The sequence below is a fragment of the Oryzias latipes genome, chromosome 14, assembly GCF_002234675.1.
Source record: "Oryzias latipes chromosome 14, ASM223467v1".
NCBI classification, from domain to species: domain Eukaryota; kingdom Metazoa; phylum Chordata; class Actinopteri; order Beloniformes; family Adrianichthyidae; genus Oryzias; species Oryzias latipes.
The window spans coordinates 10,605,513-10,749,691 of NC_019872.2; the positions used below are offsets into that span (position 1 = coordinate 10,605,513).

Below are 144,179 nucleotides of genomic sequence, written 5' to 3' on the forward strand. Positions count from 1 at the left end.
ACTAAACTAAAAAGACTTGGCTAAAGTAGGCATCCCTGCCCTCAGAACCTTTTTCTCGGTAAGGAAAACACCTAAAAAAAATGGATTTCTGAAAATAAAGAAGAAACCTCATGGGTATCCACATGAACGAGGAATCCTCCCCAATAGAAATTCCTTTCTTCTGTCCACTAGAGGATATAGAAAGGATGTTCCTGCTCATTTCAAAATCGCTGCTTCCAAAAACGCATTTGGTGAGAAAGGTTTAGCTGATTTTCAAAACTTTATGGTTAGAATAACTCATCTAATATTTATTTTTTACACGACTAGTTGCTATATTGAAAGAAAGCTAAATGTATTGATAATTTATTCTTTATTATACAGTAACATCTGGGTAAAATTGTGTTTCAAATTTGAGAAAGTGGCTAAATAAGAAGCTTTTTTCCTAAACACTTCTGGAAATATTTTTACATTTTAAAAGATGTGAGCAAAAATCTTCCAAATTGTATATTAACATATACTATGTATATCTAATAAAAAGTGATATTGCAAATGTATTATTATTTTTTGTGAATTTTATCAAAGATTTTTAAAATGCATTTTAATTCTTACAAATTAGTTTTTTTTTAGGTTTTGCAGAGTTAATGCAGATTTTTAAAAACAGTTGTAAAAATAGTAATTGCAAGATTAATAATAAAAAGTCATTTTGTATTTTTTTGTCCTTATGCTTTCTTTTTATCAATCTAAGTTGCATTATTTTTTTAAATGTCTTCATCAAGAGCAAAGGTCTGCAGATTTATAGACGTCTGTGCTCCCTGTGTCCACTGGGTGCTAAGTCAAATGTATATTTTGCTATCAATCTTTTGAACAAGTTTTAATCCAAGTCTCCACAGTCTTGTTGCAGGTTGAAAACCTACTGCGCAGTCATTTTTCAAATGACTGTGCAGTAGTCATTTGTAGTCAAAATTATGAACTTTTTCAACTTTTAATGAACTAATTTGTGGTTTTGAACCAACAACCACACTTGGAATTCTTGAATAAGACATAATTTTAAAATTTTTAACATTTCTATCCCTCATCATTGCCAAACTGAGCCAGCACTTGTTTTCCCTCAGACTACAGGGATAAAGAACTGTGTTTACCTCATGGGATAGTTCAAAATGACAGTACTGTACGGAATGCATGACAGAAAGGAGCTTTGGAAAGTTATGATACCTCGGTGGAAGCACTTAAATCTCTCAAACTATCAGAGTTTGGGGCAAAAAGAGGTGAAGAAAATAACAAGAGAGGTCACAGAGCAAGAGGCAATGAGAGTTGACTCCACATCAAAGTTCTGAATGGACATGTCAGTAACTATTGAGCTACTGGGACACCTTGGTGGTTATTCAGAAAGAAACATAAATCTTCAACATTTACAGTTTACTATGTCTGATATCTCGCTTATCCTGTCATTGGTTAAAAGACTAAACCCATTCTTACAGAGTCCAGCTGTTTTTATTAGAAATATTTACATTGTAAAACGTATTTAAATGTGACTCAATTTAGCTTTTGCTGGATTGCTCACTTTGACACAATTTAGTTTTATTTTAACTTTCTAAAGATAAAAAGCTTGAAAGTACCTTTTCCATTTGGGAAATGGCAAACTTTGTCATGATTTCACAAGGATGAGGAACCCAGATGCTGCAACCCAGAAGGAAGACAGGTAAGTGGATGATGAGAATGGATTTATTGTTTTCTCCAGATGTGAAGATGGCTGGTTTGAGGAGTGTCCAGATTAGACGTGGCTGTGGCGTGGCTGGAGGGTCTTGAAGCGGTTAGCGGTTGCCGAGGGTTTCCGTTCTCCTGAGGCGTAGAATGGAAGGTCCGTGCTGCCGTCACTCGTGAGCGGTAGGATCCTGAGACAGGGAACAAAGAATTAGTCAGAGTCAGAGACTTGGAACGAAGCTGTAACGAGGCTAGAACCAGAGCAGTCACCATAAGGGGTAACAATCTGGCGTCGAGTAGTGGCGTTGATCTCCTTTTGAATCCACAGAAGATGATGAGGAGAGTGATGGCAGCTGGTGGCAATCAGGAACATCAGGGCAGAGCTGGAGGGGGGAGGAGACCGCCAGGCACCGTGACACTTTACAGGTGGCAAATCTTGCAACATATTTGAATGACATTTTAAGCAAAAGAACTTTCTTTCCTGCTCTGTCCTATTCAAAGACAGAAGGATGGGGTTTCATTGCTTATACTGACTACAACAGATTGACCTTTATTCTTTCTGTTATTTTCACCAAAACAGCCTTTTAAAGACCCTCTGGGAGACATTTGGAGCGCTGAAATACTGAGCTGTAATCAAACACAGGAGCTGCACTAAATTGACTCAAATACCAATGTTATTGGAAATTGGGGCTGCTAAGGATAAAACAAAAAACAAAATGTTCAGTGGTTTATTCATGTAATGATCACAATTAAGCAATCAAAATTGCCAAAATTTAATTTTCCAAATTAAAATTCTGACAAAGTCTTCAATGTGCATTTCTTTTTTTATCTAAAGTGTTCGGTTATCATAGTTTGCACTTTGCAAGTGTTTGTTTTTTTATTGTATAGTTATTAGTCTTGGTTCTGTTTTGGGGTCAAGTTCAGGTTTTAAATAATTTTCTGATTTTATGCATCACATGTTAGGATTTTTTCCTTGATTTAAGAGTTTACTTGTGCTTTCTGTGTTTTTTGTGCTGTCAATCACTCTCCTTGGTATATATGCAAGCTATCCAACTCTTTCTGGGACATACATGCTTTTCGATCGTTAAGACAAGATAATAGCAAAGAAATAACCCATTTTTAAAATAGAAGGGAGAAGATCATGTATGTGTTCTCAGAACACTGTTGTGCCTGTTATTCAAATATCAGACATGAAGATCTTGGCTGAATAAAACTATGCAATGATCGTACGATGCTGCCAGCTTTTTTTAGTAGTCAACAATCAGAATGAGAAAATCGTGAATGCAGCCTTGACGAACTCAAATCTCTGAAATTGGAAGCAAAATTGTTTGGACAATCAGTCTGACAATGTCAACTAACAACAGACAGTCGCATAATCAAGGTAGAATCATTTCTGTTATTTTTCTGTCTTTTTCAGAACAAAACACCTTTAAAACAATTTCCAAGAATAAAGCTTGACAAATAAGTTTAGTGACAGTTAAGGATAACTTAGAATGTTTAAAAATTACCACTCAAATGGAGATGAATAAATTATTCCATCCAAAGCAGATAGTAAAATTGTTACTCAAAGGTTTTACTGAGCTGTGTGTACTCCTGCTGAAAGTACCTATTCCATTGGCAGATTTTATTTAAATTAGAAAAAAAATAAAAACAAACCTGCCAATGGTGTAAGAAAAATGGTCTTACCAAGAATTCTAGTTTTAAGAAAAAAATTCTAGTTGCTAAGACATGTTTTCTCAAACCACTATTATTTATTTAATCAAAAACTATATTGATAAGGTTTTTTTTCTTGCAAGACAGAAAATTAGACAATTTTTCTCGAAACGAGTCGTTTTACTGTCTTAAGATTCTGTTTTTCTGTAGTTTATGGTGCCAAGTCTTTTCTTAATACTTCTTTTTTGTCTGCGTCTTTTGACCTTAAAGGCTTTTACTACTCATACAGATTTGTTAATTTATTTGACTTAGGAAAATAATTATTTATTGATTCTGATAAAGTCATAATTTTTTGTCCATCCTAACACCACCATCTATACAATCATGGATGTGCAACAAATGAACCGACTTCATCCACTATTCCACATCCTTCTATTTCATTTATGACATCAGCCATGCGAGTTTTTCTGCTCAAAGTTTGTCAAAAAGAGCAGACTTTGCCATCAGAAAGTAGAAGTAGACATAAGCCTTTCTACTTGGCAGCACTGTTCAAGACCAACTTAATCTGACCCAAGAGTTTAGTGAGTCTTTTCTTTTTGTGTTGTTTTTTAAGTTTTTAAGCAGAGCAGTTAGTTAAGCTGAAATGACAAGTGCTTTGCTTTTCTCACAGATAAGCTTGATCCCCATAGGTCCTCTAGTCAAAGAAGCAGCATATGACCAATCTTCTCTTTAAATGCTTTAAGTCTTTCTTTGGCAGCTTCAATCTGAGTGAACTTTTTGAAGCTTGCCTGGGTAAAGCTCTCAATAGAATGATCCTTCTTCTTTAAGCCACTAGAAGATTGCAGCGATAGACAGCTCAGATAAACGTGATGCTAGAAAAGAAAAAAATTTGAAACTGGAATGGCAAAAAATAAAGTGGTTATTTTATTCACCACAGGATGTATGGAATAATGGGACGGAGAATCAGAGGTACCAAAAAAAGAAGAAAAATATAGAAATATAAGAGAATTAGGTCGTAAAATTCTGAGAAAAATGTTGCACAAATTTGCTTCATAAAGTCGTAATTTGCAAATGCTTTACCTGTTTTTTTTAATGTACAAGTTTATAGTCATGAAATCACAATTTTAATTTGGAAAAAGCATGACTTTTTCCTGTTAAAATAACTTTTTAAACGATACGTTTTTTTTTTTTTTTTTTATAAAATGTTTTCTCACAATTTGATGACTTTATTTTAACCTTTGTTTTTCTGCTGTCCTGACACGGCATTATACTGACAAACTAACATTTTTACATACACATTTGTAGCCTTATGATAGAACAGAACATTAAATATTTAGTTTGATAAACCTTTTACAATTCTTCCAGACAATTGCAGAATAACATTGTTTTTGTCATTTTCTGATACACAGCTTGTAGCAAACGTTATATACATTGAATGCTCTATTGTTTTCAGTGACAAAGCCATTATTCTTACAAATAATGGCTGGGGGGGGGACACGTTCTTTAATAGCTGGCAAATACCTCAAGTAATCAGAAAAAAATTCTGGCTAAATGGCAAAAAAAAAAGAAAAGAAAGTAGGATCATCAAAGTTGGATCATTGGACATTAACCTCCGACTGAATAATTTCCTGCGTATTTAAATTATTTTTTTATCAGACACTGGTTTGTTTTGTAATGTAAAACGTACCGACACGTTTCGGTGGAATACCTTCCGCCTTCGTCAAGGTCGTCATCAGGTGGTGGTGTGTGACGTCTTTAAAAACAGATGAATGTGACTGAGGCGGAGTCACCTGTCAAACTTTGACAAGTGACTCCGCCCCTTGATGTCCGTTTTTTGCTGGAGGATGTCGCTCCAGGTGTGGGAGAGCAGGAAGGCCCCCCCATCCCTATTCATGGAAGTATGGGCTCGCTTTCTTATCTCCACCGCCTCCATGATCCATCTGCGGTGTCTGTTGTCTTCAGTGCGGAGGACTTTAGCCATTTCCCAGTCCATGATGTGGTTTTCCTGCTTGCAGTGGTCCGTTATGGCTGATTTCATATTTGGGGGCCTTAATTTTATAGACACAATGACCCTCATTGAATGAATAACTTCCTGTCGAGATAACAGTTGATTATGATTACAATGAAAAAGATTTTTTTTTTCAAACAAACTAAATCTCTAACTCTGTGAAATGTACTTTGGCTTTCCCAAATGTGTTCAAAAAGTGGAAAAATCTGATATCCTAACAGATGTCCTCTGTTTTTACAGAATTCATGACCGTTTGATAGTTTGCATGCATACGTTCTGGACTGTAGACAAATAATCGGAATGGAAGGCTGTTTCTAAACCCCCTAGTGAGGCTGGTGGTCATTTGAAAACCTGCAGTGGATAATGCCAGCTGTTTCTTTGACTGTAAGCAGTCAGTAACTCGCACCTCCTCACAGAGCTTTGGGATCTGCACTGCAAACAGTAGAAAAACATCAGGTGGACATGTGATATGCAGAGCCACAGAGAAATAAATGGGCAACAGTGGTATTTTAAAATGCTGAAAAAATATTTAGTGTAGCTTTACATATTTTTTTTCATCAAAAAGGGGAAAAAAAGGTGGCAGTCCATCAGTCTTTCAGTCATAGATGTAACTAATCACTTGTAATGTAAAACATGTTTTGCTTCCACTAGCACACAATATTTCCCCTGTAAAGACTCACAATAGCAGGTTTCTGCCTGTGTGTGCTTTTTGTTGTCAGGTAGTTTTCCTTCACTGCTCAGACTGTTAGTCTAACCCTCTTGGTTCAAGGCCAGGACCATTTTCTAAAGTTGAGTATTTCTGTCGAATAGCTGACTTTCATCTCTAAAACATAGCCAGACAGACAAAGTGCAGTGTTAATGGAAAGGACACAGGAGCATTAGCAGGAAAAAATAATGAGCCTTTATATGAACACTGACAAAGAAAAGATAAAACAAAATGAAAAGACATGCAAAGATTTTGATGTGAACAAAAAGTGAACTGTTGCTAACATTATGGCTTTTCTAATAGGCAGACAGGCATTTCCCAGGGTAGTTACATGCTGCAGCGGGAGAGGGCGGGACGGAGAACAGAGCACAGCAGTCGTGAAGACAGAGGCATGGAATCAATTAGAGCGTTTGCAGAGAGAAGACTGAGTATTGCTGGCAGTCGTTCACTCAGTCCTCTCTGACTTTTTTCCTCTTCTTTCTCTTTGGGTGCCATCCATGTGACCGTCAAACTCCAGAAAATCAACAGCTACAGAGCAGAAAAGTACCCCTCTCCAAAACAAGCTATTTGGGGACATTTTGACTTGGGCCAGGCTGAATGGCCCATTCAGGCTCAGGTGGGTCGTTGTGCATCATTCCCTATGGAAGTCGCCAGAACAGTGTAGTTGTATGATTAATGCATTTTGGGTTAATGACAAACCCATTAAAGGTTTCAACGACTTAAATGTAAGAAAAAAAAAGTAAGGGCTTGCTTTTAAATTTTTTAAAAACCTGATTCTATTAAAGATGCAAGACTTATTCTACCTTGAATTCCCTCTTTTTAGTAAAATTGGCTTAGTTTTTAGGTTATAAGGATTAAACAATTGGCATAACATTGCACCAGCCACTTTTGAGCCCCCCTACAAGTGGTTGGCCTTCAGTATGGTGATCCCACATTTTTTCCCCATTTTTTTGGGCTGGACCTGACCGGGGCCCATGGGAGGAACCCCAACCCCAGGCCTGGCTCCAAAGTGGGACCCCAGTGACGCCAATCCGGGTGACGGAGTATCTGTTGAACTGCTTTTTGTCAGGGCATCTTTGCTTAGACCCCGCGATCCGGTAATGGATAAGCGAAAGATGATGGATGGATGGAGAGTCGTGGGCTTTCGCACAGGGACTAATCTGATCAGTTATCACTGATAGATTAGACATTTTTGACGGTGTAACACATTATTAGGTCTATATGGACTTGAACACCACATGCATCTATTAATATCTTACATGTGGAAACCAAACAAATGTAAAAGAAGGTTACGATGTTTTATGGAGTCACCATGATGTTTTCAAAAATCTACGAAGACCGTCTCATTTTCCTTAACATTTTTTCATTAATTTCTAAACATGTGACAACACAAGCCTGTTTTAGCCACAACCCAATCCTGTCTGAACATTTTTAAATAACCTTAAGGTAAGATTTGTCACCTGACAGGACATTCCACTCTGCCAGATGGATACTATAGAATAGAAACAGGAATGCGACAAAAGTCACACATGCCAAATCTATCGGCTTAAAAACTAATTGCCAAAAAAATTTGACTGACTTATAGGACTATGTTTACAGCAGGGCAAAAAAAGTATTTGGCAGTCACCAATTCAGTGAGTTGTCCCACTTAAAAAGATCTGTTGCAGAAAATCAGCGCCTAAGCATAGTGATTCCACCCCCATGCTTCACAGTGATTCATGATGACTAAGACTAAGCTTTGTTAGAGTGGTCTCAGCCATCTTCAGGTCATTGACCACATCTCCCTGTAGTTCTGGGCTGTTTCTTCACTGTTCTCAAGATTATTTTTCCCCACCAGGTGAGATCTTGCATGGAGCTCCAGGTGGAAGTAGATTGTAAGTAATCTTGTACTGTATTTCTTCCATTAATTGCTCCAACAGTTTGTAAATTTGTAAATTGGTTCAGCCAGTCTTGTTCAGGTGTGCAATCTTGTTCCTGGTGTGCTTTGACAGCTCTTTGGTCTTGGTCGTGGTGGAGAGGTTGCAGTGCGACTGTTTAAAGGTGTGGACAAGTATTTTTTTTATAAAGACAACCAATTCAAACAGGTGATATAAACACAGGTAACAAGTGGAGAACAGATCTATCTAGAAGTAGCAGGTCAGTGAGGGACAGAATTATTGCTTATTTTTAGGGGCAAAATATCTATTTTCTGAATTTTTACAAATGCACAATTTTAGGACAAATCATACAATTTGAATTCCCAAACATTTCTGTTTACATTCTGTCTCTCACAGATGAACTGCATCCATTATGAACATTTCAAACTTCATTTGCTGCAGAACAAGTGACTCACAAATATTTTTCCCCCAATGTATTTCGATTTCAATTTAAATCAATATTTTTTATATAGCCCAAAATCACAACAACAGTTGTCTCAATGGGCTTTGTACCTGTAATTGTAAAGTAAAACATAAGATCAAAAGGATCATGAAAACATGGAATTCAATAGGAAAATTCTAAACTGAATTAACTAACTAAACAGACTAAACTAAACTGGGCATCCCTGCCCTTAGACCCTCCTTCTTGGTAAGGAAAAACTCCTAAAAAAAATGGATTCCAGAAAAATGAAGAAACCTCAGGGGTGTCCACCTGAAGGAGGGATCCTCCCCCAGGGTGGACAGGTGATGTACCAGGACTCTTAGAAAATAATTAGCCTATCTAACCCCACAACTACATGTTTGAATAGTCCAGCAGATGGGCTTTATCCAGAAGGAGTTGGGGGATATTTATTTTGCCTCAATAACTAAAGTCTATTTTATCCAATGTTACTGACATCCAACATTTAAAATGTCAGTGTTGTTAAAAATGTTATGATTTACTAAGACACTGTAAAACACATTTCACAATATAAAAAGTAACAAATTGTTAGGTACCTCAAACCTCACTAGAGAAAATTATTTGATATAGTTAATTTTTCAAAAATAACCCAAGGTGCTTTCAGTATTGTAAAACCCAACACACAGACCGTAAAGGGAAATGTTTGGCACTGACTTTTCATACTTTTAGGTAACTCAATATTTTGCTAGAAATACATAGATTTTTTCATGCAATGTCCCTTTATGAATGATTGCTCTGCAACATAATCCAGGAGCTTGTTTTACCAGCATTTTCCAGCTTTTTTATAGCATTTAAAACTGATTAGTGGTGCTATTTTTAACATTGTGTTAACAGTTGTTTCTTTAGAATGGACAAAACTATATAGCAAGGTAAAATAAACTTTGTAAATTGTGTTTGCTTTTAATTTCTCACTAATTAACATTGAAGCAGAGGTCAGAAAGTGCTTTTTTTTTATCAGTATGATAAAATCTGATTCTGCTGTTTCACCAACACAGGTACTTTTTGTTTCCCTTGTAATTTCCATTGCTCTTTTACCTCTCTTGCTTTCTCCTCCCTCCTACAGTGTGAAGTAAGAGTGACACTGGCAAGGGAGTTCTGTAACACAAGGTCAGCATAAATGAGAACCAGACTTACGCTGACTTAACTGGATCCTTTCTCCTGTCATTTTTCCTTTGCTTGACGCTGCAGGAAAGAAAAAAAAGGAAACTCACTAAAAATAGGAATTCAAAGGCAAAGAGCCAAATAGCCTCTGTGAGTGTTTTTCCTCCTTGAATGTTGTTCCTCATGTAAGTATCAGTAAAAAAAAAAAAAAGACAGAAAATAATGGATTTTTGCTGGATGCAAGTTAAATTTAGTTAATTTCTTTTTAAACATGGAACAATGTTAGATACAAAGTTCACTACAGGACACTTTCAGTGCAGAGGCAGATGATAAAACCAAAAGGCAACAAGGTCAACACACATGTCTGTGACTGCGTGAGGCGTTTCCACCTCACCAGCAGAGATAACATCCTGCAAACAGCGTGAAGCTGGACTTCAGCACCAGTGGTATTCTCCTGTGATCCTAATGCACGTCCACGATAATTTCCTGCCAGGGCGGGTGTGGAGTGCAGGTAGGGGGTGAGTAGATTCACTGGAAGCCTCATGACCTTCAAGCTAAAGTTGTTTTGGCCCACTTTTACATATCTTAGTGTTTCTGGGAATCAATTCAAAGAGCTTTCTGGTTGAATTTGATTTTATTGATTTTTAATTGAGCTAATCTTGAGCAGAAATCTTATAATGCTGTAAACTGAAAAAAAATGAAAATGGAAGAAGACCACCTTGCATATCTTCAGAATTAACTTGAAAAATGTTTTCCTGTTTTGCCTTTTTAAGATGAACGTCTGCACATATTTCAAACTAACTGCAGACACTTTCTAGGCAGACGGCATCCCAGTTTATAATTTTAACAGTAGATGGTCCCTACACACTGATGTTTCAAAAACTCACTAAACAACAGACTCAACAAAAACCCAAACACAAAACCAAAACTTTTATTCTATTTATCATTAAACTACAAAAAAAGAAAATCTTAATTTAGATTTTTTTGGGCTTTATGTGTTTCAACCACCCTATCTTTACATTTAATAGATTATTTTAGAATTTGAAACACCAAGATAATTTTATTTATAGTTAAGAAAAATACAGGAAAGAGCTGTAAAAAGACTTGTGCTCACTGCAGCAGTTATTGGTCTTTTGCCAGTTTGCCATACTTAATACTGCAGAAGTGCTTGCATGTTCTGATATTTATTGTGCTTTGTTTTCATGCAAAATCCCTGATTTATAATGTAATAAAACAGAATTGATCAAAGTTAGAACGAAACAGCACCTGGACACAAACTACTGCATATGCCAAGTCTAATATGGTGTTTACAGGCTTTGTTCCCAAAGAGTGCAGCTGCAGAACTCCCAGACCCACTGGAAGTAAAACAGTTGTAAACAGAGTGTGCTTTCTCGGAATGAATATTTATGATGAATGAGATTTATCAAAATGCTTGTTCTTCCAGACCTTCACTTTTGTTCCAAACACTTGAGGTGGCTGTTCAGGCATTTAGGAATTGAGTCCAAGGTCTTGAAATAAAAAATGCCTTTCAACCAATACTAGTAACATATTGTTGTAAAATCAGAAACCACAAAACTGAAAGTCCACAAGGGTCTGCAATTATTTTGCTGTAAAATGTTTGTACTGACTGTTTTTTATGAGTTTATTGTTTAGTCACGAAAGCTTAAAATCAATTAAATTGTTTCTATGTCTATGATCCGATTACTAAAAGGAAAAGGAAATTTTCTTTTTTTATTAACAAAGCAATGAGCTGTAAGGCACCTGTGTTGATATTTAGCATCAACATCAACTAAACATCTGAATAAATCAGCCTCTTTTGCTGATCAGTTGAGGATGCCAATAACTTGCCATAAAATACCCAGAATGTTTGCATTATATAAGTTGGACAGCAAACTTGTAAGATGCTAATCTGGTGGCATGAATACATTAATGTTCACTCAACAGAGATCATAGCTCAGAGCAATTTGGCAGGACTCCATTTACGTGTAAGGTCAAAATGTTGAGACCGACTGGTTTAAAAAGTCAGTAAAGGGTCTACTGTAGAGTTTGTGTTCGATTGAAATGTCCTTGCTTTCTGATGAAAAACAACTTTTTTATGCAGATATTTCTGGTATGTATTGATTCCTGAAAGGGTCCTGGTCCTCTGTGTTTTTAACTTATATTTATTCATTTCATTGTTCTATTTTGTATCTAATTTTAGTCCGTCTCTGTAAGCACTTTGGAAACTGTTCATTTGGGAAATGTGCTCTGTAAACAAAGTGGATTGGATTGAACAGATTTTGATATTGATATCAAGTTTAGTAACTATGACCATTAGAATAAGAATACCATCCATTTAAACATTTTACTCTCGAATTTAAAGACAAGTCAAAAGTATTTAATTGCAAAACTCCACAAGTGATCATTAGCAGGAGTTTTAAAGGGGAGGATTTACCTTTTACTCTCATGTTGTCACAGTGTTTTAGGATGACCCATGCAGGACTAGACAAGAAGGTTGAGAGAAGAACCAGTTTTTATGATAACAGAAAAGACTACTCTAGGTGGGAAAAACTCCACAACAAACACAACGGGACTAGAAAAACAGCATGACTCAGGTAAGGATCCCAAGAACTAAAGCAACACTCCGAGACACTAAAATAGAGCTCAAACAAATAATCTAAAGTAAAAGCAGCTGAGCGTCACTCATGGAGTGCCACTGAAAAGGGGCAGAGACCTCCAGGAGAACGAACCTAAAGCCAACCTGTACACAAGACACAACAGGTAAAACAAAGCAAAACTGGAGATTGTGGTGGATATAATAAAATACAACTTTACACCAAACTAGACAGATTTTGAGCCTTGTTTTAAATTTTTACATTTGTTTTATGTTCCATATTTATGAGGGAACTACATCTTTGAGCTAACTTTTATGATTTCTGAAAGCTCAAATTTGTCTACATAGGGGAAATTTAATTCGGTGGACCCAAAAAAATGTCTCTTTACTCTGTCCAGCCCAGTTGTTGTTTCATGAGGATTAGAAGTGGGGTTAAATAAACTCCAATCGAACAGGCTTTGCCATTTATGCTTTCATTTCAGTCTTTCACAAACCAATAAAGGACATCAGAGTTTATAGGATCAGTTCGTATTTGTCTGTGGTAAATACAATTTACAGCTGGAGACAAAAGTCAAAATGACCCTGAAGTTGAATCTTTTGGGACACTTAAACTTAAAAGGAGAACTTAATAGTTGGTACAATCTCATTTTTCTGTCAAAAACTCATTGCATTTCTTGGAAAATAAAATAAATGAAAATTGTACACTGTCTAAAGGATTTATTGTGGAGCTCACATTTCTTCAAAGGACAAACTTCTTCTTCTTCAGTCTCAGACTTTTATATGTTAAAAACGTGCATTTATTAAGCTCTTTCTCTTTCCCTTGCATCTTTTTTTGTTGCATGGTCATAATGAAGAATGTAGAAGAGCTCTAAACTTAATCCTTCACATACTCTTGGCTTTAAAAGTGCAAAAATATGCAACACACTTTTTTCTATGCTGGACATGAAGCACTTCTAATCACTGTCATGTCTGATAAAGAGCTAAGTTAGAATTCAGTCATGTTATATTTAGAAAAGGTTTGGGCTTTGTGCAACCACAATTATTTCTGTCAGAACAATTCGACTGCAACTTATGCTGAACACAATAACTGCAATATTATACATATTTCCACATATTGCGTTTACTGGATTCATTTATCAGCCATAAGTAAAGTATGGTGGCCGAGAGGTGCAAGACACGTTTACATTTAAGATACAACAACAACAAATCCCAGTACAAATGAACCAATACTGAAACACAACAGCAAATCACCAGTGAGTGCAACATTGTCCATAGAAAATGAGTTGCTTCTGGTTCCGACCAAATTAAGTCAATCCAGTCGCCGTCCGATGTCATATTGGAACCAGACGTCCTCAGTAAGCCGTGATTGGTCCGTGTTGGTCTGAGTCTACATTTCTATGGCAACCTCTCTCTCCAATGAAAAGGGAGAATGTTAGATGCCAAACCCTTTCCATTGAAACCAAGCTCGGGAGAATCTGTAAATCAAATGCTTCAAACGTTCAACGCAAGGCCACCTACTTTTATTCTGAATAGCTTGCACTCTGCAAAAATTCCCTGTAAATTAAAAAATAGGATTAGCCAGAACAAATTTATAGCAAGAATGATTATTCTGACAAATGACTGAGTAATAGTTATTTATTTCTAAATAGAAGTCTATGAGATTTTGGCTTCTTGGAACCAGCAGGTACTTCCTGTTTGAAACGTGAGGGAGGAGGGGTCACTCAGTCCAGTTCTCATGTACAGTTAATACAGGTTTGGCCATTTCTCACCCCAACAGCTTGCATCTAGCTGTGAGGGTAGTTGTGTCGTAGGCGTTAGATTTGCACCAAACTGTACATTTTGCTTTTCGCTTTATTTTAGAGGGGTGGTTGCTCTAAAAACATAGTCTTGTCTGTTTTTAATGCCATTTTTCTGTATATAGTTTAGATTTTTAGCCCTGTATCATAATTCAACAGACAAAAAGACAATCAGACCTCAACAACCTCAATTTTTGTGTGGAAGAAAGGGACACAGTTTGATAAAGGAGAGCAGTGGGAATTTAATGTATGCTACAAAAACAGGTACAACTCAATGCTTTCCAGCCATTACTCCGGTGGTCAGTCACCGGCACTGAAATTCAAATGGAAGCGTTTCTATTTAGATTTATTTCTGAGACACCATGACTGTAATTTGGGAGTTATATATATATTTTTTTGTGTGCAGATGAGTTCATGCCTGGCAGAACCAGCTTTCGGCAGAACGGGAAACAGCTTTGCACAAGACAATTTGTGAGATTCTGCTGAACAAAGAACAGAAGTAGTGGCTTTTTCTCCAAACAATGAAACACTGTGTGACTGAACCAGCTCTAAAGTATATGGCAATACCGATATACATAAAAAAAGGATGTAAATTCATTAAAAGAATTTTTAAATTGACTATAAATACTGCACTGTTTTCTCTAGGTTTTGCGCCTTCACAGGGCTCATACACTGATGTTTTACTTTGTTTTGGCAAATGTGTTGCATTTTTTCATGACATTTTACAGTATCAACCTGGTTATGAACTTCGCAGCAAAGCCAGTTTCGGTTCATGAATATTGGGAAGACATTTCTTTTAAAGACACAGAGGTGATGAGCAATTACCCTTGATTAAAGGGACCGTGCCAGTTTGCAGATCTGTCTTTCACTGAGCTGGGGGTGGACTTTTCAAACCCATTCGTTTGTAGATGTCCTCTAATTTGAAAATCAAAAATGTTCTAAGGTAACAAAACAACCTAGAGTGGGCTGTGTTCTGCTTCCTAAAATTCTGTGTTTTTTTTCATAAATAAAGTAAAAGGAAAAAAACATCCTCCCACATTAATACTGTCACACTAATACTGTCACACAAGTTTCTAAAAATCTAGACACATATGCACATGGTGTATCCTGCATTCATACAAATATACATATGTGTAAAAACACAAAATTAACCTCTCAATGGAAAATCATGGCTATGAAATAATAATTCTTTATAAAAATATACAAACAATAGTTAAATCAAAATATGTCATTTGATTTGATGCAGAAAAAAGTTTACACTGTTTTAGGTCTTAAAAATGAAAAAAAAAAATACAATTAAAGCACATGTTTTTCAAGTCCAAAGTTCTCTTCAAAAGCAGCCATAACATCCGTTTTTTATAGTAAAAAATGTCCACAGAGAGAAACAAGGTCCTTAGCTCTCTGGCCAGCCAGCGAGGTAACATCAAAACTTAACAGTAATCTATCTACAGACTAAGGGATCTCTGACTGCAGGGTATGCTGAGTGCACATTCAAATGAGGATTTCCCCTCCTCAGCTTGATCAGTTCACAGAGACCTGCGTCACTTATGAAAACTTTAGAATGGGTTGTTCTTGTCAGGGTAAGCAGTTAAGTTACTGCCAACCATTAAAAAAAGAGTCTCCCAATTGTTCCTCCAGAAGAAGGTCAACTGTTCTCTTCATGGGAGTTTTATTGCCTACTTTTCACCTGTTCGGGTGACTGGAAAAACAGTTCTTGTAATGTTATTTGAGAACAGTTCATCTGACATTCAAAACAATGGGCTGCAAAATTTCCCACTTCTCACTAGTTCTGTAGGTTTTCAGTCATATTCTCATCTCGTGATCAGGACTCTGGTCCAGCGAGGGCTCCCTGTTGGTGATCATAGAAGCTGAGGGCCCTTGATTGACTCCAAATGGCGAAACAGCAGGTGATCGAGCAGCCAAAGGGGATAAAGAAGGAGAGAAGCTTGGTGACATTGCTGCTGATGTAATTGATCCCTCGTGACTTATTGGTGATCTTCGTAGTGAGGCCAGGTGGGGGAATGTGCGTCCAATCACAGGGATTTTGGGGGGGACTGACATGGCCCCTGGATGAGCCACTGATGTGATGAGTGGCGGGGGATCAATTCGAGGTTTGGGATCTATTTTGGGCTTTGGCTGGAACGGCTGGCGAGGGTTTTGACTCTGCTGAGTAGTTTCATCTTTCAGCCTTGCAATCTCAGTAAATACATTAGCAAGAGGTTGGAACTGAGGACACCAGTTGAGCAAATAATCCCAGTTATAGCTTCCGCGAAGCTCCTCATCACTTGCAACAATGGCAGTGAGGGATCCATCCACTGACGGTTTACCATCCTCAGGGAAAGCATAGTCTTTAGGGAGAGATATGTTCAAACCACGGCCCACACCCAGGTAACCACCGCCCTCATCTCTATAGACTGGAAGCTGACCTGAAAGCAAGGTTCCACTTAAGCTGCCTCCAAGTTTCTTTCCTTTGAACCAGGTGCTTCCCTCCAAAGCAGCAGGCTCACAGGAGATATCAGAGAGTTGATCAGCATCCTGCTGGATTCCAGAGTCCGGGCCTCTGGCTGAGATGTGTTCCTGCATAGATGAAGTGATGGAGGCCACCCGTGGGTATTCGTTAATCATCCTGATCTCGTCATCCTCTGCAGCCTCAGCAGATCCTCTTCCGCTCGAGTGAGAAGGATCCAGAGAGCCCCCTCTAGTGTAGGGACCACCATCGGCCCCACCTTGATCTGCAGCATAACCTGGCAAAGCCTGGTGGTAGATACTCTCTCCTGCAGGTCCTGAGTGGCATTCATCTAATTTCTTCAAAGCAGTTCCAGAGGCAGCAGTTCTGTTTCCTGCATCCTGGCCCTTCTTCCTGCGCCGTGATTTCACGACGAACACCACCACAGCCATAACAACAAGTAAGATTATAAAACCAAGGGACACAGCTATGATGACAATAAGAAGTACATTGACATCAGAAGCCAGACCAAAATTAGTGTTTGTGACATCAATAGAGATTTGGGCAACTGCACTTCGAGATGTATCATGTGGACCATGGGCTTTAACCTCCAACGTCATCAGTCTGGTTTCTCGTTTAGTCCTCCCAGATCCACTGCTGCTACTTGAACTGTCCAACTTGAGGAAAATCACACCAGTGGTTTTGTTTACATCAAAATATGGGGAACTGGGGAGTAGAGAGTAGAGGACGATCCCATCCACCCCACCATCCTCATCTCGTGCTAGGACCTGGCCGATGCTTTGGCCTTTTTTAGCTCCTTCTGGCACTTCAAAGGCAAAGTCAGTAGATGTGAAGAGTGGGTCATACTCATCTTCACCTGTGACAAACACCTGCACAGTTACAGTGGCCGAATGGTTGCCAGAATCCACAGCCACTGCTACAAAATTAAAGGAGTTGATTTTCTCAAAATCAAAGGGTATTTTACTTCTAACTTCTCCTGAATTCTGCTCTATGACAAAGCTGTCCCTTCCTGACCCTGATCTTTCCATCATGTAATATTTAAGTTGGCCAAAAACTCCTGTGTCATGATCTATGGCATGGAGAACAGTCACTGGGGAGTTTGCAGGTAGATTTTCTTGGATAGTCGCTGTCAGGGTTTCCACAGGAAAATATGGATGGTTGTCATTTACATCTTTGACATCGACGATGACTGGAACCAGGGCAAAATAACCCTGTCCATCTGTGGCTTGAATAATGACAACATGTGTGGACTGGTGCTCTCTATCAAGCGCCCGCTGGAGGCGCAAGGCTCCTGTCCACTGGTCGATGGAAAATAAGTTCATCTCATCCCCAGAGCTGATGGTATACTGGACTTCTGCATTAGGAGTTGAGTCTGGGTCTAAAAACATTAAGAGTATAATAAAATGAATGTACAAAGAGGATTTAAAAGAGATCTGTTAAATTAGGAAATGTTTTTGCCCACCTGTTGCAGTCAGTCGTATAATCTCAGTCCCAGAGACGGCTCCTTCACTGAGCGCCACCGTGTATTCTGGTCTACTGAACACTGGAGGATTATCGTTTACATCACCAATGGTTATCAGTGCAGCGACACTAGAACTTCTCTGTGGCACGCCGCGATCTGACACCACCACTGTGAGGTTGTAAAGAGACTTGGTTTCAAAGTCAAGACCCTCAGCCAACAGTAGGGTCCCAACTGTCTGGAATCCACGGCCTTCCAGGAATCGGACGCTGCTTTCAATCTGGAACACATTCCCTTCATTCCCATTGGCAATAGCAAAATCAAACCCGCAGTTTTCTCGTGATAGGTCATTATCAAAAGCCTCAAAGATCAAGAGTGTAGACCCTGGAAAGGTGTCTTCTGAAACCATAGCCCTAGAAAACAGATGAGGAATGTTTGTTGAAAAAGCAGTTGAATTTACAAGACCAGGTTCTTATGAACACTGGCTGACCTGTACTCTGACTGGTGAAACACTGGAGCATTGTCATTGATGTCAGAGATGTGAACTTGGACTGTAGTCAGAGAGGAGAGAGCAGGTGAGCCTCCATCACTGGCTTCAATGACGATGTTAACAGATGGTCGTTCGGGGTCAAACTCAGCTCTGTGATTGATGAACAAAGTTCCTGGATAGGAAAAAGTAATTAGATAATCATAGTCAGAATGCAAACATTTGATGGACTTTACTTTCAGCTTGAAAAAACAGTAAAAATTCAGAACATCAAAAAAACAAAAAGACATTCCCACCGTTGCTAGGATCAATGTAAAACCCCTCCTGAGTTGAAGACATCACTCTGTAGTTGACCCTTCCATTCTCTCCAGAGTCTCTATCTGTTGCTGTTACTGTGATTACTGCACTCCCAGGAGGTGTGTGCTCAGGTAAACTAATCTGAAATGCAAAAATGGCAAAAGATAACATTAGATTATTAGCAAACAAGGAATAAAATAAAATGATATGTGGGAATTTGACCAACATTTGATAAAAGCGCACACATTTTCCAAACAACAATGTGGAGGTTGACAACACTCATAAAGGACAAGCTGCATTTTACAACCATGCTCCTTGTTTTTCCTCAGAGAGACCTGATGTTGAGGTAATTTCCTGAGACCATTTATACAGGCTTGTCTCTACAACCATTCCCCAGTTAACACTAGGCGTTAAACTTTTATCACCCACACGGTGTGCAAGTTGGGAATGTCCATGTGTGGAGTTTTTTAGTGCATGTTAGATCTGTAAGTGCAACTTCAGTGGAGTCGGGGAGAACAACATTTCCTAAATGCTAATTTACTTTGCTATTAAATTTTTTAAAGGTTTAGGGGAATTGAGAATTTTAACTCCTGTTGAGTGAATTTCCTCAATTAGATACAATTGAAATTCTTATAATTATAGATTCATAATGCATATTTACAAAAGAAAACATTTTTATGATGATACTAAATCTTTAGCAACTTTGTGTGTAGTGTAATCGTCTTTCTCTTTTGGCTTTTTCCCATCAGGGGTCACCACAGCGAAACAACCTCTCTGTTGAGGATGAGTCACATGGTTAAGTTGGCAATGTTTTACACCGGATGCCCTCCCTGATGCAACCCTCTCAATTTACCTGGGCTTGGGACCGGCACAGAAGCAGAGAAGGGAATAGGGAGCAGCCCGGATTCGAACCCTGGTTTCAAGGACCGAAGGCACTGCAAACCAGCACGAGCTAAACCAGCTCTGTGTGTAGTGTAAAGTAAAGTAAAGTAGCTTTTTTATCTTACCTGATAGAGATCATGGGTGAATAAAGGTGCATTGTCATTTATATCTTCCACCACTATGGTAATGTTAGCCTCAGTTTGGTGTTGGCTGTCTGTGGCTTGAACGGTCACTGTATACCATGTCTTCTCCTCAAAGTCCAGAGGGCCAGTGATTGACACCCCTCCAGTGTAGCGGTGAATCCCAAACTTGCCTAAGGCTGTGGGGTCCAGTAGCAGTGAGTAGGAAAGGGCAGGACTAGAGTCGACATCATTGCCTGTCACAAGAGTGATCTCTGTGCCTATTAAAGTATCTGAGGGAAAGAGCAAATGGACTTCAGTATGTTGGTTTTAAAACAGCATGCTTGGTTCTTAAAGATTCTTACTCTCAGGGATGCGGATTTCCTGGGGCAAAGGAATTGTGGGACTGTTGTCATTCTGGTCAATGATTATCACTGTCAGAGTGGCTAAACCTGCTAGTCTTGGGCTTCCTCTATCCGTTGCAGTAACTACTAGCCTGCAGATAAGAAAAACAAAATACATTTTAGTACTTTCTTATTGTATTTGTAGTTTAATCCAGATTTAAATTTATAACTTTAGGTGATGAATGTCAACATATCATATTTTAATAAAAGTGTGCCACCACAGGTTTTTAGAATTAAATGTAAATTTGAGCCTTTGAAAATTTGCACATTTATGCAATTCCTTTGATAAAAACTTAGCAGTAGTTTATAGGACAAGTGTGTGAAAAACCTATGTAAATGCATGGAATATGTATTTCAGCTCCTATATCTTTAGCATTTGGAACCCTTTTTACCATGGCATTTTTAATCTCCCACATTACTAGGTAACAGTTTAAACTGACCAATGGTTACAATAATGCTTTAGTTCATTTGAACATGCCTTTTTATGGTATTTTAAGGCTCTTAGTCTAATGCACCAACTACATTTGTTGCAGTTTCAGTCAAACTGGTGTGAAATCCTGATATGATTCTTGATTTTTTGTATGGTGTAGTTTGGACAAAGCTTTAACTTTTGGACGAATGGTGTCTCCAAATTCCTTCAAGATTATTGTGATTTACAGAAAAGTTTATGGTGGACTCAGAGCCAAAAACCCATGCAGATTTGGTGTGAAGTGTTTGTGCTGAGATGCACGATTCTACTTTTTGAGAAATGCAGCACTGTGCCAAACAACATCACTTTAGGCCTGTCTGCCCAAAGCCTGTTGGCCCAGAAGTATTTTGTTTGGTTCAGATGCAAATATAAAGCATGAAGTTATTTTGTTTGTTGGGTAAATTATTTCCCCCAAATAAGCCTTTAGAAAAATCCATGACTCCATATGAGTCCATATGTTTTCGGTTTGCAATGTATTTTCCTTTTTGCAGTGAGATTGACATTTGAGAATGTAGGCATGTAAATGGATTTTGTTTAATAAAAATATATTTTTTTTGTTTTGAAATGTGATTAGAATGTACAATGTATTACATTATTTCTCTTTTTGTGTAATTTTTTTTTTACAACAAACATCCACCACAGAGGTATATAAACAACTTTACACTCACTTGGTCTGTGTAAAAATCTCACGGTCCATGATGGCTGTTGTTGTAATGCTTCCTGTAACAGGGTCTATTTTGAACAAGCCGCTCATGCTAGATGACTGAATTGAATATGTAACCTGACCATTCTGGCCCTGATCAACATCCTCGGCCACCACCTGGATGAAAAGTGAGGGAAGGGAAAGAGTATTACAAGGTCTTTCTATCCTGTGGGAAAGTTAAACCAAACAACTAAGGAAATCTGAAGGTACCTGTATGATTGGCATCTCATATCCTTGAGCTTCTTTCATAAAAGCTACATAGTTCTGCAGCTGGAAGCGTGGAAGGTTGTCATTGACATCCTGCAGAACCAAATTAAAAGCCATGAAGGATGTGGATGACACGGTTTCAGCCTTGACAACGAGACGGAGTCTGGGGGTTTCTTCAAAGTCTAATCCATTGGAGCTCTCTACCCAGATTTCACCTGCAGGACATGCACATACGAGAAAATGAATTAAAATATGCTAGCAAGTACATTAGACTAAAAATCTATTTTTAGCCTTGAATCTGTAAAGTTTCACCTGTTGAGGAGCTGATTTTGAACAAATGTTTTTTGTTTCCGCTAAATAGACTATAGCTAATCCCTTGACGTGTACCATCCGGGTACTCAGCCTGAGCCTGAGCGACCGCTGTGCCTGGAATTTTAAAATTCAGAAAATATGAGGTTGCTTTCAAACACAAATGCATCACAGATGCAATGATTTCTATACTTGATCACTCTGTCCAACCTTTTGAAGCATTCTCTTGAATGCTCACATCTCTGGCATTTTTGGAAAACCGAATTCCATTGTACTCCACTTCTTTCACATAAACCACCACAACTCCATGGGCAGATTGAGCTGGGCTACCTTGGTCCATGGCTTCCACTATCAGGGTCCTCTGAGCTTGGGTCAGACTGCCCAGTGGTTCAGTGGCCTGAATCTCCCCAGTCAGGGAGTTAATGCTGAAACCTTTAACTGGGGTGGCAAAACGATAAAACACAGAACCATTGGCCCCAAAGTCTTTATCTTCAGCCTTCATAGTGGCTAAGACACGCTGAGAACGCCTGCTGGACACTTCAATGATCAATGGATCTTGGATGAAGAATGGAGCGTTGTCATTGACATCAAGAATGGTGACTTTCACCTGGAAAATTTGATCAAATTTGTTTTCTTTTTCAAGTTACAAAACGATAGAATAATACTCCTTCCGCCAAAACAACCATGTTGTTTACCTGAGCAGAGGAGTTGATGGGAACAGAAGGTGACAGGTCAACTGCAAAAACCCGAAAGTTGTATGATGCCAGTTTTTCCCTGTCGAGTGGTGCTGCTGTGGTGATTCGACCTGTGTCCTCATCTACAGCAAATGCTCCATCTGCCTCCTGGCTGAGGAAATACAAAATTTTCCCATTGAGGCCTTCATCCACATCTGTGGCAGACACCTGATAGAAGAAAAAAAAGAAGACGTCAACATTTGTGCAAAGTGAATCCCTCATTATCACTGTGGTTTTTGTCTTGCCTGCAAAACTTGGTACCCCTCTTCAGCATTCTCCAAAACCTCCACTGTGTAGCTATTTTTGCTAAAGACAGGGCTGTTGTCATTAACATCCAATACTTTGACTTCCACTGTGGCAGTTGCGCTAAGAGCCGGGCTCCCTCTGTCTACAGCCACCACCTCAAGGGTATATTTAGGCTTTTTCTCTCTGTCAAGCCCATGTGAAGTGGAGAGTGCTCCGGTTCTACTGTGGAGCTGGAAATCTCCATCAGGATCACCAGCTAGAAGAAAAGAAACAGCAGAAAAATATCCTAAAAATAATACAAGTATTTCCTGAAAATCAGACATTTATCATGAAAGAGGGCATAATTTTTCCAAGTATGGATTTAAGTCAAAATATGACTGTTTAATAAAAATAAATCCTTGGCAAAAAGTTATGCAACATGCTCAGATCGTATCTATGACATGACTGTTGTCTAGAACATAATAGTGTGTAGTCTGCATTACTTTCATAACTTTCATGTCTGAATGCAAAACTAAGTGGCCTGGTGGAAGAGTGTCTGCCCTGTGACTGGAAATTCAAAAGTTCAAATCCTCGGCTGAGGATCAAATGCCTCCCTGCTTGACCCCTCAGTGTTAAGTGGTTGGATTGGGGGGTTAAACCACCAAATAATGCCTGAGTGCAGCCGTGTCTACAGCTCACCACTCCCCCAGGGGATGATACAAGTGCAAAGAACAAATTTCACACATCTTGCTGTGTTACAATTGATGGGACTTTTTTTGGGGAGTGGGGGGCTGAATCAAGTAAATATCTGAGATGTGAGATAATATTCCCCATCTTTTTGAACATTTTATTAACTTCTGATTAGATTTGCCTTGAAACAACAACAATTAAAGGCAAATTACTATGATTTTGTACACACATTTTTTGTTTTCTTACCTGCAATTTTGTACTCCAGCTCCCCACCAGGACCAGAGTCTGGATCTGTGGCCTTGACGAAGCAAAGCTCCACAGCAGGTTGGTTTTCTGGGACTTCAAGTCCATACCACATCTTTGCGAAGACAGGAGCATTGTCGTTCACATCCTGTACCTCCACTCTGACCACAGCCTTGGCGAAGTTTGGAGGGAGCCCTCCATCCCTGGCATACACTATCAATGAAAGTTAAGAATTAGAGAATAGAAAACCTAACTGATTTGAGTTTTCATGAACTCCTGGAAGATAACACCCAGCAAAGTACCTGTTAGTACATAGTGATTCTGTAGTTCTGCATCCAGCTCCTTTGTAGTGGTGATGACTCCAGTCAAGGGATTGATGACAAAGCCATCCTCAGTCACACCTCCGTATGTTATGTGGCCATTAGAACCTGCATTAAAAGTAAAAGTTACAGAACAAAATGACACTTACCACAAAGGAAAACTAAATGTCACTATGGGAAAATGTTAGAAACAGATTTGGTTGTGATCTACTAGTTCACTTTGAAAAGTTTGATTTTGCAAGACTACTTATTTGTCTCAGTGGATTAGTTTCAAAGTGGGCCAATGATTTGGTCTTAATGGAAAATTTTGAAATTTATTTTCCTAAACATGAAAAAGTTAGAGCTTTACTTTAGTGGAAAAATCAAACCATAAAAATAAATTTAATGATACAGATAGAATAGAATAGAATAGAATAGAATAGAATAGAATAGAATAGAATAGAATAGAATAGAATAGTATGTCTCCCCACTATTGTGAAAACTATATTAGTGTTTCCTTAAATGCATAACTCTTCCTAAAATAACATATGAACATTATGCACAAATATTTAACGTTGGACCAATATTAAATTTTGCACTAATTTTTATTTTGAGCCTGCACACCAATAGAAGAAAGTCTTGTCATTTTAATGTTGTATTTATTAACAACCCCATTCTACTGTGATAAAAATTAAATTGTGAACCAACCTTGGTCCCGATCCGTGGCGGTGACTTTCAGAACTGTAGTTCCTGGACCCTTGTTCTCCATCACATGGGTTCCAAACTCAGCTTGCTGGAACATCGGAGCTTCGTCGTTCACATCGATCACTTGCACGCACAGGACCTGAGAAGTGGAAAGCTGGGGTATTCCATGATCTTCTGCAACAATCGTGAGGTTAAAGACCTCCTGCTCTTCCCGGTCCAGAGCTTTTAGGATGGATAGAGAGCCTGTAAAAAAGAAATTTAAAACTAATTTAAAAAAAAGAATTAAATCAACTAAAATTTCAACTTCAACTTATCATATAACTCAATGATTATCATATAACTTATATAACTAATAAAAGTGTTTAGGTGTGTGCTTACAATATTTCTCTGTGCCTCAAATCATCAGGATGTATGCATTGAAGACTAACAAATAAGAGCTTTTCCTTTACCAGATTTTTAACAATAAAAAAAACAAAAACAAAGAGCATAGTCACATCTTAAAGATAGTTTGTTTTTTAACACACGCTGAAAACTGTTTTCCCTTAAATCAGTGAGACACAAACTAATGTGCTTGCATCTAATCTAATTCACTGCAATTGAAATAGCACCTAAAATTAGAATTTCCATTTCCACTTTGCCAGCCTTTTTTTCCCTACATCCCATAGCCCTGTCATCGGAACAAGTCAGGAAGGTCAGCCAAAGTGAGCGGAAACATGCAATTTGCATCTGTGTACTTGTTTGTGCTTGTTCTGCAGGACTCAACACATTTACCAGGAGTGCCTGAGAGATGTGTATCTAGAGACCACACAGTACCAAACAGACGCTACACGATGACTGTTGCAAAGCTGATGCTCTGAGACAGTGTGTCTGTGAGGTCCTTCTGCCTCCCCTGGTAAGTGTAAAAGGAAAAATACAACCGGAATATAAACTGCACTAGTTTTTATTACTGTCATTCCAAAAAGAGAGAAAAAGTCAGTGAACTTAAACAGTTAAACAGAGTATAAGAAACACAGAAGAAACTATAGAGCAAAAATAATGAGAAAGGGAGAAAACTTGGCAGAGCTGACTTTCTATATATAGGCTGTAACCTGTCAAATGCTGCCCCCACATTAGACACACAGCTTGGCAAACATGTTGGCAATACATACTAATCTGCTGTTCCAGAGCTTATTAATGGCAAGATTAACACCACACAGTCTGAGAAGCAAACCAGAAGTGAAATAAACCCACTCGACATTTGACAGCAATGACGCTGAGACTTTCTTCCATCTGGAACCTGCATTAAGTGTCTGTTTTATGGCTCCTAATTTCTTTCCAGCCAGAGCATGCCTACACTGCATAGCACCAGCGATAAAGAGACTCAATTTGAACATACATTAGGCTGTTGCCTAAGAGTTGCCCAGACCTATACAGCCCAGTTAAATATCAGTTACTGTGCTTTGAAGTATTGCATGATCTGTGGGGAAAGATGTGCTTTTTTAGGGTTAGTGAGTTCCTGCACTATTTACTCATAAGTGCCATTATCATAAGTGGAATGCAGGTTATCTTTTAAATCCTAAATACCCAACAGGGTGTAACGGCCGTGCTCTGTTATGTTATTTAAAGCAGAAGTACAAAACTCTGCGACGGACTGGCGACCTGTCCAGGGAGTCCCCTGCCTTCGCCCATAAGTGGCCGGGATAGGCTCCAGCAGCCCCGTGACCCCAAAAGGGACAAACAGAAGAAGATGAATGAATGAAAATGAAGTACTACTATAGCTAAAGTCTATAAAACTCAAAAATTCAGTTTTTCATGAAATATTAATGTTTTTATTTTGCCCATTTGCAGTTAATCCCTTTATCTCCAGTGTCAATATTCCTTTGACAATTGTAACTCTTCAACTGTTTAATCAATGTAATTCCAGCAAATTCTGAAGGGAAATAAGCTGCCTTGTGCTGTTATGCAACACTTTACAGTAGTGAGGTGTTTACGCAATATTTGGAAAAATCAGCTGATTTCAGCTTTGGAGAAAGGTTACTCTGCGTACATATGCTACACTTTACTGATGTAAAGCCGGTATGAAAAGCCGCCTTTCTCTGTGTCAGAATCAGCTGATTCACGTTGGTTGCCTCAATGATCAAAGAGTTATATAACTTCACAAAGCAGGGGTGCCAAACTTCAGGCCTCGAGGGCCGGCCTCCTGCTGGTTTTCCAGAAATCCGGCCTTGTCTGCTGCTGATTACCTGGATAAGGTGTGTTTAGCCAATAAGGGGCTTCAATGGCAGGTTGGTTGGAAACCACGTTGAACAGGGGCCCTTGGGGCATGGATTCATGAAAAGTGCTCAAGATTGATTTGATGTGTTATTTACCGGTAGATGTCGCCCGATACATCTCAGGTGTTAAAGGGTTAAGTTTAACTTACCTGTATTGGGGCTCAGACTGAAGCGACCAGCGTTGTTGCCTGACTGGATTCTGTATGACACTCTGCCATTTTCTCCTTCATCTGCATCGTGAGCCATAACGTGCAAAATCACAAACCTATCAGAGGAAACAAATTTGCATTTTATTAAGCACACAATGTCCACACAACTGTGCATTTTTGTACTTTTTCATTGGACCACAAACGTAAAAATGTTAATTGACACGTACCCTACAGGCTGATCCTCCATGACGCTGATCGCAGATGGAGAGCTGAAAACCGGAGGATTGTCGTTTTCATCTTTCACAAACAGTCGAGCAGTGACCGAACCCCAGCGCCTCTGAGAGAGATCCACTGCCTGGTCTGTGGCTCGTACCACTAGGTAGAGGAAGGGTGTGGACTCACGATCTAACTGCTGTCTTATTGTCAGGACCCCACTAAGCGGGTCAAGAGCCAATAGGTCAGAAGTTTGAGGCCACTGGTGTTCGATGGAATAACGTAGTTCACTATTGGGCCCACTGCCATCCTACACACCAAACAAATTGTTAGGTTAAACGAAAAATAGCAATAATTATGCAACTGTTGCTTTAATTTAATACAATTTTAGAAGAATTTTAACCTGATCCCCAGCCTGAAAGGCATAAATGGAAGCTCCAGGTTCTTTGTTCTCTGGGATCACTATGGTAACAGGGTCTTCAGAGAACTGAGGGGCATGGTCATTGCTGTCCTGCACATTAATCTCCAGCTTCACCAGGTAGCTATTCGGAAACGCCTTGGAGAAGTCAGAAACCTCGACGTGAAGAGTGTAGCTTGAGCCCTTCTCATAGTCCAGCTCCCGCACCAGGTACACATCCCCTCTGAGACGATCCACCATGAAAGTCCCATCCCGATCCGTCCCATCTACAACCAGATAGGTCACCTGGCCCTCCAGAACATTAGATTCAGGCTTGTCAACTTGGCCCACAGAGCCAATAATGGAGCCAGGCGCGGTCCCTTCAACTACGTTTAGGGTCATAGAGAGGACGTTTGGCTTGGGAATAGACCTGGAGGAGCTTATGACCTGAAAAAAAAAGGACAGGTTTACCTGAATTCTTTTCATTTTTATTACTATTCACCATATGATGGTCATTCAGATCACAATCGGAATTCCTTTCCCTAATCAACTGAAGACGTGCTAAAATATACCAAAACAAAATGTAGAACTTTCCAGTGGATCATTTCATTGAAGCGTGGGACAAAACATCAAGGGGAGTTCTGTTTTATGTTACTCAATTTGATTTCTTTTGATATTTTGCAGACAGTGCAGCTATATTGCTTTCACCACAACCCATCCCTAAACATGCCCTTGAGCTGTAGTCTGTTTCTGCTTTGCTGCCAACACAATAACAACCCTCAGAGAGATTCTCATTGAACATGAAGGCATTATGTGCAATCCTTCCAGTAAATATCTTGACACTGTGGCCTTCTGGCTACGACATGAGAGTCAGCGTCTCTGACCTAAAAAGAAAGGAAAAATGAAGGGTGCAATGGTGGGGAAACTCTAAATACATCACTTCAAGTAGTGCGGACCCCTAAACAACCTCCACATGCCCCAGTCTGTGCCGAGGGGAAACAAAGACGTGCCAGAGGGTCTTTGACTGTTTGACACAAACTTGGGGTTTTGATCTGGGACCAAAGAGTTGCAGGCAGTATGAAGTCATGCGCCATCATTTATATGATTAAGACAAGTGGTAGAGACATGTATAAAACAACAACTACTTGTACTTGCCTAAATTTATTGCTGATGTTTAGACAGTGGCAAGACAACAGATTACAAAAGACATGTCCGTGTTTGCTTACTCGGTTACCTTGATCTACTAGCAACTGTACTATAGGTGTGTGTGTGTGTGTCAGTTTGCTACTGTGTAGTGGAGCGCATTCCCTTTCTCTGTGATTTAATACAGCTGGCTCTAATCAAATCTCATCTGGGAGCGTTTGATTTCAAGGCGTCTGTTTCCCGTCTGTCTAATCAGACTGTCACACAAGCGGCACACGAGCAAAAATCAAATGCAAGCGCTCTTGCAGCAGTCTGCGTCCTATTCCTCCCTGAAATCGTATTACAAAAAAACACACAGTTCCCCTGCAGAAGAAACCCTCCATCCTTCTCATTCCGCTGCTGCTTCTGAATCCTCCTGATGTCGGATGCTGATTTCCAGTTCTGAGTCACTGACAGAAAACTTAAGAGAACAGTTCGGAAAGAAAAGCTCTGGGTCTCTAAAATGTGTTTTTTATTACCCTTCTGATTTTCAGATTAGGAAGAGCTCACTAGATTGGAGAGATGCTTATGTTTATATAGGCATGGCTTCACCTTCTCCCTTTCTGATAAGTATCTCCCTTTTAAACTCCTTTGACAGCTTCACAGTTCAGACACAGTAAGTTATGCACTAAATTTGAGCATGTGTAAAGGATACTGCCTTTGGTCTCTGTTACTTCATATTTACGAATTTGAGGATCAAAAATATGGATTGTATTTACTTGTATTCGTATCTGACAGGTGGAGCTGAGGCCAGGCGTCCCATGGTCAGCAGCGGTCAATGTGAAAGTGTACTCTGCTCTTTCTGCCCACCTCAGCGGGGAAGCAGTTTTTAGCTCGCCTGTGTTTGGGTTAAGAGAGAAACGCTCTACTCTAGAGCCTTGGAAAACAATGGGAAGAAAATAAAATAGTTACAATCACAGCCTGATTATAAGTAAAAAAAGAAATATTGGATTACTCTGGAGATAAACAGTCACCTGATAAGGAATAGTATACGGTTCCATTCTCTCCTTCATCTGGATCTTTAGCTGCTACTGATCCCACCATTGTCCCAGATGGAAGCCCCTCTATTATCTATAAAGACAATCTTATCTTAATATGTTGCCCAAACATCAATACATACAACATATTAGACAAAAATACAAAAAAGCAGTGAAATTAATTCATTTTTAAAATGCTGTCACGTTATTAGGCTGCTCCCTTTCAGTGTTAAAGACCCACCTTAAAAAAAAGACCACTGGGAACGTTTTTCAAATAGATCGGAAGGTGTTTATAGTGGCACTTTAATAACGGTTTACAGAAAACAAAAAAAAAAGACTTTTGTCATAGTACTGTTCACTTAAAATACTTTTTATAGTGCAAACATCTTAAGTACAATTTTGCAAAAAATCTGAGTGCTGAGTGAACAGCTTTTTCTCTTTAATCTGGAAATCTCTGCCTAAATAGAAACTACCGGTAAATGGACAAAATAGTTATGAATTTTATTAAACTTATTAATAAAAGAGAAGATACTGATAGAAAAATTGCCATAAGAAAACATCACATAGTCTCTCACCCTAGAGTATTGGATTTTGCACGTCATCAACCAAGCATTCAACTACTTGTCTTTGATTCAGCACAATTCTTTTTCTCCAATTGAGATAGAATTCTCATTGATAGTTCCCAGTGTGCCACTTCTCTTACCTCAAACATCCGCTCCGTGTCAGGCCTGACGTGAGTGAAAGTGGGGGCATGGTCATTTTCATCCAGCACACTGATGTGGGCAGTCCCAGTGGCGCTGCGTGGAGGAGTGCCACCATCTTGTACCACCACAAAAAGCTGATAGCTGGACTGTTGCTCTCTGTCCAGGGCGAGGCGAGTGCTAATCTCACCTACAGTGATAGCAGATATTAAAAGGAGAGAAGTTCTTGGATTCAATTAAAAATAACATATTTTTAAAGTTGATATTATGTTTCTTTATTAATAAAATAAAGATTTACTCAGTCACATATTCGTCACCTGTTTGGGAGTTGATCTGAAAGTGCTTGTCTGCATGCAGCAGCCGGTAGGTGAGTCGAGCATTTAGCCCTGCATCTCTGTCTGTAGCGGAGACCCTGCCAAAGCCTGTTCCTGCCACCAAGTTCTCCCTGACAGCCAGGAACACCCTCTCCTGGCTCAGTCGTGGGGAATTATCATTCTCATCAGTAACAGTTACCCTGACTGTGGCACTACCGGTTCTTCCAGTCCCACTATGTCTTGAAGTTGCAAGGACAGTGAGCAGATACATATCTTTGGCTTCTCTGTCCAAAGAGCTCCGGACAAAAAGCCAACCACTGTCTGGCATGATTCCAAAACCAGCTGCATCCCCATCTGGCCTGAGACGGTAGGAAATGGAGGAGGAGATGGATGACGAACTGCCACCATTTCCAGAAGCCTCTCTGTTGAGAGCTCGCACCTGGAGGAAACGAGTGTTGAGAGGTGCGTTTTCCCGTAGCTCTACTCGATACGTCAGGGTATCAAAGTTGGGGCCTTGAGCGTCTTGTGCTTGGATGTGGACAACAAGCGTGAAAGTGGAACTGAGCTGAGGTGCTCCACCATCTTTGGCGATCACTTGGAGGTCGTAGCGTGGAACACTGTCATATGAAAGGCTGCCAATGAGGCGAACTTCCCCACTGCCACGGTCAATACCAAACGTTCTTTGACCACTGCTGCCAGCAGCCCCCGCAGAGATCAAGTCAAAGCTAAGCTGACCGTTGTGACCAGAATCTTTGTCCGTGGCCTGAATACGGTAGATAACAGTCCCCATTTTTGTGACTTCTGGTAAGAGAAGGGACTCTGATGAGGAAGGGAGGAAGGTGGGAGCATTGTCATTAATATCTGAAATGCTGATGTGCACCCGGCTGATTCCATAGGATGGTGGAGAGCCGTAGCGTGCCTGGATCTCCAGGTCAAGACTGGAGCAGGTTTCGTGGTCAAGAGGAAGTGCTGTGCGAATGGTACCAGATGTACTGTCAACAGTAAAATATCCATCTGGGTCTCCCGAAGAGATGGAGTAGTAGATACCTTTAGAGACACCTGAATGAAGGACAATTGAGAAAAACACAAGAAGTGACATAAGATTTCAATTTCAATCTGATTATAATGATGAAAAATTTGTATTGTAAACATTATGAAGATAGAAAAGCGGTATTTAACTTTGATCTAATCTAATGCTACATTCACATCAGGCTTGGAAACGTCTGTTTAAGCGACCACTACCAATGGAATGTTTATGTAAACATAACGTAAATGCGTGTTCTGGGCTTCTGGATTCAGGAGGCGTTTGACTGCGTCCCACATGGTATCCTGTGGAGGGTCCTCTGGGAGTATGGGGTCCGGGGAGCCTTACTGAGGGCTGTCAGGTCTCTGCATGAACGGAGCAAGAGCATGGTTTGCATGGCCGGCAGTAAGTCAAACCTGTTCCTGGTGCATGTTGGACTCCGGCAGGGATGCTCATTATCACCGGCTCTGTTTATAGTTTTTATGGACATAATTTTTAGGCACAGGCAGGGGCCAGAGGGTTTCTGGTTTGGGGACCACAGGATTTAACCTCTGCTCTTTGCAAATGACTTTGTCCTGTTGGCTTCATCAAGCCGGGACCTCCAGCGTACACTAGGGCGGTTTGTGGCCGAGTGTAAAGCGGCTGGGATGAGGGTCAGCACTGCTAAATCTAAGGCCATGGTTCTCGACCGAAGAAAGGCAGTTTGCCATCTCTCGGTGGGTGGAGTGTCCCTGGCCTGGTGGAGGATTTTAAATATCTTGGAGTCTTGTTCATGAGTGAGGGAAGACAGGAGCGTTAGATTGACAGGCGGATCGGAGCAACGTCCGTAGTTATGCAGTAGCTGTACAGGTCCGTTGTGGTGAGGAGAGAGCTGAGCCAATAAGCAAAGCTCTCAATTTACCGGTCGATCTTCCTCTGTAGCAGATGGTCCAACAAGTAACAAAAGAGCAATATAGGATTTTATTGTTTAGAACAAAATTTAATGTTTTTGGGGTGAATATCACTCAAAAGATTTAATCTGCCCCTTTTTTCTGATTTTCCAAATTGAGTTCTGTTTTCACAAAAATATCGTCCTGTTGTTCTCTACAATGGACAAGTTGGGAAATTAAAACAAAAAATATTTAAAAAAAAATTAAAATTGTAAGGTGTTTTTTTCGGCCCAAATAGATAGGAAATCACACAAAACAAGGAAATTGTAAGACCCGTTTTTTCCTCGGTTCTCAGGAGATTATATATATGACACCAATTCTCGTTGTATGTTGGAATATAACAGTTAAAGAAAAAGCCTGGAGCAAGATTCGTGAGATTTGCCCCACTTCGACATTTTGCACCAATTCTCTTCTAACTGTGAGTACATGCACTATATCGGATTGCAACAGTCCCTTGTGCACACCCTAATGTAAAAACACGTTTAAGAATGCCTGTTTAGCTCGTTCTTGAATGGACCAGAGATGCCCAGTGTTTACGTATCTTAATGTAGATTTTAGCAGGAGCTCAAATTAAAACTTTTTTTTTTCTACTGTAAATTAAATGAAGCAAGAATATACCTGTCAGTGCTCTCAATGTTAATTTTAGCATTTTAAATACTGGAATATATGTTTTAGTGTCATTTTTAGCTGCAAGTGCATTCAAAATTTGAGGGGAAAACTATTTGCAGCTCAGTGGCACATTTCTATTCTGAGGCTGGTAACAGGAACGTCACATAGAAGAAGTTTCACTGAGAGCTCTAAAAGTAGTTTAGAGATGTACAACAACAAAAGTATGAGGCTGAGAAAGTAAACGTTCCCACCTGTCTTGGTAGCAGCACGGACCACTCCCACCGCTGTCCCCCTGAGAACGTCCTCAGACACAGTGAAAAAATACTGTGCCTGTTCAAACACTGGAGAAGACGTTGAGCCTCCAACGATGCTCACATTCACTCTGGCATTCACAGGTGCTGTTAGACCATCGCCATCCACAGCTGTTATCACCATGGAGATGACTGTGTTTGCTTTGCTATGCAGCGAGCGCGAAAGAGAAATCACTCCTGAGAGGAAAAAGAATAATATCAATAGGTCTAAACACAATACCACAATGAAAAGTCTATTTATTTTGCAAAGTATAGTAAAAATTGCTTTAAACATGTATTTGACAATAAGACATTTGAAACTGTAAAAAGTGAAGATCTTTTGTCCATATTAATATTCAAGTTTATTATAGTACAGATCTACATACCATTTGATTGGACAGGTAGAGGTATCGTCTCCAAGCCACACATAAATACTTCTCTAAAATGTGCTTCGCCAAAATTGAGCTGTCTTTCTTTGTCCTTTATACAAAGTGAATGTGAGAGGCTCACCCGTGTCCTTGTTGAGGGTGAAGAAAGGGGAGCTCCCTCCAGGTACTGTGCGGTAGGTAATCCTGCCGTTTTCACCAGCATCAGGATCATTGGCTGTCACCTTGACAACGGAGGTTCCTGGAGCACTGTGGGTACTAAGACTTACAGTGTAAAGGACTGGGTAGAAGGTGGGCCGGTTATCATTGATGTCCATCACTTTGACCCTCACACCCACTGCTGAGCTCAGTCCACCCTGGAAAAGGAAACAGAGCCATAGGATCCATCTTGGATAATTTTCTTTTGAATGATACATTTAATGAAGTTTAATATGTATATACCATTTCTGAGAATGATTTTAAAGCAAATTGACGTAAGGAAATGTAAAAAAGATTGTAAAAAGCATTAGGTTTGTATTATCAAATGCAAATAAAAATAACTTTTTTTTTGTTATCCAACCAGTTCATGTTATAACAATCTATTCACTTTACCTTAGTAGCTTTATTTATTTTATTTTTTTACTTTGAGAATGTTCAGTTTAATTGACTTTAATGAAGTCTCTAAGACTGACCTGTGATTTAAATGTTGCTCTAATTAATTGGAGCAGTTCATTTCCCACACTATATACTCTTTCATTAGACTTAAACTTACTCCATCTGTTGCTGTGACGGTCAGGTCATACTTCTCCAGACCCTCGTCCCTGTCGAGAGCTGAGGCGGTGCAAAGCTGGCCCGTCTGCTTGTTTATGGTAAAGGGTGTCTGAACCGTGCCTCCAGACTTTAAAGTCAAAGCATAGGTTATGGTTCCAAATGAACCCCGGTCCTCGTCGGTGGCTGACACCTGAGACCAAAAGAGATCGAAATGAATCTTCATACAAGCCAGATATCAAAAGCAGCTTTTCAAGAGACTATAATGAGATAGACCGTGAGGACCTTAACAAAGATCCTCTTTGTTACAAAGACTTAAAAAATTAGAACCAGATCAATACAACAGAAATGGCAACATATCGTTCTTTTCAAATGTAAGAATTTGTGATGATTTCTAATTTTCACTTTTAAAGATTATGGATATATGGTATGTAAAGGAAAAAGACAAAGGTTGGTCTAGAGATCAAAGGAACAAATGCCAGAGGACCAAAAAATTGCACCAATGGCTCTTAAACAACACACACTATTAAATTATAAGATAATTGAATTATTACACTATTGCGCTTAGAATCCTATTTATATCTGGAGATAAGTATGTCTTGATCATAACCTTCTTTTCAGAAAACGTGCATGTACACTTCCTTTCAAATATGCTGTGTATGCATGCTTTATTCTTATGAAACACTCAGAAATCCCATAACACAACAGAAATTTCCTTGCAAAACACCAAAAGGGAAATGTTGTGTGCTCTCAGGCTGAGCCTTTGACTCAATCTTCAAACTGGTTCATAATGTTGTTTGGTGGTGTTTATAGGGTTGTTAAAAGTAGCATTCTTGCTCAGATGTTAAAACCTTGAAGGCAAGCCAAGATCCAGGAGGTCGAATGACCCCGTTTGCTCCTCCAAGGAGTCTCGGCTCCTAACGGGACTGTTAATCATTTGAACTGATATTTAGTTTAACTGTAATACTAATATTTTTTCTCTTAAATACTTTTTTGTCAAAAAAAAAATATTTAAGTCCTGCTTATTGAGCTCATCATAGTAAAATCTTTACTATTTTCCTCATCGATACCTCTTTTCATGTTCTTTTCTCTTTTCTTTCTTTTTTAAGTAAATTTTATAATGATTATGTCTGTTTTTAATCTTTGCACTGTTATGTATTGTAAATTTTAATGCATTTTCCTGTTTTATGAAGAACTTTAACTTACTTTCAGTACGAGTTGTGCTATACAAATAAACTTGCCTTGCCTATTTTGGGTGTTTGTCAGAAAAGTGGAGAAATTCAGACTGAGGGTTAAAGCTGTGCAAATTTAGAAAAAGATAATCAATAATAATTGTTTTTTTAAATTTTCTGATGACTTTATTTCTATTTTTAGATCTGGCCAGTCATTTTAGCATATTTAGGCCCTGGTTTGCACCAGTGCTGAGGACACTTTAAATACATTTTTACTAAAGTTACATATTTCTGAACAAAATAAAACTGACATCTGAATCTTCCATTTGAACTTATCCCGGACCTGAACCCCAGAAGACAGGACCACCACAGCAGACATTCGGTTGGCAAAAGTCTCTCTTTCCATCCCACCGGCACACGTTTTCACCATTACTAAAAGCACTTGGTTTAAAAAGGATAGAAACCTTTCTCCAGTGACTCATACTGTTGCTGCTTCAGAAAAATTAAAACAAGGGAGTAACAGCACAACTCCTTAAAGTTTTGATGGCTTTGTATCATCAAAGCTGGACAGATGTGGTTATGTGGTGTTGTGTTACATCCAACTTTTGGTAAGCTTTTTACTCCTGAGAGTTTTGAGTAATTTCTGATACCTCACAAACTATATAATGTTGAGACTATAACTAGCTTTTGGGAACCTAGGTTTGTGTGTGGCTGTTCATGTCCATCAACAAATGGATTAGCCACCTGCAGTGATCAGCTCTACACATATGATGATGACACCATCGTTTTCACAAGATCTCATTAAAGGGATTTTAACACCCACGAGGCACACCTGGTGATAGGATGAGTTCACGGTCGTCACCACATTTAATGTCTGTTCCTTTAAGGATAGCACACAGGGTGTTACAATCTTTTTGTTTGAGTCTTTCTGTAAAAATTGTGCACTGTAACCTAATTTATTCTAAGATGCGTCATTCTTATCGTGTTTTGTTTTCCTTTTTTTTATTCTGTGAGTCACAACAGGTTTAGGTTGTCAATCATCCAAAGCTGTCTTTATTTGTGTTAATGATCCTCATGTGCTGGTTTTCAGGTCACCTGTTTTGTCATCTTTTTGCATCTCAGTGGAATTTGTCATGTTCGAGTTTGTTTAATAAATCTTTAAGTTTCTGCCACCAACCCTGGTCTCATGCATATTGGGTTGTTTAGTTCATACAAGCGCATACAAAACTCTCACAATCTCGCGTAGCCACACAAGTTTTTACAACTGTTTTTGGGTTCTACAAAGAAAATATACAGCCACTGAACACGCATTGCAAGTGAAACTAGGTCAAACTTTGACCAACCAGGGCCTCAAATTTGGTAGTGACGTATGGATAGCGTCCCTTTTAATTCACAGAATGGCCAACCATTTGAAAACTAATCATGATGAATAAATTAATAATAATGTCTTTTGTCCAGCTAGAATTATATGACAGCAAGTCTTTCTTATATCGCAGCAGTGTCAAACTTCAGGCCTCGAGGGCTGTCCTTCTGCTGGTTTTTCCAGAAATCCTGCTTTATCTGCTGCTGATTACCTGGATCTGGTGTGTTTAGCCAGTAAGGAGCTTCAATGGCAGATTGATAGGAAAACATGTTGGACATCGGCCCTTGAGGCCTGGATTCTGACACCCTTGATATATCAGAATAGAGCTGTGAAAGAAAATCCTAGAGCAAGATTTGTGAGATATGCACCACTTCAATATTTTACGCCAAGCCTCTTCCAACTTCAAGTGCCAGACCTGCGCTTGTAAACTTTAGAAAAAGAGAGAGAAAAAAAGAAGAAGCCCCACCCTGCTTGTCCAGTATGAACACCATGTGTGCTCAAGACCTGCATTTAGCACATTCTTGTATCTGTAACTTTTAATGTTTGTCATGGTTTGGGTTTCTTTGCCTTAGTCTTTGCTTCCTCATGTTTGAGTTCTGTTCCCTGTTTTATTTTGAAAGGTTTCCTGTTATGTCATGGTTTTGAATTTTACTTCTCCTGATCATGTTCACCTGTGTCTTGTCAGTCCTTTTTGTATTTGTATCTTCCTTCCTCTTATGCTGGTCCATGCCATCATTTCCATGACCGTCTTCTGCCCCGTTCGTCAGTTTACCTTGTTAGCCCAAAGTTAGTTTTTGTTTGGTTACCCTGCTTGACACCGTTTTCTGTTCTGTTAATAAACCCCTGGCCTTGGAACCGTGTGCCTTCCGTCTGTGCATTTTGGGTCCTTCATGCTCATGCGTTGGACTCATGCATAAAGGAGAGACCAATCCAAGTTCAAGCCACAAATACCACAACAATTGTGAGAAACATCTTCCATTTTGCTATTATTGTTGCATTCACAATGTATGTCTTTTTAATGAAACTTGATAAAACTTGATTCCAGTGCACACTCATGAATGTCTTTTTAATTTTGGTTGAGCAAATGAGGTTGTCCACAGTGTCTCCCACAGTGCAGTCTGTCATCTGATCCAGGAGCAGTCAGGGTTGCCTCTCTTGGGCAAAGAACAAATGTGGTCAAAAGCCCAAAGCCGCACCAACAAAAGCATCAGTCTCATCTATTCAACTTATAAATCTCACATGGTTCTTTAGCAACATTACATGTTTGTGCTCGTCTCCATAGTTCTGATCTTCCATCTTCCACATTTAAGTATGTTTTGGGGTGATCTGGTTGTTGTCAGAGATTTCAAGATGTCACGTTACATAAACAAAACCTCTTCAGTTTATGCAAGATCATGCAGCATTAAGATATGAAGTCCATTATGATTAATATTGTGTTAAAGAGGTTTAAAATGTTGGATTTCATAGTTTGCTGAAGCCAACGTAAACCAGGAGCTTCCTAGAGGGTGGAGTTGCAATTTACTTGGTTCAATTTTGCAAAGCATTCTGGACTAATGGAATGTTTATACAGTCTGTAAGTGATTTGAGTAGATCTTTTAAAATCACTACAGCTATTTCCTAACTTGGAGTTTCCTAATTTAACTCTTGACTAAAGAAAATGGAAGCGTTTACAGACAATATACAAGTAAAGAGACTTAACAAAAACTAGACAGGAGGAAGATAATACTGCCTTTGAAGTAAATGACTTAGGTGCACTAGATGCAAACAATGTCTTGTGATTCATTGAAAATTAATTTGAAAATGTAATTGTTTTAAATAAAAGTATGTGCAACATTTGCATAGTGTAGCAGCTATTTTCCTATATTGTTTTCCTCTTAAAAGCCGGTTGTTTTAAATTGTTTTAATATTTTTTTTTCATTTTTTAAACACAGATCAATCTACATTCTGGGAAAAACAAAGTCAAAACAAACAGACAAATGGGGCATATGACATGCTAAACACAGATTCTTGAATTCACAATTAACCCATGGTGTTCACACTGGACAAGCAGGGAGGGGCTTCTTCTTTTTCCTCTTTTTTTTACTGTTTACTAGTGCATGTCTGCCACCTGCAGATGGAAGAGTCCTGGTGTAAAATGTTGCAAATCTTGCACCAGGTTTTTCTTTTTTTCCACAGCTCTATTACAATATATGAAAGACTTGGTCTCATATAATTCCATCAGGGCACAAACTGTAATTATTCATTTGTCCTCCGTGATCAAGGGGTCCCAATTGTGACGCAACACAAGAATTTTGAACGAAGGAGGCCAAAAAGCGCATTTACATGCTTTACATCAACTTTACATCAGAAGTGGACTTGAGCTTAGTTTAACATGTGTTTAGCATATATGATCTATGCATTATGATGGTTGTATGGTTCTGAAAAGCTAAGATTAAGTTGAAAAATATCCATCATGTCTTTGGCAGGTTTTTGGAAGAAATGTTTCAAAGCCTTCTTCTGTTTCCCCCAAATCAGTAACAGCACAGTTATGCAAAGGAATAAGAGTTTTATTCTCTAATGAGGATTTGCTGCCTCCAGGACAGATTAGAAAAAAACTAAAATGCAGAATCTGACGTAATAGCTTTCTTATCCCAAATTCTTAAAAGTTATGTTAAATGCTGATAAAATTCTGATAGAATTCATCTTAGATTAGATTTTAAGTTTAAAGATGAGAATTGTGAGTTTTTTTAGGATACATTTTTACTACAAAGACAGTCAGCAATAAGTGAAAAACATTTCATAAGACTGTGCCGAGTATCAAAGCCAGGACTAAGGTCTGGAGCTTTTAGGCCACAGAGAGTCATTCATCCACTGCTAAACAGAAAAAAAAGGAGGGAACACTCACTGATTCATTTGCTCCTCTATTTTTCACAACCACACACTTTTCTTTGTCTCTAATCTGAACTTTCTCCCCTTATTAGTCTTTGATGCTCCCACTGTCATTACTCTTCAGATAGAAGGTATGCTTCTGCAAGGTTGTGCTTATATTGCAGCCATACACCTCATACTTTTCTGTCGTCCACTGAACTCAGACTCATCTTTCACTGACATTTCATGTCACAGAGAGGAGAGTAGGAGTGCTGATGGAGTATGGATTACATTTAAAGGTAGATCTAATGGAAGCAGTGGGCCAAACATTTCTCTTTTCACTCCCTACAACTTGTCAAACCGCAACAGCACAACACATTACATCAGCTGAATTATTGCTTTTCTCCTTTAGCCCTTTTTTTTGTTTAGTACCTCCTCTTTTGCATTAAACACATGGCTTTATTCCTTTTGCTATGTCCTTTTCCTACTTATTTGTCTTCTCTATTCACATCTCCTCCAGATGTGGGCCCTGGTCCAGAAAAGTCCTCCTGTTCTTTGCAGTTTGTCTCGTGTAAAACATCGGTTGATGTCAAAGTGATGCACAACAGAGAAGGCGGCAAAGAGCCAATTTTGCATCAAATATTTAGCCACTTTGGTTGGAGAAACCTGAAGCAAAGAAAAGTATTTCGGTTTGATATAGCTGTATTTTTAAAAAATACTGAAAATACATGTCTAAAAGATAATCAAAAGACACTTTTTCACCAGGAACATAATCTTGGCCTATTTTATTCTGCTGTGCAGTGTGTCCTAGACTTAAGTGAGGATGAATGAGTACATTTTTTTAAAAAAGTGGCAGCCCTAATTCCTTCATTCAGGTGCCTTTTTGATTACAATCTCATGATACAGCTTATGTAAAGAAAACAAATTGTATTGATTTGTGTAAAAAACAATCAGTCTGAATCTAAAAAAAAAAAGAAGAAAGCATCCTAAAGGACTGACTGATTATTGTGGAAATGCACTTTAAAGTTTGACATTTTATTTGTAAAAAAAAAAAAAAAAACAGAAAAACATCAAATATGAATTTCATTAAAAACATCTGTTCATGTTCCATAATTTTTTTTTCTCATTGTTTGTAATCACTAGTCAAAAAACTACATAAAGAAATTCAGTGCAGCATAATACCAGCTGGATAAGTACTTTTTCTTTGCTGTAACTTTATTGACCAAACAAGGACAATAATGAATGTGGAGGTTAAAAAACAGTGAAAAAACTGAACCCATGCCTGACCTTTTCCACTAAGACACACTCCTGGCATGGCCAAGTCTCTGATAAAATGGGCCTCCATCTTGTCATTGATTTGATGCAGAATGAACGTGATCAAGAAATATGGGAGTGGAGAGGAAAAAAAGGGCGGGAGCAGGTGGGAGGTGGAGCAAATGGGGAAAGGCTTGGCAAATGAACAAAAGGCCAGGCTAATGATAACATGAGACCTTGAGATGGGAATGAAGAGTCCTCATCTCCCTATTCGCTCAATCTCCATTCCTCCCTTGACCTCCCCTCTGATTTTACAGTCCTGTGCCTATTTTCCATCCTTTCTCCCTCTCACTCATTCCTTTAGCACCCTATTACAGCCAGTGCTTGTTGTCTTTCATGTGGAGTTCATGGCTGGGAATGATTAGGTAGATCAAACCATGGGAGGGAGGAGAATAAGTGAAGGAGGTGAAAAGTCAGAGCAAGAGAGATTGATTTCTATATTTGGAAGAAAGAGTGGTAAAATTATTGATGTGCATAATAAGGAATGATGGTCGCACAAAATTCCCTATGACTTTGTTTCTGTCTTTCCAAAATCCACGTTTGTGTACAACTGTGCACAGATGTATTTAGGGAGCGATGATCTCATAGTTGCAGCTTTATCTTTTGGTTTTAACCGTTCAGGCATATAAGTCTAACGTTCACACTGGGCATGTGTTGCGCGTTCAATAACAGCCTGATGTGGTGAACGCTGTCAGAACAGGAAGGGATTTTAGCTCTTTCTCTTTTCCAACTGCTTACAAGGCTTGATGCAAAATGTTGAAGCGGTACAAATCTAGCAAGTCTTTCTCTTTCACAGCTGCTCCAATATATGAAAGGCTTGGTGTCATGGAATTCCGGCCAGGAACAAACCGAAGTTAAATATTTCTCTTCCATGATCAATTTTCAAACAGTTGACACTTCCTTGAATTAAAAGGGACATCATCCAAATGTTGCCACCAAATCTGAGTCCCTGATTGGTCAAAGTTCGACCTGGTTTCACTTGCAACGCGTGTTCAACGGCCACAGATTTTGTAGGTAGAGCCCTAAAACGGTCAAAGAAACTTGCGTAGCTACCCATGAATGTGAGTTTATAACATGAAAGCCTGAAACACTGATTTCAGCACGTTTACATAGACCTGTTATTGGAAGTAGTCGCATGAACGCGCAATAACGTGGACTTTGAATTAGAAGTGGTCGCTTGAAAGCGTGTTGCCAAGGGCGATGTGAGCTTGAGAAAGATTGTTTTAGGGTATTTGTTTTAAGCTACGTTTACTAATTTATGTATAACACAGAAGAACAAAACCAAAAATAATCAGACAAGTTAAAAAAAAAACTAAGAGAAATTCAATTTATGTTGTGAAACTGTTTTAAATGGTTAAAAGATAAAAACCCAGCAGCTGGTCCGAGCCTGTCACCAGTTTAAATCTATTCAAAGCTGCCAACTTCTTTCAAAGCCAGGTAAGAAAAGGAAAAGGCCGACTGATATAAAAGTTAAAAGTCAAGTCAGATGGAGATAAGAAACAACTTGCATGCATGGATAGGGAGGTAGAAGGACATAATGAGGGATGACATCATTCTGCCTCTGAGAAGTGATAAGGGACATGAGTGATTTAGATAGTAGCAATTGTACCTGTTGCCAAAACTATTAAAATGTCTAACTCCTTGATCCTTTCATGTTTTTGAGTGTGTGGCTGTAACTTTTACTTATGCAAAGTAGGCTTTCAAAGGCTGGTGATCAATCCAGAAATCTGCCTTGTTTGACTCAAAGTTGAATATTTCCATCCATTAAAATCCAGGCTTTGGTAACAGTTCTGCACATGTGGAAACTAGTGATTTTACAGTGAATATCAGCTGGCTGGAGGGAGAAAAGAGGATTTTTAGGTCTAAAGGTGAAAATGTGCACAATCCCAGGAAAGAAACAAACTTGTGGTCATGTCAATGATCTGGAATTACTGAGTAACAAGGCATTCTGGGATAACAAGGGATTCTTGATCAGTTTTTTAATTTCAGAATTTGTTCACTTGGTGGGAAACTTAAATGAAAGCGCGGAATACTTTTCTCATCCACAGTATGATTAAGATGTCACTTTACTGCATAGACAAGGCAAAATCTACTGCAAGAACAAAACACAACAAAGTCCTCTCTTGACTATCATCTTTGATTTGTGCAATAAGGTCTGTAATAGAAAATGAGCAACAATCGTCACTTATTGTATTCCAGTCACAGTTTGGTTTTGAAGATGAGAAGAAAACAGTAATTAGGAGAAAGCAAGAACAAAAGAAGGCTACAGCTGGACCTCAGATGAGGCTGCTGTCTGAGACCGTCTGGGCTGTTGGGCATTTGGATGAATGAGAGCACAAATGAAGAGGAGCTAGTGGCTGGCTGACTCAAGCCCACCATAGTGTCATTTTATATCCTCCAAGTGGGAAAAATAAAATGAAATTGTGGTGTTTTAGAGAATTCATTTGTTTCTGCTGGATATTTTTTTTCCCAGAAAGAGAGCAGACATGTTTGTGTTTAAAGACATTTTTAGACATTATGCTTTATGTGATTTATGGAGCAAAAAGAAGACAAAGAATTGGTAAATGTTTCACATTCAGCTCACAATGCAGGTTCCTTTAGATGAACATGCATGACTTGTACGTTTACTGCAAAAACAGAGAAAAAAATCTTCAAATACGCAAAAAAAATCTGCCAATGAGTAAGAAAAGTTGTATTTTTAAGAGATTAAGAATATTTTGCTATTGAAAAACTTAGTTGATAAAATAATTTTACTTGCAAGACAGAAAACAAGACTTTTTTTTTAAACTGAAGGGGTTTTTACTGTCTTAAGATTCAATTTTTGCAGTGTAGGACTGAAATTCTATAATCAAATTAAAACAAAATGTAAAGCAAAACATGAACTTGATGTCTGAAAAAATAAAAAATATATATATATCTTGCAGTGGGAAAAAAATGTCTTAAATTACAGTATGAGGCAAGAAGCAGAAAGAGCTGTGCATGAATAATCCTGCATGGGACTGGGTGGAGGTGGAGATAAAATGATTGAACACAAACCAACAAAAATCTGCAATCCTCACATTGTCAGCGAGGAAATGTACAAAAAACATTATCTTGATGAACACTTAGCATTGATTCTTTCATGTACTGTTAAGAAAGCATTCAGCATCCTCCCAGTATCATTGTTTTGTCTAGATGATATGTATTTGATATTTATGGGATTTTCTGCACTGCTATCAACCCTGTCACATGCTTAGATGAATATTTTCTTTCTGACAGACTTTTGCTTTTCTTCTAAATAACAAAACTGAAGTTGAAAAAGCCAACAACCAGCAGCGCTCTCTAAATGTGCAACAGTCTTCGGTTTATCCTTGCAGTTCGGACAGCTTCAGTCTTTTAATTTAATATAGCGTCTCAAAGCCTCTGCAGACTTACACACACTTCCTGGTGGTGATCCTTTAAGCTAAAAGGCAGCTGTGTCATTCCCTCATTGGTCAAAGTCTATACAGTGTAATATAATACTAAATACTTTGTAGGTAAAATCATCCAAACCTGATACCAATGATCTAACAAAAATATTTCATAAATTCAATCAAAAGTTTTAAACATCGTGGAGATGGTTTTAACTGTGTAAAAAAGTCTTAACGTTTATTGCATATATTGTTGACTGATAAATTCCTCAATATTTTAGCCATGTTTCAGAGCCCTGAAGATGAACTAAACATATTTGTGTTAACCAGCAGAAAAGAGCATGTTTCAAACTTTGCTAATTCAACATTTAAGCTATTTGATGTAGAGTGCAATGTCAAATGTCACGATGAAAGCACTGATATGCACTGACCAACATAGGCTCAGTGTTTGTGCAGAATCCAGCAAGGCAGCAAAGACAATCAAGCAGTTTAGCAATCCAAGGAGTTTACCCCCCAGGAATGCTTTTCCTGCCTGTAAACTACAGCTGCATCTTCTCAAGTGTCTTTAAGTTTTCAGGCTAAAAATTTGTTGTTCTTTCTGCATTTTGTTTCTGCTAACATACTTGAAATAAGAATGCAAACATGTTTCACTGAATAGTAATGTACCTTTTCCCAGCCAAGCTTTTCACAAAAAAAAAAAAAAATGATGTGCCTCATACAAACACAGAGGTGACATCCAAAAATCATTTGTCACCCCCTGGCTGTTTTAGAACATCATTGTATGTGAAGCTTTGGACCATTTAGAGAAAGGATTCTGTTTGACCTGTTTTTCCTAATAAACTATATTAAAAAAAAAGTATGAAGTGAATGAGACAGAAACCAAATGTTCTTCTCTGTGGTGGAGATAACAGGCTCTTAGACTTGTTGACTCTCATCAAATAAACATTTATGTTTCAGTGTGGTTACATTTCCTAATATGTAAATAATGCACATTAACGTTGATGGTTCAGACAAATAAAAGACATGTTTATAATGAAAAGAAAGCTTAAGTTTACTGGAGAAACTTTACATTTGATCACAGTAGAGCAATGACCTTCTATAAAGCCAATGTAACAACAATCGCCTCATTAAGTCATTAAAAATTGTATTTATGCATGTGGGCGTCCATGCTAATATTAGTATGAATTCAAAAGGTCAGAGGTCGTGGAGTTTTGCAGCTGCCCCTTTATTTCCTTGAGGTCAGCAGATGAGCTTCTGGTTGTCTTTATGGTGGGCGTGAAAAGTCAGGGCTGATGTGGCGTGAATCTGCCAATGACTCGAGAGAAGACACTTGTTACATTGCTCTTTCTAATAGGGCCATACATGTATACAACAAGTTTCAAACGTTCATATATTAGAAGGATCATCATTTTTACTTTCCCTGTGTCTCATCCTTATCTGCTCCTTTTCCACATTGTCCTCTTTTTTTCCTTGTTTCTCCCAAGTCAGGACATTTAAAACATAGAATGGACATCCAATCTTGAGCTTCAAACTAGAAAGTGGTGTTGAAATAGTTGAAAATCCATTTGCAACACATAGTTCTTCAAAGCAAAGAGTCTGAGATGGTTTTAATTCAAGGCCACATTTTCAAACAGACAGCATCCCTGATCTATAAGGTTTTAAAATGTAAACATAATTACTATCCAAAAGATTTTAAAAATGTTTACCAATGATAAGTTTTACCTTTTCATTTAGTGGCAATGTTGCCTTGCGTTTCAGGAAAAACTTTCAGTGTTAGCAATTATACCATTTTTAGTAGCACGACTCTTTACAAGAGAAAGGCTTATTGGGTAAAGTCTGCAAGCATTTTCCTTAAAATTTTAAAAACCATAGTGATTTTAGATTTTTTCTTGCATACCTATCCTCTGTTCAAATTGAGAGCCTTGATCCTTTAGACAATATAAAAACATCAAATTCTGAGCAATCTAACTATTTAAGATAGCTTGCTGATTTAAAGAAAATGCAATTCCTTTTATTGTATCTAGAAAACATGAAGTAAAACAATTCCAAGCCAGTCAAATGCAGGGAAATGTGTACTTATCCAAAGCAATAAGCAATTAAAAATGTCATTGATTTTGTTTTTGGTTGGGTTGGCAAAGGGCTAAAAAGGTTCAGAAGAAGAACTTTTTCCCTACTTTTTCCCACTTACTGTTGCAAATGTGAAATTCTTTATGATTAGTTGCAATGGGAATAAAAGGCATTCACTATTTCCAACTGATATTAGATTAGTGCTCTAAATTCAAGCGACCCTTTGCATTAACTGCAGTAATGTGGGTTGCATGAGACCAAAGAAAAAGCAGCAAACACACCCAGATGATAATAATAGATCTTAGACTAGCAAGTTGATTGAGAAACTTAGCTGACAGGCTGCTAGGATAACTGGATTAGGCTGTCAGTGACCCGCGCCTGAACCACTGCCAGAGTCACACAAAGGTCAGAGTCGGCGAATGTTTAGGGCATCAAACAGAGGCTCTTCTGCCATTAGTGTCATTATGGTTTACCGCACGTCAAAACTAAACAGTTATTTATTTTAATGTTGAGACTTTTTGTAAAACCTATAAAGTCACAAACTTCACTAAAAACCATTAAAACAAATAAAGCATACACGCATAAAGACACACAAATGTATATTCTGCACTCACGTAAAGTGCAGAATGGTCCTTTTGCAATTACAACTTAATGAATTCTATTGATAAACTTGATTCTGCTGAAGGTTCAGACACCAGATTGTGTGCATCTACACAATTGTTCACACTTACACAGTTCAATTAAAGTTCACAATCCTTAATTTAGCTACAGAAAGACAGGAAGCTTCAGTTTATACGGACAGTGAGAGGATATTGGACACCATGTGATTATGGATACATGCACAGCCTCGGGGGGTGAGGAATTGGCTTTTCTTCAGTAAGTTAATTTCCTGACTCTGTATATGTGAAGTGGATAAAAGGAAGTGGTGAGAAACACAGTCCTAATTCCTAAAGCACCTGCTAAATCACACTTCATGGAAGGCTAAAGCCTGATCCCCAAAATTGTGAACACACTCAAAGGAGGAAGTAAAGTTACTTTCTGGATAAATCTTCTGTCAGAACTTGTTTGAGCAGCTTACAGATAATTATTTTTAGTTTTTTGTCTTTGGTTTTCTTCCCTTGTTCACACAACAATATTATCAAATATAGTTTTACCCTTTAACTATTGTGCTATCGTAGGCACTTTAACATTGGGAGTTGGGTCATCTAGACCCACTAGACAGTGCTCTAAACCTTTTTTCTTCAATGATTTGTGATCTTCACTGGTGTTTTGATTATAACTTTTTAAAGTGACAATTACAGTTGCATAAAAACATATGTTTGCTTGTTACTCTAGCATAAATCCTTTTAACCCTTGTGCCATCCTAGGCACTTTAACGCTGAACCTTTTTTCTTCAATCATTTGTGATCTTCACTGATGTCCATGGATTACATGAAATCCTCTTCCCCTTTATCCACCTTTGCGACGGTAGGGAGAACACATCAATGTAAGGGTGGGGTCATAGGTTTCTGATTCTGTCAGGTTATGTTATATGGACAGTGTTTAAGTCCCAATTTCAAGTCAGATTCCCCCTACATATGAATAAATACACACCAAATTTTCTTTTTTATTCTAAGAAATTAAAAACTTTTATGTCTCTCACAGGCCAAATAAAATTAGTTTGACACATGTGCTTTAAAAGGATATTTCTCTCTGGGTTGAACAGTTTTTCTGGTATTTCTCTTTCAATTTTGACAAAATTTGCTCAGCTGAACAGCGGGGAGCCGGGCAGATTAAAGCAAGCACTGAAGGCCTTGTAAACTCCAAAACACACTTAGTGAACCCAGTTTTCAATGATGTAGAGTGCCTGTTAAATACACATTCCTGTGTAAAGAGGTAGAGAAGCACACATGTGGGCACTCTTCCACAGTCACATCATCCCATCCTTCACTATCAGCTCGGCTCAGCTTAGATCAACGGTATTTTCCAAGAAAACTGGCTTTGGAGGATGTTGGCATTTGGGGGGAGACCCGGCCAACTCCTGTGGGGAGTGTTGGGGATGGTAAAAAAAAAAAAAAACATTAGACAGTGTGTGAGAAACAAAAGTGTGGTTAGGAAAAAGAGGATAAAAGGAGTCAAAGCCACACATGTGCGCTTACATACGAGAAGTCTTGAGTCAACTGAATGTCAACACTTCATCAGTCAGCTCACAAGAAAATTACATCTTGATTCAAATATCAACTCGAAGTTCAACTTCACCTCAAACATTGCAGGCATTGGTAAATGGACAGATCCAAACTCAGACAACTCCACCATCTCCAATAAAGAAAAAACAAAAGCCCCACCATGGCCTTTAAAGGAATGTTAAATGCTTGGAGAACTACTTTATCTTAACAATGGGAAACTAAAATCTGAATTACTTGGGCAGACACACAGATAAGTGGAAATGTCATTTACTTAAAAAAAGGTAGCCTCCATGTCTGAAAAAATTTGGCTTTTGACAAAGAAAAACTAGGAAAATCTAAGTGAATGCACCTTTATCTCTCCATCTATTCAGGGTCTTGTGTCGTGCATTTCTTTTTTTCTATTTGCTGAATTATTTCCACATCATCTGACATCATTGGGGCGGGCGTAAAAGATCCTAACAGACTGATTACCTCATCTCACACTTTTCTAACAGACAAAAACATACGTTTTTAAGGAGTAAATGTAGAAAATGGCACAAGTTCCTCTGGCAGATAAAAAGGTAAAGCTGTTAGGAAAGAACTCACAGCTGAAAATGTTAGAACACAGTCAGACCACATAGAGGACCAATGATCAATTGGACTCTACTGTGTGAATCATGAAGCACTCATCATCATGTGCTCTTCAAGAAAGGATGTATAAACAGAAACCTGGACATAATATAATGATAGATTACTTAATGCATATACCATGAGAGATGAGCAGAAGAGATGTGAGTGTTTGTGTGAATGTAATCAGAATGGTGCTCATGAAGAGCAGCAGGGACGAATTAAATGAAGGAATTTAAAAAACAATAAGTTTTAAAAAACTCTGAAAAATGCAGACTATTCAGTCAGTTAATAAATTCATAAATGTTCTGTCAATTGTACAATAAACAACAACATCTTACATGATGAGTAGATTAACATAGCCAAATTTGTAACTTAACATAGTTCTGTTCTGGGTAAATAAACAAAACAATAAAAAACAAAAAATGAAAATGCCCCATAATCTAAAGCAGAAGACAAAATAAACAGTTTCCCTCTACAACTAATTGAAAAAGTATCGTCATCAATAAATGTATTACTGAAGACGGCATAAACTGCCATTAATGGTTGCCTTTATGTGTTTCACCAATTGGATGGATCCCTTTTAAGTTAGATGCTGCCTCCTATGCAGACGTTGGTCATTTGGAGTAAAATTTAAGCTACGTTAGCTTTTAGTTAACTACAATTGTTGCAGTGAAATGGAAATAACATTAGCTGTTTTTTGCTTTGCTAGTTCTTCATGCATCGCAAGTTATATTCTCATCACAATATTGATCACTAATACCACATGTTGCCAGTTTTCCTCATACTGTATTGTGCAGCCCTAATAAAAATCAACAAAGGTTTAATTATAAGAACGAGTTTTAATCCAAATCCAAAGAGTACATCAGAGGGACAACACATGTTAGCGGTTTAAGAGATAAAATCAGAGAGGCCAAACTGAGATTGTTCGGACATCTCCAGAGGAGAGACAGTGAATTTATTGGTAGAAGAATGTTGAGTCTAGAGCTGTCAGGCAAGAGGTCTAGAGGAAGACCAAAGAGGAGGTTTATGGATTCAGTCAAGTGCATGAAGGTAGCTGGGGGGTATTCCAGAAAGCAGGTTATGTGAGTTACCACAGTAGTTTGAGGATAAGGAAGTAGATAACCTCAGCTTTCAGTTCCAAAAATGGAGGTATGTTTCAAGTTGCCATTGCAACTCATGCAGGTTAGTTGGTTTCGGAGAGGTGAAGGAGCATGGCGTGTCCATTTGAAGATGATTTAATGGATGAAGAAGCTCAGATAACATTTTTTCCACGTGAGAGGGTGATAAGACCACGTATCGATGTTGCAGAGATAAACTTTTTTACATTGACCCAACTTATTTATTTGCTTCAGTTAAGATAAATCATTTTTTGGAGTTCAGTCAACTTAAAAATACCACATAGTTATCAGACATTTATTTTACTTTCATTCAAATTGATTCAATTAAGTAGGTGTAACTTTGGTGCTGCTGTTAGATTGGTGGCACGACGAATTGTGGGAAACCGTTCCCTTTGCCTGTCTGGATGGATTTGGGTTTAAGTGTGGGTTTTTGTCCAAATGTGTTTAGTTGTTTAGCTGTTTTACTGTGTATCGTCTATTTAGTTGTCCTGATATGAGAAGTTGTTCCTGTTGTCTTACGTCATTTCCTGTGACGTCATTTCCGGGTGAGCTATTCCCAGTGCTAGTTGTGTGACTGCTGTCCTCTTGTTTGGCATTAGCCTTACTACTATTGCTTACTCTAAGGGTTATCTGGGTTAATATTCACATCTAGTACCTTTTATTAGCGAATTCACCACTGTTAAACCGCTTGCTGTTCACTTTTCTCACTTTGCTAAATAAACCACTTCTCTTTACTTAAACACCGCTAGCCTTAGCTTAGAACCTAGTATGGCAACCACCACTCTTTCCGCCTCTCCTCCTCTCTCCTGCCCCATGTGCCATATGTTTAGTGATGATCCTGCCTCCTTTAGTGAAGATAGGGGTAGGTGTGTTAAGTGTAGTCTTGTGTTAGACTTGGAGGCCAGGCTGGAGCAGTTAGAAGCACGGCTCCGCACAGTGGAAGCTAAGCCGGCTAGCCAGGTCGTTACTCGTAGCGCGGGCCGCGCTACCAGGGCTAACTTAGTTAGCACCCCAGCGCCCTCCCAACAGCCGGGAGACAGTCAGGGGTTTGTACCGGTTGGGAGGAAACATAGTGCTAAACGCAAAAACTTAGAGCACCCGAGACTCCACGTTAGTAATAGGTTCTCCCCCCTCAGCGACACACCCGCTGAACACTCAACTCTGGTTATAGGCTCTTCTGAAGTTAGAAACGTGGAGCTCCCAGCGGCTACAGTCAGGTGTTATCCGGGGGCCAGAGTTGGTGACATCGAGGGGAACCTTAGGATGTTAGCTCAGAGTAAGTCCAGGTTCCGTCGAGTCGTGATTCACGCAGGCGGTAATGATGCCCGACGGAGACAGTCAGAGGTGGTTAAGTTAAACGTAACTTCGGTGTGTGAACTGGCTAAGACGATGTCCGACACTGTAATTTTCTCTGGTCCCCTGCCGAACTTAGTCAATGATGAAATGTACAGCCGCTTTTCATCATTTAACCGCTGGCTTTCTAGATGGTGCCCAGAAAACGGCGTTGGTTTTGTGGATAACTGGAGCGCGTTTTGGGGGAAGCCCGGTCTCATGCGGAGAGACGGCGTCCATCCCACCCGGGACGGTGCCGCTCTTCTTTCTAGAAACATTTCTGCTAGCCTTAGTCTGTTAACCTGACAATCCAGAGACGAGACCCGGGCGCAGAGCAGCAGTGTAAAACGCTCCTCTGAGCCTCCCTTAGGGTTAGTGCCGGTGCAAAACCCATGCAGGGAAAGTCAAGCAGGTCCAAGCGTTAGCTTATGTGCTGAAAGACAAATGAAAGGAGCGCGTCATAGAAACCTTAAAGTGACAGACAGCAGTTCTCACAAGCAGAATTATGATGTCATTAAATGCGGTTTATTAAACATTCGATCCATTTCCTCCAAGTCCCTCTTAGTCAACGAGTTAATTACTGATAAGAATCTTAGTCTTTTAGCCTTAACAGAAACTTGGCTCCATCAGGATGACTGTTAGATTGAATGAAGCAACCCCCCCCACTTATACTAACTATCAGAAATCCAGGATTTCAGGGAAAGGAGGTGGTTTGGCAGTAATATCACAGTCTAGCTTACTTCTCAGCCCTAAAGTTAAAAATGCTTATAATTCATTTGAAAGCATCATATTGTCTATAAATCACCCAAACAGGAAAACTCCAAAACCTGTTTTACTCATAATTATTTATCGCCCCCCCGGCCCATATTCAGAATTTTTAACTGAGTTTTCCGACTTCCTATCGACTATTGTCTTAGATTCTGATCAAATTATAATATTAGGGGATTTTAATATTCATGTTGATGACCCCAGTGACTGCCTAGGAAAGGCTTTTGCAGCTTTATTAGATGATGTTGGTTTCACCCAAAGTGTGAATGAACCCACTCACTGTCATAAGCACACCCTGGACCTTGTTCTAACCCATGGGATAGAGATCAACCAGCTGAGTGTCCTTCCTCTTAACCCCATCATTTCTGATCACTTTCTGATTACCTTCCAGCTTACACTGGAACATCCTTCTGCACCAGTGAATAAGAAACAACTTAGAAGAACCTTAACTGACCGTTCTGTGTCTGAGTTTAAACACACAGTTCAGCCAGTACTTAGTGATATTCTGAGAAAATACTCTGAGACCAGCTCCCATATTATCAGTCCTAGTATAAATGACCACTTTGTTAATGATGCCTTACAAGCCCTCAGGAGTACACTCGATGTTGTTGCCCCCTTGAAACCTAAGTTCGTCAGACAAAACCGAGTAGCACCGTGGTTTAACGCTGAAACTCGTTCTCTTAAACGAGAAACCCGTAAGTTGGAAAGAGAATGGCGCCGCTCCGGTTCAGAGCAGTCTCTGGATATCTGGAAACATAGCCTATTAAATTATAAAAAAGCTCTGCGTAGAGCTAGAAGCCAGTACTATTCAACCTTAATATCAGAGAATGGAAACAATCCAAGATTTCTTTTTAGCACTATAGCTAAATTAACTCGCAGTCAGAGCTCAGTAGAACCACATGTTCCTGTTTCTCTCAGCTCTGATGATTTTCTTACATTTTTCGATAGTAAAATCTCAAATATTAGACATAAGTTAAATCAAGTTATTCCTACTATCAGCCCAGAGCAGGCCGAAGCGGTAGAAATGGAGGCATCCATAGAAACCTCTGTAACATTGGACTGCTTCACTGCTGTGGATCAAGCGGAAATAACATCAATTATTACGTCCTCCAAATCCTCAACGTGTCTGTTAGACCCAATTCCCACTAGACTTTTTAAAGAAACTTTTCCCCTAATTAATGATCCCATATTAACAATGATAAATGCCTCTCTGGAAACGGGTTACGTGCCACAGTCTTTTAAATATGCAGTTGTTAAACCTCTTCTGAAAAAGCCCCGTTTGGATCCTAGCAACTTGGCCAACTATAGACCAATATCAATTATTTCTAAAATCCTAGAAAGAGTTGTAGTTAGGCAGTTTTACTGCCACCTACAGGACAACAGCCACTTTGAAGACTTTCAGTCGGGGTTTAGACCTCACCACAGTACGGAAACTGCACTAGTTAGAGTCTCTAATGACTTGTTATTGGCCTCAGAAAAGGGACTACTTTCTATTCTGGTCCTGTTGGACCTCAGTGCTGCCTTTGACACTATCGACCACGGTATTTTACTCCATAGATTAGAGCAGGACATAGGGATCAGAGGATCTGCTCTCCAGTGGTTTAAATCCTATCTGTCTGATAGGTATCAGTTCGTTAATGTAAATGGCCATTCCTCTCAGTGCACTCGAGTCAACTATGGAGTCCCACAGGGCTCAGTCTTGGGGCCGATCCTGTTTACGCTTTATATGTTACCCCTAGGAAACATAATCAGGAAACACAGCATTAATTTTCATTGTTATGCCGACGATACGCAGTTGTATTTATCCATGAAGCCTGACCAGAATGACCAGATAGAGAAACTGAACGCCTGCATCAGTGACATCAAGACCTGGATGACAATTAATTACCTCCTCTTGAACCCAGAAAAAACTGAGGTCATTATACTTGGTCCTAAAAACCTCAGAGATGCTCTGTCTGCTCAGATAGTCTCCCTGGATGGTATAAGTATAGCCCCCAATTCCACAGTTAGAAACCTTGGGGTTTTACTTGACCAGGATTTATCATTTAAGGCTCACATATCTCAGGCATGTAGAACTGCCTTTTTTCACCTGCGGAATATTGCTAAGATCAGAAATATACTTTCTAAGAGTGATGCTGAAAAACTCATCCATGCATTTGTTACGTCGAGGCTGGATTACTGTAACTCCTTGTTAGCAGCGTGTCCTAAGAGTTCCTTAAGAAGTCTCCAGCTTGTTCAGAACGCAGCTGCTAGATTGTTAGCTGGAACCAGCAGAAGAGATCACATCACTCCTGTGTTAGTTTCGCTCCATTGGCTCCCAGTTGATTCTAGAATTAAGTTCAAGATCCTCCTGTTAACCTATAAGGCCTTACATGGAATGGCCCCGTCCTATATTAAGGACCTCATAGTCCCTTACCAACCAATCAGAACACTTCGCTCGCAAAATGCAGGACTGCTTGTGGTTCCTAGAATTAGTAAAAGTACGGTTGGAGGTAGAGCGTTTAGCCACCAAGCCCCTGTCTTATGGAATAAACTCCCAGCTCATGTAAGAGAGGCCGACACAGTTTCTACATTCAAAGCTAGACTGAAAACGTTCCTCTTTGGACAGGCTTATTGTCAGACTAGTTAGTATTCAGAGATTATTTAACTTAATGTTAGTTTGTTTAAATTAAACTTAATAAAAACTATTTCTTTTAAAAGGCTGCTAGAAGTTGAAGCTGGGGTAACTATGGTGCACTGGGGTTCTGTCCTCTTTCCTTTTTTACTTCTACCCTTCCTCTCCTCTATTCTTGATCATAATTTATTATTTAGTTCTCCATGCCTCTGTTTGGTGCAGTGCGATTCATGTATTGTCCCTCTTTTCCTCTCCCCTCCTGGGGAGTGGGAGTGCTTCCAGACTCCAGTTGGCTCATCCGTGCTCCAGTTCCTGACCGTTTACCTCGCCTTTGCTCCTGCTCCTACACCTGGCTGTGGATCCTGCCTCTGGCTCATCTCTGGCTCGTCTCTGCTCTGTGCCTGACCGAGTACCTCGTCTCTGCTCCTGCTCCTACACCTGGCTGTGGTTCCTGTCTCCGGCTCGACTCGCGCCTTTGACTGTCCCCACAACCACGGCTGGATGAAGCTCGTCTGCTGGACTTTTATATATGTAGTTGTAGATTTAGATAAGTTAATTCTTCTCTAAGAGTTCTGGTAAATCGCCTGTCCGTCCTGGGGGAGGATCCCTCCTTCATGTGGGCACCCCTGAGGTTTCTTCGTTTTTTCCGGAATCCGGTTTTTTGGGAGTTTTTCCTTACCGCGAAGGGGGGTCTAAGGGCAGGGATGCCAGTATAGCTTAGTCAGTTTGTTAGTTCATTTTAGAATTTTTCTATTGAACTCTTTGTATTCGTGATCCTTTTGATTTCATGTTTTACTTCGAAGCCCATCGAGACGACTGTTGTTGTGATTTTGGGCTATACAAATAAAATTGAATTGAATTGAATTGAATTGAATATGTTTAATTCTTTCTGCACCATGAGTGAGAGGGAGGGAGAGGATGATGAGTTTATTTAGCACCACTAGTGTTGTTCACTGTGACAAGAGCTGAAGCTAAAGTTTGACTCATAAAAAATTACTGTAAACTAAGTAAACAAAGTCTGAATGACAGGACTAATCTCTGACTTTCTTTCTTTCTTAATGTGCCTTATAGTTCGGTTCTCCTTATATTTGGCATAAATTCCAAAACACACTATTCTTTGACTGTGCGTCTTTTATTCCGGGGCGCTCTATAGTGCGGAAAAAAAACGGTACAGAACAATTTCTTCTCTATTAGTTCTGCATATGCCTTCACTTTGTGTTTTTTTTGAAGAGTTTGGAGCAATAAAAGTCCAGCAGTGAGTTAGAAGAGAGATTAAGTAAAGTCACGGGGTAAACAGACCTCCAACACAGTGTGCCAAAGGGTTCGAGGTAGGAGGCACTGACTTACATGCATTAAGCCATGCAGTAATGGGAAATGATGGGGTCCTGGCTTTCACGTGGATGGTCACACTAAGTCTGCATGGAAAAGGGATGAAAGGGAGGTGGGGAGAGGAGGGTGGTGCAGATTATCGCTCAGATCAAAGCCGTTTTGTAAAAGATTTGGCTTCAGAAGTGGAGAAGGGAACAGGGGTGGACTGTTGAGAGAAGAATGGAGATGTAATGATACTACAAACTGTGTAAGAAAGTTAAAGGCCAACAGTTAAACCAGAATCCCAATCCTCTACTTTTTCATTCATCAACAATTTTCGGAATCCACTAACAGTTTCTTTCAACAGGTACCAGCCCTGACAGACGATGATCCCTCTGCTTCAAAACCACTTTCACTTTTGCAGATTCTGCCACACTTTCCTCTCTGTTTGCTTACCCTTTGATATTTTGGCTTGACCTCTAAGAGAATGACATGATAATAGTTTTTCCCCGCACAGCTCAGATAGCAGAATCAAGCCTTAGCCAGCAGAGCTCCCCCTCACTCAGGGGGGTCACATTTAGCACAGCTCAGCACTTGTAAAGACTAAGGGACAACCGATATAGCTGCAGAGAAAAGAGTGGTGGAAGTTGGGTAAGACACATGGATAGACAGAATACGACAGGAGTAGCCCTGTTGTCTTTTAAAGTCTTCATTGGTTTCCTCTTCAATTACACTATATTGACTCAGCACAATGTTTGCCCCTAAGGATTAAGGCCAAACTAATGAAAAACATTCCGAATGTAAACTAGCAAACTAAGTGCGTATCATAAGAAAGCACATTTCAGCATCTATTTGTTGTATCCTGACAGTTTCAAATGTGGGAAAATCATTATGGGCTGGAATGTTGAGACCTTCCTCCCTGTAACAAAAGGCTACTTCTTACAGTATAAGCAAGGCAGCAAAGGAGACCAGTTTCACTAATGGAAACTATGGAGCAACAACATGTGCTTGTAAATTTCACATCTCAAACACATTGCTCCCTAAGGGGTCAGTCAAAACAGACCTGTCAAGCCATGTTAGCAACCAACTACAGACATGCAAAAGGGCCATACAGGCAGCAGCCAAGCAAAACTTCACAGACTCGTTGGACAGTTTTTGGTCTGACAAAGTGTTTCCCTTTCAATGTGCCACCCTTTCCAATGTCAGTTCAACTCTCCACTTTAAGATGTTTTTTATTCATCTCCTAACAACCTCTGTCTGCATTTTCTCCAGCACATCCTGACATTGCCTTATTGATCATTTGTCCCAGATGCCTTGAGCTCTAAAAACAATGTGTGCAATATTCTGGTCAGGAGTAAAAACCAAGAAACCATTGGCAATTGTCTGTTAAACCACAGTGATCTGTCTTCTTTTGCCTCAGGCTTTTAATCTTTGGTCTTTCTCTTTTTAATTTGACTACAATTACTCCCCACTCTGGGGTTTTAAGACTTTTGTTAAACTCTTTCTTTTGACATGCTTCTGCATCTCAGGAATGCACATTCTTCATTGTGCTTTTTTTTCTCCCCGTCTGAGCTTTGGTAGCAATTTACTCTCCGTTACTTTACAGACAAGGCGTATCCAGTTTGTTTTTAGATCCCTTCTGCCACCGTCCACTCTCATTTTGGTTTCTGACTGTGGAGGAAAATCCAAAAATATTTACAGTGGATTCTTGTTTTATTTAAGGATGCCTTCTGTTCCCTGTCCACCATATTTATTTAGCAGAGATGCACCACTCAGGGGAAAAGTAAGATGGTCGGAGTAGTCATTCATTAGCACACTCATTGTCATTGTCCTCACGAAGACATGTGACACATTTGTCATTTTCCAACATCATACAAGCAACTGGGATGGACATTTAAGACTGTTGGGTATATAAACTGCAGTAAGCCTAACAGAAAAAGAGATTTTGTTGTAGTTTTCAGATTGACCACAAGCAAAACCCGACTTAATTATTTTCTTCCTAAAAAAAACAACACACAACAAAAACCATGTAAGCAACAGATGTTAGGGATGAACAGAGTTGTGCTCAATGAATTTAGATTCCTTGATCTACATATATGTTACTGTAGTCTAGTTTTGTCCTGAAATCCTGAATAAAAAGGCTGCTTAATCAAAAATGTTCCCGTCATTAAAGACCTACTCTGAGGAACATCATGCTTTAACATGTTCTTGTGAAATTCTTCTGATGATGGAGGGCATGTATACAGAAAATTAATTTTGAAGTTGCATTTGCAAATCTCATATTAAATAGCTTCAATATGAAATGCTGTTTTTGTTGCATCAGTAATGTTAGATTGGGGGTATTAGGAGCTGTAAGCAAGCAGGAGAACAGTGTTCTAAGAAGCTTTTGATTTCAGTGTCACGATAACATCTAATTTCTTCTTCGATACTAATAAATGAGTCAAAAGTCTTTACATTTATAGTTTAAGAGCAACCTATTTAAAAAAACATGGCAAAACTGATGTCAGCACTAATATATATTTTTCTGTGATGTCATATGACTTTAGTGGTCAAACCTAGTGCCAAAAAAAAACTTTAAAGCAAGAAAAATCCATATAAGATGTCCCTCTTTACTGAGACTGCCAATATATTTTTTTTGTCCCACATCTTCTTGCTCCTCCTTTCCAGTGTCTCAGTCCTTGAATTAGAGCCAGCCTCTGCTTTCTTTGTTCTCCACTAGGTGTGGTCGATGACAGACGGCTAGGGGGTTGTAAACCCAGCAAGCTCTGACAATGCTTGAGTGATCTGCTCCACAGCTTTCTGTGAATCATGCTAAAAACACTCAGAAAAATATACCTGCAAATGAACCACTGATGTGGTAAAAGACTACAAAACCATTTACCACCAGAATGTTCTGTAAGGAGCAAATATGGTCACAAACTTAGAGCACATCTGAAAATCACATGCAGGGCACAATTTTACATCTTTGGAATAATGTTTAATGACACATCATATTTAGAGAGTAAAGATAAAGATCCAGCTTCATCTTCGAATACTGTCGTGTGTTTCACCAAAGCAGCAAAACTGAACTTGCCACTACTCAGTGTCTAGTTCAGAAAAGCGATTTCGTCGAACAGCAAAATCAGCAAAATCAGAATAAGCGGTTTTTAAGAAGAAAATGAAAAAGCATTTTGAAGTATTGATTTTTCATTTTAATTTTGAGTCATTTGATGCAGTTACATTTTGAAAATGAAAAAGTATTTCTGTTAATCAATTTTAATTGTCAAATTAGACATTTCTAAATGAATTTTGCTACACATTTACCAGAGAACTTTTTGAAAATGAAATGTAAAATTTTCATTATCATTTTAATTAAGTGACAGAATAAACGGTGTTGAAGAAGACATAGAAAAAGCATTTTGGCGGATTGCTTTTTCATTTTAATTTTGGGTCAAAAAATGCAGCTTTATTTTGAAAATGAAAAAGCATTTCTGGTTTAAATTATTTTTTTTATTGACTATGCGACAGAATCGCTTCCATAAAACAGTCCAGAAAGACTATTGATCAATGCATTACCAGGACATAGTGCCATAAAAAATGTTTCTATTTGATAAACTCACTAAAATCCATGAAGCTCAATGCAGCAACAAGTTATTCCAGTTTAATACTAAAGCCCCTTTGATTACCCCTGGGTTCAATTCTCCCCATTCCTCTGGCAGAGGGGTTAAGTGTTGGATGAAGAGAGAGACTTGTCAGCGATGCCTGCATCATGTCCCACAGCAGAGGCTTTGTGAGCTTCATTACAGTCTGTAGCTGCAGTAAACACGGCTCCGAGCCACGTGTATCAGCAGACTTCCCAGGCAACCTAACCAGAGTGACCGAGTCAGGGAGTAAAGTCTGCTTTACTGCCTTCATTTTTTTTAACAAAGATGAAATGCAACTGAAATGAGATTGTGTGTACAAGAATCTTTTTTTTTCATTCCTCCTACCCAGGCTTTACCTAAGTATAAATTCAACATTATAAAGCCCGACTTTCAACTTCTTCACTGTTTCCTGACAGAGTCTTTTGAGGGACTACTTAAGACAGGAGACTGTGTAAGGACTGAAGCAGGAAATGATGCGACAAACCAGGAAGTGGCCACTATTGTTAGGAGTAAACGGAAGCTCTGTTGGGAACGATATGCTCGAGAGCGAGACATCTGTGCTCTAATCACACAAGAATAAGAAGAGAGACATCCTACAAATTGTGGACACAGATTTCTAGTCTCTTACTCTTTAAGGAAGACTAATTTTTATTAAAGACCCTCTCCGATGAAAGTTGTGGTTTTTTAACATGTTCTTGTGGCATTTTTCTGATGAGAAAGGACATATATAAAGAAAATTAAGAAGAAATGGCATTTTTGAATATTTCTGTATTCAAATTGTTGTGAATCAGGAGCAGAGGAAAAAAAGCTGTTGGCAAAAGCTTGTAGGTGTGACATAGAAGCTACTGGCATCTGGCTCAAAACTGTGTTGTCCTAGAAGACGACACAATTTTTTTTATTTGAGCAAAAATGGCAAAATCAGAATTAAAAGACGACTGGGAACACTTTTAAAATGCATCATTAAATTTTTGTATTGGGACTTTAGGTAAAAGTTGTTGTCTGCTTTTTGTCCAGGTCTATGCAATACTATTTTTACATACCGTTGATGATAAAAGACCAAGTTTGCCCACACGTTTTCACACTTTTTTGAACATGGAAAGTGCAAAAATACAAGTGTGATCTAAAATAATAACAATAACAATAATAATAATAAATGCACATGCAAGACCAGTAGTAACTCTGGTCTTGCTGTATGCTGACATGCATTCTTCCCCATCACACATCTAATTACAAGAGTTTTTTTTGCAGCTTTGCCCCAGGAGAAGAGCATCTCTGTAATCTGGCACACACTCCACCTCCTTCCTCCTGCTATGCTCATAAAGCCATTGGGGTCAAAACTCATTTTTGCGTTTACAAATCCATCTCACTTCATATCAACATCCCTGTTTCTCTTACAAATAAAGAGGCTGGCATTTGGAAAATAGCATGAAACCCCTGATCAGAGCAGGCAAGGCGCCGTGCTCTGTTTGTGTCTTCCTCTCTGGCTCTCCTTTACTGTAACACCAGACCAGTCTCACTTTGAGCAAAAAGAAGATTCTTGTCAATCATAACATGGATGCAGTTCTTCTGCGATTTGACTATATATCTAAGAGAACAGCCAACGCTGACAGCCAGACGGTATGAGGCGTCACGCATTACTATGAAAACCAATCTTGACCAGCCATGACCAAAGCTTTTAAAAACAATGAAGAAGAAAAGCTTTACAGACGGAGGCTGAGATGAAATGGTCCTTTCATTGGTTCATTACAGGAGCGGGCTCACTGGAGGCCACATCTGGATTACTCATACCACTGTAATCAAACAGCGAGCCACAAGTGCAAGTTGTTCAGAAGAAAAAAAGAAGGCTGGAGGCCAGGAAGAGCTTTGCATGTGCCATTTTTGAGTGTCATCTTTTTCACATTTAGACTCTTTTTTTCGTTTAAAAGGTTTATAGTACAACACATTAAGGCTGTTTAGTTCAAAAGGGCTCAACGTAATGTAAATCTTGTGCTTAAACTAAAAAAAAGAAAAGAAAAGATGCTTAGAAATAAAGTTTTCCATGGTTTCCATGCCCTTCTTGATCTTCTTACTAGAGAGAATTGTAAAGGTGGTAGACAAAACATAGCTGATGTTTGCTTGTATATTTTTCTACAGTGAGTTACTTAACACATCTAGAAACCATGTGTTTGCTGTGGTAATGATGCATAGAACAATATATTGCAGCCTGTTGCTCCAGCTCACATTCCTGCTTTACAGTGACTAAATGGATGTTTATTTGAGGACTGGTCCCCTAAATGATACTAAATGTTCACATCAAAGATCTCAGATAACCAGATGCTTTGGAATTTTAGGCACGACCAGCATGTCTATAACATTAACTCTCATCCTGTAACTCTGTTGATAACATGAATATGGAAAGTGAAAAATCTAATGAGTAAATCAGCTGAAACTTTTTTGGACAAGAATTTGCAGTGTCCTTTGTTAACATGCCAACATCGAATGTGTACTCTTAACTTTCTGAAAAGAAATATTTTTCTGTAACCACCTAGACGGTAAACAGCCGACATGAAATGAAGTAGAAAGATGCAGTCACATTATGCTTTTAGAAAAAAATCACATTTCTGGACTTCAAGGCATTTATATGAATGTTCCAAGTCACAACCAGAAAACTAAGTTATATGACAGCTTGGAACTACATCGCCCTGATGTTTAGAACAGTATGCCATTCATCAGGTTCTCTGACATCAAAGATCAGAATAAAATTACCCAGTAACTCCTAACTGTCTCTTTTACTAACTTGACGCCAAGCAGTGCCACAGAAGAGTTTCGAAGCAGCGGCATGGATTTCAAAAATGACTCACTAAAAGAGGTGTTTGAAATTGAGTGGCTCCATCCACTTCACAGTTAATGATTTCCAGATTGGTTAAGTTCAGAGAGATGCAGAATAACTGTATTTATTGACTTTCCAAGCTCGTAAACACCAAAATTTGTATGAAAATGGAATAAAGCAGACTCAACTCATTGCTAGTGGGTATAAACATTCAGAGCTGGTGCTTTGATGCCTTGTGCCTGGTTTTAGAGGGGTGGTCTCTCTCTAAGATCCCCTCTTTGCTGGCACACGATCAATAGACCAGGAAGTACTAAAGGACTGTGAATACATGCACATAAAATATTAAAGCAGTATAAACCTTATGGATCAAAGAAAAAATTGTGCAGTAAAGCATGGACGTCAAAGAGGATGAGGACAGAAGTAAGAGCCGAGCCGCATTATAAACTTCTGTCAGTCACATTAAGACAAGCTTTTAGGCTAAGTGGCAAGAGAGCCAAAGAGGGGAGATCCAACTAGTCACTTTAACTTTTATCTTTGCTGTAGCAAAATACTGCTGTTTTTTTTAGCAGCAGATAATATTTATCTTTTCATTGGTAATACTTACTTTTCTCGTAGGCAGGCACTAGTAAATTGACAGTAAAGTAGACATAAAAAACGGCTCAATTCGGATTCAGTGCCTAATGCTTACCTGTAAACTATGACAGCTTTAAAGCCCCACTCTGTTGAAAATTGTGTTTTTGCTGTTTTTAACACACTCTTGTGGCATTTTCTTTTGCTGATGGAGGTCATAAATAAAGAAAATTAAGCTTATAATCGCATTTCTGAGCACACTAATAAACATCCCTCTTATCCAGTTTCCTCACGATTTGAATGTTCATGCATGATCGAGACAAATCCAAACATGAGTAACAGTGCACTCATATAAAGAGAGTTTAAGCTTTAGTTAACTCAAGAGCTGACTTTAAGTACATGTGACTTTCAAATAACAAGTGGAAGTTAGACTAAGAATCGACATGACAGGCCTTATTTGTGATCTCTACACAGTAGGAAGCTTCACAAGGGGAGATGACAACGTGTATCATTTTATTTGTAGTTGGAGCGGTCAGAAATGTCACAGTAGCCTCAACACAAGTAGATCATTCTGAGCCGTCAGACAGAACATAAATAACTTCTCAAAGCTAATCATGAACATAACTTCCTCGCATAAACGTTTTCCCCTTTAATCTGGAGATTTGAAGGTAAGAAGGAGCTTTTTAAAAAAAAAGAAAAAATGTCCTCACTTTCCACATGGACTGATCTGTTGCAACAACCCTCTTAACCTGCACAACCCTGTGACAACCCACAGCAGGAGAAGAGAAACCAAAGCATATGTTCATATTCTGAAAGAATGCGAGACCACTTGTCCAACATGAAAAAAAGCCTTACATTAGCTGTGAATCTTCTGTTCTAGGCTGCACTTTCAGTCACCTCTGCAGCCTTCCGTGTGCTGTAAATTCATCTTCCCTTTTTTTCAAAGCTCCTTTCTTTTATGGTAAATTGAACGATGTGCAAATGCAGAAATGATTGTTTGCAGTTAGAGCAGGTCTGTATTCATAATAGTGAGAGATCAAGCAAAAGCAAACATTTAACTTTTAGTTTCTATAAAAAACTAACATCATTTTTAATTAGGGCATATCATAATTTTCCATCTTTAATCAGCATATCTGTTCACCTGCAGGTTTTTACATTTTGAAAAAAAAAATGTTCCTTTGTCTGAGCAAAATGGGGAACCGCACACAAGTTTGAAGAAAAAGTGCTTAATTCTGCCCTCCATGAACCACCATCTTATCTTGATTTGAGTGCTTGAGTAATACTAGGGGATTTAACGTTAGGTTAGACTGGTAACAGGCGAGACTAAGAATGGTTTAAATTGAACAAAAATAAACAAATAAAAGCAAGGTCTGCATCGTCAGTCTGAGTGATATCACTGGGGCTATACCCAGGAGCCATACCCCAACACCGGGGCCTCTTCTCATGGGACCCTGGGGCCTAAGGACCAAAAGAGCCACTTGCCATGTGATTTAGGAGGCAGTCAATGGTAAGTGAATCGAGGCTCCAATCCATGAAAAAGGACTTTAACCATCAGGAAAGGGCCTGTGCTTGTGGTAGAGGGTTGTGTCCCTTCACCTTTGGCCACGGGACGGTTATCGTATTTAGGTTTATCTTTACAGGCTAAACAATTTGATGGGTGGATAGATGGATGAAAGGAGTTAATTCTTTCCTCTTTTTCATAAAATGAGCTTTTGAAAAACCACAACACTTAATGATAAGACTAAACTAAAGTTGCAAACCGAGAAATGGATTGGACTTAAAGTCCAAACTTCCGGGAATTTCCTTCAGACTGAAATTCAATCCCAATGCTTAATTTGTCTTTTTTTCCTCATCTTTGTACTTTTTCTGAGATTGACAGGGCTGACAGATGGCTTAAGGTCCCAAATCAGCACCTTGCGTGTAGACAGAGGCCCCAGACCCTACAATTTACTAAAGTCTCTGTTCCAGGCTTTAACCCAACAACACAGATGAATAAAACAGACACACAATTAGATATTTGTATGCAACTGCAAATACTTCTCTCAAGGAAGAGAGAAGGTATGAGGGAGACAACTGACATAAAACTCTGGTTTTAGTTTTAGGTTTACACTAATCTGAAAAAGTGATCAGTCTTTTTCTTTTCCTCTTCTTTATCCCTTCTTCTGCCCTCCAGGTTATTCCAGCACTTTGTTGCTGCACATTCAGACCCGTCATTAGATTAATTTCCTCAAGTCACCCCAGAGTAAGTCAGAATTAAACTGTATGCCAGATGGAGACTACTAGCTGCAGTGCTGAGATCATTGTTGATAATTCACTTTTTCCCACCACTCAATAATTGAGCAGAAACACAGGGGTGATAGAACATGTGGGAGTGTTCAATGCAGAGTGAGACAAAAGAAAAAGGAAAACAATTTTTTTCATTTGAAAAGGGCAGGTTTACTTCTAATGCTATGTTCACGCCGACTAGTTGCACGTCCATGAATAAAAAAGGGACATCCATACGTCGCTGCAAAATCAGAGTCCCTGATTGGTCAAAGTTTGACCAAGTTCAACTGTTAACGCACGTTCAAGGGTTACGCGTTTTGTTCGTACTTAAAATATTTACAGCTTGGCATAAAGGCGAGAGCTTTGAAGTCCGAAACACGCATTTACAAAGACTTCATTGGAGGTGGCTGCTTGAACACATGTTGCCGAGGACGGTGTGAATGTAGCTTAATTGTGAATGTTTTTATCTTTGTAAAATTGACAAGAATTTTACAGAAAAACTTGCTACTAACAACTTCTGTAACTTTATTAGTTTACTTTGAGTAAACTAAGAACCTGAGGGTTTTAAGGACTGCCTTGTGCAATTATCTGTAACTGATCAGCACAATGGAGCAAGATTAAGCAGAGTTATTGACATTAAAAACACGGAGGGGTGGGCTACATGAGATTTTGACTTAACCTCAGACACTCCGGGCAGAAATGCTACAGAGCCACATGTACGCTCATGTAGTCTCACATATAAACACATTCCGTACAGGTTACAGTGATGAATTGCACGTCTAGCTTCAGGAACAGGTAGAAAACAGCAGACTAAGGAAGAGATAAAACAGGAAAAAGAGCAGATCCTGGTTTGCAGAAAGAGTTAGGACCATTTAAAACCTGACCACAGTAAATCACTGTAATAGTTCTCTTTGAAAATTCTCATAAGAGTGGACCAACCGAGGGATACTGCTGGCCAACTAAATAGCCCAGATTAAATCTCTACAGTTTGACCATAAATGAACGTCTCTGTTTCCATAGGTCTTCCATGGCCTGTGTCTCACATTACCTCCATCACAACTTTGTGGTCTACCGGCTGACAAACTCCAACTCCTGAACCTGACTCCTGTCTCCTATAGGTGCCAGTGAGCCTGAGCTCAGGACTCTCAAATCTGGGGAACAGGCACTAACGGGGCCACAAAGGGTTCAAGTTTGTTTGTTACATATACAAATTGAAGAAATTTCTAAAAAATTATAGAACACTTCATTGTTGTTACAATAAAAATGTATTTAATTAAAGCTATAGTAATGTTCTGTTTACCACAGACGGATAATTTAAAAATGTAGATATTTGCTATTGAGATTAAAAAAATTGAAGAGAAAAGTTTATAATTACATTTAAACATGGAACATATAAACATGTTTGCTTACATACAAAATTATTAAATTATTTAATAAATGTATTAATTTTATGTATCTTATTTCAGCTTTTATTCCCTTTTTAAAAAATATCTTCTAATATTCATTCGTTTTTTTATTGTTTTAAGGTTAAGCTTTGTCACCTATTCTTCGACTTTAGTGAATTTTCAACTTTATATTTTCTAAACTTTATTTTAGTTAAGACTTTTTTTTAATTCAAGTTTATTTCTAAGATGCCCCAGCATGACCACATTCAAACAAAGTGCCATTAAAAGCTCATAAGCAAAAACTGAAAGGTTACAAAATCGTTTTTTTTTTACATCTCTTTTGTTTTAAAATCTTAAACTTCATATCCAAACAGAAATTAACTTTTGCACACTTAACCTGTCAGGTGTCAAGAACTTTTTAAGTCAATTATAATGGGATCACATAACTTAGTCACTTTGTTTACAGCAGCACAGGTCAGCATCTCTGCCTCTTTGGGTCGAACTGGCAGCTCCTAAATGTCATTCAAAGCAGTCAGCCCTCCTGTCCTTTCTATATTTTGTGTCACAAATAATGGAATACATTGATGTTTGTTCAGCATGAATCTGAATTTGGATGGAAGTTTCAGTTAAACCCCAAGAGTGGAAATGTCACCTGTAATCCTGTCACAGGTGTTGAGACATAAAAGCACTTCTGTCTCTCCCACCTGAAGAACATCAGCACATCTGACACACTCATCCTGTTACATCCAGCTGAGAACAACAGCTGGCTTAGAGTGGAAAAGAAGAAAAAAAAACATCCTTTTTTACTCTGCTTTAAAAGGAGGGAGACACTGATGGTGAAAGCAGGCACGTTTGCAGCCCTTATCCGAAATTTGGAGGCCTACTTCCCCATCATTCAGGGAAGTCTGAAATCCAGACAATAGAAGTCTGAACTGTGGATGTTGGGTTTTATTGTTCATTCACTTCATAAGCCAGCTTTCAGCTGTAAAAATGAATGTGTGCTTGTTTTATATGTCTACTTTGACGAAGGTGGACGCTGAATGAGTGTGATTGTCCCAAGCTTCAGCATTCACAAGCCGTTATCCATGTGCACAGCTGTGTGAACAGACGTCAGCAGCAAAGAAGGTGCAAAGTAACAGCCTACATAAAGATGAGTGAATGAGAGATTTATTGGGTGTACAATTGCGAAAGCTTACCTCTATCTTGGCTGTTGTTGACCTTTTGTTTGATGTCCGGCATGTGTATTGGTGTGTTAAAGTGGACGATGTGCAATGGACCAGCATCAATGGAACACTCAGCACTCTAGCTCAATACAGACCACCAGCAATGCAGTAACCTTATATTTCAAGATATTGAGGCAGAAAGGTCATAAAAATGGGTTTATGGACAAATATGAACCTCTATGCCAAGCCAACTTTATGCCTGTCCATCCCATGTTCATTTGTCTTTTGGTTTTTCATTATTTATTTATGTGGATGTCCGAGAGCAAGATTTCTTTTCACAGACATTTATTCTATAAACGGATATGAACACTTGTTTAATACCTTAGTCACAACTGTCCTTATGGGTGGGTACGGACTGTCTGCGGGCAAAAAATGGGTAAACCTGTACAAGGAACATAGGTGGCCCATACAAAATTTTATGATAATAATAGATCACTCGGTGAGGCCGTAGTGTTAAAATGTTCATTCCCCTTTTTATCTATGGGCATGCTGCGGGCAACATGACCTGTCGAACACCTAAACAACACATAAGGGTAATTAAGGATGAACTGAGATGCAGACGCCGGCGTGTCGTTTAGATTTTTTCAACCCCCAAAGCCTGAGCAAAGTGTCAGTTAGTGCTACTCAAGTGATAAATGCGCAGCCTGACTGTGAATTAAGAAATTATACAATCATAGAATACGTAAGTGCCCATAGGACATGCGTGGATGATGCAAACACAAACTACACATGCGTGTAACATTTACATGCAGCCAGTAAGAAGCCAGGACACGCACCTTACTAATGACTAGAGAGCAGTGTTAGGGTACCGTAAAACAGCATCACCCGTATTTCATAAGTGCATGCAAGTAACAATATATGTCCCTTAAGGTGGTTCCTCAATGTAACTGCAAGACACACCTGCTCTCCCATCAAGGTGCAGCTGCACCCTCCATGGGCATGAAAACCCAAAAGCCAGCAGCATCGATATGGTTCCTCTGCATCGGTACTAAGGCTTTAGTCACATGCTCCATAGGCTTAAATTATTTTCTGAAAAAACATTACCATCAATTTATCTCTAGACTAACAGCTCAGTGTACCATATTTAAGTTTTTGGGCAAATGCTTTCTGTGGAATTTCTTGCTAATTTTTTAAAAGTCAAAAGAAAAAAGACAGGAAAAGCTCAAATGTGCAGCAAGACATCCACAGAGCTCTACTAGATTATGCCTTTAATCTAGTTTTGTCTCATTGAAAAACCTGAAATTTAGATAAAGTTATCTCGTTGTCAATATGCTGTTAAGTGTCAAACTAGTAGAGACAGATTTCATTTCTAAATCCTGTTGTGTCACATTCACCATGACAATAATTAAGCTAAATTATCCTTAATAAGATTCTTTGCAACATTTATCAAAAGAAAGCAGAAAGAAGAGCTGCTGTGGTGTGAGATTATGCATAATGCAGTGTATAGAGCTGGATGATTCATGGATGTGAATACAGGGTTTACTTCAAGTCGGCAGCTGGAATCTATTGAAGTGTGAGCATAAAGGTTTGTTAAAATAATAAATAATTGCTCACAAAGTAGAGAAGGCATCACTTCCTTACTGGGGTTCTTTATTTTGCAAGAGCAGTCCACCCTCCTCCTTTTCCTCCTCCTTTGCATTTCACAGACCCGGCTGGGATGGATGAGGCTTTTTTTTTTTTCTTCTTGTGGCATCTGGGCTTAGAAATGCACACATAAACGCATGCGGACGCACATAAACACAGGCATGTCTTATGATGGACATGTTTATGAGCGCTACACGTGCTTAAGCACACACATGAGCAAGACATTTCGGCAGCCTGTGTGGTGATTGTTTCCAGATGGGGGGCTGGGGGGAGGGGGCTAGGGGGGGGGGTCATCAATCCCGCCTCACTTTGACACACAAAACGCCGGCACTAACCTTTTTTTCTTCCCCTCCGCCTCCCCTTATTGTTTGTGTGTGGATGCACATTTGTAAGAGAGAAGAGAGATTTTTCATGCGTTTTGGGGGAAGGGGGCTCGTGCCTTAATGGAAGGGGGATCTGCCCCTTCTTCCTTCATTGGATGAGCTGGCAGCTGGCACATGCATGTCCCATTCAAAGACAGACATGTTTAATTTGACAATTATGAAAACAAAGAACTCCTCTTCTAGTCACAGCTTGGTGCTCTGTGCACACGTGTGTGTGTGTGTTAATGTATGTGGGTGTACTTATCTAAATTCTTCCCTGAAAAGGACACAGCCTGAAGATCTAAACCAAACACAGGCTGTGAGTTCAGGTTTTAAATAATGAAAAAAAAAATACATACAAACATAACACAACAAATTATAAATTTTTGTAAACGTATTTGCCACCCAGTGTGGCTCACATACGGTTCATTTCCATTTACTGAAAGCACTACTATCTCAGTTTACCTCTAAGCTGCAGAAGACCACAAGACTTTAAATGTAGCACAAATAAATCCTTCACACAGTGTTCTTTTACCGCTGGCTGAGTATTGTTAACCTCATATTATGTCACACCTCAAGTGTTGGGAAAGCAGTTGAGGTCTTACTTATGCACACAGTTAAACTATCTAGAAAGTGCACATGAATTGATGCCATGAATAATGTGCATGAGTCCAAATGAGGCATATGTTTTTCCCGCAGAGGGAAAACTAGGTTTCCGTCTGTTTCTTAAGATTTAAAATAATGTTAACTTTAGGAATACTCACATCTTACCAAATTAAAGGTAATTGGTATCTTTTAAATGCGTGTTACATGTGTGCTTTTTTTTGGCAGAAGAACTGAGTTTCTGTCTTTAAAGACCCACTCCTATTAAAATCGTAATTTTGGGTGTTTCTAAGATGTTCTTCTGACATTTTTCTGATGATGGAGCACATATTTAAAGAAAGTTAAGCATTTCTAGATATTTTTTTTTTTCAAATGAATCAAACGAATGCAGTTGGAACAAAATTGTATTTGTTATGTAGAAAATATGATGGCCGAGCCAAATGTTCCCTGCTCCGCTCCATTCTGATGCATCCACTTGTAGATGACTAGATCTATGTACGTTTTCCTCGTCAGATCTGGCATCTGGTACAAAACTGAAAAGCTCCAAGATTTCTTGCCACTTTATTGCACCACTTGTGTTAGGTTAACGTGTCAACAGATGGATGACGGGAAGGGGATGCGGGGTTTCTCCACGCTCCAACCACAAATCACAGGCACACTTCTACTTAACTACTGCCACTATGAAGAAACTCTGTCCTAGAAAATGACACAGTTTTTTAAATTGGCTTAAAACATCATAATCATAATTAAAAGACCACTAAGAACGCTAATTTGTGGCCAAAGTAGTAATTTGCAGGGAGAAGGGGACTAATTTGGCCACAAAACCCTTTATTTTCTGTTTGGAATTGACAATTTTCGCTACAATTTTGGATCAATAAGCCTACAAATTTAATTTCAGAGGATTCAGTTGCAAACCCACTCATAATTCTATCAACTCCCCATCTCAGTAGCCCTGATTCCTGTTACTATGGTTACAAATGAGCGATGCTTGCAACTCTTTAGAAAACCACAGCGCTCCCCCCACCACCACACACATCTTCTAAGGATGTTATCTGTATGACGTGCCGCCAGTCCCCACTTACATGGGTGTTAATATGGAGAAGACCCTTGGGAGGCATGTTCTTCACTGCGTCCAGATAAAACGTAATAACAACTCTCCCTGTGACCCTCGTGAAAAAATATATTTAATGGCTCTGATCTAAATAGCAAGGACAATTTGAGTCTCTCTCATTGGAGCTATTCTCATGAAATCAATGATATTAATCATTAGGATAATATTTTAATGAAAATGGAACACTAACAGCAATGAGAGTTCACCATGTTTGAATAATTGCTGTGCTGCACTATACCTGCCGCAGTTTCCTCTCCCTGTCTGCCCCACATGCATTTCCCTACAGCACTGGCATACATTTTTCATCAACCTAAATATGAATGTGAAGCAGGTATACATAAGGGAAGCTGTCTGCGCCAAGGGCACACCAAGACAGAGGTGAACTCCTGCACATACACACACATGCACACACACATTAAAGATTAGTGGTGATGAATTGGCTTGGCCCCACCTCCCCATGTCCTTCCCTCTACTCTCACGTTGTCATGGTAACCATCAGCACCTTCACAACCTCCCATCTTCATGCTACTACAGCAGCCATCCTTTTCATCAGTCTTGTACCCTCACTTCATGCCTGAAATTTGCTGAGCTGTGATCTTCCGTCTGCCTTTTATATTGTTTATAAAATATTGATGCGTCAATCTCAAATGCCTAATATTATGATTTAGCTGTGCACTAGGGTATAATTTTAAAGAAAAGTATGCAAAGTTGCTTTAGTTTGTTTGATTGGGAAGCAGACCTTTAGTAAGCACATAAAAGAGGCTCTTTTGATCGTGACATGATGCCATGCGGCAGCACTGATTGGCTTACTAATCCCTCCATGTATTTGCCCCGCAGGGTCAGACTGCATGTTTCACTGAAACTGCACAGTTTCAAAATCATCAGATTCATTTCTAATTCCCCAAACGGGACATGCTAAAGCAGCTCAGTTTAGCCCAAAACAAGCAAAAAACATGAAAAAACTGAACAAAATAGAAAATTCTGCCAGTCCTCTGCCATGCATAAAAAGGAAATATGTATTTTTAAAAGGAAAGCTCACCTTTGAGTTTAACATCAAAAAAAATTTCAGGCTGTTTTTAAACAATAGTGAAGTAAAAAAATACAGACCTTTGCACTTGCCTTTGTCTCACACACCAAATACTAATTTAAATCCATTTGGATCAAATCCTGCAACTTACCATTGTTCCACCATTATGTACAAAAGATTTATTGAAGTACACTTTACAACAAACATTATTCACAAACTAACAAGCTTCATCTGTTCTGTAGCTTCTGTGATCTTAGTTTCTTCATTTGTGCAACTTCAAAGAGCCATTCTTTAGATAAAAGTCTGGATAGAAGAAAGTACCCTTGAATGGATTCACTTTGAGCCTCATATCCGACAACAGAGCAGCAGTTCTGGCACTCTTACAGTCTTGCAATCAAGCTTTTCCTCTAGCAATTGCCCTTTAGAGTGCATTAAATTCTTTACCACCAAGAATTGAGCTTTAACCAGCGTCCCCCTATCTACATGTTGATGGAAACAATTGTTTGTCAGGATACAGTTTGAATGAAACAGATTTGTAACCTGCTGGATAAGAAAAATTTCAGAGCTCCAAATCTAAAATGGACAGACTAAGAAAGAAACTGCCTACAAGAGTCATGTCTAAAGGAAAGGGATTTTTTAAACTTCTACAAAGACTGATAAAAAATCAATTAGATCAACTTTTAATATTTCATATATTTTTGCATTTTATATATAGCTAGTTCAAGTATTTTTTCGTGTATTTTCTATGACAGGAAAAATTACGGTTTGTAGTCCTTCGACTATCTTTTAATCTGATTTGGAAAGTATTCCCAGTGGTCTATTAACCCTTGTGGTATCCTATGGGGTCAAGATTTTTTTTTTTTTTTTAATTTAATTTTATTTTACCAGGAAATTCCATTGAGACTACATCTCTTTTTCAAGGGAGACCTGATGACCATTGACGTGTTCTCCCTACCATGAGAAAGGTGGATAAAGGTGGAGAGGATTTCATGTAATCCATGGACACCAGTGAAGATCACAAATCATTGAAGACAAAAGTTCAGCGCACTGTCTAGTGGGTCTAGATGACCCAACTCCGTATGTTAAAGTGCCAAGGATAGCACAAGGGTTCCTTAAGATTATGCTTTTTTTCCCAAATCCAAAATCCTGTGTAATTTTCTAGTTTCTGCAGAGCAGCATTAGTTCATCAGAAATTTGCCTCTAAGTCGTGGGCGGGTCTGTGTTGACTGTTGGCACAGAGCAACACTGGCCACACGTCCCATCATCCATATTGCAAGCTCTCCCACTACCTTGTAGCCCTTCACACCCCCAACCTAACATTACCAATGCAACAAATATGCTGAGCAATATTAGAGCTATCCAGACAGTTTTGAACCAGATGCCAGCTCAGACAAGGAAAACCAAGACATACATAAATTTTGTTATACAAGTGGATGCATCAGACTGGAGCCGAGCAGGGAGCTTGTGCCCTCCCTATTGTAGCAGAAGCGTCACAGCTACAGACTTTTTTAAATTGCATTTTTTCGTCTGCCCCTTATTCATAACTTTTTGAATAAAGGAATATTAAGAAGCTCAATTTCAAGCTTAATGTTTCTTTATATACATATATGTCCTCCATCATGAGAAAAAGGCAACAACATGTTTAAAACACCACAAACACAAAGTGGGTTTTTAAATGCATTCTTGTTGGATCTTATCAAGGAGGAAAAAAAGATTTTATAAGCCTTTTGATTTCTAACATATCGTCTCGTTTTGGTGGCCGTGAAAAAAATATTTTCGGTGAGTGACTCCAGCTAAGACACCAGATGCCAACATTTAACAATGACGTGTGCAACTTTCTGTGACGGCTCCTGCTGTTGGCTGCTTTCTTTTACAAACTACCACAACAATAACTGCTTTTTTAGAAACTGATGGCTGAATTGTCCTTCACACGTGAAAGCAAGTATATTTTATTCTAACAATTTATCTTGTCAGTTGTTGTGTGGAGTAGCTTTACAGCTATATTCTCAAATACGAACAAGTTATTTTAAAACAATGAGATTTGTTCCAAGTAGTGCAAAGAGCTTCCATAGCAGCACAATGCACACCAGGGCGTGTTCAGCCACAGCAAGCCTGATCCAAACCCACAGAGCTGAACTTGGGTTATATGCACCAGAAATGTTATTTTTCCTAAATTAACATTAAATGTGACACATCCTCATTCAGAAAGTAAAATCAGAGCACCAATAGAGAAAACCAGCCAAATGAGATGATTTACCAAACCTCAGCCAACACCTATCGGCAGGGCCAAATGCCTGCAAATGTGCTCAGTGTGAGGTTAAGACATCACATCACGACTACTGTTTCACGTCAAAGAGATTCATCTTGCATTCCCTGCACGGTTCCAATAAAAACATCTTCTGTGTGATTGGACTTCTGTCAAGGGCCTTGAGCAGATGGATTGCAGAAAAGGAATACTCAAGTCCTCTAAAGAAGAATTCTTTGTATTTACAGAGAAGTTACAGTCAAAAATAAGAAAATTGACCACCATGAAGCAGCATAGGCTTAGAGGGAAAATTTGAATCCTGACAGGTAAAAGGAATTTGAAGCTTTTAACTTCATAGACACTGGGATCCAATCTGATGGCAAGAGGACCAGACTACTCCAATTTAGTATCTTCACAACTATAAGGACAATAGTAATATAAGAGGTTTACAGTCATAGCTAAAAAAAAAAAGTGGTTTGCTTAGCAAGGGTAAATAGCTCTGCAACACAGAAAATTTTTACATTTTTGGTAAAAAAAAAAAAACATTTGTAATTTGCATCTAAGTTGCAGTACAAAGGATGATAGTAAATTGTACATTTGAACAGTTTTTACTTAGATTTCTATGCAAAAAATATATAAGCCGGAGTTTATTTTCAGGAGTTCTTGCGGACTATTTGGGTAATGGACTGAATACAAAATAATTGTTGGCCTTTTTTTGAAAATAGTAATCTTTTATCCATTTGCAAAGCCTGTTTGTTCCTTGTTGGGGTCAAAGGGTCACTATAGCCCATCTTAACTACTCACAAGTATTTTTGTGTAATTTAGTTTCTTGTCAATACATTAAAAGGCCCTGGATTACTTAGCTGATTTCCTGCTTCAACTCCAGTTTTAAGAATGACAGGTCTGTCAGCCAATCAGCAGTGAGGAAAAATGCCCTGGACCATCATAGAGAAATATAAAAAATGAATGTTAGGGAAAAAAGGTTGCTGATTAAACCAAACTTTAGCAGTTTTTTTCTGATCTGAGCAGATTTATGGGTGTGATGTGCTGTAATCTGACACAAACTCCCGAGGGGGACCCAAATGGATTTATAATCTAACTAGAATATTAATTTTCACCATAGAATATCAGAGGGAAGCATGATTGGCCCAGCAGTAACAAAAGTATAGAAGACTAGAGGTCCCAATTAAATCCAAAAATGTGTTTCCTTGCTATAGGTTATTTCTAATTGTTAATTTCGATTATGCTCACATGATTCTGTATTTGTTTTTAATGGTCTCCCTGACATTTCAGACTGTTTGTTTTCACAACTATATAGGGTGTGTATAGGTTGAGCTTAAACTCCCCCTCACACACGTATTTTTTCTACTATGTTTGTTCAAAACTTGTTAATTTTATCCCATGCAATCAATAAAATAGGACTGTGCTTGGTTTATTAGCTTAAAGCATGTCTGTGCAGTATTGTACTCACACTGGAATTTTTGTTTAGGACTGCAACATTCATATTTGTATGGGACTTTTAATACTTTTAAAAGGTTTTAATCTGAGTTTTTTCCCGTTGAATTTGGTATGATCTATAACAGGGTTAGATTTAAAGGAGTGGTTCAGCATTTGTCCAAAACTAAGCAAATGTGCACTAGGCAAATGTGCACTGCACAGGGGCTTTGGTTTTCTTAAATTGTAAGGTGAATTCTAATATGTTCCATATAGCTTTATTTTCAACATGATTAAAAAAAAAAACTATTGCTGCATTGTTCCATACACTGGCTGCTAAATTTATAGGCCAATAAATTTTATATATACACAATGCAGGAAGCATGCCTCTTGGACAGAAATAATAATTAAAAAAAAATGATCAAGGAAAGGAGCCAAGAGTGGGTGGGGCAGGTGAGAAGCAGCAAAATATCTGAGGCAAAAAATTCCACTGGAAACCTTCTTTCACCCTTGCTGATGTTACTCTAACCCTATAATGGTAATTTAGCCGTAAGAAATATACCTTTGCAAGCTGATGTCCAAAGAAAAGAAAACTTGAGCATGACAGACGTACATTTTAAGGAAGTAAAAAGAAAGAAAGACATGTTCCGGACCAAATTGCATATTAAAGGAAAAAATTATTTCGCTGGTTTCCTTCTGTGATCTCTCACACACAAGGAAAAATCAGTCAGATGTTTAATTTAGTGTATTTTGGCACCATTGATACAGCATGAGATCTGGAAAAGTAATGTTATGTTTTCTGCCTCACTCAGCATCTCATTTTGACATGGGGAGGAAGGCAGAGATGATTAAATGAAAGAATAAAATAAAAAATTTGTGTCTGCATCCTGTTTGACCTCAGAGAGGAACACTGAAGTGAGATGAGCAAGTGCCCAGACACAAAATACAAAGTATAGGTTAAAGTCATTCTTAATTCATGAAAACACAAGACAGATATAACAGAATGAAATACAAAAACAGACCTCACCCCCTACTGCTTTCACATTTAAAGTCTATCCCTTTGTAAAGCCAAATGACAGAAACTGATACGCTGGGAAACAAGCCATTATGCCACCTTTCACCCTTAAATCACTGACCACCTGCTGCCTTTAGCTGGAGAACGCTTCAAAAGCAAACATAACCCAAAGAAACACAGGAAGCGAGATCATTTGCACCAACCTAACCTAGTGTGACATAAAATTAAATTAGAGTAAACTAATGAATTGCCAAGGGTTAGGATCAGCTGCAGCTTGTGAGCACGTTGACTGTGCCCCTTCCTGATGTATAGAACTATACTTTTTTTTTGCATTTTTCAGGCTAATGCAGTAAAAGAGTTCAAGAAACAAGAGATAAAGCTAAAGCTCGGAGACTTACAAGGCTACTACTATTGCCCTGCCTAATGGAAAAACAAACAAAGGAGAGCTGGTGGAAGGAGGAAAGTTAACAATACGTAACAAAAAGTATTTTTTCTGAAAATTACACATCTTTTTTATGATAATTTTATGATTTATGATAATGCCAAAGCTAAACATGTCCAACTAGACAACATTTCTCTGTAAAATGCAAAGTAGCTTACAGCTGTTTTAAAGTCTCTAAACTGAATTTTAGCCTTTAAAAAGGTTAGAGACCCACTCAAATAAAAATCGAGTTTGTGGTGTTTTATGCATGTTCTTGTGGTGTTTTCTCATGATGGGGGACACAATGAAAACTAAGCTTCAAATTACAAGTCTGAGTACTTCTTCATTCAAATCATTGTTTATCAGGACCAGAGGAATATATGTTGTTTGAAAAAGCTTGTAGCAGTGACGTAGGTGCCACAGTCAGTGAGCAAGTTCCCTGCTCCGCTCCATTCAAATGCATCCATTTGCAGACAATAGCATCTGGCTCAAAACTGTACGGCTGGACAGCTCTAATATTGCTCACCATTTTTATTTCAGCGTTAACGTTAGATTGAGGGTGTGAGGGGCTATAGGATAGGGGGAGAGAGAGTAAACAAAGGGATGATGGGAAATGAGGGAAGGATTGTTCCGCGCCAGCAGTATCACCCACAACTCAGAGGTAAATTTCTAATAAACTACACTTGCTCTACAGAAACTGTCATAGAAAACAACACAGGTTTTTTGTCTTGAGTTAAAAATGGCATAATTAAAAGATAACTGGAAATGCTTTTATAATAGATCAAAAGATGATTGGAGTGAGCCTCAAAAAAAAAAAAGGTGGAAGTTGTGTTTAAATCATTGCTCCATCGAACATCATTGTTAAACCAAAAGACAAAGCAGATGTGCCTTCAGATATAGTCCAACTCCCAATCAATCTTTCTTTACTGTGTGCTCAGTCACTCTGTCAGTGGTTGTTGCTTCCCATTGTGAGGAGAATTGTAAAAATGGTAGCACGCAAAATGTCAAGCAGAGTGGGAGCTCCAAAAGTTACCGGTCAATCATTATCCTTCTCTCATTGCTCAACACTCAGTGACGAATGGGTTCCCATTTATCTAATGTGATACTGGAAAAGCAGTTACCAGTAGGGAACATCTGTGCGGAGATCTACAGTGAGGTGAAATAGCATTTTGCTTCCCACAAAAAAGACCACATTAATAACCTCTCACCTACAAGTTCACTTGCCACCCGAGTAATCTACTAACTAGAAAATGCTAAACAGGAGTCAATATTAAAATGACGTCAGGAAATGTCTTTTCGGTCAGTTGTGATCACAAAAAAATCCTTGAAATGTTTAGGTGGTACCATATTTTCTGCACTAAAGGTCGCACTTAAAACTCTTAAGATAGAGCGCCTTATAATCCGGAGTGCCTTATAGTAATTCTGGTTGTGCTAACTGATGTTGAAGCGATTCACACGGCGTCTCGGGTACACAGTGTCAAAATGTCAGTCTGTTTTTATGAGTTCTAAACAAGTTTGGGTGTTTTTGTGCAAACACCAACGTGGCTAATGTGTACTGGTTTCAGACTCTGCTTTTTTGTGTTACTAATAAGGTTGGGAGTGTAACATTTGTTTTAGTGGTATCAGTCTGATTTTTTACAAGGTTGGGAGGTATGCTACGATCACACTGGGCTCTGCACCACGCGTCCAAGCGACCACTTCCAAAGAAAGATCTATCTAAACGCACAGCCTTTCAACGCATGTCAACAGTTGAACCAGTTAAACACGGACCAATCAGAGACTTGGATTTGGTAATCATTGATGGGTAGCGTCCTTTTCAAAATACTGAAGTACCGATACTTTGAAAATTGATTATGGGGGAGAAATTAACAAGTGCAGTTTGTGACACAAAGTCTTTCATATATCGGAATAGAGCTGTGAAAAAATTCTGGAGCAAGATTTGTAAGATTTGCACCAATTTTTGTCCCTCTTCTAACTGTAGGTGGTGGACATGCGCTAGTATCCGGAAGCGACAGTCCAGCGTGAACACCGTATGCTAAAAGAGCATTCAAAAATGCCCGTTTAGCTTATTCTTAAATACTCATCACATGTCCAGTCTTATCTGTGACTTGTTTGTGTTATATTTGCCATAGGTTGAAAAATTGACAATTGGTTGATGGCACACCTTAAAACCTGGTACAACCTACAGTCCTGAAAATAGGGTAGTCAAAAACCCTTTTTTTGTTGTAACATTTTCAATGTCACAACTCCAATAACAGATGTGTTTGATTGTGTCTTAATACCAGACCAGATTGAGAAATAAAAAAAGAAAGGAGTCTAACCAATGACAAACCCAAAAAAGGGCAATGGCTGAAGATAACAAAAGAAAAGTCCTCCCTGCCATATGGTTCAGACTATTGGGCCTAATGATGTATAAGGCCTTTTTCTTCACAAAGGCATTGAACAGCCACATCCCACATGAATAAGTGCCGATACATTTAAAATAAAGCGTATGCCAGCAACTTGTCATGTAAGACTACTGGGTTTAAAAAAAGAAAAAACAAAGCCCAGAAAAGCTTTGAGTAATGCTTTTGCTAAAGAAAGCTGTCTGGTATATACATATGCCATGAGGGATTGACAGTGTAACCAATCCAACAAAGAGAAATACTTTAAAGCTCAGTGGAAAATCTGGACCCTTAGCTGACTGTATGTCTTTGTACTATTAGGTTGCTCTTTTAGACTTAATGGATTTGGTAACACCTGTGGTTGTAAAATTAACAGCATAGTGGTTAACTTGTGGAGCTCTGAGAGTAAAGTTCTAACATTTGCATTGATCAATGGGGGGGGGGGGGGGGGTATTGTGATGGCATTACAACACTTAAAACTGACAGGAAATGAAAATTCCCTTTGAAAACTGCAGCTTGGGTTTAAATAAGGCTTTTCTTTAAAGATCCACTCCAATAAAATGATGTTTTAAACATGTTCCTGTGGTTTACTTATGATAATGGAGGACATATTCTTTTGATGAAACAACTCAGAGGTTATTTCAAATGAACTGTAGCCCTCTTGCAGAAACTATGTCCAAGAAAACTAAGCAAATGTAGAAAAAAAATGACTAAAAATGGCATAATAATATTTAAAAGAACACTGGGAATGCTTTTAAAATGTATCAGGAGTTGGTCTTTAAAGATCCCCTCACTTACTGATCATGCATTAGTGTGTATTTTTCTCAAAGGGCAAAGTTCCCCTTATATCTCAGTTCAGATGACATCAGACATGTATTCGAGTCTGAGGAGATTTTACAAATATAACACATAAAGAATCAAAGTGGAATTTAACACCAAACTTTTTTCTTACATAGACCTCTTTTCCATTCAAACAGACCCTTGGAGCTGGACTTTCAAAAAAACTGGAATTTTCAAGAAATTTCAGAAAACTGTCAGTCAGTCTAAAATTTCCTTTGTGAGAAAATCCCAACCTCATTGGGTTAAAGCTGTAAAGCTTCAAAACCAAGAAGTGGCCTGCTGTGAAGCAAGTGAGCTGACTAAAAATTAAGCCAAAGAAGCATAAACCTAAGATAATAATGGTGAATCTGCTATACCAAAGAGATGGACCAACTAACTGTAAATACAACAAACATCAAAATAAAGTAAAACAAAGTTTTAGGTAAAAAAGTTGAATAAAACATTTTTTTTAAATTAAACAACACATACTAACATCTACGCTTAACCCATGACGAAAAGTGGAACTGATCAAGATTTTCTTCAGAGTCTGTGCTTCCAGTTGCATACAGGTGATGAATACACAGCGAGCGATGATGGATGTCATATGAATGGTTTACACAGCAGAAACAGAGTACTGATATCTTGTCACACACAGCCTGTCAGCATTGCTGAGAGGCGTATGATTTGGTGAAAAACGAAGACTACAGAATGAAACAGAGAATCCCTTGTCAAAAACATGGCAGGTCGGCAGTAGCACGAGAGACGCACTGGTCGGTTTTTTATGTGTACATTTTCTCTTTTTTTTTTTTTTAGTTTGTTAGGGTAAAATACTCATTGCTGCTAACAAATGATTTCCTCAACATACATTTAAAATGCAGCTGTCTTTTTTACTGTATCTGTGCAAGAGTGCAGAAGACATTATTAGGGCATTTTACCTTTCTAACAATTTTTAAACCTGAACAAATTGATATACCTACAAATGACTGCCTAAAGTGGTCCGTTCTGGCTCTAGTTTCCGTTGGGGGGTCAGACCCGGCACAACACCAGCAGGAGGCTATTTCAGTGTCACAGGAAGCGTAAAGCTGTGTAACCTTCCTGCTTTCAGTGCATCATGCTTCTCAAGCTTCATTGATATTGCTTTAACAAATGTGATTAGGCTCACAGCTTATGTGTGTGTATATTTTAGGTGTGACTGCTGTTTCCTTATGGAGGTTCATAGCCTAAAGGCATGGGGTTGCGGAAACTGGAACTCTCACCAAAGGGGCTGCTTTTTGTGTTTTTTTCTCTCTTTTTTTAAGGGGGAGAGTAAAACTGCCATGGAAAAAAATCTCCTCCTGCTGATGTGTTTTACGATACGTAGGTTAGCTTTGGACCATCCTTAGGAGTAATTTTCACAGCTTTTCTTAACTTGACAGCTTGAAAGGAATGCTATGGCGAAGAAGTACAAGTGTAAAGTAAGATATCACAAGTAGGAGTGGGAATATATATATCAAACTGGTAATATTTTAGTCTTTTGATGCTGCAAGTATTTACAGTAAATGCCAACTTAAGATAATATGAATTAATAATTTAAGATTAAGCACTGTAAAGAAGGTTTACCCTGCTCCAGCGGTCCTCTACTTTATGGCTATGAATAAAAGAAGGAAGAAACTTCACCAAAAGTTTATCTACAGCACTCAAACGACCCATCTTTAAAAACACCCTTTAGGCTATGGAATGTGAGGCATCAGTAGGGTTGAACTCGCTTTGAGGAAGGTCTTAAGGCAGATCTACTTCTGTCTCTTATTTGCTTATTTGCCTCTGATTCAAAGCACAAGTCATTTTTCAAGCACCTATATTTAATTAAAAGACACTGCGAGACCACTGTACTGTTCTACTGCAACATCAACAAGCGCTGGTCCATCTCTTTGTACAACTCCCAGCAGAGCACATCTGTGTGTCTGCCTCTGTGATTAAGTACAGTTTAACTGGCTTACCGAGAAAACCACATGCTGAACATCACATGGAAGCTGCATCACCTGCTAAAAAGTGTTTTAATAGTGTACATAGGTACTCACGCATAGATATTTGTCAGAGGCTTGCAAAGAGGAGAGCTTTCAGCTTGATGTATTTTTTTTAACATTTCCTAAATACCTGATAGAGTACTTTGACATTTTTGTACCCTCCTTGTTTTGTTTTGTTTTTTCATTCATTCATCTTCTAAACCCGTTTTGTCCCTTTCGGGGTCAGGGGGCTGCCGGAGCCTATCCCAGCCACTTGTGGGCAATGGCAGGGGGCATCCTAGACAGGTCCCCAGTCTGTCGCAGGGTCATAAATCACACACCCATGCACACTCACATTCACACCTAGGGCAATTTAGAGTAACCAATAAACATATGGGTTACCCTTGCATTTTTTTTACATTAACGGATATATAATCTATAATCATATCAACCAAACACCAGCAAAAGTTACCTATTTAATTGTCTTTCATCCCCAACGTCACTGTTCGCCCTTCTTCCTTTTCTCATGACCTTTACTTTCTCCGGTTATGAAACTTCTAGATTTGCATGCAATGCCTTCACAGTCACTGTAACCCTTCATGCCTGGGAAACACTGGGAAATGGCGGAAAAGGAAAGCAAGGAAACTTAGAAATAAATAACCCCTTTGTGCTGTGGCTACATAAACAGTCCAGCACTTTACAGATTACAAAAGTGGCAAAACTGATAAGACACTTCCTACTCGCAAAATGTGTGTGAAAGCAAAGACTAAGGGGAAGAAAAGTGGTACAGGGAGAAAGATATGAAGGAAAATGATTGTGAAAAATCATACTAAAGCAAAAGAAATGAAAGTGATGAAAGCTGGATGCCAGGATAATGTAGTTTTATCAACAAGTGAAAGAAACTGCATGTACTGTGTGTTCTTCAAATGCTTCCTTGCTTAAATGCTAAGCATTGACTGGTTTCCCACATTTTACAGGTGTCAAAAATCTAAACCTACTTAGCAAAGTTGTTATATTTTAAAATCTCAGCAGTGATTCCTATCCACTTTAAACGTTTTAATAGTTCTGAGAACAATTTTTGTCTAATCTAACGCGACATACACAGCGGGCATTTGACGTGAGTTCAAGAACACCCTTCTTCTTCTTTTTTCCACTGTTTGCTAGAGCATGTCCACCACCTACAGTTGGAGGAGACTTGGTGTGAAATGTTAAAGCGGTGCAAATCTTACTCCACACTTTACCTCTGTTCCAACATATGAAAGTCATTGTGTCATATAATTCTGGCCGGGAATAAACCTCAATTATTAATTTCTTCTCCGGGATCAACATTAATAGGATTGGCACTTCCAAAAATTAAAAGGGACACCTTCCATACATCACTACCAAATCTGAGTCCTTGATGGGTTACCTGGTTTAACTGGCAATACACTTTCAATGACAACATGTTTTGTACGTAGGGCTAAAAAACAGTCATAGACTTGTGTAGCTATGCATGAACGCGAGACTTTTAAAGGCAAAAGCATGAAATACACATTTATGAGCATTTATATGGATTTTACATTGGAACTGGCCACCTAAACACGTGTTATCGAGGGACCATGTCTTCCATCCCACCTGTCTGCTTCATGTAAATCAATCATGAGAGTAAAACCCAGCACTTGTAGAGACAATTTGATGTTTTTAACTAATGGATATATCATTGTTTACAGTTTCAATTATTATGTCCAAGAAGCGAGAAAAAAAGGATAAAATCCATAAAGGCATCTTGTCATTTGCGTCATTCATAAATTTGTGGGTCATTACGCACCCCAAGCATCGTCCTTGTAGGGAAACTTTAATCACATAAAATAAAACTTTAATCAAACTGAAAAGTCCTTTGCAATGTCTGACATGGGATTGCACCTGTGTCTTTCTGTGAACTAATTCAGAAAAAAAAAAAAAAACAGTTGATTGCGACTCTTTCAAAGGAAGAAACAAGGTTCATTTCAAGGATAAAACAGCTAAAAGGAGTAGGCTATGAGAACATGTCAAAGTGGACAAATGAGATAGATTGTATCATAAAGGCACTTGAGGTTAATCTCATTGCTGCATTCAGTCGCTTTTACAGGTGAAAGTTTACATCATTATCCTTATAGTCTATGTTTCTTGCTTGAGTAAACTTAAAGAGCCTCTGTATGTCACTTTCCACTGGATTCCAGCCAAAAGTCCCTTTCAAGAATACGTCAAGAAAACCTGGAAATGCAACTATTTATCCACTTCAAGTCATGTGATCAATGGACCATATCTTTTCATTTCAGCTGCGCTGTACTTCAGACGTAGACTGCGTTTATCCTAAATATACTGTGAATGAGAAATGCTTTTTTTTTCTCTGTTTTTCTTCATTTTGAGTCAGAGGGCTAAAACCAACCTGTAAAAACAGTTGGTCAAAATGGTTCCCGATGCCAAGCTAGACTGCACTAGGAAACAAAACAAGCTTAAAAGAATCAGACTTGTATATGAAATCTGCTGGAGTTAAAGATCTAACTGTGTTGGACTGTGATTAGGTTGGACAGCAACCCCTCAGAGGTGAGAAAAAGGACATGAAAGATCAGTGTAAATCTCACAGTAGCTTTTGGAATTCCCATTAAATCTCACTCCCCTGTCTTCCTTTGTTGTTATTTCCATGCCTTTATTCATCCTTTTCTCCTAAAATGGACTACAGGAGACTACACTCTCTTTGTTTTGTGCAGGTTTTCTGTCTAAAACAGTGTTGTTAGTGGACCATCCCCTCCAGAAAGAAAACTTGGAGGGTGCGTCCCATGCAGACACACTCTTAACTTTAAGGCTATTTGTAGATGTATAAATCAGGCTTTTACTTTGGAAGACTGAAAAAAATGTGCAAGTAAAGGATTGAAAGAGTAGAAACAAAAAGACCAAAAGGACAGTAAACCATCTTTTGGTTTTGGCTCTGAAAGTAGGTCAACACACAAACTCCAAAAAACATCACAAAAAATGAACAGCGGCTACTCTAAAACAGCTTTGAAACGAATGCAGTGGAAACTCAAAAAAAAAAGAACATGAGTTGAAAATTAAAAATAAAACACGGGTTTTCTCTTACCTCTAAGAAGCATGTCCCAGCTGGTGTGTTCTCTTTGACAGAGACATTGTAGAAGTTGCTGGAAAACACTGGTGCGTTATCATTAACATCCTGCACCACAATGTCCACCTTGGCAGTGGAAGACAGGGGCGGGCGGCCACCATCAGTTGCAATAACAGTCACACTGGGAGCCGGTTCTGACTCAAAGTCCAGAGCAGTAGCAGTGGTAATGATTCCAGTGATTGGATCGATTGAAAACCATTTTTTACCCTTCAGAAGGCTATATCTGACATCTCCATTGGGACCCTGGTCCTTGTCCCTCGCTGTTACCTGAAGAACAAAGGATCCAGGGTACACAACCTCAGGGATGGTTTGTCTGTAAGCCTGCTGGTCAAACAGAGGAGGGTTATCATTTACATCAGTCACTTGGATGGTGAAAGAGGATTCTGCCCTGAGGGGAGGCGTGCCCGAGTCTGTGGCCATCACTCTGAGGTCGTAGGAATCTCGCTCTTCTCTGTCCAAAACTTGATCCACATAGATTAAGTAAATTATGCTGTCTTTGGTTGTGAGAGCAAACTTGCCATCACCTCCCTCTAGAGACACATTCACGTTTGCATACTCTCCATAGTCTGGGTCAGTGACAGATATCCGAGCCACATACTGTCCTGGTTGAGCTCCTTCTGAAATTCTGGGAGAGCCATCCTCACTGAGGAAAATGATGGTCATGGTTGGCTGGTTGTCATTGAAGTCACGAACATGAATAGTCACAAAAGCGTTGGTGACCTAGGAAGAAATTATGTTGGAATATTACTTTTTCCTTGCCACTTGTATATAATTAGATGCTGCAGATTGGTGAGATTATTATTATATTATTCATCTGTGACTTATTTCCTGGAAGAAAAAGTCCAGTTTCGTCTGAGCTGAGTTGTATTATAGCACACATGTCAGCCTTCTACTGACAAAACATTCCTTTATACTTCATCTGAAATTATAGTGTTGGTGTTAGAGAATTTAAAAACATTTCCATTACCACAATCCAACATTTTGGCTTAAATAAGGGTTAAAAATAATTGCAAAAATGCTATTCTGTTTGCATTGTGCATATTTAACATTATCCTTTTTTTTTTGTAGACTTGAAAAAAAACTTAATAACATAGCTGTTTTAGTGCAGCTGCGTTTGGCCAACCGACACAAAATTCAGTTATGTGCTAGTATATTCACAGTTTCAATACTAATAGCTTTGTGTTTAACATTATATAAATCTAAATATATCAAAAAAAGTACCAGCGAAACTGGTACAGTAAAGATTGGGTCATACCAACATTTGATGTACGGCTGTCCTAAAATTCTATTGCAATTTTAACAAATTGTCAAAACTTTGGAAAAATTCAAACAAAACACAATGGACTCATGAATTCATTTTTCATTTCTTGTCCTCCATAAACCAATGTTTTACTTTTGGCATCATTGTATTTTCAGTATATGCCTAATCCTAAGGAAACATCACAATCCACATTTAACAACATTGATATTAGATTTAACTTTATGTTTTTACTTTTCAAAAGAAAACTCCATATTTCCTGTGGTTCTTTTATGTGGTATTGAATTTCTGGAATGGATTTTTTAGGATATGTGGGGTCAGTATAGTTGTATGTCTTGGCACCAAAGTATTAGGCCATTCCGTTTTAAGTACATATCTAACTGTCCTAACACTACTTAAAATTTTGTTGACACAAAGTCTTGCTACAACTCCTATGAAGTCTGTTCAAGATTTTTGACCCTATATCCATGGGTGTGTGTATATGTAGAGGAGGGATGTGTACGTGTGTGTGCTGGTTGCAAACTACTGGACATATGCATTTCAACAAACCTATCTTGCAAAGTAGCAGAAATGTTTTTGATGCAAATGTAAGTCTAAAAACTATTTAAGCAGGAAAAATATTTTTCATTTCTACTTTCTAGCACAGAATCCACCATTTGTATTAATGAGTCATAATGCAATTGATTACCTCAGGCTGGCTTGCATTATCTCTGGCCTGGACCACAAGTTCATGGACCCTCTTCAGCTCATAGTCTAAAGGTCTATTTAAAGTAATAACTCCAGACTTTAAATCAATGACAAAGTAGCGTTCAGGATCACTCTGACGGCGGTTAATTTCGTAAAGCACCAGACCATTATCACCTTCATCTTCATCAGCTGCAAACACCTGCAAAGAGATGAAGTAAACTAATAAAACATCCAGATCAATGTATTTATCAATTAAAGGGCTTAAGTGAAACTAACCTGTAGGATGCTACTTCCTTGTGGCAGACTTTCAGAGATAATAGCATGGTATCTACTTTGATTAAAGACTGGTGCATGATCATTGATATCAGTCACAGTCACTTCCAGGGTCATGAACCCCACCCTTCTTGGTGAGCCGCCATCAAACGCTTCTATGACCAGGCTATACGATGATCGTTTCTCCCGGTCCAAAAGTCCACTAACCACCAGATCTAGATAGAGCACCTTGTTGGCACTCCTTTTGCTCTCAAGTTTAAACATGTGGCCTACATTGCCCTCTTTGATGGCATAGCCTTGAGTGGTCAGCTGGTCCTTGTCCGCGTCCGTGGCAGGATCCAGTGAAAATCTTGTTCCCACTACTGTGTGTTCGGGGATTTTAAGAAGTGCCTTCTTTTTGGGGAACTCAGGTGCGTGATCGTTGATATCGTTGACTGTGATTGACACCTCTATGGTGATGCCTGTCATTGTCACAGCAATAAAGCTGTAGTGGTCCCTCTCTTCGCGATCCAAACGACGCTTGGTAGTAATGATACCTGTAGTTTCGTCAATGTCAAGGTCACTGCCAACACCTGTCCCCTCGTGGTCGGAGATAAAGTAAAGCCTTGCAGTTTCTCCAGGTGGCAATCCTGCACTGATGTCTCCAACAATTGTCCCCGCAGGCTGCCCTTCATCCAGCTGAAGCTCCAGTACTCCAAGTACAAGTGTTGATTGAAGCAGGATAACAAATGCATAGAGGAACGGCTTCTGTTGACAGAGACTTGAACCGATGCGGGCTCCCCTGACCCATTCTCTCTGTCTTGACCCTTTACTTGTTATCGTCATGGCTGGGCTCTGCTACGCCTGGAAGAAAAGCATAAAACAGGAAATCATTAAAATAAATTGGGGACATTTCGGTTATAATTTCTCTGTAAAAATAAAGTTAAAGATTTTTGGTATACTGCATTTAAAAAAATGACTTTGCTGTTGTTACACAAAAACAGTGCTCTATTTTTCAAACTTTAGTATGTGTTTTAAATCCTTGCATGACAGCGTGCTAACACATTTACAGTCCAGAACAAATACAAAAAATGTCACCTGATGAATTTCATCGTTTTTCCTATGAAATGGATATACATAACCTTCTGGAAGGAACTCTTCAGAGAGATCAGGAAGCTTTAAAAGAGCATGAAAATGTAAGTCTAAATCAGTCCAGAATCCACACTGGCTCACGCCACTATGAGGACAGACCCATAAAGTATATTTATCTCTAGGTTGACATTTTTTATTGGTTGGGTGAGAACATCTTGATGTGTCCAGAACACATCAGACTGAAATCTATAGAGAAAAAAAATTACAGAGACTCAAATGAGAGCTTGGAAAGGAATTACTTTTCCTGTACACTCCATTAAGAACACATGAAGAACACTAGTTTATGGTTGCCTCAGTAAAAGCTTGCCATTTGAAGTCCTACGTTTACTCTTTGTGTCCCTGGTCTCTGTATCATAAAAAATCTGTAAAGTAGTGCCCTCTTCATGAAAATGTTAAATCAACCTCATCAATCATCCAAAGGACCTTATCGTCAAGAGAAACAGACACTGCAACTGTGTTCTCAATCACAGTGAAAAGAAAAGTTTTACCAAAAGTTTAGCAGCCTATCTGAGCATCACCAAGCATTGAAAGGTCTCCAGGCAGCCAATTAAAGTCACAGTAAGGCACTTTCACCCAGTTAAAATAAACAGTAATAATTATTTGCAAATGGTAATTGACCCATATTTGACACACATACTTTCGCACACCACAACAAAAATCATAAAATGTACTCTGATCTGGCAAGGTTAACAAACTCTCATGAGATAGATACCATATTTCCCCCTCTTGATGGAGTCTGCAAATATTTAGATTACTTTTAAAAGTATGTTTACGTACGTCGCCCTCGTATTCATAAAGGCAAGATTTATTGAGTGTGCTGCTCTTCCAAACACCCTCCAACCAAGAGACAAAAGCAGCTCTTCTAATATTTTGAAAGTGACGTCGTCCTGAAAATCCTTTTCATTGATCTAAACGTTGATCCCTAAACTCTTGGTGTGTTCAATTTTTATGCAACAACTGGATAACATAATTGGATGACATTATTTCACAAGGGAATGTTGGAATCCACTTCTTTCTTTTAAATCCTAAAAACTGCCCAAACAAAATAGTGGATTTGACCAAATTGAGTATTGACTGAGTTTCTGAATTCAGTACATAATCTGTAATTATCCTGGACAAGTTAAACCTCCCTTGTTAATTGTTACAAAACGATAATAAACAAATTAATATTAAAAAATCTCCTTTGCTATCATTCACTTGATCTGTCTTTCTGCTAACCCTGACCTCCAGCGGTAGTTTATGAGGCCTCTAAGGAGGAAAGATTAATAAAGGTTACAGCCCCTTTGAGAGAAGGATAAGGACACTGATACTGCACACACCCCCTGACATGGTCACTGAACCTCTACATCTGCTACAGACGGCTGCTCTGGACATTTGCTGCACTCCTACACAAAGAGGGCAGAGCTAAGACTGAGCCACTCTGTAATGGACACACACACACACACAACCCTTGGTTTGTGGTGTTTGCATTGTGTCAAAACAGCTGCCAGTTTGTGTGTGTGTGTGTCTGAAACAAGAGAGGGAAGAAAAGAAAGAAGCTGAAGCAAGATCTGCAAGTGAAAGGATAACGTATGGGATGATGAAATCTTCATTGGAAAACTCAGAGACCAACTCCAGCTTTTTTAGACAGATTTAAAGAAATTAACCTGAAGTGCTGTACAACAATGCAGCAATAAAGATGAGCAAAGAAAGAAAAGCAAAAACATTGAAAGTGTAAACTTAAAAAAAACAGCAGAAAGACTAGAGGCCATGATTGTTTGTCCTATGAGCCTTTTTGTCCGACGAGACAGAAGGAAAAACCTTTGCAGGAAAGATGAAGCTCCAGAGGATGGGTTCTCTAATACCCACTCCAATAAAAATTTAATTGTGTTTGTGGTGTTTTTAACATGTTCTTGTGGCATTTTTCTGATGATGGAGGACATGTATAAAGAAAATTTAGCCTAAAGTTGCATTTCTGCGAATTTTTTTAATCAAAACATGGTGAATCAATGGATCAAAAGATGATTTTATTGCATGTTTGCAGACGTGCTCTTTTCTTAACTATTTAGCACTAATGTCAACAAAAGATTCCAAATGATGAAAAGATGCAATCTGTCACCAACTGATCAGTTTATGACATGATCTCTGCATGTGTGCTGCAATAAATACATGGAAAACGTAACCCTTGGCTAAAACGTGGTCCATCTCCAGAGGATGGTTGCTCCAGCAAATGGTCAGTGGGATGAAAGCCAGCTCCTTGATTCCCTCCCTCTAGTGGCACTCTTTATAACACCATTGTGTGAATGAAATTTGATGAATTTATGATGAAATCATTCATCATTTATGATTTGTTGTTTTTTTTCATAATGCATGCAAACAGTTTGACAAGAACACACCAAGACTTCAAATATGTTCGGGTTGTTACCCAGGTCTCCATGACATCAACTCCCATTGACAGACAGGGTCGACCCCAGAGGGCTCCATCCAGTCTCAGCCACATTATATCTGGCATGGCTTCCCCATAATCTGTCTCTGCTGCGTGCTACCCTCAAATCCTCAAATGCATCCTCCACTTACATGCTGTTGCTACACAATATTAAAACTAACTTTTCTGTCATGTGTGGCCATTTGATGCAGTGTAGCATGCATATGTGGATGTTGGAGTGCAGCTTTATACTGTTTGCATCCCAGTAGTGGGAAACCACTTTATCCGCATTTCCTTCAAATGTTCTGTTCTCCTCCCTCCCTTACCCTTCATTCATTGCCTCTAATGGATTTAGCAGATTTGGTTGGGCATGCCACAGCTACCCGCAGTCAAACTTAACAGGACACAACTTCACAAACCTTTTCGAGTGAAAGATAGCCACCTACCACCTCTATCTTTACCATGTTCCGTATGCTTTGATGGAGCAGTGCAGGGTTTAATTCAGTTGGTTCCTTAGTGGTTGAGTGGTCTGGCACCGCCTGTAAACATTTGGCAGCTACTCTTTTTGGGTCTGCAACTGCTTCTGTGTCACCCAGAGCAAACATTGGCCAGGCTTTGTCTGACAGCAAAGTCAGACATCTGAGGGGAAAAAAAGCCCCCAAAAAAGCCACATCGATGTTTTCAAGAGCAGAAATGTAATTCTTGTTGGATTGGTCCAATCTTGCAGTGACTTTCTGCACAGTGCACATTTTGAAAATGGTACATTTTATTAGCTTAAAAAGGTAAAGAAACCAGTTTCCTTGTATAATAATTAAAGGAAATTGTGGTGAAAGATGCTCCGGAATAGTAAAACAACATTTTGGAAGATGAGATATAGAGGGATGGGTCTATATGAGGGGGTCAGGAGGTGGGAGCTTTTCCTCTCAGTTTTCCTGTCGCCTGCACTAACAGGGGTATGACAACTATGACCCCCATCTCCCCTTCAGTTGTCTTTGGATCTCTCAATATAGACATCCCACTGCTAACCCCAGCTGTCACCGTGAGCTTATGAGAGTGTGTTTGCTTTCAGTGTACATTTGACTCACTCATTTTTGTGCATATACATGTGTTTCCTTTAATTAAGTTTCTACACAAAAGGTTGATATCAGTTACAATTTATTTCCACAACATATTAAACTAAATCCTGTAACGTTAGAGCAACATCGCCTTCCTAGACACCCAGACAGCCACTGTCTGGACAGTTGCACAAACACTAAAAAATACATGTATGCTACTCTAAATTCAATTAATATTAATAGTGCAATGAGATTGTCTCTCTGTTCTAGAAGCAATGTGCATGAAATAGCGTCCAAGGGCCTCAATATTGTGCATGGTTAAAATACTGTTTTTTGTACTTTCATGTCTGATTAATAGTCTTTTTTTGTACTTTTAGAATACATTTTGACACGACTGACAACAGTGAGGCTGTAGTGACTGCTTTGTTCACAGCAGGGTCATCCCCCTTTGCCAGCAGCCTACTGAGACTAGGGTTGTGTCCACACTGTGATTAAATGCTGCAGCTTCTGTTATGATGTGTAGTACAATCAAATAAGAAGATAGACAATAATTGAATATGCCCAATTGATATTCAATTGAAAAGTTCAAATGTTTAAGTGCATGTGCAGTAAAAATATGACTTTAAAAAGTGTGAAACCTGTTATTCAAATTTTCTATTTTCGCAGCCACATGATAAAAACACAACAAACCCCCTACAAGTTGGGGGGAAAAAAAACTTTTTTAAATGGAAATTGGATCGTTTTAAATCAAAACTCATCTAAAACATTTAGTAAATGTTTTCAGCTCTTCACAGGAAAGACAACAATGACAGAAAAATGAGCTACTCCATAAGAGAAGGATGACGATTCCAAACCATTTTGATGACTCACACGTGTTTATTTATTCCTTGTTAGAAATCCAGACGTGAATGATTACGCACCACATCGGGTCCTCTGCGACAAAACGTCCTAGATTTAACAAACCAGCAAGCCCAAACAACAAAGTGATCTGTTTGGTAAAGATGGAAGGAGCAGAAGAATTCTCAGTGACACTGCAATAGCTAAGTGGAAGGCCATTACAAATGTTGTTGTTTCTCTTTCGGCTTTTCCCATCAGGGGTCGCCACAGCGAACGAGTCGCATGGTAAACTTGGCAATGTTTTACGCCGGATGCCCTTCCTGACACAACCCTCTCAAAGCAACCGGGCTTGGGACCGGCACAGAAGTAGAGAAGGGAACAGGGAGCAGCCTGGAGTCGAATCCTGGTTTCACGGACGGAAGGTGCCGCAAACCAGCACGAGCTAAACCGGCTCCCTAAGGCCATTACAAATACTTATTTCCAACCGTTTTATTATTGAAGCAACACACTAAAAACTTTATAACCTAAGTTGGGTTGGTTCTAAACCCAATTCAAAGGTTAAAAAGGCACTAAATTTTTGCTGGGTTATGAAAAAAAAGAAAAATCTAAAATAGAATTGTTCCAAAAAGTGATCTAAAATAAATCCCAACATGAATAACCTAAGAATTGGGTTGAAGAAACAACCTATTTTTAAAACAAATAATTTAAGCTGCAAGATTTCATTTGCTTTTGCTACTATTGCATTGCTTAAAAAAGCTTGAGCTGATGATACCATCAATAATGATGTTTGAAACTATATTTGACTAACACAGCATGTAAAAGATGTCGTTCAATGTGAAAAGGTAAGTCATCAGAGCTTTTTTAGCCTACTTCTTGCCAACTTACAAACCACAAGAAATTAAAACCTTTTGGATTTATTAAGAGCCTTTTGTTTCAAGATTTTTGTTTTTTTAGCCTTAAATCTGCAGAAAGAGTGCCAGATTTTAAAAATACCACACAAAAAATTACTAAGATATGGTTATTGATAACAGTTTTTTTTTTTTTTTTAAATAATCCTTTTCTATTTTTCAGTCTCTTGTTTCCATAACAATGGGACAACAATTTTTTTAGGGGGAAATAGAGGTTGCTAAGTAGAAAGGGAACCTTCTTTTACTGTTTTCCCACATTTGAATTTTATAAAAGACATTTAAACAAAAGATCTTAAACAATGTTTCTTTAAAATGTGATGTCATATTGATAGAAGTAGAAAGTCTTTCAAGTCAGCACGTGTAAATGTACAAACACTGGGTCTCACGCACGCACATAAATAACTCTCTCCGTGAAACCATCCATGAAGCCACAGAGCAAGTGAAAACACAGCTGGAGGTGCCTCATCTACCTCTTAACCTTCAAGGCCATGCCGCTAAGCTACAGCACAGCGATAGACAGCCGGGGCTCTTTTGAAGAATACGTGTGGTCACACAGTATTTGATTAAAACTAGAAAATGAGACAGTAATAAAGACAAAAGTTTAAAGATGGCTGACTTGGAAGAAAAAAAAAGTTGAGGGCTAAAAGGATGGGGTCTGTGAAGGTGAAGCAGCTGCTGCCATCTACCATCACTCACCACCCCTCCCCATCAGAGCACACTTAATATCCCACAAGGGCAAAGCTGTGGAGCTGAACCGCGTCCGTGACTCTGTCAAACAGAGATTCAGACCCTAAGGATGGCGGCGCAAAAGGCTCCTCTGTTCACCATCCTGTCCACTGCAGAGGAAAACGGAACATCGACTGGAAGCAATTAAACAGGAAATATTCTTAGTACTGAATGTGGAAGACATTAAAATGTATAATCAACTACTTAATGACTCCACTTGATTTTATTTTGCCTCTAAAACACGCAGTAAAGTTATGCAAGTATTCTGGCGTTTGTCATAACAGATTTTTTTCTTTTATGCTATCCCCTAAAGGCCAAACTCTGACCTTTACCCCAATCATCAACCCTGTCCTGATTCTTAAACGTTCAGAACATTTTTTGCAGCTTTTGTTGCCGTGGCAACCAGCGTTTGTCTCCTCTCGTGATAAACAGTTCCAAACGCGTAAACACAGCATTACTTCAGAAGAATAATTAGTTGATGAACTAGCAGAGGAAAAGCTAAAAGACAAAACACGCACATGACAGCCATAACAGTCAGGAGACAGCAGATCACAGATCCATCTTCTAACGTCAGCCAACAAAGTCTCATATGAAGCCAAACAAAGACATTTATATCTTTCTGCATTCCATCTAATGAAGCAATTTGTGACAAAAAGCTCCAGCAAACCACAAACTGTTGTATCAGGTCATGTTATTGTTTGTGAAAACTCATGAATATTCATCAAAGTGACAACAAGTTTTGTTTAAAAGTTTGCCAATAATTTTTACTGGAAAAAAATAGGTCACTATCTTGCTTTCACCGGGAGACTCTTTGGCTCTTCCTCATCTTACAGATGTGGGAATCTGTCAAAATATGCAATTTCTCATCACCCAGCTCAGAAAATGGGAGGCCGACTTGGCTTATTGGCAACGAAATTCTCCATCAACTCCTGTGTTAGCAGCATACCAACAGCTGTTCTCTAAGAAAAGAAATGCCTTTGTATCATGTTGCTCCATTACATTTCTTGTGGTAAGACTGGGAATTAAGCTTGTCTGTCTTCCATTCACACATCAGCTAATAACGGCAAATTGATAAAAAGGCAGACCGCTGGTTCTAAAGCTTTAAGTGACAAATTAATTTGCAAGGAGGAAAAATAAAAAACACACATAAAACGTTTACACTCCAAGTTGTTTCGTGGGCTGTTTGAATCACCCAACTGTTACAACACGATGTTTCACCTGAGCTACTGGGTTCTGTGCGAGTATTTGAAGTTACAAAAGCTTCGATCGTATCGCTTACTTCATTAAAAACACATGAGACGTGGCACAGACAGGCTTTCTCTTCTTCTCTTTCCTCAGCTCGCCTCCCTCTAGGTTTCATCACTTTTAATCTAGGCAGCACCACATGCAATTCCGTTTTTTTTTTCCAGACAGATCTCTTATCTTTCTCTTCATGTGACTGATGAAATGAAAACATCTTTTCATTTAGGTACATGTGAGGGTGAGCGACCACATGTCTGCACTGATCATCTCCTCAAAGGGAAATATTCAATAAAAAGATCAGAGGAAAATGCATCCCCCTGATTTGTGAGTACTTTCAAGACCCACTATGATCATCTTTTGATTTATTTTCAACCATTTCCAGTGTTCTTAGAATTGTGATGATGCCATTTTTAGCCAAAATCAAAAAACCCTTTTTTAGGACATAGTTTCTGCAGAGTGGCAGAAGTTCAGTAGAAATTCACCTCTAATTTGTGAGCTGTTGATGCAGAGCAAGCACGCCTCCCCTTCCCATTGTCCATCTCTGTACACTCTACTCCGCTATCTTACAGCCCCTCACAACCCCAACCTAACATTACTGATGCAACAAAAATGGCGAGCAATATTGGAGCTATCCAGTCGTACAGTTTGGAGCCAGATGCCAGCTTGGACGAGGAAAACAAAGACATACATGAATCAAGTTGTCTACAAGTGAATGCATCAGCATGGAGCAGAACAGGGAGCTTGTGGCTTGCTGTAGTAAGTTCTACATCACACCTACAAGCTTTTTCCAACAACATTTTTTCACATGCTCCTAATTCTCAATTCGAATGAAGAAATACTCAGAAATGCAATTTTAAGTTAAAGGTTAATAATATTTGTCCTCCATCATGAGAAAGATCCCACAAGAATATGTCAAGAACACCAAAAACAAGATTTTCAGCAAGAACAGAAAAAGATTGATTCCCTCTGTGCTATTACAAAGGCATGATTCAAAAAAAGGTGGCATTTTGGTATTTAATTAAAAGAAAAAAGATGTCCGGTGTGATCATTCATTCATTCATTCATTCATTCATCTTCTTCCGTTTAGTCACGGGGCTGCCGGAGCCTATCCCAGCCACTTGTGGGCGAAGGCAGGGGACATCCTGGACAGGTCGCCAGTCTGTCGCAGTCACACTCGCAGAGTGTGATCATTAGTCCGTTTTTATTGGGGTGAAAATAGGTTCTTATCACTGTAATTAGGATTAACTGCTAAGTTAAAATATTCATTAGCTGCAGTCTTGAGTTGTTTTAGTCACATAGAAAACCCATTTTCAAGAGTTAAAATTCCACAAATGTTTTGATCTAAACACATTTTAGTCATGAAACATTACTTTTTTAACCCATCATGGTGAAACTCAACACACATTCCAGTTTCAGAGGATTTTATCAGGAATATACTTAAAATATATTTTAGGAAGTAACTCTTCTAAGCAAATACAAAATTAAATACGTTTTTAAGACATCTAAAAGTTGATGTTTTCACTCGGCAGCAAAACGGATGCCTTGTCTTGATGACAGCTTCAACAGTCGTACAGTGCAATCAGCACACAATGACATTAAAAAGATCTTTTGTACTCTGGAATAGACCGTGAATAAAGAAAGGAGTTCCATCAGAACTGGGCCTCTGAACAAACAAAAAAAGTCCCAAAGCTCCAGTCAATCACGGTGCAGCATGATGTTTCCTTTGAACGGCTGAGTTAGTCATACAGCAATATGTTAACCAGAGCCATGAATGAATCCGCTGTCGTGACAGGACAGAGAGAGTATGCATGGAAATCCTCATTTGCCTTTCTCGCAGGCATCATAACATTTTGATCACAGTCATTTCCGACCTTACACTACAAAATAAAAGTTCTGTACATTGAAACTCAATCAATAGTTTCCCCACCACAGAAAAATGTTTTAAATTTAATATCAGAGCTTATGTTGATAATACTTCAACTTACTGAACAAGTTACTCTCTCAAGCATATTAAGCCTTCGATGTTGCATCCATTGTGATGAATTGGAAAAGCATGCATTCTCCCAATAGTGTGTGTTTGGCTTGTGTTATGTCTAAGGTGGTGGCTGAGAAGTAAATAAAAACACAAACCTCAGGCATCAGCAACATGAACTCGAGTGAGAGATGCCCTGTAAATATTTCCACTAGCTACTTTGGGAGTCAACGAGGAAAACAGAGTTTATGTTTACTTTTTGCTGGATGTCATCTGTGAGCCATTAGGAACTGTTGTGAAGATGCGTCTTTGTGACACCAACTGCAAAGAAATACTATGGATTCTATGTTTTTTTTATGATAGACGATGTAAGGACTTGTGGTTGGGGTTTAAGTGTAGGAAGTCTTAGGAGCACAGTGCGGATTTATGATTTCTCTGTGTGCACGGTTGTTTGCATGTGAATGGGTGTGTGAGTGATGGAAGGAGGAGGAGGAAGTCTGTGAGTCACTTTCCGATATTTGTACTCAGATGTAATTTCCCAAGCTTGAAACAAAACCCAGGACAGAAAAAAAATGTTCTGGGGTACAATTACATGGATTTTTGTTTGAACTCCCACATTTGAATGAGATGTTGCCTCTCTCTCTTCTCCCCTTTTTCTGTTTCTTTCATTGGCAACTCAGCAAAGATGAACAGGCAGATGTTACACGTGTTTAGTCACATAACCTTCCACTGTAAAATCTATGTACATACTTTTTTTTTTTAAATGGTATTAAAAAAAACTATTTTTGGGAGAAATATAACTGACTGTGCGCAATGAACTCAATGAACTTTGTACTATTCTTAAGCTGTTTGACATTTTAAACTTGAAATTTTTAAAGCTTTAAATGTGGAAACATGTTATTAATGTATGACTTGTGTTTTAAATTGTCACCTAAAAGAAAATTCTGTAATAAGACAATCAATTCACAGACTTTGAAACGTGCAGTACTTTAACAAATGGGCACTGAAATTGAAATAACTACACATGGATCATCTGTATCTCAGTTAAAGATTTGTTTTATGTCACCTGGCTGGTGACCTGTTCAGGGTCTACCCCGCCTTCACCCAGCAGTAGGTTGACTCCAGCAACCCTGTGACCCCGGAAGGGATTCAGCAGGTTCTGAAAATGGATTTGGGTCAAGCAAAAATAAAAGTTAAAGAAGTTTTGGTTCAAATTTTTACCCGATAAAGTTAATCTAATATTGTACTTTAGAGGATCATATTTTGAATATGTTAAGGAGTGTTGTCCACGTTTGTGTTTATTTCCAATTGTGTATAATAAAACACACACGGTAAGTTTTTAATAGCACTTGCACGTATTAGGAAGATTTTATATTTATATTTTTTGGTGCTAACTTTTCATTGCAGCAAGTGGAGTGTGATGCCAACAAAAAATATAAAACAAAGAGTGCATCTTTACAAAGTGTTTTACGTGTTCCTCACAATAAAGCAAAGTGTGAATCTGGACAGGTTGCTCAAAACCAATAACTTTTTTTTGTCCTTTTTTTCTATTTTTTTATATGTATAAACCAAATTTGATCTGAACATTTACTTTGGCTTCAAGCTTCTCTCTGCTTTTCACCCAATATAAACCTCATTAAAATTCATTTTTGGTTGAAATAAATCAAATTACTTTCAATTGATTTTAAATCAGATGTCGTATATATTTTTCAGGATTGGAAAAACAAATCCAATCCTAAACTGTTTAAACTTCGTGAGAACAGTAAAACAGAAAAACTGGCCGTCGCAACCGTAAATGGCATCGGCAAGATATCAGTTTCAAAGTGGGTGGCAAATGTGCAATTTGATTACACTGTGGATCCCTGATGTTTACTTTAGGCTCTCGAAATAGCTTGACAATTGTTGATGATAAAACCTCAACTTGGAAATTCCCTACCATAATTTCATTGGAATAACCGAAAAGAAAATATCCTTAAGGAAGAGCATTTTATCCTGAGACACAGACAAAAAAAGGTAGTAGCTTGAAACAGAAATTGAACAATATCTGACTGCATGTCAAGATGAGTCTCAGTGCAATATTTCAGGATTTAAGAAGCACTTGAGATGTAAAAAATAAGGTCCAAGCTGACGCCAAGCGGCTGCTATATTGCACTCAGTCACCCAGAAACTGTAAAAGCGTATCATTTAGCGGATGAGGCTGTCAAAAAATTGAGACTCAAGCCCCTGACCCTGTCTGGCGCTGTATCGTTCTCACTTCACTCAGCTATACAGAGCCACATGAAGTGCAAGGTAAACAGCAGACTATTTGCTCAGTTGATAAGCTCTGAAAAGACGTGGCACAGAGCTGTATGCACATACATCTTCGCACTGACAGGCTTGACACTGGAAGCATTAAAGACACATGGAGGACCATTCATTTCCACAATCCTCCTTGACAAAGGCAATGTCAAGATTAATAAAACCATATTTTAAAAGATAGTGTAGCTCTGACGAGGACACATAGGCGCCAAGAAGATCCATCTTTTCTTTTCTGGCTATGGATTAAACTCTACAAAGAGTTCATAACCAGACATTTGTGAAAATTCGACTGCTTCTTTGAACCCTTGCGCCTGTTTTGGGAGACCTGTTCCAGCTGTAGCTGATGCTGGTAGTTACACGCTGTTTGTGCAGACAGAGGCCCAACACGGTGGAAGCCGCACCAACAACATATGCATATGGTTCATGTTAGAAGTCCTGCTGCATGCCTCATCACTTTACAAGTAAACCAAACTGGTTTTAGCAGTGACTCACACACAAACCAGAACGCTGCACTGTTGGATCACACAAACACACAAAAAACTTTTTTTTTAAACCTGCTTTCTTCTGTGCAGCGTAAAGCCAGGAGCTCCAGATGCAAGCAGAGCAGACACCAGAACTAGCTATTGTGGCTAGACACTTAAATGTGCCCCTGAGTTCCCATTTTTAGCTTTCGGTCATATCCAGTCAAACCAGATTGCTATAAATAAACTTCATAGAGGAGGGGGAGCGTGAAATTAGTTTTCTGACCTGCAAAACTATCAAAGGTCCTCTTGGATTTCAGCTGAAACAATATTTGTTTCAATTTGCATAAAAGAAATCCAAGAGGGAGGAATCCCAGCCTGTGCCTTGCTTAAAGGCACATTATTCCCTTCTTTGTAGCAGTAAATCCTTACAGTCATATCAAATGTTCTCACTAGGAAATACTTTTACTAATGTTGGCCTTCTCGTGTGGTTTGGTCTTTGCTCCCTTTGCAGTTTCCAGCCCTTTGAAGGAAACTAGTGACATGTTATTAAATAGCACTAGATAATGAGCTTATGTGATGTCTTCACACACAGATCTCTGGCTGTTTAGCTTTGATGTTTAATTGTGAAACCTATATTCCATTCGCACAAGTGATCATCAAGTCAATTCAAGGAGGATCCACTGAGAATGTAGAAAGCCCCGGTTTAGCCAGCCCCACTATGATGCAAGTAGAATATGAGGGAGGAAGCAAGTCTTAGTGTGCTGAGAGTTTGGGGTGTCATGTCCCTCCAAGCCCCTAAAATGCATAGAAAACTATTGTCATATCAGTTCATTCATCCATATATACCTTCTCCTTTGATCTGTTTGAGATGTCTTTTAAGTTTTATGTTGAATGCTCTTCCAGACACTATCCTCTGCACTTGCCGGGCTTGGGACGGGCAGTAGCAGGACACTGCTTTTCATTTTCTTTTTTTATGTCTGTCTGTCCATCTTTACTTTTTTTCAGTCTATTATTGTATATATATTTGGGGGGGGGGGGGGGGGGGTTACTATATCCAGCCTTTGAAGATACTATTTCTAAATGCACATCCCTATTGCCTGTTCAGGATTTCAGCTTATAAATGCAAGGTGCAGACTCTGGGTGCTACCCCCGCCCCCAATCCCCATTAAGAAAACCAGAAGCCTCCATCCAGCTAAAGCTATTTTCTGAACCTGGATACCTAAAATTCATCCTGATCATTGATAAAGAAAAAAATAACAATGAAGGGATGCTACTTACGTTCATCGGATCCCCTGGGCTGTTGTGGACAATAGATCTGGGTATTCCCCGAAAGACCTGATTGGTATTCCAATCTCCCCCCAAATGGGAGTCAATCCACCGGAAGGAAATCTTGATTTGATCCGACCTGTCCAGCTATTGTGGATTTTTTTAAACGGAATGGTGGTAATTGAAGTAAAAGTGTAATGAGACTGGAGAGCAGCTTCTGTTACTCCAGCCCTGACGCGTCCTTGTGCGTCTCCGCGCCTCTGTCAGGTGAGCGCGTCTGGATCAGCTGGCAGGCTGCGCGGCTTCGTTGCAGTCTGCAGCAGAAAAGCCCCTCCTGCGTTGCTCTGATCTGTTCACCCCCTCCTCTTCTTCTCAGCATCCAGTCATTCAGAAAAGGGCTGAAACAGAGCCGTTTCAACAGACGGTGCACCTCACCAACCAGATCTGACTCCGGCTCCACCACACAAGGCTCAGTCAGTCCCCCTCTCGTCTCCTCTCCTCTCCACACCTTGCTCCGCCCTTCTCCCTCAGTCTTTGCCGACTTAATTTATTCGGGGAGCCACACAAAAGAGGGGGAACAGGGAGGGAGGAGGGAAGCTGTTGAGAACAGAGTGGAAGAGTGGAAGACTTTGGTGCCCCCCAGCTCCACTCAGTGGAAGTTTTCTTCCTTTTTGGAGACAAAGGACTGCACAAGCAAAGTGTGCAAGAAGAGTCTTTATGCCTTCTTTATTACTATATTTTAGATTTTGACATGGATTTATTTTAAATTGTTTTAAATCAAAAGAAAATTACTGCAAAAATTGATTTTTGTGCCAAACATTTTCATCTCACCCTACAACATCTAAAACAACTTCTGAAGGATTCTTCAGAATGATCTCAGGTTACAACAACAGCAGCCTCTTCAACTACTAAAGAAGTATTCAAAGTATTTGGTTTGAGATCAAGATTTATAATGTTAAGAAGCTGCGACAGGAAGCTGCAGATCATCCTGTGCACAATCTGTAGGACACCATGATGGGAGTCATTTATCATCCCAGATTTTAGGTCAACCCTCCACCTGCATCACTGATGCAGAACAAGAGGGAAAAAGTGGAGGGAGGAGGGTGGTTTAGGCTACAATGTGGGGGAGGTGATGGGAGTTTGGGGGGAGCCCCTGCAGAACATGGATCAAAATCAATCCATCGCTTCTTGTTCCAGGTCTCCATGGAGCAGATGGTTGTGTCAAATGCTGTCAGTGGAGGAGAGAGGGTTTTGAAGTGAATGATGATCAGCACTGACATCCAGACAGAACGCTTTCACACCACATTTGAAAACAAATTTATTGATTTAAACAAGTTGAGCCAAAGCAATTGGAACTGAATTATTAAATACAAACATTTCTAGCTTCTCTATATTATGCAAGTAATCACTGCTGACCTTGATTACACTACCTACAATTTGCTGCTTTGAGTTGTGACACAAGATGTCTTTTATTTTGAAAGTCACTTAGACCTCTGTCAAAAGTTATAAACTATTTCACATTTTGAAAAAAGGGCAATTTCTCTTTATGTTTTATTTATGCCAAATAACAGTATTTTATTTATATTTAAAATTAAAATAAATAATAAAATAAAATAAAAGTTCATTTCTTATTTTTCTAAAGATTGAACTGAGACTTTTTGGCTCCAACTGGGTTGCAGTGAGAAATGAGCCCAAATGGCTGACTTATAGACCTTCAAAGTAAAAGCTTTTTATTCTTGGTCAGTCTTGACAAAAACACAGGTCAAGTATTTTTCACCCAAACTTGCCAAAGCTTTATTTTTTTCAGGTCAGTGTGGCATTAAATCTCTTCAGTGTGTTTGTCCCGCCGAGGTTTCCAGCCAGCTGCATTTAAAGCGTGCCCTTTCACGCCTCACTAACTTTCACTGACCATGGTCGACAAGGCTAAAAACTTTCAAGTCATTTGCCTTCATAAGGTTAACCATGACACTGAGACTAATCTCTACATTTTATAGCACTGGATGTATAGTACTTATATTTTTCTCAGAGCTAAAACTGTGTGCGGCCCCATATTGTTTTTAAATAAAGTTTAAACAGTTTATGTAAAATGGAGCAAGTATTCACTATAATATTGTCTCAAAAACAGGCTTCCTTAAAGCCTAGAAATCCTTTTTCTCACTTATTTACCCCTGAAATCCTCCTTCCAGATTGAATGTGCTTTGAATGAACCCTTGACATGTCAGAAGGCTATCATAAAAAGATCAAGTTTGGATAGGTCATGATTGATATTGGTATCTCTGATATGCGCTCTCCGCCAGATGCCATCAATTAAAAGAAATAGCTCATAGAAATAGTTTTCAGACATGAAAGGGCCATTTAGTGGAGATGAAGTATATGTTTTTAGAAAAGAAAAGGCAAAACTAGGGCCCCTTTTCGAACAATCCTTCACTTATTTGCTACTATGTAGGGGTCACAGAGGGAGGATGAACCAGTGACTAGAATGCTTTAAGATTTCTAAAAAACATGTATTTTTTTATTACTACAATTGTATATCTTGCATGTGGCAGAAAGTGAATTTATTTACAATCAATCTTGTGGTGTGACTAGTTTCCACTGACTTCCCTTCAGTACAGCCTTTACTTAGAGTTCATTATAGAGAAGAGACATTTTTCTGGTGCAGCTCGCTGACAACAGAGACCCCCGCCTCAATATATAAGGGCCCCCGCTGTTCCCCGTATCTAAAGGGAAAGCCCCTTTATCTATTGATAACCAATATCCCTGCTCTTCCATCATATGCTAACATACAGATATGCGGTGATTGTGATGAATTCACTTCCCATCTGATTCCATCTTTTAATAGCTGTTTGTCTGAACTTGATAATTCTACTTCACACTGCAAAAGCTTCAAGATATGGAATCAAAGTCTTGGAGGATCCCATTAGTTGATCCATCTTCATGTTTTAAACTGATTTCAAACAACAGATGGAGGAAAGGAAAATAACAGTAAAATCTGGTTTTGCTGTTGTCCTTTAAATAATCACACCAGAAAAGCTACTCTGCATTGGTAGTTTAACAAGAAAAAAATACAGTGAATATGTGTCAACAGGTTTTTTTTTAGTGCACAATTGCGCTTTAATTGAGGCCGAATTTCTCTTATTTAAAAACACTTGCATGTCACTGGTTCCCTTTTTTTGAACCTTTGATGTAAGAACAATAAATAGAAGCTGTAAAATGAACAGAAACTGCTTTCTGTGGAATATCACAACTTAATGAAAGATTGACATCGAACGACTACTGTTATTCAAAGTAAATAAATGACAGTGAGAGAATTTCTTGACATTTTTTTTCAATTAATTTTGCAATGCTTGAATAGTTGCAGCATAGGAAATTCATTACGAAAATGTAACTTTTCTACATTATGGTGTGCTTCTTGTGCTTAATTAATTTAAAAATTAATTATACTTTATCATTTATAATTATAATTTATCATGGTCATCTTAACACAACATTACAACTTAAATGTAATCAATATTTCTTATTTAATAAACACTTATCTCTTTTCGCTTCACCAAATCTCAAAGGTGTTTTTATGATATAATGCAGCCGTCTTTTGAAGCCATATGATTTAAGATCTGTTATCCTAGGGAAAAGCAAGGTGGCCGCATGAAAAAAAGCATTTCTACTGACAAAAGCATAAAGAAATAATTACTCCCATCTTCTGAAATCCTTGCTGAATGTACTAAAATTAGAACTGAAACAGAAAGAAAAAACTTTTAAAGGCTAGAATTTGTTCCTCGACTAACACTTTTTCTTTTGGCCACTCAAGTATGTCTGTATTAGATATAAGAATAGGTCTTGTGTCTCTACAGGGGTCAACCAGCATTTATCTGATCTAACATTCCCGTGCAACAGAAGGAGATGAGGTCACTTCTTTAGGGACTGACTTGGTGCCAAAAGAGGAAAGAGAAGGCTTTCTATTCCCATGGTCAAAATATAGTTAAACGATTTGATCCAAAAAATAATTATTCAACTAGACATGAATCTACAAAATGGATAGTTAATGCCAAAATACATTTTTAGATAACCAAAGGGCTAGATATTAGGAATATGTGGTTACACTTAAGTTTTGTAATTTTCACTATTTGTCTATTTAAGTGCTTTTATTTATGATTTACTTTTTTATTGTGACCAATATTTTAGAATACTAAAAGTTGTGTATGATAGTCTCTTTTTCAAATTTCTTGGCTTTTTTAGTGAGTCTAAGAGGTCCCTCTTTTAATGTATTCTTAGTACACAATAGGGCTATTGTTGATTTTAGTTTTCTAACCTTTTATATAATTTTTATTGCATATTGTAACAACTTAAATTGCATTTGTCCTCATCTGTGCTTGCTTGGGGGATTTTATTGCTTACTTTTCTCTGCATCTTTTTTCTGTGCCACAGCCAAGTGGGTTTCCTTTTCATTTACAGCTGTGACATTGGACATTTCTGCAAATATCTGTAAAAGCAAATTAGCATTTAAATGTTGATTTAATGTCAATTAGTGACTGTTTTTCCAGCAACATAATGAGGGGGAAAGTCTTTAATTTGCAAAGTGCTGGCAGTACATTTCCTGTTGGTTATGTGAGGTTTCCTCTGAATCTTTTTAAGGGTTTTTATTTTTTAAGAGCATTGTTCATGCCAGTTTTTTGCAGGAAAGTAAGTGTCCGCCATTTGGACTATTTTGGTCAAAGTGTGAAGGAGAAATAGAATCGCCAAGCAGGAAAAGAGCATTGTTCACTGGAGCACCAAGGGGATATTGCTTCTTGTGTGTTTTGCAGACTAATTTGCTTGGATATCTTTACAGCCAAAGAAATTTATATCTGAAATAAAAAAGTTGTAATATAATCATGACAGCTATTAAATTTAATACAAGTGTTTGCAGAAAGGTACTGTCAACATTTCATTGCTAAATCTTTTTTTTCCACCACAAAGCCGTGTGCAAATTCTAAACCTCATATGTTATCATCATGTGTTTAAAGTTAAATAGAAAATTTTGAAATGAACTTAGTCAGAATGAACTTTAAGAAGTTCAGAGACTCTACTTGGCCTATTTCCACTTGGCAAGCTTCCCCCCAAAAAGCCCTTTCAGCTTCAACTGAGCATTTGCTCTAAACTTGTCTTAAACATTTACGCTTTTCTTTTGTTTTTCACATTTATTTTACATAAAGAAATAAGTTTAAATGAACAAAGGAAAAGAGGGTTCAGATTAATGGTGCAGTTGAACTGCCCCTTGCACTCTCTAAATATCTGCATGCAGGCTGATATCAGAGGAGTTCCTCTGACGAGCTTCCAGGTTTTGTACTGAAAAGACAAATAGTCACTCTGAGCCTATCCAAAGGATTCCTGTATTTATTTGAAAGATCTTCACACTTAGACCTCCAGTATTTCTCTGGGAGATAACCTCTCCTTTCCCTCTTGTTATATTCTGTCCCAATCATTATCTGGATCTTCATCTTTGCATGACACCACATTGACTCAATATCTTCCTCATACACTGTTGCACCCTTGTTCCCCCCTTGCTCTCTAATCCATCTCACTGTGACACCTCCCTTTCCTCGTTGTCCTCCCTCCATTAGAATGTTTTATGTTTTAAAAACAAAAGTGCAAAGCAGGCAGATACATTAAACCAGGATAACCCATTAAAAAAAACGGTTGGCCTGTATGAAAACTGTGGCTGACAGGCTTTTTAAATTAACTACAAACTGACTGAGAGGTATTGACAAGAAGAAAGTTAAATACATGTATATCTTTAAAAAATATATTTTGTATTAGTTTTTCTCAAAAAGCTCATCCATTTTCTATACCCACTTAGTCTGGAGCAGGGTCACAGTGAGCCTATAGTTGCTAAGGGGGCAAAGGTAGAGTACACCCTGGACATTATGTGAGTCCATTGCAGGGCCACCCTTTGACAGGCAACCACACACACCTAAGGGGCAATTTAAAGTCATCAGTCAACTTGAGAAGCATGTTTTTAGACTCCAAAAGCTGGAGTTCTTGCAGAAAACTCACACTCGTCCCAAAAAGGACCTAGCACGACCAGGACCTCCTCATTGAGAGACGACTCATCATCACACCAGCCCCATTTTGAAACGTGAAGAGTGTTTATTATCATGTTTTCTGCACTTCAGAGTTGGCCAGATTGTAAGGTACGCCATCAATGAATGGTTTATTTTTGAACGTATGGCATATACGTGACATGTAAATAAAACTACAGTCCGACACCGCTGCATATTAGCCGTGTTAGTGCATTTATAGATTTATAGTAACACCCAACCTTGTTTGCAACTTGTAAAAAAAAATTTGACAGAGCACCGAATACTTTTAAAAATTGTTTCGACATTAGTTAGCACAACTAGAATTGATCCATAAATCATGCGCTGGGAATTGTAAGGTGTATTGTTGTTGCTTTTTTAAATGAAGGCTTTTAAGTCCCCCTTTTAAGTGGAAAAAATACAGTTGACAGAAAAAGATGATTTTGGAACGTTGAGCAACAAATATTCTTCCTAGCTCAGGCAAGACACTTCTGACATTCTCTCGTTCAGGAGTGGCCTGACACGAGGAATGCTACAACATCAGTAGCCCACATCTGACATCTATCTGTGTGCTTTATGTTGATGCATCAACTCCAGCCTCACCCCTTTTCATGTTTCTCCCAATTCTTGAACAGATTTCTCTTGACATTCCTCTTGAGGCTGTAGTTGTACATTGTGTGTTTCTGCTTGTATGACTGGACTCTTTGAAGAACCAGCTTGTTTAGGACAGAGTTCTTGTGGCTTGCCCCTCAATGAATGAAGAGCGTCAATAGCTGTCTTCTATAGACATCTGTCGAGTCAGCAGTCTTTCCCATGATTAAGCTGCCTTCTCCGTCTGGGTCAGGAAACCTTTGCTGTTGTTTTGAGTTAAACAACTGATCAGGTCATGACAACATAAATTTCCAACATTATTTTTTCAGGCAACTTTTTGTCCATATACTGAATTTCAAGTTTTCACTGGCTTTAACCCACAATCATATTTTCATTTGTGTTGAAAAAAAAGTTTTCTTAGATGCATCACCAAATATTATTTTAGTCACAGTTTAATTAAAAACGTTTTTTTATTAACGTGTTTTTTGGTCCTAAGAGGTACCAATTAATCCTTCAATTTCTTAAAAGGTCAGCTACTTCTATGTGAAAGCTTCCCACAAAAACTCTCATATTGGGTCATACCACAAAAAGAATACCTGCTGAAAGTCTTTTTGTACCACAATGGTATCCCACTGAAAAAGTCCAGCAAACAGGAAGTAGCCAAAGTTGAGAACTTCCTGTATGAGCCCATCTATAGGCCAGCTCATTTTCTGTGGGCACAAGGAGTTCCTGAATGTGACTGCGCATGTGCTTGTAGGTGCGTAAGTGTGCGATTGCCATTCAGCATTCCATCCTTCTGTTTCCTTCCCCCAGCCTTAGCCTACTGATGCACGGCATCGTGGGAAAGAGTGAGTCACACCTCTGCACACTCTGCTCCTTCACTCAGCACATGCGTAAAGCATAACAGAAGGGGACAGATTTAAGGGGTGTTGTGAGCCAGATGGGATGAAAGATTGCACTGGAATATATTTTGCTGTTAATATACGTGCTGGAAATAATATAAAATAATAAGTTCCCCTGTTTTTACAACAATTTACATGCTCATTTGAGTTTTCCTTCAACACAATACAAGTTCAAATGACTTTATTGTACTGTGCGTCAACTCACTCTCTTCCTTTCTCTATTATTCTTAGTAAACAGACAAAAAGAAAGCTACAGTTGAACGACGGCCACAGTTTTGTTTATATGCATACGTGTGGTAATGAATGTGTAACGGGACATCCAAACATTGGCTGAGCCTGTGAAGTGTGTGAGAAACTCCTGAGGAAGAGGAAACCGAGAAGTGCATCCAGCAGATAAGTCATTGCTCCCGACAGCCTTCTGGATCAGCTGCTTCCTGTTTATGGCTGCACACTGATGTTGTCCCATGACAATAAGGAGGCTTTCACCTTTGACTCCACCGGAACAGAAGCACATCCTGTGTTGGAGGTTACATTTTGCTTTGACTCAGTACAGTGACCTGCAATGCTCTTGCATTAAAAAAAACTTTGTGCATCACATTTGGTACATTTCGGAAACAGAAGTAGTTCAAAATAATTATAGTTATGCTAAAGAAAAATATATATAAGTATTTTTTTAAAGTTCCTTAAGATACAGATGTGTCCAGTTCTCTAAGGATCAGTTAACACGACATGAAAAAAACTGACATATTGTTTTTACCTGTTTCCTTCTGTAAATTGAAAACTTTTTGCAAAGATGAATACTTTAAAGTTATTGATGTTTATTTCATAGACATTTTATTAAGTCACAGTTAACATAAAATCTAATAACATAAAGGTTCTAAAAAAGTTGTCTCGTAGAACAAACTGACACCAAGAACTTTGATTAAAAAAACACACTTTGATGGAAAAGCTTGTTTGAAAACACAGAAAGTAAGAGTAGAAAAATAAAAAATATTGATTATTACATGTCTAAAAATACAGAAATAATACAGATTGAGTCAACTGGCTCAAGAAAAATTTCTTACAAGCAATGGGCACAGAAAAAAAAAGTTAATTGAATGAATAACATGTGAACTCAGGTGAGCCTCATTGTGGGTCAGTAAGGTACAGAATGTGTAGTAATTTTATAAGATAGCAGAGATAGGATAAGTACTTGAAACTAAATAAATAAATTTGGCATGACACAAAGCCGTTGACATTTATGAAATATCAGGTTAGGATGATGAATTGTGCAATGACAGGATGCTTCTTGACCACTTGACATGAAGGTGAGACCTTAAGGGGTGTAACTGGAAGAAGAAGGGGGAAAAAAAGTCTCTCAAGGCCAGATTGTTGTTGGGCTGTCTTTTCTTGAAAACACTGTGTGGACAGTAGGGACAGTTCCTTTCAACAGGCAAACCAAAGTGATGATTGTCCTCTCTAAAAAGGGTGTCCTGGGGTGTAGTCTAAGTATAGATGTAATTGACTTCTCAGCCTAGCAGAGAAAGTATAGCCAAGTCCAGGACTTCAGATTCACTAGGAATACATGGTTTTTGTCCTGCATGGGTTTGACATTTCAACCTGTATGTCAAACTAGATTTTTTTCTTTGTTATTTTGGCTCAGTCACGCTTCCCTTTATCACCAATGCTGTTGATTTTATTTCATTTATTTATTTCTCCCAAGATTACAGTGGCCAAGAGGTACAAGACACATATACATTTAAGATACAACAACAAATCCCAGCCAAAATGAACAAATACTGAAACACAACAGCAAATTACCAAACACAAAAGCAAATCACCAAACACAACAGCAAATCAAGGAACAAATTAAAGAGTCCTGAAACACGAAAGAAACCCCGTTGCAAATTACTAAATCCAGAAACACTACAACGAAAGCGGAGACACGGCTACTAACTGAAATGGACGTAATTTAAAACCAATCTTGTATGATTTTTAACGTTATTTATTACTGTTTTCTTTATGTGGACATTGTAAATACATGAAACTGTCCAAAAGCATTTTTTTAATTGTATTACTAAAAATTTCAACACTGTTTAGCAAGGTAAAGTTTTGGTGTCACTTCTAGTATTAAAGTTATTCCCTTTCCCTTAGCCGGCTGGTTAGTACAAAACACGACAGCAGAAGATTGAAAAAAAAAAATACCGAAACCGAGCAGCAGACATTAGTGATCTAGAAAGAAAAAAAAACAGACAGAGAAAAAGCCCTCACTTTATTGAACAAATACAAAAACAAGTTAAACCCAACTCAGTGACACGAACACACGCTCTACTTTTGTCTGTAAGCGGGACCCAATTTTAATTTTTACTCCTTTTTTATTCATTTCTATTTTTATATATTTACTCATACTGTTTTTATTAATTGTATTTTGCATCTTTGCACACCAATTTCCTTTCAAATAGCACACTGATTTCCTTTCTGTTTCCTTGTTCATTCCAGTCTCAAGCTGCTCTAATTTAAATGCAATTTACTATTATATTGTAACAATGATAAAAACCTATTCTGATGGAAATAAATGATAATGATAATTCGTTTTTCTTCATTTACATCAGCACATTTTCTATTCTGATCAGTCAAGGCAGGCAGATGTAGTTCATTGTTAAATTATTCTTGGACTAGTTGCTGAAAAGGCAAGCATTTAGACAGTTTGTTGCACAATAAATATCATGTATGAATTTTTGCTTTACTCGACATACGACAAAAAAACTTGTGAAAAAAATTTCAAAAACAGAACCTCACCTCACAGCAATTTATCAAGTAATGTTTTTAGGCTGTGCTATTTTACACTGCTTCTTCTTTCTCTTTCGGCTTTTCCCATCAGGGGTCACCACAGTGAATAATCGTTTTCCACCTCACTCTATCATGGACATCTTCTACCCTAACATTAGCCAACTTCATGTCCTCTGTTAAGACATCCATATATATATCCATATATATCTCCATATATATATATCCATATATATCCATATATATCTCCTCTTTGACTCAGACAAACACAGCACCTTCACTATAAAAGTAACTTTAGAGCAAAAACAAGTGCTGGCAATAGTTTTTGCCTTACAGTTACAGTTTGATCCAGGTCTTGTAGAGTCATTTTTACAGCTGTCACTTTGCTTTTGTTAGAAAAAGAATAATGATAAAAATAAGGTCATGTGAATCAACTGTTATAGTAATAGTTTATCTAAATGGGGACAGTGCAATTAAATAAAAAACATGTGATTCCACATGGTCAAAATCGCCAGAATTAGACATTTCTTACCTGGCCATGACATTAATAAGCACACATGTATATACAATATGATACAAAATGCATATACAAACACTTACTATGCGTATATGGACAAAAAAACAACACATCACAACATCACATTACAGCTTTATCTGTTAACAGCTTTAGGTGTTTTTTTAGATGGTCAAAGCCAGACTGTTCATTAAACCAATTTGAGTTTGGCTGTTTTTACTGCTCACTTCTAAAAAGGGATTCCAGTTGTTCTTGCTGGGATCTGCTAAAGCCACCTTTCCAGAATGGGGGTTGCAGCCCCAAGGGCTCCAGTTACAACAGGGTCCACTTTTGCCCTCACTCTCCATATCTTTTTTCAGCTCTTGAGGTTTTTCAAACTTCACCTGTTCCTACTTCTTGATGGCATCTCTAACCCAGTAGCTAACTACTCTTGCTTGTAGGCAACTGTTTAAAACAAAACAAAGGCAGCAGCATTTTCAAACACATTTGCAGAATTGAGGAAAAACTGAGGAGAATGAGCGTTTGCGGGCATTATAACATATAAATAATTTTCTGAGATGAAAGAAAATGCTACTTCATTTTGATTTAAGCACAAAAATGAAAAAGTCTGAGCTATGAGGTTTCAATTCTTGTTTCTATTTTTAGCATTTTATTTTGTTAGCAGTCAGAGAGAACCACATTGTCAAAATGCCTTGTTTGTCATTTAAATACATCTTTTTGTGACATACTATTTCTTTAATTATCCTCTAGTTTGGGAAGACAAAATGTTATAAAGCTTAAACCATTACATTTCCCTCCCCCTTATTTCTAGTTCTAATATCCATTGAGCGGCAGTTCTGTGAGCAGAAATGTCTTATTGATGCCAGAGGTCAGAGGAGAATGGTCAGACTGGTTCAAGCTGGTAGAAAAAAGCAACTCAATTAACCACTGGTTCCAACAGAGGTCTGCAGAACAGCATCTCAGAACGCACAACTAGTCCAACCATGAGTCGGATGGGTTACAGCAGCAAAAGACCACACCAAGTGCCACTCCTGTCAGCTACGAACAAAACACTGAGGCTACAGTTCGTACAGACTCACCAAAATTGTCAATAGATGATTGGAAAAAGGTTGCCTTGTCTGATCAGTCTCTATTACTGCCACGACATTCAGATGGTAGAGTCAGAATTTGGAATCAACAACATGAAAGGATGGATCCATCCTGCCTTTTATCAACAGTTCAGTCTGGTGGTGGTGGTATATTGGTGTGGGAAATATTTTCTTGGCACACTTCTGGCCTCTCGGTACCAATTGAGCATGGTTATAATGTCTCAGCCTACTTGAGTATTGTTACTGACAATATTCCTCCCTTTATGACCACAGTGTACGATTCTTCTGAAGGCTACTTCCAGCAGGATAACACACCATGTCATAAAGCAGGAATCATCTCAGGCTGGTTTCTTGAACATGACAATGAGTTCACTGGACTCAAATGGCCTTCACCAGGTCTCAACCCAGCAGAGCACCTTTGGGATGCAGTGGAACAGGAGATTGGCATCATGGGTGTACAGCCAACAAATCTGTAGCAACTGCGTGATGCTATCATGTCAATATGAACCAAAGTCTCTGAGGAATGTTCCCAGTACCATGTTGAATCTATGCCACCTCCCGAGCATGGCTAGTCTGCAGCTCACCGCTCCCCCCAGGGGATGAGTCAAAATGCGGAGAAGAGTTTCCCCATTGTGGGATAAATAAAGTATCAATTATTATTATTATTATTATTATTAAGGATGAAGGCAGTTCTTAAGACAAAAGGGGTTCCAAACCTGGTACTACCAAGGTGTACCTAATAAAGTGGCTGATGAGTGCATTGCACCATAAACAGATATGCATCATAAAATGCTTCAGACTACAGCAAACATACAAGTCATTTGTTAATACAAGAAGAACAGGATAGCAATAATTTTATCATAATTTTAAAGAGATGATGTTTTTTGTCAAACCAGTCTTGCCATAAGGAGGCATCTTGAATAATCAGTACTTTTTCAACAAATTCATGGGAAAATTACTTAGAAGCTCCATGTGACAAATCTTTTGGCTCAATCCGAATTGCTTCCCTACCACTAACCAGTACAGCTTCTCCCTACCCCTACATTTATCCCTCCAAGTGGACAGTTATGGAAAAATTAGTGTCTTCAAATCTGGACGTTACTACTGCTCAATGATGTCATGAATAGTTGCCGGTCGTCTACATTAGCGCGTGGCTGCCAGAGCTCGGAAAATACATAACAACATTGGTTTTATAACTTTAAGAAGACATGAAATATTTACATTTAAATGTAAACTTCTGTTCTTGAGAGCACACCCATGCGAAGAAATGCGTTATTCCTTCGCGCCACGCAGATCCCCCTACCGGCGGCGGGGTTCCCAGCCCTAAGTCGCCATGGCTTCTTCTTAAAAAAAACACTTTCGGACTCCGCTACAGCTTCAAATGCCCCATACAACTGGAGCAATAGGGAGGAGCCAGACGAGTAGGGAAGCAATTGTGATTTGGCCTTTGAATGGTTACATGTTGCAAAGGCGTAAATGGAGTGTAAAAAATGGGCACTATTTTGTTTGCAAAAAGAAAAACTAACTACCTCTCTGTCACCTAATGTCTTCATTTTCACTGGTCTTTAAAGTATTGACATTTAATGAACAATTCACATGATCATTTGGTACATTTTTTTTCTTGTGTTTTGCTCGTCAAACACCAACCCCCACTGTTGTCAACCAAATTTATGCTTTTCTTTTTCATTTTCCTCCAGAGGCAAGGTTTAGTGCTCTCCTCTGAAATATCGCTCTGTCCTGCAAACCCAGGCTGTTCGAGTTTTTTTGCAGACCTTTAGAAAGATTAAAGTTGTGGCAAGATGGGTTCTCTTTTTTTTCCCCTTGTTTTTGCTCTTCAAGGCAACCACTGCCTAATCCCTAAATTTTCCCAGCATTAGGCCAATATTATTTAATAGCTCCTGTTTTCAAGCGCACACTCTTTAACTCACCAAGAACACATTGAACTGCTGTGCCCCAACACGAAGAGACAGTTGTATGCATGACTTACATGGAGTGGTCACTGTGTTTCCCATGGCTCTGCACACAGATAGCCCTAAATGGAAAAGCAAGGTGGGGTGTAGGCAACCACAACCAGAAAATCTGCTACTCTCCTTAGGATACCCACCGGCTGTCCACATCACAGTAACCACAGGTTTCGAAGCTCTGTAATCACCATGCAAAGGCTTATTTTAGTGTGCTCTGTCTACGGATTAAACAGAAAATTGCCAGGGATAGTGAATGTTTCCATGGCACAGCTGAATGTTGCTTTTAAGAAATAATACATATTAAGTTAGATTCAGATTAGATACGATGGCCTGGGAACAGTGCAGGATAGTCCAGGAGAATCTACTTCATATGTCACTGTGAGATTTAGTTTAACTTACCCGAAGCACAGGGACACAAAAATTTTAATTCAATCAGAGCAAGGACTGAGTTCTTGTATTGTTTATAATGAAAATCAAATGGGTCTGTCAAAATTGTGACTCCTTAATACACAATAAATCACATTGGTGAGCTGTCAGTCTGAGATATCTGCAGATGCTTATGTTCTGTGGAGCCTTCTCTAAACTGAATGCATAACAGAACTTGTGGTTGGAACTGTCAGGAAAGGTTACCTCAGCAATTACTTCCTATAATGACTAAGAATATGAAAATCTGTCAGAATCCCTTATGAATTGCGTATTTGATTATTTATTTAAAACATGTGACTCCCATCGCCTGGAAGGCTGCTGAGATGCACATGCAGAGCTGGCAGACAGCACCTCGGCCATCTTTCACAGCATCAGGAAAATAAACCATGATCGAGGCCTTCGTTAGGTTCATCGCTCAGCAATGACTTCAGTTCCTGGCCTCAGCGTTATTTCCTTGACATGGTTTTATTTTGTGAGAGGTCCTCCTTGTCTGCCGCAGCAAGAAACACAACTATTCTCACAGATTTCAGCCCTGAAATGTTATTTATGTTATGAAAAGATTAGCCTTTGATGAATATACATGAGGAAATGTGCTTTGCTTTTCGTCACAAAAAAGAAATGTCAGATCTCAGCAGCAAAAGAAAAAAAGGAAACAACAAAAATAACATTTAAAACATTGATGTAAACAACCTTAAAAATCCCAAAAGAAAATGAGCTAACATCTCCTTCTTTCAGTGACAGAACTTGAACATTTTAAATGGGGGTGAAAGACTTTGGAAGGGCTGCAAATGAGACAAGCATGTGGACAGTAATTACACATGAAAGGTTTAAAATATTTTTTTAAAGTTTGTTATTGTTGTTAATATTAAAACAGCAGTTCCTTTAGATGAGATGCTACAACTAATGCTTAGAGAACCTTTTATTGATGATTTTTGTCATTGATTATACTAATATTGACTCAAAAATAGGGGGGCAAAGCTGTTTGCTGTGGGGGCACATGCCCCCTTGTTCTCTTGTTGCTCCGCCTCTGCCTTTTTTGCTGATAGGAAAAGTTAAAAAAGTAAAATTAATGTAAAACAACCTACCCCAGCGTAACGTTTAATGAAAAGTTAAAAAAATGATTGTTGAATCATAAAGTTTCCACTCCAAGTTACAAGCAACAAAACTAGATTTGTATTAACACTTTACCTTTAAAAAGTTTAAGACGAAGCTCCGTAAGTTTTGTTTAGTGGGGAACTTATAAGTTCCCAATTTTGATAACTGCTTTTGCTACATTTAGCAGAAGCCTGTTTGCCTGCTAATAACCTCTGAAGTTAAACAGCACACAGTCACCTGTGCTTCATAGTCAATTTCCTCAACATCAGAGAGTTTGGCAAACAAAGACAGGAAAGAGTTTGGAAAAGGACCGACTTTGATAGATATAAGGTTATTGTGGTACGGTGAGCACTGAATCCATGTGTGCAAGTATGTGTTAATGAAAATATGGGTGCCATGTGGGATTGAAGGTGCGGCAGGAAGCCTAGCAGGCTTTGCAGAATATTAGATGCTGCTGAATGAAAATGTTCCTTTGATGGCTGTTCGGCCACCTCACTTTGTTCTCCAGATGTTCTGAGTGACCATAAAAAGACACCAAACACAGGGGTTCTTGTTCACACTAAAATGGTGAAACAGTGTTTCATTTCCAACACATCCACCATACTAAAAGCTGAACTTTCTTGATTTCTTGAGAAGATTACCTAGTATTCCTTTAGGATTGCAGTCTAATAACCTGCACCTCTTAGTGGTCTGTCTTAAATTTAATCTGTCTGATGCACTATTATGAATGCAAGCACTTTTTTGTTTTGAATTAGACTAAAAGATACATTAGTGATGTGAAAAGTATTGTGGCCCTGAAGTGCAAATCCCACTGCTCAACCCAAAGACAAATAACTTTTTTTTTTTTTTTTTTTGGGGGGGGGGGTTCTGGTTTTAATGTTGTTGTTTTTTTTTATTTGTCTTGCTTTTTTAATCGTTGTTAGGATGTCTAATATTTTTGCATTGAGTGATTTGTTGGTGTATTTGTACTTCATGGCCACCGTTGGACAAGGATGAAATTGTGTGATAAACATACACGAACATACAGAAAGTCGGAAGTTTGAAGTAAGTTAGCAGTAAAAGACTTACTTAGCGTGTTTTACGATGAATTATGAAGCTCACACAGGGTTTTGAGTTGTACACTCAGCATTTTTAACCCATACACAACATCAAGACTTTAACATTTTTAGCTTTCCAAATGTTATTGATCATTTGGCAGTTTCACCAAATACCTGTCTACACTGCAAAAACAGCCCCCTTGGAAAAAGGTAAAAAATTCTTTCCCCATTGGCAGATTTTCATTAAATTACCAAAAATATCTGGCAGTGGGTTGAGAAAAATGGTTTTATAACGAATTTGTATTTATTCTAAGTAAAAAAGATTAAATTCAATAATACATGTTTTGTCATACAAAGATTATTTTCGTGTTTAAAATCTTTATTGATAAAATTGATTTCTTAAAAGATATGAGGTAAGAAATATTTTCTTGGAACGGGTCGTTTTGCTTTCTTAGGATTCCATTTTTGCATTGTATGAGATGTGTGTTTACGTGATTTTTGTGTTTTGTATTGGGCTAAGTTGTGGAAATAGTTCTTTTCTATATTTAACCTTGTCGCTGGAATCTGAACTTTCCAGAAATGGGAGAAAAAGCAGGGCAAGCAGTTTTTAAAACTCATCAAAAAAAGGCCGACTTAAAGCTGAGGAATTATGAAGCACTTTCCACCTTGTGGGTATAGATTTGGACAATCTTGCAACACTTGAATCTTCAGGCAACTTAATCAGGAAACAGTTTTGCTCAGTAGCTGCACCTTTTGAAAAGCCAAATCCTTTAATTATTCCCATCAGTTTGGAATTAAAAAGCTTCTCACAGTATTAATAGTAGACAAAGCAGCAAACACAATAGACTTTTTTCCACTGGCATAAACACTCAACAACATACAGAACAATGAGAGCGTGAAGTCTAGTGTTTAGACAGTTGAGAAAAACTGAAAGAAGGGATTTAGAATGTAAATGCACAGTCACAAAATGTTCGAAAAGTTATTTCACATTGCACAAATATTTTCATAATTAGATGTGCATCATGAACAGACGTTCATTGTCCACAGTTTGACTAAATACTTAAAACTAGTTGGAAAATGACGAAGAACAGGAATTTTTCATGACCCCTTCAACACTATTTTGCTGCTATTCTCTGTCATCTATCATGAAACAATGTAGTTGGTCTTTTCTGTGCATGCTGTCCAGCATCTGTTCCTGCATTCTGTTTGTTGCGTGTGAACTTCTTCGTATCATCTGCATGGGAGAGCTTTATTTGGAGCCAACTCCACCGAAGGGAAACAACCCAACCATAGAAGCTGTGATGAGTTCCAGGTCACACTAAGAGTTTAGGTCGATTTAGTTTGCAGGTTGTTCTCATCTTTGCAAGAATATTACATCAGGAGTTTATTACTTTTAGCTGCTGGTCTCTGTACTTCTTCCCATCAGCGAGACATCAAGCCCCCCTCTCAATCTCAGTATTATTAATATATTTTTCTGTATTTTAAAGCATCTGAAGCAAGAAAAGACGACACTTTTTGGCAGTTTTTGAACCACGAACAATTTTTCCAAGTATCTACAGCCGCATTAGTTATTGAATTAAAGGACTTTTTTTTTCAATTTAAAGTAGTGATATTTACCCTCTGGCATTTGTAACATGCATTTACATTACCATCTAGTCCAAAACGAGAGAGTTAAAAGCTACAAATTGACTAAAAGAACTGGAGGGAGCAGGATGTTGTCCCTAAGTATTAATTCTCATGCCTTGTAGTTAGATGGTCAACACTTAATCTTAAAACCACATTATTTTAAGCACAATAAAAACTTTGTTTTTAAATAGTTAATTCTTAGGATTTAAGTTGCCTCTAATCTTTTGGCCAGCAAGTAGCCTTTCAAAACACCACCTTCGTTCTAAAAGAGTAAATGTCATCAGCAGGACATCCTAAACACAAAATGACCCCAGGGGAGCTCTTTTAACTGCACATGTAGCACACACGTGTGCGGCTTTGTAGAAGGAAGGGTGTGTTGGACTGTTAATCCCAGTGCGTGTCAGTAAAAAATTGTTATCTTTTTAAATCTCGAAGCAGAAGCTGTAATTTCCTAAATCTGTGTCATTAATATGTGCTAAGGCCTGCTGGAGTATACAATACAGACCAAAAGTCTGGACACACCTTCCCATTCATTTGAATGAGAAGGTGTGTCCAAACTTTTGGTCTGTACTGTATGTTCAGCTACACTGCTGTGCATTTGTGCTTAGGCACTATAATTCTGTCTTCCTATAAAGAAAAGGAGCTGAGAATTTTGAGGTTGCAACACATTTTATGAGGACCATAGTTTTGTGTTGTGAAAAAAGAAATAATTTTCATAAATACATAAAAATAATAAAAATAATAAATACATAAATATATATATTCCTTCAAAAATAAGCAAGGAAGATTAATGCAGATCATTACTTAAAGCCAGTAAAAATTGACAACTGTCTACTCATTAGTGTTATGGATGTTTGCTCTGTATGATTTAAAGAATAATTTATATTTTCTAAAGTAAAATTTCATAAACTCAACTAGTTTCGTTTATAAAAGGAAAACCAAGTTAAACAAGCATGTGGACTGGAAAGACCTTCACACACAATGCAGATCAACTCACAGGCACTTATATAAGCATTTGATGTACCCACGCACCCATGTTGACAATCAGGAGGCAGAAACCTTCTAACCAAAAGTCTTGATTTCCTGTTCATGGCAATTGTAAGGATGATTGCCTTTTTCACTACTGTTATCAGGATGCTAATAGTTCCTGCTAATAGATCCTCAAATACCATTTTTAATTTTTATTACTATCTAAAACCACATACAACACAGCTGCTGGTGAGTTCTCATTTAAACTGTAGGAGTTTAATACCTGACTTTAAAAGAGCTTACATGTGGCTCCAGAGCCACATGGAGTACGAGGGACAAATTAGTAACAGGAACAATGACAACATACAGGCTTCTGGATAAAATGTGTGTGAGGCATACATCCCACAAAAACCCACAGGATTTTTTTTTTTATCACAAAAGCCCAAGCATGCTTTTATACGAACTAAACAAATAAAACTTTGACTTTAAGGCTTGAACAGCCAAGTTGTAAATTAATATCCGGTTTTAAGTTGCCATAAACAATCAGAAAGTAAAACATTTTTTCATTAAATATCATCAGGAATTTTCCATGATGGTGTTAAGCCCTCCAAAATATAGAAATGTAAAATAACCTCAAATAAATAATAAATACACTACACCGTTGTTTCTGCAAGCTTGTAGGCAGTAATATTTTTTAATGAATATTTATTTGAAAAAACCTGTGCGGTGTGAACTCCGCCTCCACCTACGAGCTGCCGGGATAGGCTCCAGCAACCATATGACTCCAAAAGGGATTAAGCAGGTTTAGACGATCGGTAGATTTATCTGAAAAACTGTTGCATTATGAATCCTAAACCCAAATATTTTGGCAGTCTTTATAACACTTGAAAGGTGCTGCATTACCATGTTTCGAAATAAGGATAGTCACATTAAAACTTGTTTTTCCATTGGCAAGATTTTTGAGATTTATTTATGAATTTATTTGTGCTTAAAATGTGATGCTGGTCATGTGACTCAATTGTTGGCTCTCATTCATAGGTAGAGGAATATAAAAAAAATGCAAGTTATGTAAAACATTTAGTAGATTTAAAGGGCCTATTTCATGCTTTTCTCAAGCCTTTCAGAGTAAGCTATATCCATTCATTCATTAATCTTCTGCCATTTTATCCCTTTCAAGAGGCTGCCGGAGCCTATCCCAGCCACTTGTGGGCGAAGGCAGGGGACACCCTGGACAGGTCACCAGTCTGTCGCAGTGCAAGCTATATCCATATCTATGATAATGTATTACCTTTGGCACACTAAAGAATGCATTTTTTATGAGATATGAGTTGCTATCACAGCCTTTTAAGACAACCCGATCTTTGAGGCAGCGGCTTTCGCTTCTCATGGGTGCCGCCCATGTCATGACGTCAACCTAGTGTCTGCCTCTGCAGCATGTCTGTGCCTCACCCACAAAAACAGACAACATTTAAATTTTTCAAAGATATGTGCATATTGTGGAGCCTTACTAAAGCATTTAGCCAATCACCACTGGCTCCAGAGAAAAAGTGGGTATGTGTGTTAGCCAGGGGGCGGTGCTGGAAGCGCAGACTCTTCCTGGAAGGGGCTGTTCTCACTTATGTCACAATGTAAAAACCGACTTGTTTTTTTTTTTTTTTTTATTCGAAGGGACTGGTGCAATAATGGAGCAAAATACTGCTTTGGGTTGTTTTCCTTGAGGAATTCACATTTTACAAGACATAAAAGCTCAAGAAGTTGATTTTGCATGATATAGGTCCTTTAAAACCTGGTTTATATTTTGGACAGATGAAAACAAAAGCAAAGAAAAGTCATACTTAAGGGTCACCAAGATAGTTTCATGCCTATATGTTGTAAATACAGCACTATAAAATTCAAATTTATTATTTAGCTAAAAGAGTTTGGCCCATGTTTTCCAAATACTTTTTTTAGGGAATGAGTGCCAGCCATGAATTGTCTTGTCACACTGTGTATTGTCACAGAGAAAGATTGAGAATAGCACCCAGGCACAGGGAAGAGGAGGCAGGAAGTTGCGGGGGAACGGGGGCTTTAATAAACAAAACCAAAAACCACTGCTTAAGCAGGCTAGAAAAATCAAACTCGAAATAAGGGGAGACATCAAAGCTACACAGAGACAGGGGAACAGCATAACATCAAACTATGGACCAGCCCAGGAGGAAGGGAAAGACAGGACTTAAATGCATACAAGACTGACAAAGCACAGGTGGAAACAATGAGGGCAGATGGGAACCAAAAGTAAAACTCGAACAACAACAAAACAGGAAAACCTACAAAATAAAACAGGAAGTTAAACTCAAAATGTCACTGAACAAAAAAAACAACTAAAACACAAAAGCAAAGAACCTAAAACCGTGACAGGTATATTAGTGGATGATCAGTATAGAAAGATTTTTTTCAATGCAAACTAAACCTACATAGTCAGGAAGTATAATTGATAGCATTTGTTGCAGACAAACATTTTCATTTTTTAACATGAATTTTACAGATTTTTTTGTAACTACAAGGATGGTCTCAGTTTCGGAAAAAGGAGGAAATTGTGTTGACAAATCAATTAAGTGCTGCTGATTTTGTAAAGTATATAATTTTTCCTTGTACCCCAATTTTGATAATGCTCTAAAATCCCTGATTACACTGTAAAGAAAATATTTAACATTGCACAAACAGAGCAAGTGTTAAAATTGGTTCATTGTAGAAAAAAATAAATGTATAAAAGAAAGTCAGAGAAAATTGGATAAACGCAGATGTGTTTTCACAGGACTTCACATTCACGCTTGTTCACTGATTGTCAATGTGGTTTAATGGAAGCTTTGGCTTCTCTGTGGTTCCTTTAATACTCAGGCAAGCCTGATTTACCCAAAGAAACACCTCTCTTAATCAACATTCATTCTTCTGTGTGTTTGAAAGCGCTTGCACCAACCAAATACAATTAGTGTGAGCCTACTTAAGACACGCACTGCTGTTAATATTCCCAAAGAGACCGTAAAACCACAAGCGAAAGGAAAACGTTTTGGATTGATCCATCAATATCTGAGGAAAATCATTGAAAGGAATAAAGACATAAACATATAAAAATAGAAAAAAAATAATGTTTTATCAAAACAAAAGCTATTCAAGAAGGAAAGAAAGAACAATGACAGCGTGTAAAAAACCCCACAGAGGATTCGCTTCAACCTCTTGCAAAGAGTGTGACTGAATTTACTCTGTGTATCACTTTCAAGCCTTTCAGTTCTAATTTTTCTCTGATTATCAGGCTCTGACATCTTGCCCCACTCCCCAGCAGTAGTTATTCTGGTGTGCTGAAACGGAGCCAGGCGGCGGGGTGATTGGTGACCTTTTGTCAGTGCTGTACAGATGTGGGGGGTTGCCGCTCTTGAAGACAGGCTCAGTCACAGCCAGCTTTCAGACATATCGGTAATGGTCTCAGTGTGATGACACCAGCATGCTGTACACCAGCCTTTAGCCTGACCCTTCCAATCCGGAACTAGGTGGCAATCAATACAACTTGCAGTTTTAAGGGAAGCCATCCAAAAAGCCGAAATAGATTGTTTACATGCCTGTCAGGCTTGTTTTTTCTTTTTCTTTTTTGGTTTATGTTTAGCATCAATGTGCTGTACAGGGATCTAGTCATCTACAAGTTGATACAACAGAATGGAGGGAGCAGGGAGCTATTTCATAGTGAACATGTACAGTCAGACTTACCGGTAATGGTCTGTCAAATGGCTTCACTGCTGACCTATAGGTCTGCCATTGATGATTCATCCTGCTTGCAATGCTGCAGCAAATCCTGCAATGCATGGGACACAAACAAATCCAAATGTCTTTGTACACTGTTGTAATAATGGCAAACGCTACCCCAATCTTAAAAATCATTATTAATATAATTGAAAAGTAAATAGCAGTACATTACTGTAAGGGTCACTGCAGTTCACAGTAATGGGTTGTAACCATGTAATACTGAAAGGCAGTGAAAATAATTTAAAGTCATGTGATTTACATGAACTTACTGTAAACAACTGAGCATTGTTGTTATTTTACAGTAAATAACTGTAAAAAAATACAGTCATTTACTGGTTAAACTACTGCCTATGAATTCCTATACATTTATGGTGAAAAGTTTTACAGAATGCAGGAGGCCCTGTACTAGCAGACACTAATGTCCTTAGTGTAGCTAAGTGTAGCTTAAACCCTGTGCAAACACAGCTTCACAGTAACAGCATGGCAATTTCATGCCTGGATATCAACCCATAACTTATGATACAACAATCACAACTTCAAACTTTAACTCCTTTAATGCACTCCACTATCAAAATCTAAAACAAAATAGAGTCTGTAGCTGCTTAACTGGATGGAAGATTAAAAAAAAAGATGTCAGAATGTTCTTAAGGAGTTGTTAGTTTTTTTTTTTAAATCGTACACTTCTTTACTTCTTTATTTTGCAACAATGGTCAGTTTTTTACAGTAAGTTCCTGGGAATCACATGATTTTTAATTTTTTTCCCCATTGCCTTGCTATTTAGAGTACAACATAAAAAAACAACAGAGTATTGTCAGATTTTCTAACAGTTTGCAATGCCATTCACAGTATAGTACAACATGAAAATAGCTGAATAAAATGTTCTCCCAGTTTGAATTGCGAATTACGGTATGATACTTTGCATAACGAATACAGTACAATACCCTTAACATTGTTGATAATTCACTGTAATTGAACATCAATGATTTACATTTTATTTAATTGAATTTTTTCAGTTATGCACTGTTCCTTATCGTAAAGCATGTTTTCTGGTTTTAGGCATTGGTTTTTGTTTGTTGAATAAATCATCTTTGTCCCAGGATGCTGTCTTTTTTACATTCTGTTCCTCCACTGGAAATAAAGAAGTTAAAATGTCTGACCAAGGCTGTGCTCATACATTTGTGCATAAAGTTCTATGAATAGAAAATAATTTACCTTAAAAACAATATCTTAATTTAAATGTGGCTGAATGATTGCATTGCAAGAAATATAATGGCAATCTGTGGTTAGGGAGTGCATCAATAATTGTGCTTAAACAAGTTACAATTTTAATGGCTACAGTTAGTCTCTTGAGTAATATTGTGCAAGAAAAAAGAAAAGTAAAGGGTCAAGAAAGGCAGGAAGAATGTTATCACTCTGCATCCCTGACATTTCTTGAAGCTTAGACATTTTTCTAACAGCACTTAAGGTTGAATGTGTTAAATGACTCCATTAATGCTTGTCATGTAGCTTATTGGCAAATCACTTTGTAGAAAAGCATCTGCAAAATGAATAAATATAAAAAAAAGACCATAATCTTGACAGAAAAGAAGAAAAGACACATTTTTGGAATAAAGGATAACCCTGAAATGCAATGAAATCCAGATGGGACAAAGAGGGGATAACCTCAAGTGATAAGACAAGATAAATTCGAAAAAGAAAATTCCAGAAACAGAGAAAACAATTGAAAATCCAGACCTTAAAGATTTTCAACCATTTACCAATTTACTGTAGTTACAAAGGTAAATTTGTGCAAAATAAATGAAATAAAAATGTGGTCATAAAAAGAAAAAAACACTTTGTAGATGTAGAATTTTTACAATACAGCTACTGGTTCAACAAAGAGCAGGATGAAACTATTTTTCCACTGGGACAACTATAAAGATAAAATAAATAAACCAAAACATCAATATATGTCCTCCAGTTCTTGTTCAAATGGCACTAATCAAAAAAATAATTTAACCTTGGCTGTGCTCTGGGGTTGTTTGTCTGTGCTTTGGCTGTTCCAAATCTCAGTTTGAGACTTTCTGAATGAAGTTTTTTTGTTTTTCTCTTCCCCACATTTCCCAGTTTCTTTCTGGGATCTGTGCCTCTGTGTTTTTGTGCCAGAGATTGCTGCTCTGTCTAGAAAGGTAAACTATAAAAAGCCATTTTTTAAGTGACAATATTTAGTTGTTGTTTTTATAAGGTGAAACTCAGTAAGTGTATAGTGCTGAATGCCATCACGCTGTATATTTCTACTTTGCAACATACCATGTCATCCTGGACTCCATTTAATTTAAGATCACCTTGACTGGAAAAAAAAAAACAACACAGAAGAGTATTTGTCATTATTTTGTTATTAGCCAGAACGCATAGGACATAGTTTTTACAGAGCAGCAATAGTTCCTAAAAAATGTGTTGGCACAGTGTGAGCCCACCCCCCTTCCCATCACCTATCTGTTTACACTATCTCCTGCTAGCTTAGAGCCCCTCACACCTCCCAACCTAACATTACCGGTGCTACAAAGACAAAGACGTACATGAAACTGGTCGTCTACAAGTGAATACATCAGAATTAAACAGAGCAGGAAGCTTGTGATCTGTCGATTGCAGCTTCTACATCAACTACAAACTTTTTCAAATGACATTTTTTTTGTCTGCTCCTGATTCACAACAGTTTGAACAAAGAAATACTCAAATGTAAGTTGAAGCTTAATTTTCTTTATATAAGTCCTCCATCATGAGAAAATTGCCACACCATTTTAGTAAAAACACCAAAAAGAGAAATCCGTCAGTTTAATTGTTTTATTGAGTTTATGTTATAGTATTTTTCCAATTATTTTTTTCTATTTTGAAACCAAACTAAAAGCTTAACTAAGTAAATTGTTTGCAAACCAGTATTTGCATGTATCTGGAACATCACGTCAGAAAACAATTCTTTATTATTCTGCTAGTGAGCATTAGTGATGGTACAATTTGCACATTTTTGGGAAATTGCCTTCCCTCTTATTATCTGTGCTACTGATTACATTTTAAAATACCAGTATTATTAAAAATCTTCAGATTATAAAATCCCTTAAAATTTAAAAATCTTTAATCTTTAAAAAAAACTAAAAAATGAAAATCTTTAGATTTAAACCCGTCCTTGATCAGACAGACCACCTTGAAAGGTTTCTCACATTATACTGAATGATCTCTTTCAGGGGAGCAGAAAATGTGGGTTAAAGTGAGCTCTGTTAGCAGCTCTCTGGATCAGCATCAGAGATCGAGCCATTGGTGATGGGATGTGATGTGGTGTACTGCAGATGATTGCGCTGCTGATTCAGCTGTGCTTCGAAACCAAAAACCAAAGACCCCTCAATCCCCTGCCTCTTCTCTCAACCTTCCCTTTAATCCTCATCGACCCCATTGCGTGCCAGAGACACACAAACGTCTCCCACGGGCCCCTTACTCCTGGGAAAGTTGCGCAAACTATCATCACTGCTCACCACACCTTCATCTCTAATTTAACTAGAAACCAAATGTTTGATTCCATGTGGCTTTAAACTCAATTTAAACTCAGTGTCACAGTGTTACCTTACAATCAGGCTGCAGATGTCAATATTCCAGGATGGAAATTAAAAAATTGCAGATGATCATCAAACATCTTTTGGGTTTCCATAACTGCAGCCAGTTTCAAAAGCACAGCATTTATAGTGATAATTCACAAATTTAGAGTTATTCTTTGTTTTTACATTGCAAGGGGAGCACATTTTCTCTTAACAACACCTCCAGACGCAACCGAAGTCAAAACATCCCAGCTATGAGCAAGTTTAGAAAACTGAGGGAATCACAGGCCGGTTTTCTGCACTCGTGTAAAAAATATGGGGTTTAAAGATATTGTTTCAACATTGGTACAGTAAATAAGCCACCATGCAATCTGGTGGCATGGTCATCATAATGGGCACCCTGTTTACTATCTGTCACTCTTACATCATTTAAAAGCTGACAACAGAACAAACATTGTGTAGAGTTAAAGGGATCATGTTTGAGCATAAAGTTGAGCTTACTTTTGCAGTGGAAAAGGACAAGAAGGATTCAACAACTGGGAAAATCCCATTTTTGTCAAAATAGTATCAGCATGTGCATTAAATATTGGAGGAGGAGTGACGCCTAGTGGCCAAACAAGCCTCTGCGTGTGTCAGTTGGCTAAAAATAATAGTTTCAAAAATTACTTAGTGTTTAAATGATGAAAAGCATTTAAAAGCGTATTCATTTTGAGCAATTCTAATGTCTTTTTTTTTTTACAAATATGTGATGGTAAAGTTAAGATTTCATTATTGTTCTCAAACCACTAAGTTGGCGAAAACATTTGATTAAAAAAGATTGTGTGCTTTTGTAAAGAGCTGAATCTACCTCAGTTAAATGCCAACACAAACTGGACAAAAAGTTGTAATTTGTTAATTGTGTGTTAAAAAAATATGCAAAGACATGTTTTTTATTGTTATTATTTTGCTCAAAGTTGGGTTTATAGTTGGATTTATTTCTATAATTAACACATCTGAAATCCACTTGAAGCTTCATCTAATTCAATTTTGACTTAAAAGACTATTACGGTATTGAAAGCCCAACGTTTAATCTTGCGGCCTTAATCTTTTTTTAAACAATATTTTAATTATATTTATTCAAAACATACTTGTATGTATTTTTTTATTTAAAAAGAAAAGATATTTTCCAAATAAATATGAAGACTTGTGCAACAACCTTTTGCAACAGTTTGTGAATTACTGCAAGTATCTAGAGACAATACATGAAGATCTACAGGTACCTAATATGTCATGTTAAAACCCCTCTGTCAAATAGTCTTTCCCCATGTATACACCATTCAATTTTATTTTTGTTTGGACTATTTTAGATATTTTGGACACTAAGATAAAGAACAGTCATAGTCAATAAGGGAAACCTTTTCTGTTCTCGGGCGGTTGTTTCTTTTTATAAATTCTTCTTCTTTTCGGTTGATGTTTTTTGTATTTTGATCTGCAGAACAAAAGAGTACACAAAAGCAAAAAAAAAACAACTTAAGACACTAAGGGTAAAAATAAAAGAACAAATTTATTTCAAAGTAAAAATACTTTAGCCAACTCAATACAAAATAAAAGTCTTTGAAACACAAAGCACTGTCTTTTTTTCAGAAGGATGTATGTGCTTTTACTTTTTTCTAAGTACTTTTTTCTTAAAGTAGAGATTCTTAGAAATGTATTTAGCACATTACGTTTTGACCTTAGAACCCTTTGTGTGGTTATCAATCTAGAACAAAAGATGTTAAAACTTTATTAACATGGCGCATTTGCTAATTACAAATACAGCAAGTTTGTTTTATGATGAGAATCAAACTGGTCATTCCTTCCGGTTCAGTCAGGTAAAAAGGAAAAAAATAATAATTTTAAATGTTCAAATTCAATAAAGAACGCAGTAGGGTCAATTTTTCTCTACATTTTAAAGGTGCATAGCTTTAATCAAGTAACGTTTTTCTCCAAATCTTTTTCATTATAAATATTTTTTTAAATGAGGCAAAAATATTTCTGCAAACAGTTTCCCTTAAAAAAGACAAATCCCTTGTTTTCTTTTCTTTTACGTTCATATGAATAATGCAAACAATGTTTGTAACTATTGAATAACAAAAATTATTCTCCACAATAGGTGAACTATTGTGCATAAAGTGCAGAGAAGTTCAATCAAAACAACATTTTCTGATTTCTATATCATTTCGTATGCAAGTTGCATAGAGTAAAAAGTTTAAAGACAGAATTAGTGGACAAATATTCCTCAAATCAAAAGATTCAAAAATGTCATAATGACATTTCAAAATGAAAATAGGAAAAGGGCAGAAAAAGTTACAATTATCACCATATTCCACTTAGCAGAAGAAAGAGCGCAAATGTGCAAACTAAAGCAGAAACATAGAGTTCAACAAGATGCAGAAGAAATGTTTTGTAAAGCTGTGTGCACAAATAATATTTTTGTCCACATTTAGTAAGGATTATCAGAAAAACTGCCAGAAAATCTGTGCACTCAAATGCCTGAGAGCAAATTATTTTGATCTTTTAAGTGAAAAAGATATAATTATATTATAGCTACAGAACCACTGACTAGAAACCCAGATTATTACAATTTTATTCATGATTTTAAAAAAATCATACTTAAGTTTAGACCTATTTCTTTAACCAGACAACAAAACAAAGCATCACACCATCCCAAAAAAGTAAAACTATGGTAAACAACCACCAAATTGCATTTAAAACGCTATTAAAGCCATGAAAAGAGATATGATTACGGTACTCACAGCCAGTCAGATTGTGTTCAACTAATAAAAAAAAATTGTCAACCACCTCTTGACAAAAATTCAAAGACACAAATTCAAACATAAAAAAAAAAACCTTTAAAAATCCTTCTAGACATTTCTGTTGCTTTTTTTCCCTTTTGGTATTAACTTTACATTCTCCTTTTTGGGGTTTATTGCTTCAAAAAGTATGTATACTAGAAATACTTCACTTCAATCTGTGTCTGTGATGCAAAAAGGGCTTCCGAAAGTCTTTTTAACACCACGAACTTAAAAACGATATCAAAAGCTGAATTTAAAATTGTAAATTCGAGATCAGCCACAGAAGTGAAAATAGAAACAGGAAATTAAAGCATTTTGGTCAGAAATACAACACTGTGCATCACCGGTACTTTCGAGGTCTAAATAAGTGCATATTTTCTCAATTTTATAAATATATCTGAATGTACAGGAAAATATGTAGGGGTTTTTGTTTTTATGCATGTTGTCCAAACCCTCAGCTAAGCAGCGGCCTGTCTTCCTGATCTTCCTCTGCATTCGTTGCCTCTCCTGAGGTGAAAGTCTCTGGTCTTCCGATCTCAGTGGAAACATCTGTTCCAATCAGAGCAACCACCCTGAAAACATGGAGAAGTTGCATTTTAGGAACATGAAAAAAGAGGTTAGATTACAAGTTAAAAAAAAAAAACATTCAAACTATTTTATCTGCAGAGTCATGCAGTTATTTCAGCAGCTCCAGTTACTCAGGCTTCTAGAGTTACTTAAACCACACAAGATTACTTATCTATAAATTGCATAAACTATAATATATAATTCTGCTCTTGATTCTTGACTGAAAATATATTGACACCGGTAGATATGCTAATAATGAAAATATTTTTAAACTGAAAAAATGACTTACTATGACTAAAAGTTCATTCGTTTTGGGACACTGGTGTGCCAACAGAGCATGACAGAAGAAGCAGAACATGTGATGTGGACTCAGAGTGGATTTATGCTTCACTGTGCACAAATAAGACTAAGTAAGCATTAATACTTTGTCTTTTTTGTGTAGCCAAACACTTTTAACATCCTTCTACTATGTCAGAGCTTTGTTATTAAGGCCTGCTAAAGTGACTATCCAAGTGTTGTATAAATAAAGTGTAGATACAAAAAAATCAATAGCTTATTGATTATTGATTGATTATTGATTTCAAAATGAACATTAGACTGAGAAAGGCCACACATGTTTAAACTGGACATTTAATACGGAATTCTTTTATTAAAATAAATATTTATAGTTTCTGCCAAGCATCCTAAGGCTAATATATTTAACTGATTAGTAAACATTAGAGAGTTTACTTACCCAAGGGCAGATAAGGGAATAAAACAGAGCCCTGCAGATAGGCTGAAGACAAATCCAGGGTACCAGGCCACAGTGGCAGCATAAATGCTGTTGAAGACTCCAAAAGACACATTAATGGTTAATATCTCCAGAAATGAAAAGCAGGCAAACAGGGCTCCTAGAAAACAAGATAATAAAAGATGAAAAAAATATAATAACCTCAAAACAGGTGATGCAAAAATCAGAGCATTTTATCTCCTTGAATGGTTTTTTGCTAAAACAAACAGAACTTGGAGTACTGATCCTTTGTGGAGAAAGACACACTTCAGTGGTTCTACAGTTCATGTAGAGGCCTAGACCCACTCACCGTGCTCCGATTTGGAGATATTCTTTGACATCATGGAGCGCAAAACAGGGAAAGGCATGTTAGATAGCAGCATTGGTATATTCACTGTAAAAAAAAGATAGAAAAAAGAAGGTCAAATCAAAATGTGCATCAATAATTACCCAATAATTGTGTTTATATAAATGTTTCTTGATGGCCGTTACTTTCAAAGTTGTATAATAAAGTTATTTATGGGAAAAAAACAGCAATACCCATTCAGTTGGTTCATCTATCTTTTTGATGACCTCAAGTTTTTCCATGCGTGCTAGCTCGTCTTTCAGTTTTTCTCGCAGCGCAAAGGGAACTTTCCTACATGGATGCACGACAGGAGGGACACTTTTATCCACGCATATTCTATGCTCTCGAGGTAAACATCCTAGTCCTTCAAAGCAATCCTTGTACTCTTTCATGAGCGAGTCATTATCATTTGTCACTTCTGGTGACAACAAACACACAACAAACACTCTTTTAACTAGATTCAGCTATACAGACGTGCTTAGTCCTAGAATCGGTTGCACATTCTTATCCACGACAAGCAGTTGTGCTCGTATCCTCTGGTTTTTATGTTTGAATGTTGCAATGCAGCCTCCTTTTACAGGAACGCGTTCGCCTGTGTAGCCAGTCACCTTTGTTTTTATTGGATTAATTTTGCTCTTCACGGTCAGTGTTTTGTAATCCTCTATAGATAACAGATTTATTTGTGCACCCGTATCAATCTTGAATGGAATTATTGTCTCATTCACTTCAAGTGGCACTATCCATTCTTCTTTTTCTGCTGTGCCTACATGCACCATGTCCACAATGAACTCGTCTTCCTGTTCTCCCTCATCAACTGTGTGGACTTTTTGTCTTGTGGGAGCTTTACAACATTTAGCATAATGGTTGCATTTCCCACAGTTATTGCAAGATTTTCCATATGCAGGGCATGATCTTGGCTTGTGGCTGTTTCCACATTTGCCACATTTAAAACCTGCATGTTTCACCTCTTGTTTAGTATATGTTTTATTTTTCTTTCTTTATTTCTTTCTGTATTGCAGAAGTTCCATTCAGAGTTCCAAATTCACATGTTTTGCTTAATGTGCGAAGCTCTGCTAATTATTGATCAAAAGGTATTCCTTGCTTTTGGTCATGGGTGAAAAACTTGTACCTTTCCTTAGTGGGTACAAAGTACTGTTCAAATTTTGTCATTAATTCTGCCAGAGTCAGGTTAGCTTCATCCAGCTGAAAGCTGTTAAATATATCCAAAGCATCTTCTCCAATAACATGCAATAGGATCATATTAGCCTTAAGTTTTTCATCACCGTTCCCTGCTCCACTTGCTGCCAAATATGTTAAATCTTTGCTTGAGACGTTTCCAGTTATCAGCAAGATTGCCTGTCAATTGCATGGAAGTGGGCGGACTTAGCTTATCCATGGCGAGTCGGGGTATTTGGGCATCCACAGTCCCCTGCTGCTGTGCGTTGTTCACCAAATCAGAAACAAAATCCTCTTCTGTTTGTTCAAATTCTCCCTCGGCTCCTGCTTCACTGTCACTGCTGCTCGTAGCCATCACTCGATGTAGCACTCGCTATCACCCTGTTGCTCCTCGGCATGTTTTCACTCACAAGACTTTTTCTCTTTAATCTTGCTGCTCACTTCTAACACCATGTGTTGTCTTGCTTATCTTAAAGTAAGCCAAGTCAGTCGCTGTAGCTGGGTTTCTATGACTTTTTATTTAACCGTCTCTTTCAACATACTTCACAGTGCATGGCTATCAACCGCTTCCTAGCTCTCCGCCCCGTGCGCTAGCACGTGACAACTCCGTAAGCATTCTAGGTAAGACATGCATGCTGGGTAATGAAGTTCAACTAACTAACTTCAATACACAACACTTACTGTCAATCAATAACTGGTCAGTTAAAAATCAAAGGAACGTTCTCTGCTGTACATTACTTTTCTCAATTACTTCTGGTAGTATTTGTTGGTCTATAACATTTTATCATTTATTTCATGTTAAATCAAGAAAAAAATGAACGCAAATCAGCTTCAGATAAAGTTTTTCCCATATTTTTACTTTAAAATTTTAGCAGTTTTGTTCCCATAATTAGTGGACATAAAAAAAACGGAAAAATGAGAACGATTTTGAAGCCTTTTCTTATGTGGGTTTTTTCCTTACCTATGAACATCAGCACAGTGGTCTTTGCAAATGACATCAGGATCATGCCAGATGCGACGGACAGGATCCCCAGCAGGACGATGAGAAGCTGTGGAACACGGCAATATGTGAGCGCTGCCACTCCTGCAAAACTTATCAGGGACACTGTGGTGGACAGGGCTGAACCATAGCCGATCAAAACCTCATTCCAGCAGAGGGGCTTGTTTAGTTCATACAGCGTCACCAAAGAAATGCCTCCAATGAAGGCAAATGAAAAGCTGGTAAAGATGAACATCATGAGGGCCAGAAGGATTTTACACTTAGAGCTAAGTCCTGAAAAGGTCTGGTAGACACCACAGACCAAAAATTTAAGTGCATGTCGTCGGGTAGATTCGTCGAAAATATCACCTTCGTTGGGAGCTTTCACTGTCTCTTCTAGGATGAAAATTGCATAAAGTAGGGTCAGACACTGGCACAACAATGAGGTTAGAAATGGCCAGTTAAAACCAGCTGCTCTTAGAAAGTAGCCTGTTGATATTGCAGCCACCCCTGACAACAGTCCACTCATCATGTCCACTCCAGCCATGCGCAAGGTTCTCTGACGTTCATTCTTGCACAAGTCGGCTATATAGGCATAGCAGCCCCCGAGAAACGTTCCCAAACCCCCAAACAGAGAGCTGAGAAATGAGGAGCCAATCAGCAAATAGATGTTCAGCTCAAAAAAGGACACCGTCAGGAAGGACGAAGCATAGATCAGTGAGCCAATCAAAGGCATGATGATGGTGATCTTGCGTCCTCCTCGGTCGCTGTAAGCCACCAGCAGGAGTGTGACGATCAAGGATGGGATCGTGGAGAGAAGCTCTGAATACATGGAGAACAGGGATGCCTGCTTCTGTACCTCCTGGAAATGCAGAAAAAGACAAATGAACTGCAATGGCAATTCCTCAAAAGGCAAAACAACCGTTTGGTTGCTGCGTGGCAAACCCTATTTTTTCTTTTTTCTGAAACCAATAGATATAGATTAATACGTTCAAAGATGCAGATGTCTTGTTTGAGACTCAAAGAAACAAGTTTTTTTTGTCCCCTACAAGTGCAGGTGTGGCTGTTTGAATTATCCTGAAATTTCCACTTCTGCTTTTACATTCCTCTTAAATTTGTAATTCTGTCTTTAAATAATTCATGACTTTTTTCTTCAGAACAGAGTATTTATAATTGTTGATGTGTCACAGACTCAAAGTCATGCAAGTATTATTTAGTCACAAGACACATATAGCCTTGAGCTGTTACAGCTGAATAGTTACACAAACGGGTGCTTAAAAAAAGGTCGGTTTATCGATAAACTAATGTGCTTTGACAGAGAAAGAATTATCTGGAGACTTGTTGAGGCACAACAAGAAAATGTTTGCATCAAAGTCTATAGTTTAGAAAAAATTGCTCATGATTAAATGCCAAAACTACCATCAATGTCAATGATAGTATAGATTTAATGATACTAGAAATAATTGTAAGCCTGCGAGAAGCTGAATTTCAGAACATCTGAATTTTATTGGTAAATTTAAAAAAACTGTTTTGTTTTTTTAGTTTCATCATGCAGGTAATGTCTGCACAGGAACTTTTCTGACTGTTTTTTAATTGTATTTTTTTAAGTTATTCAATGGGCACATCACATTTTAAACTACTTTCATTAGGAGTGCTCCTTTCAGATCCATTGAACACCTTTTTTGCAGTAAGTGGTTAATAACTTACCTTATGGAAGTCGGTCTGGTTGCTGCTACTGTTACTTGGTGCACATCTAGAGCTGTTGCTGGAGATGGGATAGGTGGTGTTGGTCAGCTGCAGCCACAGCCTGCGGTAGATGTATTGTTGCACAAGTGGGTAAATGAGAGAACTGCTAAAAGCAGACAGGGCCACCACTGGCTCCACAAGATAAAGGCGCTTCATGTTGATGCTGGAGGATTCTCTAAACAAATAAATAAGTAAACATCTTGAGAAATCAACAGAAACACAAGATACAAATGAAACCACTATGGAGACATATTTATGGCCCGCAGCAGTCATAGACTGCAAGGACCATATTGTAACTGGTACGAGGGTCGAACACTCAAAAAGTCCAAAACGTCAAAAAAACGCGTCAAAACGCCAAAAAATGGGGTCAAAAGTCGCCCAAAGCACACAACGAGACGACAATTGTGTAACGCAACAAAAATACACACACACACGCACAACACCCCCACACAAACGACAAATTTGTAGTCGCAAAAATGACGACAAAGACACAAAAAAGCCCCAAAAAGCCCTCAAAGAACGGGTTTAAAGCCAAAAAGACATGCCCAGCCTATAGTAAAAGACAGGCCGCATTGAAATACATAGGCCACCTGACTGCAAAAACTTCTATATTGTTTCTGCTTCGTTTCATTATTATTATTATTATGGCCCGCAGCACTCACAGAGTGCAAGGACCATATTGTAACTGGTACGAGGGTCGAACACTCAAAAAGGTCCAAAACGTCACAAAAACGCGTCAAAACGCCCAAAAATGGGGTCAAAAGTCGCCCAAAGCACACAACGACACGACAATTGTGTAACGCAACAAAAATACACACACACACGCACAACACCCCCACACAAACGACAAATTTGTAGTCGCAAAAATGACCACAAAAACACAAAAAAGCCCCAAAAAGCCCTCAAAGAACGGGTTTAAAGCCAAAAAGACATGCCCAGCCTATAGTAAAAGACAGGCCGCATTGAAATACATAGGCCACCTGACTGCAAAAACTTCTATATTGTTTCTGCTTTGTTTCATTATTATGGCCCGCAGCAGCAGTCACTGACTGCAAGGACCATATTGTTTTCGCAGTTGGAACGACGACCTCGCCGCGTTTCAGCGAGAATTTGACCCCCGCCGCATGCTCGAAAAGTCACCAAAATGTGCACACACCTGGGATAAATTGCAAATGAATTTTCCACAAAGTCAACGTCACCCCCCCGAAGACGATGACATCACGGCCAGCGATCCCGTCAAAAAAATGAATGGGCCGAAAATCGCGTATGGGGCCGAACAAAATGTACTTCAAAATACGGCCGCGAAACCAAGACACACGTGTCGGGGATATCCCAAAGATGTTTTGAAAGCATTACGGGACGGCCACACGACCTACGGCTTGGCGGCCATTTTGTGGCGAACTCTGAGAATTGGCGATTTTCGTGTTTTCCCACAATATGGGGAAAAGACACTTTTGTTTGAAGGATTTTCACGCAATTGCACACACTTGCTGCCAGCTCCAGTCTACAAACACCCCAGAAGTGTCGTTGACCTTTGACCTTGGGAAAAGGCCGCCATCTGGAATTTTCTCAAAAAATCACCTTTAGCACCAGATACAAACGAAAACTCGTCGCTGGAATTTTCATCAATCGTCTCGTAACTTTTCGGGCACCAACGGCCAGCTACTCTGGACAAAATGTTGGAATTAGAAGTTGTAGATTTTGAACGGCGTGCGCGTGGCGAGCTAGCAACCGTTGCCATCTTGGCTAGCTCGCACATTTTTCATCGGAATGTCGTGAAGAGGAAATATGCGATTCCTTGGCCCGCGCTGAACAAAACGATGCTACGCACGACAAGATCGATAAAGGAATGTGGGCGTGGTAAGCAAAAAACCGTCGCAAAAAAATGTGCCGACTCGGCAAAAACGAAAAAATTCGGAACTTTTTTTTTGAGAATCGACTAACGAAACCAATATACCCTTGTCCGCGATATCCAAAGGACGTTTTGAGATCATTACGGGATGGTGACACGACCTACGGTTTGGCGGCCATTTTGTGCCAAAATCTGCCATTTTGCGTTTTTCGCGTTTTTACACAATATGGAAAAATGAACTTTTTTTCGAGCGATTTTCACGAAATTTGACTCACATGTTGCTAGAGCCAGTCCACAACTACCTCTGGAGTTTCGTCCACCTTTGACCTCGGGAAAAGGCCGCCATCTTGAATCTTCTATAAAAAACGGCTTTACCCCTGGATTCAATCGTAAACTTGTCGTTGGAAATTTCCGCGATCGTCTCGAAACTTTTTGGGCATCAACGGCAAGCTACTGTGAAAAAAATGTTGCAATTAGAAGTTGTAGATTTTGAACGGCGTCCGCGTGGCGAGCTCGCAAAGTCGCGCACTGCTATTCCTCATACCTTATTATGGCCCGCAGCAGCAGTCACTGACTGCAAGGACCATATTGTTTTCGCAGTTGGAAGGACGACTTCGCCGCCTTTCAGCGAGAATTTGACCCCCGCCGCATGCTCGAAAAGTCACCAAAATGTGCACACACCTGGGATAAATTGCAAATGAATTTTCCACAAAGTCAACGTCACCCCCCCGAAGACGATGACATCACGGCCAGCGATCCCATCAAAAAAATGAATGGGCCGAAAATCGCGTATGGGGCCGAACAAAATGTACTTCAAAATACGGCCGCGAAACCAAGACACACGTGTCGGGGATATCCCAAAGATGTTTTGAAAGCATTACGGGACGGCCACACGACCTACGGCTTGGCGGCCATTTTGTGGCGAACTCTGAGAATTGGCGATTTTCGTGTTTTCCCACAATATGGGGAAAAGACACTTTTGTTTGAAGGATTTTCACGCAATTGCACACACTTGCTGCCAGCTCCAGTCTACAAACACCCCAGAAGTGTCGTTGACCTTTGACCTTGGGAAAAGGCCGCCATCTGGAATTTTCTCAAAAAATTACCTTTAGCACCAGATACAAACGAAAACTCGTCGCTGGAATTTTCATCAATCGTCTCGTAACTTTTCGGGCACCAACGGCCAGCTACTCTGGAAAAAATTGACTAACGAAACCAATAACCAACGTTGGGCATCAATGGCAAGCTACTGTGGAAAAAACGTTGGAATTAGAAGTTGTAGATTTTGAACGGCGTGCGCGTGGCGAACTAGCAAAGTGGTGCACTGTTATAACTCCTATGTTTTTCAAAGGACTACTGTGAAATTTGAATGCATGCATTAAAGCCTGAAACAGAATACATTGAAAAACACTGGACATGGACATATAAGGAATGTGGGCGTGGTTAGCATAAAACCACTGTTGCTAAGGACAACAAAAAGTTTACTTTTACCGATTTGTCCGAAACTGACGTCAACCTGTTCGTCCTCCCAAGGGGACCAAAACATAAAATGGTTGCTATTGAGATAAAATCAACAGAAAAGCTGCCATTTTGGAAAAAGTGGGTTTTTTAATCAACTTATGACATATAGCTCTCACCAATGGAGGAATGTGTTTTTTCTAGTCAGTTGATGATGCTGATCGCTATGCTAGCACTTTTAGCTGTGTTAGCATAACTAGCATAGTAAGCATAATTAGCATTTTTAAAAATGTGTTTTCCTGAGTCAGTTGATGATGCTGATCGCTATGCTTGCACTTTTAGCCACATTAGGATAGTTAGTATAGTTAGCATAATTAGCAAATGCCGTTTTGATTAGCCTTTATCAAAAGTGGGCGGTGAGAGAGGCGGTGGTGCGTAAATTTGAGCATGGAGGCGGTGGTGCGTAGAGTCGGGCGTGGAAGGCGGGTTGCGTCTGCGGGCCATACAACGCCGCTTGCGGCTTTAATTATTATTATTATTTTTACGTTTCTTCTTTCTTACGGATCCGTTGATCGCAAATTTGACCCCCGCCACATACCCGAAAACTCACCAAAATTGGCACACACCTGGGATAAATTGAAAATGAATTTTCGGCAAAGAGAACGCCACCCCCCCGAAGTCGATGACATCACAGCGAGCGTTCCCGTCAAAAAAATGAATGGGCCGAAAATTGCTTATGGGGCCAAAAAAAAATATTTCAAGTGAGAGCAACGAAACCAAAACACGCGTGTTGGAGATATCCCAAAGAAGTTATGAAATCATTATGGGATGGCCACACGACCTACGGCTTGGCGGCCATTTTGTGGCGAACTCAGAGAAATGGCGATTTTCGTGTTTTTTCACAATACGGGAAAACAACACTTTTGTTCAAGCGATTTTCACGAAATTGCATACACATGCCACAAACACAATTCTACAACGACCAAAGAAGTTTTGTTGACCTTTGACCTTGGGAAGGGGCGGCCATCTTGAATTTTCATAAAAAAGCACCTTTAGTAACGGATACAAACGAAAACTCGTCCTAGGGATTTTTATCGATCTTTTTGAAACTTCTCGAGCATCAATGGCAAGCAACTGTGGACAAAATGTTGGAATTAGAAGTTGTAGAATTTGAAACGCGTGCGCGTGGCAAATTCGCAACCGTCGCCATTTTAGCTAACTCGCACATATTTTATCGGAATAGCCTGAAACTGAAATATGCGATTCCCTGGCCCACACTGAACAAAACGATGTCACATACGACAAAATCGATAAAGGAATGTGGCCGTGGTAAACAAAAAACGATCGCAAAAAAAAGTGCTGACTCGGCAAAAAAAAAATTTTTCGGATTTTATTTTTAAGAATCGGCTAACGAAACCCAGATAACTTTGTCGGGTATATCCAAAGAAAGTTTTGAAATCATTACGTGATGGCGACACGACCTACGGTTTGGCGGCCATTTTGTGCCAACATCTGCCATCTTGAGTTTTTCGCGTTTTTACACTATATGGAAAAATGAACTTTTTTTCGAACTATTTTCACGAAATTTGACGTGCATGTCCCTAGCATAAGTCTACTGTCACCTCTGGAGTTTCGTCGACCTTTGACCTCGGGAAAAAGCGGCCATCTTGAATTTTCTGTAAAAAACACCTTTACCACCAGATTCAAACGTAAACTTGTCGTTGGAATTTCCATCGATCGTCTCAGAACTTTTTGGGCATCAATGGCAAGCTACTGTGGAAAAAATGTTGGAATTAGAAGTTGTAGATTTTGAACGGCGTGCGTGTGGCAAGCTAGCAAAGTGGCGCAGTGTTATAACTCCCATGCATTTCAATACAATACATTGAAAATTGAATGCATGCATTAATGCCTGAAACTGAATACATTGAAAAACACTGGATATGGACATATAAGGAATGTGGGCGTGGTTTGCATAAAACCACTGTTGCTAAGGACAACAAAAAGTTTACTTTTACAGATTTGTCCGAAACTGACGTCAATCTGTTCGTACTCCCGAGGGGACCAAAACATAAAACGGTTGCTATGGAGATAAAATCAACAGAAAGGCCGCCATTTTGGAAAAAGTGGGTTTTTTATCAACTTATGACATATAGCTCTCAACAATGGAGGAATGTGTTTTTCTGAGTCAGTTGATGATGCTGATCGCAATGCTAGCACTTTTAGCTATGTTAGCATAACTAGCATAGTTAGCATAATTAGCATTTTAGGTAATGTGTTTTTCTGAGTCAGTTGATGATGCTGATCGCTATGCTAGCACTTTTAGCCACATTAGCATAGTTAGCATAGTTAGCATAATTAGCATTTTAGGAAATGTTTTTTTTTTGAGTCAGTTGAGGATGCTGATCGCTATGGTAGCACTTTTAGCTATGTTAGCATAGCTAACATAGTTAGCATAATTAGCATTTTAGGTAATGTGTTTTTCTGAGTCAATTGATGAGGCTAATCGCTATGCTAGGACTTTTAGTCACATTAGCATAGTTAGCATAGTTAGCATTATTAGCAAATCCAGCCTTGACTAGCTTTTAATTTGTGGGCGGTGAGGGCGGAGAGGGTTGACGGTGGTGCGTAGAGTTGGGCGTGGAAAGCGGGTTGCGTCTGCGGGCCATACAACGCCGCTTGCGGCTTTATTATTATTATTCTTTCTAACGGATACTTTGAGCTCAAATTTGACC

The 144,179-nt window shown here is 38.6% G+C and overlaps 3 protein-coding genes across 3 annotated transcripts; all 3 read right to left on the minus strand.

Annotated features, from left to right (window-relative positions):
- Positions 1–14,130: 14,130 nt before the first annotated feature.
- Positions 14,131–103,880, minus strand: LOC101171352 (protocadherin-16). The gene is made up of 29 exons (XM_004076301.4): positions 103,383–103,880; positions 89,071–89,910; positions 88,796–88,993; positions 86,808–87,569; positions 34,787–34,975; positions 34,160–34,391; positions 33,611–33,847; positions 30,801–31,856; positions 30,486–30,673; positions 29,780–29,876; positions 29,525–29,682; positions 27,630–28,070; positions 27,241–27,536; positions 27,014–27,129; positions 24,616–24,855; positions 23,911–24,036; positions 23,612–23,821; positions 22,696–22,952; positions 22,412–22,618; positions 21,927–22,323; positions 21,720–21,833; positions 21,411–21,622; positions 21,166–21,317; positions 19,990–20,120; positions 19,631–19,917; positions 18,623–18,764; positions 18,330–18,501; positions 17,843–18,252; positions 14,131–17,758 (listed from the first exon to the last, which is right to left on the minus strand). Exons 2-29 carry the CDS (start codon positions 89,890–89,892, stop codon positions 15,717–15,719), a joined length of 9,891 nt encoding a protein of 3,296 aa, XP_004076349.1. The 5' UTR covers positions 89,893–89,910; positions 103,383–103,880; the 3' UTR covers positions 14,131–15,716.
- Positions 103,881–131,265: 27,385 nt separating this feature from the next.
- On the minus strand, positions 131,266–136,005 carry LOC101171601 (solute carrier family 46 member 3). Its single transcript, XM_023962586.1, has 4 exons — positions 134,431–136,005; positions 134,201–134,284; positions 133,855–134,011; positions 131,266–133,126 (listed from the first exon to the last, which is right to left on the minus strand). The coding sequence occupies exons 1-4, from the start codon at positions 134,432–134,434 to the stop codon at positions 133,009–133,011; spliced, it is 363 nt and encodes a 120-aa protein (XP_023818354.1). The 5' UTR covers positions 134,435–136,005; the 3' UTR covers positions 131,266–133,008.
- LOC111948680 (solute carrier family 46 member 3-like) lies at positions 134,496–138,293 on the minus strand. The gene is made up of 3 exons (XM_023962776.1): positions 138,099–138,293; positions 136,374–137,253; positions 134,496–134,527 (listed from the first exon to the last, which is right to left on the minus strand). Exons 1-3 carry the CDS (start codon positions 138,291–138,293, stop codon positions 134,496–134,498), a joined length of 1,107 nt encoding a protein of 368 aa, XP_023818544.1.
- Positions 138,294–144,179: the final 5,886 nt, after the last annotated feature.

Excerpts from the sequence above, each read along its gene's own strand:
- LOC111948680 (XM_023962776.1), bottom strand. The coding sequence starts at position 138,293 with ATGAAGCGCCTTTATCTTGTGGAGCCAGTGGTGGCCCTGTCTGCTTTT. Across the intron at positions 137,254-138,098 it reads ACCAGACCGACTTCCATAAG|GAGGTACAGAAGCAGGCATC; the intron begins GTAAGTTATTAA and ends CTGCATTTCCAG. Across the intron at positions 134,528-136,373 it reads CACTGTGCTGATGTTCATAG|GAAAGTTCCCTTTGCGCTGC; the intron begins GTAAGGAAAAAA and ends GCATCCATGTAG.
- LOC101171352 (XM_004076301.4), bottom strand. The coding sequence starts at position 89,892 with ATGACGATAACAAGTAAAGGGTCAAGACAGAGAGAATGGGTCAGGGGA. Across the intron at positions 34,392-34,786 it reads CCGTCACAGCAACAGATGGA|GGTGGACTGAGCTCAGCAGT; the intron begins GTAAGTTTAAGT and ends TTCCTTTTCCAG. Across the intron at positions 22,324-22,411 it reads CCATCAACTCCTCTGCTCAG|GTGAAAGTCACCATTCTTGA; the intron begins GTAAACAACATG and ends CAAATTTTCCAG.
- LOC101171601 (XM_023962586.1), bottom strand. Across the intron at positions 134,012-134,200 it reads TATCTCCAAATCGGAGCACG|GAGCCCTGTTTGCCTGCTTT; the intron begins GTGAGTGGGTCT and ends CTTGTTTTCTAG. Across the intron at positions 133,127-133,854 it reads ATTCCCTTATCTGCCCTTGG|GGTGGTTGCTCTGATTGGAA; the intron begins GTAAGTAAACTC and ends CCATGTTTTCAG.